Source organism: Amblyraja radiata, chromosome 5 (assembly GCF_010909765.2).
Source record: "Amblyraja radiata isolate CabotCenter1 chromosome 5, sAmbRad1.1.pri, whole genome shotgun sequence".
Classification (NCBI taxonomy): Eukaryota; Metazoa; Chordata; class Chondrichthyes; order Rajiformes; family Rajidae; genus Amblyraja; species Amblyraja radiata.
Window position 1 is genome coordinate 57,643,541 of NC_045960.1, and position 144,179 is coordinate 57,787,719.

General features: G+C 42.5%; 1 protein-coding gene across 1 annotated transcript; it reads right to left on the reverse strand.

Annotated features, from left to right (window-relative positions):
• Positions 1 to 5,841: 5,841 nt before the first annotated feature.
• On the reverse strand, positions 5,842 to 67,584 carry ptchd4 (patched domain containing 4). Its single transcript, XM_033021300.1, has 3 exons — positions 66,799 to 67,584; positions 41,972 to 42,449; positions 5,842 to 9,682 (listed from the first exon to the last, which is right to left on the reverse strand). The coding sequence occupies exons 1-3, from the start codon at positions 67,399 to 67,401 to the stop codon at positions 8,046 to 8,048; spliced, it is 2,718 nt and encodes a 905-aa protein (XP_032877191.1). The 5' UTR covers positions 67,402 to 67,584; the 3' UTR covers positions 5,842 to 8,045.
• Positions 67,585 to 144,179: the final 76,595 nt, after the last annotated feature.

The following is a 144,179-nucleotide window of genomic DNA, read 5'->3' on the forward strand; positions in this document are numbered from 1 at the left end:
TAATTGTCTGAGCTGAGACATAGAAACATAGAAAATAGGTGCAGGAGTCGGCCATTCAAGCCAGCACCGCCATTCAATACGATCATGGCTGATCATCCAAATTCAGGACCCCGTTCCTGCTTTCTCCCCATATCCTTTGATTGCAATAGCTATAAGCGCGAAATCTAACTCTCCCTTGAATACATTGAGACAGGATTGAATGGAAACCAACACATGACCGTAAAGGAAATCCCTTGCCTTTCTATCCATTTTGATTCCTTATTTATTCAATTGAAAGTGAGGAAATGTTCTCCTCGCACTGTGAGGTCTTACCCTTACAAACAGCAGACTTTCAATTGCTGAGGTTGTCCACTGAGACGACTGTGCCAATCTCACAATTTACCTTTAGTAGCAATTGGATGGAAGTGGCAAAATAAGTACCACAGGCTGGTTGGGTCAAGTCTGGAAACAGGGTTGGATTGCATTCTTATATCATCGCCCACTACTCATAATATATCAATTATGAACTGTAACAGAATTTAAGTCGATAAATTATTTCACTACACAAGATCTGATGACACAAGGTTACATTTCAACACAAGGTCTCACCAGAAAGGTAATGAATGTTACAAGCGGTTAAATAATCAAATATTCCACAAACTGTTCATAAATAGCATTGTTGAAATGTGGGCTCTGTTACATTGATGGAATTACACATTTGTATTCAAAGTTTTCTTTCAACCTTTACACCCAGAGGAGTAAATGGACTACTTCCACTTTTAAGCTACTAATCATATCAATATGGCATATGCAATATTTATCATTTTATGCTTAGAAAGCTTTATTTGATAATGAGGTATTACTACAGTGTCGTTGATTGCAATCACTTGAAGTGGCGTGGTCAGAGCCTAATGTGTATCCAATATAATCAAATTACTAAATAATTACATTGCTGGTGTTGGTATTCAGATTATAGAACCCATTAATGAAGAATAATAGATTTTCTTTTGATAGATATCGTTTTGTCATGCTAAAATTGTCAATAATATTTATATTGCAAGTTGGTATTGCTATAATAATACTTACATTGACCGATCACTCATTCATGTATGAAAAGATACAGAGTTTCATAAAAGTTTAGAAAAGTACCATTAAATAGACTGACAGAACATTACAAATATACTAACATGCATATGTGAAAGATAATACTGTTGTCAGTCTTAGCACAAGTACAGGACACAATACTAAGATTCAGTCCGTGTGTATTAAAAAAAAACGATAGCTGATGGAAGTAAACAAAGATTTCCTGATATGTGTCCTACTGTGCCCAGAGAAAGGATTTTGGTTTGGTAAACCTAATATATATAATTTTTTATTTACTCATTCTTGTTATGAATCAAATGGGTGGTAGTTCCAGGAACACCAGAGGAAAGAAATATATGGCAATTGGAAACAATGCATATAATGCAGTAGACACAAAATGCTGGAGTAACACAGCGGGACAGGCAGCATCTCTGGAGAGAAGGAATAGGTGATGTTTCAGATCGAGACCCTTCTTCAGTGATATGATTTAGTGTTCTCGGTCTACTTCCAATAATCCAGTATTGCTCAAAATTTGGTACCAATAATGTAACATATTGCTGCTTCACTGATGAAATGGGCTTTTAACATTTCTTTGCTTGCTTTAATACTAGTGGCTGTCCTGTCATCCCTTCCATTCTTCAAGAAACATTTTGAAAATTTAACTCTTTGACTGTTTTGGACATCTGGCCTGATACTTTTTCTCAGGCTTAATGTCAAATAGTTGAATGCATTCTTGTGAACTGTATTGATAGGTTTAGCTGCATTGAAAACATCACACACGGTCACATTGCTGTTATTGTTGAAAGCATATATAGATGATGCAGTTACGATTCTTGGCTTTTACAGAAGTTTTTTTCTCGGGAACCTTATTGTTTTCCCTGATTTTAGTAGAAGACTGGTACACACGTCTCAAAAAGCATTTGCAAGTTAAAAACAATTCAAAAAACACATTTTAACTTGGCTGACCAAGTCGTGGTGGGGTGAAGTGCCATTCAATGGAATCAATTGTTCTTACACTTCAGTACAGTTAAAGACATATTGCAATAGAAAATAAAAATGGATATCATGTTATAACTGCAGAGAAGATAGAAAACTGAAAGTGGAGATGGCAAATGAAAGCAATTAGTTTCAATAGCTCCAGAGCGCAATAACAGAGATCCCAATCAACCCATTTACTGATTGTTTTCCAACTTTATGCTGCTTAGACATTTAATGTGAGGAGACCCAGCCAGTGCTAATCATATTGTTTGTTGGTGAAGTGGAAAATCAGTGGAAATTATGGCAATGCTGACTTACTTAGGGGATCCTTCTTATGGACACATGTATGGGTAAATTAAATGAGAGCTCATTGTTGCATGCAAATCAGCTCCAATGATATATAATTAAGGGAGAAATAGTGAGTACATGTACTATGCCTACTGGCTAATGGTATCAAACTGTGAGAAGGAAAAGGCCACAAAACACTTAGCAAGGCCTGCAGTTCTTAGAAAAATAAATTACCCCTGAAGAGTTCTCCAGCGGTTTCCTCTTCCGAATCTGTTGAAGATCTTTGCTCCGAAGAAAAAGGTGGGTTGCCATGACTGTTCACCTGTTCACGACCCTTCCCCCACCATCCCTCAGCCACTCCCATAATCCATACCTGTCTCCCCTTTTGTTCTTTTTCCAATTAACTGACTCTATGCAGCAATTCACGAGGCCAGCTCTTTTAACAGTAATTGAACCCCCCCCCACACACACACATACACACATGGTCACAGATAGAAGGGGCAAATGCTGTGCAGACAGCACTCAAACATAGGGTTGAATCCAGGTACCTGTAGCAGTGAGGCAGCAGCACTAACCATGGTGATAATGCTGATAAGTGTGAGGTGCTACATCTTGGCAGGACAAATCAAAATAGGACGTACATGGTAAATGGTAGCGAATTGAGGAATGCAGTTGAACAGAGTGATCTAGGAATAACTGCACAGTTTCCTGAAGTTGGAATCTCATGTAGATAGGGTGATAAAGAAAGCTTTTGGTGTGCTGGCCTTTATAAATCAGAGCATTGAGTATAGAAGTTGGGATGTAATGTTAAAATTGTACAAGGCATTGGTGAGGCCAATTCTGGAGTATGGTGTACAATTTTGGTCGCCAAATTATAGGAAAGATGTCAACAAAATAGAGAGAGTACAGAGGAGATTTACTAGAATGTTGCCTGGGTTTCAGCAACTAAGTTACAGAGAAAGGTTGAACAAGTTAGGTCTATATTCTTTGGAGCGCAGAAGGTTAAGGGGGGACTTGATAGAGGTCTTTATAATGATGAGAGGGATAGACAGAGTTGACGTGGATAAGCTTTTTCCATTGAGAGTAGGGAAGATTCAAACAAGAGGACATGATTTGAGAATTAAGGGACAGAAGTTTAGGGGTAATATGAGGGGGAACTTCTTTACTCAGAGAGTGGTAGCTGTGTGGAATGAACTTCCAGTGGAAGTGGTGGAGACAGTTTCGATTTTATCATTTAAAAATAAATTGGATAGGTATATGGACAGGAAAGGAATGGAGGGTTATGGTCTGAGTGCAGGTAGACGGGACGAGGGGAGAATAAGTGTTCGGCACGGACCAGATGCGCCGAGATGGCCTGTTTCCGTGCTGTAATTGTTATATGGTTATATGGTGCCATTATGGTACTTGTAATGACTTATCTAAATGGGGATGTTATCTATCTGTTCCATGAATCAAATTAACAGCTATCTCGAAATCGAATTATAGTGGTTTATCATTATAGTAAGTATTACATTCTTTCTTAGTTTATGACAATTTGATGTTATTCTAGACACAATTATAGCGTATAATTGGTATGGCACAAAGTGTCAGAACAGCTGTGTAATATCACTGATGGTAGGAAATATTATCGATATCAGTATTATCAATACTAAAAATGAGGATAACAGAAAGGTATAAATGCTGGGGATGGTTACAGAATGCAAAGTGCATGCAGTGCACACATTTATTATTGGTCATGTGTTTTTAAATAAAATGTATATTTAAGATCTTCGAGCCAATCAAGACTATTACAGTCTAGTAGATGTAATAGTTAACTAATTATGGATCTAAACCATGATTTCAGTGATAATTAATTTTCATTTAATTCATATAATAGTTCAAATTATTTTTAGAATAGCTTTCATTTAACATGCTACCCAGCACAAAGCTACTCAATAAATATTCTCGAACATGGATTTTCGTGGTTGTAGAGTGAGGCTTATCAAAATCAGTCATTATCTTTCGGCTTTCATTATACTTTATGCAAGTCCTTGCAAAGCATTTGCAAAATGCTATTTACATTATTATTAATTTCCCAGGAGTATTTAAAATATAGTAAGTAAAGTGTGTACTCTCAGCATAATAACACAGTACATCCTCAATTTAGATTTCCAGTTAGTGCTTCCCCCATTCCAAATCAAGGAGGTTGATAGGCACAACTATCAGTGATTGTAACTGTACTGTCAGTCTGTAGAAGTAGATTTAAGAATGTCTAACAGCAGCCAGAAAATAAAGGATTCCATCATTAATCAGACAATCACTTTGGACATAATTACTATTGCACGTTGGAGGCAAAGGCACAGATAAAAACCCATGTCATTCAACGGAAATAATTGTTCTTACACTTCCTTACAGTTAAAGACATATTGCAGTAGAAAATAAAGATGGATATCATATCATAATTGCAATGAAGACAGAAAGCTGAAAGTGGAGATGACAAATGAAGGCAGTTAGCTTCAATTGCTCCAGTTTACAATAAAATAGATCCCAATCTACAATTAACCCATTAACTGATCGTTTTCCAACTTTATTCTTCTTAGACATTAGACATGAGAGGACCCAGCCAGTGCTAATCGTATTGTTTGTTGGTGGAAAAATTCTACAGGTGGTGAAAATTGTTCATCAACAGGGGTCAGTTCTGGTTAAAATTATCCTGCCCTAACTAAAGGTTCACCTGCATTTAGAGTCATTGAGTCATACAGCACAGAAACTGTTCTTGCAGCCCAACTTGCCCATACTGACCAAGATGCCCCATCTACACTAGTCCCACCTGCCCACCTTTCTTATCCATTGGAAAACAGTGAGACAATGGCTGTGTCAGGTGCTAGGAATTGCAGGTAGTGAATGTATTCTGGAGAACACTGAAAAATAGCATTATTGAGCAGGGTATTTTTGGCATTTATATCAAGGATTCAGAATGCTGTATTGGTGTCCCTGGTATAAAATGTGTAAGTATCTGCTGAAAACTGGGAAGCCTGTAAGTACATATCCAGAATGTAGCGTGAGCAGTTTGCTGGGGAGGTCAAAGACGTACAGGTTTGTAGATTAATTGGGTTCAGTAAAATGTTTCAGTAAAATTGTTAACTTGTCACTAGTGTGTAGGATAGTGTTAGTGTACGCTGGTTGGTGTGGACTCGGTGTGCTGAAAGGCCTGTTTCCGCACTGTATCTCTAAAGTACAAGTCTTAAAATATGCTCAGAGCTTGCAAGCCTTACAACTAACCCTTTTAGCTTTTGCACATCACCAAGCAGATTGCATGACACTCCCTGGCACATCCTCCTCACCAATGCAGGATGAGATGGACAATAGATAGACACAAAAGCTGGAGTAACTCTGTGGGTCTGACAGTATCTCTGGAGAAAAGGAATAGGTGATGTTTTGGGTCAAGATCTTCCTTCAGACCTGAAACATCACCTATTTCTTTTCTCTGGAGATGCTGTCTGACCCACTGAATTACTCCAGCTTTTGGTGTCTATCTTCAGTTCAAACCATCATCTGCAGTTCCTTCCTACATATAAGATGAACAAAAACCAGGTTATGGAATTTAACTAGATGACATTGCAGCTCGTCACATAACCATTGTTATCCAAGCAGCCTTACATTGTAGGGACAGTGAAAAGTTGAGAGAGATGACAGGTGGAAACTGATACCACGTATGCGGATGACAATGCAATGTTGAGCATGTGTATAGTAAGGGGAAAATATAGGATGCTCCCATGTGAAGTGTTTTGAAGTGTTGCTTTTGTTCTCTGGTTAGTTATGAACAGATGGCATGGTTATTGGGACACAGTGGAGGAGAATGGTGGAGTTGACAGTATCAAAGGCCAAAAAGAGAATGATCATGGAGAAAGTAATTTGAGACTTTGGTCAGGGGTATCCATGGGCCTCGGATTGAAGAGCTTCTCAAATAAGAGATTTCAGAAAATTTGTGATGATCCTGGGCGGAAAATTTAGTTAACTATTTCGTAGAGTAAAATTTCACTGTTGGACTATAAATTCACTTAACGACATAGCAGAATAACTTATTATGAAAAAAAGGAAATAATGGTTTTTAAATGACTTACTCTCCATTTGAAATCAACATTAGTTCTACAATCATTTTAAACAATGGAATTAGAAACTTCAAAAATAACCTTGGAAAATGCAATAGAAAACATAGCTATTATTAAATTGTAACCCGTGGCATTACATTTACGTGAAAGACATAACTGCTTTATGTGAGTCAAAAAAATGATAAACTAGAAGTACAGGTTTTGTTTCATATAAATAATAACATTAAAGTATTTCAGTAAATTGGATAATAATCTATTGTGAGAGTATGTCAGCAAAACGTCAATATTTCAGTGCCCTGAATAAGATAATTTTCTTTGTTTTAGGAATAATTTTGCTGCAGTAATAATATAATCTATTGCAAGAAAATGCTGTCATTATACTCGCAGTTTTGAAAGCAATTATTGTAATAAATGCCAGAAAAACTGAGCAGGAGAAAGCAAGTGTCATAACATCAGAGCTGGGGATTCTTTCTGAGAAACAGAGAATCTATGAATTAACATTTCAAGTATAGACCATTTGTCAATGGAGACAGAATAACAACAATTCAGTTAATGAAGCTTCTATATCTGAAACATTAATTTATCTGCTTCCTACATATCTTTTATTTGACCCGCTGTCTGTTGACTTTAATATCTGAGTTTTAACATCTTCAACCATTTATTAGCAATTCTTAAATTTTATTTTAGATTCCTTCAATATGTGGAATATACACTCATGACATTTTAGACAATTATTTTCTATTGGAGCGCATCGTATTTTGCAAGGTCCATTAAACAATAAGCAACCCATTTTAACAAATAGTTTGTGGAGGTCACTTTTGCAACAAAAAGGGTTAACTTAATGAGATTTCTAGTACCTTTGCTGGACGAAAATGAATATACAATCAGAATATATGGTGTGTAGCTTTTAAAAATCTATAATAAATAATGGCTAATTTCCTCTCACACAGACCTCATGATTATTGAGTGGACTCACAGTTCTTCATTGCCCTTTGGCTTAGTTACAAGAGGGAAGAAAATGAATTGTGTTGCCTACTATTATCAGCAATAATGATCGAAAATTGCCATTTAATTTGAACCTATGGAAGACAAAGCAAGTCTTCCAGACACCTTCATGGAAAACGTTTATGCATAAGGCTTTGCATTGTGAATGTTTTCTGATAACTAGCTTTTTTCCATTAGCAAAATTCTTCATTGAGGGTCCATTTGTGAGACATTCACGCAAAGATATATCTTTCCTGTGCAACTCTTCCCAATCTATTCAATGTTTTTGCATTCCAGATCAACGCAAGAAACTGTCAAATATTGAAGGTGGTAAGATATAGCACATGGTTATTTTTTTCTTAAACCTTCAACTTCTAATTGATAACTTTCCAATGATTTTTTTATTTTATTTTTAATTTCACGTTCAATGCACCTTTAGTGTTAGGTGGAACAGGTTTGTTCTTTTGAAATCTTATCCTGATTGTCTTTCCAGTGAAAAGCATTTCAGATTTCCCATGCTTCCTTTGTTTTGACCCAAAGGCCAGCACAAGCTCGTGGGATTGAACCTTACCAGGGAGCTAAACCACCTGCTATGCAGCTCTGTCTGATGCCGATTTTTCCAGTGAATTTTTGTCCAGGGTCTCAAACTGTGGTGATGTGATCAACCATTCCTGAGTTATCTCGTATCTCCACAGATTCGATTTCCTCTTTCATTTCTGCACGCTTCCTTTTCTTGTGTCGTTTCTTCGATGGAGGAAAAAATGTTAAAAAAACAGGTAATATTACAAAGCAATGTAGCAGTGTACAGATGACTGTGAGGAGTAAGCATTTGAACAGTGTGAAGGTCAAATTTGAAGGCACAAAAAACAGGGGCATTAACCCTAACAGAAAACAAACATTACTCTGCAAGATGGCTGCTCCATTCCATTCCAAAGAGTTTTTGATACATTCAGTCCTTGTGCGTTCTTTTTCTAATACAAATGTAAAGAGTAGAGGTGCACAGTGATCTATGGCATAGTTCAAAGAGTAGATAAGGCACAAGATTGAAATGCTGTCCATATCTACTTTCCATAGTGTCATCAGTCCAACCACGCCAAACTCCATTGAGATCACGCTGAGTATCACCCAAACATTACCCAATGCATTGATAACCAGGAAAATAGTCAGCAGCAGAATGATCAAGACACTAGCACTGGAGTTCAGGATTGGTGAAGTGATGGATGAACTATATCGATCCATGAAAACAAATGTTGGATTGAACACTATATATTTTATTCTAGAAATTAGAGAGTGTTTTCTTAATGTTTCCAGCAAATCAATCATTTCTTCATGTATATTCTCTGCAGTTCTAGCCACCATGTACACTCTGGAGGCGATGATTTCGACTTCTTCTGATGTCTTTGAAAAAATAATATCATCCATATAGTTTTTAAATTCTGGTTGCTTCAAAAATGAGTTAGCTAGAATGTTGATGAAATCGCTTTTGGTTAGTACAGTGACATTGATTTTTTTTAAATACTGTAAGTAATGCTCAATCCATGATATTCTGATGAAACCCCTGCTGATTATTTGCAGATCCTCCTGTATTGTTATATTCCAGTATTCTATTGGCTCGTAAATATAAAAACCTATGACTGGACTGTAGTTGCTGAAGTATTTTTGCTGGATTATTGTAAAAGAAACACTTTTTGAGTCACTTGCAAGCATATTAAGAAGATTTGATCCATTACTGATTTGTAAACATCCCATAAAGGAAAATGACACATAAATCAGGTATAGCAACACGACAAAAGGCTTGACATATGTATTAATGATCCATTCAGTGTAGTGCTCCCTCAGAAAGCGCTGAATGAAATGTTTCTGATACGGATCGCATTCATGGCCACTGGGCTGCTGAAATCCATCATTCAACATTGTTTTAAACCAGACAGGCCTGGACGCTAAATATTCAGGTGATGGAATTCGACAGCAGAATATGCTGTGGTAGCGGTTCTGTTCTAATTGCCCAGCAAATACCAAGCAGGAGCCATAAAAGGAGAAAACATAGAAATAGTTCACTAGAACTGTGACACACATGTTCTGACAGAAGATTTTGACAGATTCAACATTGGTGAATGGGCTTGCACCCATCCCAAAGGTGATGATGTACAGCGAGCTTGTCATCGTGTAGGACACCATCACATCAGAATAAGCAGCTGCTATTCTTTCCTTGAATGGTAAATCCTCTTTTGTTCTCCGCCACCCAGCGAGAAGCTCGAACACTCCTTTAGTTCCGTGGCCTGTTAGAAAGTAGAAGGGCAAAATTGTTAGCACATGATGAAGCTATGTGAACAAGTATTTATAATAACTTTGCTACTTGCTTAAATTTTTTACAGTTTATGCCTTATCCGGATGTACAAACGCAGCCTTTTATTGTCCAGTATGATATTTGAAAATATATATATCAAAAATAATCATGTAAATTGATTATTTTAGAATATCATATTGGAAAATATGGCAGGAAGCAGAGATGACATGGTGACTTTGGATTTAGAACATAGAATATAGAACTACAGCATGGGAATGAACCCTTTAGCCCATTATGTTCAAGCCGAACATTGTGTCCAGTTAAACTGATCTCATCTGCCTGCATGTGATTCATATCGCACTATTTCTTGCACTTCCATTTGCCTAACTAAAAGTGTCAAATACCAATATGGCATCTGTCTCCACCACTACTCCTGACAATGCGTTTAAGGCCCCCACCACCCTCTGTGTAAAAAAACTTGCCTTGCACACTTCCATTAAGCTTTCCCCCTCAAATAGCTATGCCCTGTCGTGTTGGAAATATCCACCCTGGGAAAAAAAGTTCTGACTATCTACACTATCATTGCCTCTCATAATTTTATATACTTCTATGTATATAAGTATGGCCCTCAACATCTGACATTCCAGAGAAAATAATCCGTTTATCCAACCACCTGTAGCTGAACCCCGTTTATGCAGGCAGCATTCTGGTAAACCAGCTCTGCACCCTCTCCAAAGCTTCCACATCTTTCTTCTAATGGGGCGACATGTAATGCAATGGAATACACAGATTCTTCCTCAGGGGAAAAAGGGAACACAACCGGAAATGTTGCCTATCCATGTTCCCCAGAGATGCTGCCTGACCCGCTGAGTTACTCCAGTACTTTGATTGTTTTTATTTGTAAACCAACATCTGCAGTTCCTTGGGTCTACTTTAAAATACGTTGTTTTAGATCCAGAGAAGACACAAGGTGCTAGGGTAACTTAGCGGGTCGGGCAGAATCTCTGGATCGGTGACATTTTCGGCAGAACTATTCTTCAGACTCCGGTTATTACCTTAGGTTTTTGAGAAAGATGCTCAGTCACAAGATAGCATGGAATCTTTATCTCTTGAAGTAATCAGGAACATTTCAGGAATGTGTGATTCTTCCAGTGAGCAATAGTAGCAAATTGTTTTTGTCAGAAATAATTCCATAGATTGAAGTCCACATGCCGAACAATAATTTGCCCGACACACCACCTGCTGTTTGTAGCTTTTGCCTATAGCCCTCGTCTCCAAACCCAAGTATGTTTTGTTCCATGCCAAGCTAATCTGGCTGCCACCATTGACTATTATTTCACATGCTGCTCCATAAGTTGAAGGCAGTTGATAGTATGATTACTTTTACATTATACATTCTCATATTCCACTGCCTCAGCACCACTTCACTCCCTTTCTGCATTCTCTTTCCTGGCCTCCCCCTCTTCATTATTCCACTCTTTTCCTTACTTTCCCTTTTCATGGATTCTTTCACTTTTGGGTTTTCCCCCTCCACCTGTACCACCGCTGGCTGTTCCATGTTCACACGTTATTAGATATTTGGGATAGGGAAAGAAAGAGTGGAAATAAAATGAAAAAGGTGGGGAGGGGAAGATGAGTCAATAGCAGCAAAATTAATAGCAAGATTGAGAGTAGCTGAAGGTGGATCCTTACACCAACGACCTCCTGCAGTGATGTCCTAAATCTGGGATGAATGATGTCTACCATTTTTCTGTGTATGAGGTTTAGTTTTAGTTCAGCGATACAGCCTGGAAACAGGCCCTTTGGCCCAACAGCTCCGTTCCAACCAACAATCACCCGTACACTAATTCTATGTTATCCCAGTTTCACATGCTACACACTAGGGACAATTTACAGAAGCCAATTAACCTACAAACTTTCGGAAGGTAGGAGGAAACAAGGACCCGGAGAAAACCCACGCAGTCACAGGCAGAACACACAAACTCGGTACAGACAGCACCCGTAGTCAGGATTGAATCCGGGTCTCCAGCGATATAAGGCAGTAACTCTACCTCTGTGCCACTGCGCTACCCTGGGTATGATTTCAATCACTGAGCACTGGGGATGATGCGTGTTCAGTCAGGGTGATGAGGGAATGGAAAGCGAATGGTATGTTAGCTTTCATAGCAAAGGGATTTGAGTATAGGAGCAGGGAGGTTCTACTGCAGTTGTACAGGGTCTTGGTGAGACCACACCTGGAGTATTGCGTACAGTTTTGGTCTCCAAATCTGAGGAAGGACATTATTGCCATAGAGGGAGTGCAGAGAAGGTTCACCAGACTGATTCCTGGGATGTCAGGACTGTCTTATGAAGAAAGACTGGATAGACTTGGTTTATACTCTCTAGAATTTAGGAGATTGAGAGGGGATCTTATAGAAACTTACAAAATTCTTAAGGGGTTGGACAGGCTAGATGCAGGAAGATTGCTCCCGATGTTGGGGAAGTCCAGGACAAGGGGTCACAGCTTAAGGGTAAGGGGGAAATCCTTTAAAACTGAGATGAGAAGAACTTTTTTCACACAGAGAGTGGTGAATCTCTGGAACTCTCTGCCACAGAGGGTAGCCGAGGCCAGTTCATTGGCTATATTTAAGAGGGAGTTAGATGTGGCCCTTGTGGCTAAGGGGATCAGAGGGTATGGAGAGAAGGCAGGTACGGGATACTGAGTTGGATGATCAGCCATGATCATATTGAATGGCGGTGCAGGCTCGAAGGGCCTAATGGCCTAGTCCTGCACCTAATTTCTATGTTTCTATGTTTCTATGTGATGTTGCGTTTACTGGAGTATTGGGAAACGTTGGTGGTGAGGTTATGGTCAGGAGCAGGAAGCAGTGGATATGTTGGATAGTTTTGTTAGGGAGAATGTAGTGCATCGGAGGTAAGGGAACATTGTTGGAAGGTATTTGGGTAGTGGGTGATGGATGTTGGAAGGGGTTTAGGGAAACTCAAAAGCACAGCTATCAGAAATAAACTATTGGTGGGGACTTAGAGAAATCGAGATTTTTAAATGTCGTTTTAAAAATATTAAAAATTCACAACAGCAAATTATATTCTGGCAGACAGATAAATCCTAAAAATAAGCTGATTATTTTTATTCATTTGATTAGTCATATACTGTGTGACCAAGGAAACTAAAGAGCTAAATTTGGACAATTTCAAGGAAGTTGCATGGGAATTATTTCTGAGCTTCAGTCAGGTATGCAGGGCTGCTCTCTGAGTGGTTTCTGCTCCCTGCTCCCAGAGCTGCTCTATGAGTGGGATTTCTAAATTTTTCTAAATTTGCAGCAGCACAAAACTTAGAAGTTCGGTAAGCAACAGAAGCTTGTGGTTGACTTCTGGGGGACATAAATAGGTAGATGGAATCTGAAATAATACATTTTAGTAGGATGATGATAGAAAGGAAATAAAAGATAAAATAATTCAATTCTAAAGAAATGTAGGAACTGGAGAGACCTGGGTTACACTTGTTCATGAATGGTGGAAGACCGCTGGACAGATTGAGACAGCAATTAGAAAAGCTTATGTGTTTTGGGGGTTTATTATTAGGTGATTGGTGTGAAAAGGACAAGTTGTGTTGAATTTTTTAGAAATAATTTGATCCACTGCTGAAATGTTGAGCTCAACCCTGCTAGTGGCTTCCAAGTGGATCCATGCAGATACATTGGTGTCAATGGTTCTTCACTTCTGTGTCTGTTTACTGAACTCAGGACTCAACACCAAGTCCAGGATGGTTACATAAGGTGCATCTTTGGTGCTTCACAGTTGTATATCTTCATGCACAATGTAAGTGAAGCTGACTGATTTGATTTGTAACTTATTTTGATTAATATCTAAATTGGTTCGGACATTAATAAGTTGAAAGAGTATTTCAATTGCAGATTCTTTTTTAATGTTTTAACTTTAAAAATATATACTTTATTTTCTTTATTTAAGTGCACATGGTGGTGGTACACATTTCAATGTGGACTTTCAAAACAAAATTGGATGAATGCATAAAATTAAAATGTTGAAGGGATGGGGGTATGAAATGGGAAATGAGACTGTAGATGGAAGGCTGAATAGTCTGTAATAATTACTGATATAACAAAGAATCCTAATTTAATATATCTATATGAGGGTCTACTTAATGTACTGTGAGACACATTGTTCATCCATCTTTTCCTGATGACAACCACAAATATTGTCACATGCCATTGTAATTGAAATGTACATCTAATCATGCATGCAATAAATTATCTTTATAACACTATTAATGAACAAGTCTTATATGTCATAATAAATGACTCCTCTCGCAGAGCCTGTTCTGGAACAATAAACTTGATTGTGCAGCGTATGTAGTAATGATTGTGAACAATTACTGTTTCTTTAAGACTGTCACATTTATAAGTCACATCACGTGACAGACGTGATCTGTTGAAAGTTCTGTGGGGAGCTTTTACTGGACCACACGCTTTGAGCTGCTCACGTGACTTGTGTGTAGTTTCTGAAATAGACACTGTTGGAAGATAAGAGTGCTTTGAACACATCCACTGGGTGGCGCCATACAATGGCTGCCTCACCAATAGTCTGTCTCGCCCCTTTCTCTCTTTGTTGTTTTTTAGTCAGTAGTTAAATATTGTTTTAGTGTATCTTTAGTTTTGTCGGGTGTGAGGAGGATGGGTGCAAACTTTTTTTTCCCTCTTTCCTCGACGGAGATGCAACTTTTTCCTTATCGTATCTGCACTGCAGCCTAACATTGTGGAGCTGACGACCTCTTGCTGGGAATCGACCTTGGGAGCTCCAACCGCGGATTTAACATCTCGGAGCTGGCCGTCCCATTGCCACAAGAGTGGATGGCAAATTGTGCAACTTGTTAGCACTATCAAGACTATGACTATCAAGACTATGAATACCATGTTAAGGATCTAAGTACTGTATGTTACTGGTGCCCAAATATTTAGTGCTGCTTAACACAATTTGTAGTGAACTGCAAAACATAAGCGCTGGCAGAACTCAGCAGATCAGGCAATATCTGTATAAGAAGGAACTGTAGATGCTGGTTTAAACCGAAGATAGACACAAAAAGCTGGAGTAGCAGGCAGCATCTCTGGAGAGAAGGAATGGGTGATGTTTTGGGTCAAGACCCTTCTTCAGACAATATATCTGTGGTGGGAATGGACAGATGACATTTCTGTTCAGCCAACTGCCCTTCTTGTAGTCAACAGACTCCTCTGGTCCTTTTCTATCACCCAGGATTAGTAAGTCAGGCCACATGAAATTGATTATATTCTCTAATTCTTGCTGCGGTCTTGTCTCTTGTTTAGTTGCCTCTGTCATGTTTGCCTGTGTTACACAGACTTGTAAAGTGACACCTAAACTAGTGATGAGGCAATCAATCTAATTAGCTGACAGACATTTCATTGACATCTGCTGCTGTGACAGCCTGCTGCCGCATTCCTCTGCTGAAATTAACAGTTTATTCACAGGGCCAAAATATTGGTGCATGTATTTTGTCCATGTTTTATGCCAACTACAATTCTGATGCATTTACAGAGTGAGTAATGTTTTTTTATTACTTAACATAGAAACATAGAAAGTAGGTGCAGGAGTAGGAGTAGGCCATTCGGCCCTTCGAGCCAGCCATTCAATATGATCATGGCTGATCATCCAAAATCAGTACCCCATTCCTGCTTTTTCCCTATACCCTATTCCATTAGCCCTAAGAGCTATATCTAAATCACTCTTGAAAACATCCAGTGAATTGGCCTCCACTGCCTTTTGTGGCAGAGAACTCCACAAATTCACAAGTCTCTGGGTGAAAAAGTGCTTCCTCATCTCAGTCCTAAATGGCCTAGCCCTTATTCTTAAACTGTGACCCCTGGTTCGGGACTCCCCCAACATCGGGAACATTTTTCCTGCCTATAACCTGTCCAATCCCTTAAGAATTTTATTTGTTTCTATTAGATCTCATCCTTCTAAATTCCAGTGAATATAAGCCCAGTCAATCCATTCTTTCATCATATGTCAGTCCCAACATCGGATCGTCCCGTTAACGGGGGCTCGAGGCCCACGACCGAGGAAGAACTAAGGGAAGGACTTGAACTTTATTTCGCCTTCCATCACAGTGAGGAATGTGTAGGAGTCACTGGGGTGGTTGTTCATGTTAAAATGTGTTTTTGAAGTGACCTGTTACTTTTAATTGTATGACTGACCTGGCCAATGAAATTCCTCGTATGTTGCAAAACATACTTGGCGAATAAAGTGTGATTCTGATTCTGATTCTGATTCTGATTCTGATATCTCAATGTATAGCACTCCCATTGTAATTGTTCTCTAAATACAATGAAACACCTTCTGAACAGAATTCACGTTTGTCTAGCAAAAGAAAATAATGGAAATACTCTAAATTAATTCTGTACATGTTGCGTTTGTTTGATGTATTACAAATAAACTGCTGCCTTCGCCGACAGCAACACATCAATAATGAAATTTGGCCAATGAGTTAAAAAAAAGTTAAATCTTGTGGCTGTACAAATTGCTACCAATAAATTACGCAGACATTTCATTATTTTAGTGCAATGTTAATAAATGAGAGATAAATGCTGTTTTAATTCATTAGCATCCCTTGCTAATTTGAAGGTTTTTGTGTAAAAAGACATCCTGTTTATCAGCCCTTTTTAATTGCCCTGTTCACAAAACAACTGAAGATTGCGAGGTGCATCAGCATTTCAGTCACACTCAGGTCTGGCACCAATTCAAGTACTGCAGTGCAGGAGGATATCAGCACATTTCTCATGTGTGTTCACTTTGGCCAAGAGTGGGTGACCTCCCAAATAAATTTGCCACATAGCTAAATACATCACGTTTCTACCAGCTCTCATTTCTTGCCAAGATTGATTCAATATTTTACATTTTGCTGATCAGCAAATAAGAATCAGGGTAAATGATCATAAATGTATTAAAGTATCAGCTCATGGAGACTGCCGCAGAATGTATTAATGCTAGCAGCTGCTGTTTAATTTAATTTAATCACGTAATCCTAGACGGGTTGAGTGAGATGACCATGGGGCTTGATCTTCTCTCCTGTCACAACCCTGAGTTTGACACCAGAATTAACTGCTCTATCTATCACTGAGAAATTACAACATTCAATTTGACTACATATGCACTTTTTAATGACATAGAGGCTTCTTCCACTGTGTTGATAATTTATCTGTCAAAAATGAAGGCAGTACTACAAATTGGTGGCTTACTTAAAATGAACTGGAAAGTAGACTATTATCTGAATGGTGGCTGATTAGGAAAAGGGGAGATGCAACGAGACCTGGGTGTCATGGTACACCAGTCATTGAAAGTAGGAATGCAGGTGCAGCAGGCAGTGAAGAAAGCAAATGGTATGTTAGCATTCATAGCAAAAGGATTTGAGTATAAGAGCAGGGAGGTTCTACTGCAGTTGTACAGAGTCTTGGTGAGACCACACCTGGAGTATTGCGTACAGTTTTGGTCTCCTAATCTGAGGAAAGACATTCTTGCCATAGAGGGAGTACAGAGAAGGTTCAGCAGACTGATTCCTGGGATAGCAGGACTTTCATATGAAGAAAGACTGGATAGACTCGGCTTGTACACGCTAGAATTTAGAAGATTGAGGGGGGATCTTATAGAAACTTACAAAATTCTTAAGGGTTGGACAGGCTAGATGCAGGAAAATTATTCCCGATGTTGGGGAAGTCCAGAACTAGGGGTCACAGTTTAAGGATAAGAGGGAAGTCTTTTAGGACCGAGATGAGAAAATCATTTTTTACACAGAGAGTGGTGAATCTGTGGAATTCTCTGCCACAGAAGGTACTTGAGGCCAGTTCATTGGCTATATTTAAGAGGGAGTTAGATGTGGCCCTTGTGGCTAAAGGGATCAGGGGGAATGGGGAGAAGGCAGGGATGGGATACACTTGCCCAAGCAGTTGTCCCCAATGTGCCTTAAAACCACCTCCATCGTGCCGGTGCCAAAACACTCCACTGCGGCAAGCCTCAACGACTTCCGCCCAGTTGCACTTACTCCCATCATCACCAAGTGCTTCGAGAGGCTGGTCCTGGCACACCTCAAAAGCTTCCTACCCCCCCACACTGGATCCCTATCAGTTTGCCTACCGCAAGAACAGGAGTACGGAGGATGCCATCTCAACGGCACTTCACTCCGCCCTCTCCCACCTCGACAACAGAGACACTTACGTAAGAATGCTGTTCATCGATTACAGCTCAGCCTTCAACACCATTATACCCTCTAAACTGATCACCAAACTCGGTAACCTGGGCATCGACCCCTCCCTCTGCAACTGGATACTGGACTTTCTAACCAACAGACCCCAGTCTGTTAGGTTAGACAAGCACACCTCTTCAACCCTCACCCTGAACACCGGCGTTGCACAGGGCTGTGTGCTGAGCCCCCTCCTCTACTCCCTCTTCACCTACGACTGCACACCTGTACATGATACTAACAGCATCATCAAGTATGCAGATGATACAACGGTGATTGGCCTCATCAGCAACAACGATGAGTCGGCCTATAGGGAGGAGGTCCAGCTCCTAGCAGCATGGTGCGCTGACAACAACCTGGCCCTTAACTCCAAGAAGACCAAGGAGCTCATTGTAGACTTCAGGAAGTCTATGGGCGGCACGCACACCCCCATCCACATCAACGGGACGGAGGTGGAACGTGTTTCCAGCTTCAGGTTCCTGGGAGTCAACATCTCCGATGACCTCTCTTGGACCCACGATACCTCAACTCTGGTCAAGAAGGCTCACCAGCATCTCTTCTTCCTGAGGAGACTGAAGAAGGTCCATCTGTCTCCTCAGATCCTGGTGAACTTCTACCGCTGCACCATCGAGAGTATCCTTACCAACTGTATCACAGTATGGTATGGCAACTGCTCTGTCTCCGACCGGAAAGCACTGCAGAGGGATGGTGAAAATTGCCCAACGCATCACCGGTTCCTCGCTCCCCTCCATTGAGTCTGTCCAAAGCAAGCGTTGTCTGCGGAAGGGCGCTCAGCATCGCCAAGGACGGCTCTCACCCCAACCATGGACTGTTTACCCTCCTACCATCCGGGAGGCGTTACAGGTCTCTCCGTTGCCTGACCAGCAGGTCCAGGAACAGCTTCTTCCCTGCGGCTGTCACACTACTCAACACTGTACCTCGGTGACTGCCAATCACACCCCCCCCCCCCCCCCCCCCCGGACACTCCTCCCACAGGAAAAACACTATGACTGTATGCATGTAAATAGATTTATTTATTGAAATCATATTCTATGTCGATCTCCAGGGAGATGCTAACTGCATTTCGTTGTCTCTGTACTGTACACTGACAATGACAATTAAAGTTGAATCTGAATCTGAATCTGATGGGATACTGAGTTGGATGATCAGCTCGAATGGCGGTGCATGCTCGAAGGGCCGAATGGCCTACTCCTGCACCTATTTTCTATGTTTCTATGTATTAATTGCAGAAGGGCAACGATGCCAAAGCCATTGGCATCTCTACTTGCTGTTGAGAGGATGGTGGTGAGCTATGTCCTTAAACTGCAGAGGTCCATTAAGTGAAGTGTTTTGGTGCTAGTTACGAAGAAGTTCTGAGATTACAACCCAATGGCTATGAAAATTGGAGCTGCAATATCTTGAGGGGAGTTTAGAGATGGGAGTGCTCCTATTCACTTGCTGCTTTTGTCATCGTTGGTTATGTTTAACAGGCAGAGGAAGTCATTCAACTCAATGGCTCCATTCTGACTCTCAACAGTCATCTCATCAATTCTATTGCCTCTCCTCTTATTTCCAAGTGCCCATCCAACTTACTCTCCCTCACATGTCATCAGCCCTTAGAGGTTATTTACAGTAGCCCTTTGACCTAGCAGCATGCCTTTGCGATAATGGAAGGGGGGGGGGGGGGGGGGGGGAGGAAAACCCTCGTGGTCACAAGGAGAACATGGAAACTCAGCACCTGATTCTGGAATTCAAAATGGGTTGTTGGAACTGTGAAGCAGCAGAGCCAATTGGTGCCCAAATAACGGTGATAGAAATGGCGATTTCAAGTGGTGCTCTTTGATCAACCTGGACAGGTAACTGCAGTGCATTTTGTAGATGATACAAATTTTAAACAAACTGCACCAGTCATGGAGGGAATGGATGTTTTGGAAGGGTGATTGGTTGTCAGTAAACCTTACTGTTTTGTGCTAGATTGCACAGATCCCTGTAATTTCCAGGGGAAGTAACATGAATTTGCATTGTACAAGAGTCAGAAACTCATTTTGCAGCTTAATAGCATTTTGGTTAGGCCATATTTGGAATATGTTTTGTGCAGTTTGGTCGGCCCATTTCATAAAAGATATGGAGGCTTTGCAAAGGGTGCAGTAGAGGCTCAATGCTGGCAGGAATGTTTTTTTTTCTGGAACGGCAGAGGTTAATGGAGGACCTAATAGAAGTATATAAAATGCCTAGAGTAGAGTAGATAATCAGAATATTTCACCAGGGCCAAAATGTCAAGGACTAGAGGGCATAGCTTTAAGGTGAGAGGAGTAAAGTTTAAAGAAGATGTGCGGGGCAGGTTTTTTTTACACAGAGGATGGTGGGCGCCTGGAACGCATTGCCTGGGGAGGTGGTGGAGGCAGATATGATGTAGTGGAATTAAAAAAAAAATTAGATAGGCAGATGGATGTGTGGGGAATGGAGGGTATGGGTCACAGGTAGGCAGAAGAGTCTGAAGAAGGGCCTCGACCTGAAACTTCACCCATTCCTTCTCTCCAGAGATGCTGCCTGTTCCACTGAGTTACTCCAGCATTTTATCTCTATCAGAGATTAATTTAACTTGGCATCATGTTCTGCACAGCCATTGTGGGCCAGAAGGCCTGTTCCTGTGCTACACTGTCCTGTGTTCTATGTAGTCTATGCAGAATAAGCAGAAAACTTGCAGAGTTCTAATGGTGTGGTTGATTTATTTGAAATTCTTCTTAATTTTGCACATGCCGATAATGATACAAACATAATCAAAAGCATCATATGGTGATGTTGTAGCGGCACCTGATGGTGCTCGCAGGTAGTCGAACCCAGCGGCCAGGTGCCTCGGACATGTGACTCTGGGGAAGGGTTGTGTTTTGCGTGCTTTCTGGGCGATGCCCCTTCAGTCGCTCTGGACCACCGTTGTGGCTGGATCTGTTTATTGGTTCTGTTGAGATTCTTCGTCAGTTTACTTGTTTTGTTAATAAACTCGTTTGAACAGTCGACTCTCGTCTCATCCGCCAAATTGGTGACCCCGACACGTCCATCCGAAGATTGGACGACAACAGGCAGGATAATTATCTTCCCGCTGCCGCTCGCAACGCCCAGCAAAACGCGGTCAGCCTCAAGCTGCCCGTGTTTTGACCCGATCAGCCTCAGGTATGGTTCGCACACGTTGAGGCGCAGTTTCATCTGCACCACATCGTTGCAGACGAGTCAAGATACTTCCACGTGGTGGGAGCCCTGCCGCAGGAGTCAGCCTCCCGTCCATTGCCTTATCTTTGGGACCCACCCGCAGCCGCTAAGTATGACGGCCTCAAGGCTCTCCTTTTGCACACCTTCGGGCTCAGCCGACGGGGCCGTGCTGCCTGCATCCTTCACATGGACGGTTTGGGAGATCGGCGGCCATCTGTGTGAAGGATGCTCGCGCTCATGGACGGCCACCGCCCGTGCCTGTTGTTCGAACAGGCGTTCCTGGAGCAGATGCCCGACGATATCCGTCTAATGCTCGCTGGCGCGGATTTTTACGATCCCCAGCAGCTTCGCGGCGGGCACTGTTGGAGCTACTACCACCTCCGCTTCGCACGGAGGCTTGACGCTGCCGCCATCCCTGCATGTTTCAGGGAAATGCCTCGGCCGATCGTGATCGGCCAAAACGACCGCCTCTACGTCCGCGACTGCCATTCCGGCCGCCTTTTCCTCGTGGACTTCGGCGCGATCGCCAGCATACTTCCCCCGACCAGCCGCGACGCTCGTGCTGGTAAGAAGGGCCACGTCCTCTCAGCCATTAACTGGAGAGACATTCGAACATACGGTACGCGGACCCTTCCCCTCACATTTGACTCCCGCCCGTACAAATGGAAATTTATCGTTGCGAATGTTGCCCAGTAGCTCTTGGGAGCCGATTTCCTCCACGCTTCCTCCCTCGTCATCGAATTACGGGGGAAACTTTTTAAATCTCTTACCTTGACCAAGATGCGATTTTTTTTTCCCCGTATTATATCTCCGTCCGCACTGCGGCCTAACATCGAGGAGTTGGCAGCCTTTGCTGGAGACTGACTTCAGGAGCTCCAACCGCATGAGCCTGCGGACTTAACATCGCGGAGCTCGCGATCCCTTTGCCAGGGATCAACCTCTGAACTCCCATCCGCAGGAGCCTGCAGACTTTAACATCGTGGAGCTTGCGGTCTCTGGTTAGAGACCGACTCTTGGAGTTCAATACCGCAGGAGCTTCGATCGTCCCGACGCAGGGGCTTCGTCTGCCGGCTGTGGGAGTTCCGATGGATGGTTCGACTGCCCCAATCGCGGGAGAATAAAGAGGAAGATGATTGGACTTTCTTGCCTTCCATCACAGTGAGGAACGTGGGGAATCCACTGTGGTGGATGTTTATGTTAACTTTTATGTAGTTGTGTGTCTTGTTGCTTTTATTTAGTGTGGCTGTATGGTAATTCGCATATCACTGTACCTTAATTGGTACATGTGACAATAAAAAGCCTTTGAAACCTTTGAAACCGTGGCATGTCTCTCCTTTTTTTTAAAAACAATTCTGGAGGTCTCAACACTTCTAATAGGAAATTACCAGGAACATTGTCTCTTTCGGTGTACTCTGATAAAATGGAAAAATTGGTCATTTAAACTATTGCATCAACAAAGTTATTTGATTCATGAAATAACATTGAGCTGACTAGTATCCTTAAAACAGTTGTCACACATTCCCACCATAATGCTGAAACAAAATTAAAAAAAACACAGATTCAGGAAATCTGTAATTAAAAACAATGACCAATTTATGGCAAACTCATTTATGTCATGGAATAAGATTACACCATGTTGTGGGGGAGGTGGGAGAGACAAGCAAGGGATGTTGGTTCAAAGTGTTATGCAAAGGATAAAGCCAAACGTGAGGACGATCATTTCACTCAGAGAGGAGTGTTAATTTGGAATTCACTGCATGTGAGGATCTGTCACGGTTTTCAAAGAGCATTGGATAGGCAGGCAAGAGTGTCTTTGCAGGGCTGTGTAGAAACAGCAAGAGATGTTGTTTAAATAATCTACATCCCGGGTAACATGAACTTCATGGGCCGAATGGCTTCCTACTGTCTACAGCAATTCCATTGTTCTAAAAGAGAAACCTGGTTTTCTATGCTTTTTGTTACCAATTTGTAATAACACGGAAGACAGACACAAAATGCTAGAGTAACTCAGTGAGACAGACAGCATCTCTGGGTAGAAGGAATGGGTGATGTTTCAGATCAAGACCCTTATTTATTCTTCTTAATAACACAAGGTTGCCTGAACTAAATCAGTGAGCCTTTTGCTTTAGTCATGATGTGCTGAACTTTCCTTTTAGAAAGAAAAAGTTGATGAAGGTACTAGTGCTGGAAATGGAATGGGGCAGGGAGTGAGGGAGATTAGTGGTGGCAGACTCCAGTGAGGTGGTGTGTAGGTTTATAATCTACATCCTCCCCCTTGGTCAGATACTCCGCCACTTCAACCTGGACTTCCACTGTTACGCCGATGACACCCAGATCTACCTCGGCACCAAATCCCCCCACAACCCCGCCCCCCCCCCCCCCCCCCCCCCTCTCCCATATCAACTCCTGTTTGTCAGCTATAAAAACCTGGATGCAACATAACTTCCTCAAACTCAACAGCGATAAGACAGAATTCCTCCTCATAGGCTCCAAAGCCACACTCAGCAAAATCAATAACCCCACTCTCACCATCGATGGCACCACTGTCTCCCCATCTCCCAAGGCCCGCAAGCTTGGCGTGATCTTTGATTCCACCCTCTCCCTTGAGCCTCACATCCGTCATGTCATTAAAACCTCCTTCTTTCATCTCCGCAACATCGCCAAACTCAGACCCTCTCTCACACCTCCCGCTGCTGAAAGACTCATCCATGCCTTCCTCTCCTCCCGACTGGACTATTGCAACTCACTTCTCCTTGGCATCAGCTCCACCTACATCAACCGACTCCAACTGGTCCAGAACGCAGCCGCCCGACTCATCACCCACACCAAATCCTGGCATCACATCACTCCAGTCCTCAAACAACTTCACTGGCTTCCCATCTCCCACCGGTTCACCTACAAAATCCTGATCCTCACCTACAAAGCCCTCCACCATCTGGCCCCCCCATATCTCACTGACCTCCTCTGCCCCTACCAACCCTCACGGTCCCTCAGATCCACATCAGCTCCTCTCCATCCACAAGTCCGACCTCCGCAGTTTTGGGGACAGAGCCTTCTCTATGGCAGCTCCCAGGCTCTGGAACTCCCTCCCCCAACTGATCCGCAATTCCGTGTCCCTCACCATCTTCCAGTCCCGCCTCAAGACCCATCTCTTCACCTCTGCCTATCCTTAGCCCCACGTCCCCCTCCCTTTTCATCTGTGCATTAATTGCCTCATATTGTGTTTTGAATTGTATTCTGTCTTTACTTTGTGTACTAGTCATGTCTCTACTATTTATTTCATTCCCCTTACATGTTTTTCCTCTACCTGCTAAATTTTTGTAAGGTGTCCTTGAGACTCTTGAAAGGCGCCCATAAATAAAATTTATTATTATTATTATTATAAGTCTAATGGGCTGATTCCAAGGCAGACTTATTTATGTTTTATTGTAGAAACCCTTGTCATCAAATCCTTCATAGGGGAAACAATCGCAGTACAATTATATATTCCAAAGCTTGCATGCTATTTTGAATTACTTTTTGATTTCAATTCTTTAAGATTCAAGACCAAAGAAACAATCATTTAACATGCATTTTTTTTTGTGAGCCATAGTTTTTGTGGAACAACCTGTCAGAAGGAACTACTTCTCAACAGCATAGTGCTGGTTTCCCTCAGGTATTGTACAAGATGATTAATGAAGTTATTATTCATGTGATGTACTCACAGAAAGAAATTCACTCCGGTCTTGCAACAGTACATTTTCCTGATCGAAGATTATTATCCAGCAAGTGAGTGCCTTTCGATTCCTTACAGACATGACTGGTATTCATTTTCATTAACATATAATTTCAACTGCATACACCACATGGATTCTGGATCCACAATACCAAATACCAACATTTCACACATCAACCCCCGAACAAAACATTATCTTGAACATTGGATGGAAGCTTGGGAGTTAAGGGCATTCCTAATCAAATTGAAATTTCAAATGACTACCAAATATTGACATTAATATTTATCAATATTCCTGGCAACAAAAATCCAAAGAATTACATGGGCATCTTGGTCAGCATGGTCGAGTTGGGCCAAAGGGCCTTTTCTGTACAGGTATGACTCTGTGGCTCCTGTAAGGTTGTCTTACAGTAAGGAAATGAACCAGTCCTGGTTGACCCATGGTATGATTTCCACCTGCACCAAATCAGATATACTTTGCTGAGATACAGTGGGAGCAAAGTGTACATTTTCTTTCAAGATAAGGCTATATTTCTTTCTGCTCTTCAATGCCTAAGCTTACTTGTGAAAGTGAATATATGGAGGCTGCTCACTGTAAACCAAGCTTGGGTGCAAAATGAGCGTAAAGTATATATTTTCTTTCAAAATAATTTCAAAATAATTTCAAAAAACATTTCTGCTCTTCAATGTCCAGGCATATCTGTGAAAGTGAATATTTGGAGGCTGCTCACATTTTAAACCAAGTGTGGCTACAATTGTGTCCACAGACAACCATTCCTAAGCAATGTCTTTTAACATAGCACAGAGAAGATTAATTGATGCAGTGGAGTTGGTGGTTAATTTCACTTTATGCCCGGAGTTTACTATCCAACTCTATGCATTTTTCCAACAGAACATTTAAATTGTTAAAAATGTTCATCCAATACTCCACTGAAATCTTCACTGATGTCCTGGCTGCTAATTAACCCTTAACTAATATCTGAAACACATAATCTGGTGATTATCACATTTCTGTTTGGGGCACCTTGCTGTGTACAAATTGGCCGCTGTGTTTCCTACTGTACATGGCTACGACTCTATTTCACAAGAGCCTAATTGGCTGTAAAGGATCAAAGGAGCTAAGGCAGCAAATGGCATTGTAAATATGCAAATTATTTTTGAATTGATGTTGATTGTGGGCAAGGATGCCTCGCAGCAATGAAAACTCATCAAGTGGATTTTTAGGTCAGACATGAGGAGACTTACACCAACAAATTATTATTCAGCCTGCAAGCTCATATCTTTAACAGCAGGGCCAGGATTCAGTAAAGATCTCTGCAGTGAATTGTCTGGAGATAGTGTAAACTCTTTTCAAAGCTGATTTATCTACTTCATTAGAAGTTCTGCTAATATTCCACACAGCTGTGCAGTGGGAAATCCCCAACTAAACATACTTTATTGAAATTCATAGGTAAAGTTGCCTTTCCCAATGAATCTTTGGATACCATGTATGTGATATTTGTATTAGTTCTAAGTGTAAGTTATAGTATAACATATAGTATAAATGTAAGTGTAAGTTCCAAACAAGTTGATTTCACATAATCAGTAGAGTCATGTATGTTTTGCTTTAGGTATTTTCCCACTAATGTTGCAATGTGACATTATGCCCCTTTGTGTTTATGCCTCTTCATTGGAGTTTTGCTGTGCCTTGGTACATATGACAATAATAAGCCTAAACCTAAACCAATGCTTAATATTCACTGACTTGGCCTCTACAGCCCTCTGTGGCAACGAGTGCCACCCCTACTCTGGGTAAAAGACTCTGTACATCTTTCCTATCTGTTCCTCGTGATCTTATACACCCTTATAAGATGACCCCTCATCTTCCTGGACCCCAAGGAATAAAGTCCTAGCCTGCACACCTCTCCCTATGCTCAGGCCCTCAATTCTTGGCAACATCCTCATAAATCTTCTTTGCACTCTTGCAGTTTAACAATATTGTTCCCATAGCAGGGTGACCAATGGCAAGGTGATCAAAACTGAACACAATGCTCCAAATGTGGCCTTACCTTTGTCCTGACAACCGCAACGTAACATCTTAACTTCTACACTCAATATCCTGATTGATTAAGGTCAAAGTGCCAAAAGCTTTCTTAAACGCAATATCTACCTGTGCCATGTTCGAGGATCTATGTACCTGCACTACTAGATCCCTCTGTTCAACAACACTCCCCAGAGCCCAAACATTCACTGTGAAGGTCCTGCCCTGGTCTGACTTCCCAAAATGCAACACCTCAGACTTACCTACACAAACTCAATTAACTATTCCTCGGCCCAATTGCCCAACTGATCAAGATCTGGCTGTAATTTTTGACAACCATCTTTGCTCTCTACAATATTACACACTTTAGTGCCATCTGCAATCTTACTAATCATGCCTTGTTATTGTATTAGTTTGTTATTTTATTTTCATCCAAATAGTTGATATGCCAAACAGTAATGGGCCTAACATCAACACCACTAGTTAGCAGCCTCCAGTCTGATAAAAACCCTGCCACCATCGCCCTCTGCTTCCTTCCATGAAGTCAATTTTCCAATCGGCTAGCTCTTCCTGGAACCCATGCAATCTAATCTTCTAGAGCAGCCTACCACACGGAACCTCATCACATGCCTTGCTGAAAACCATATAGACAACATCTATGGCTCTGTCCTCATCAATCTTTTTGGTTACCTCTTCAAACAACTAATTCAGATTTGTGAGACATGATCTCCCACGCACAAAACAATGCCAACTATCCCCAATCAACCCCTGTCTATCGAAATGCATATCTTATCACTCAATATTCATCATGAAGAGAGAAATAGTGTGAACGTCTAGACTGATATTTATAAATTTATTCATTTACATTTAGACATGCCAAGGATTCTTTTCAATCCTTTCATGTCAACAGAAATTCCTTCTGCGATAGTCTCCATTTTAGGGAACCCATCTACTTAAAGTAATGTGACAATCTCAAAATGAAAAATGTTGAAGATGCTGTAATTGCGAAATGAAAAATAATAGAAATGCGGGAAATATTCAACATGGTCCACACAAAATAGTGCATAAAATTTAAACACAGCAGAAAGAGAATTGGTAGCAAGACGTCTGAATGATAATGAGATGGAAGAGAATAATGGTCAGTACTTATGATGGTGGAAGTGATAGTAATGAGTCACCATGTGTATAAGGGAACAAATCTGAGAGAAATGCAGTCCTTTAGCCTAGAAATTCTGACAATTGAATTGACATGATTGTTGAAGAAATAAAGCATGGAATCTACCCCTTCATCCCACGGAGTCCCCGCCAACCATCGATTATCCATCCACACCAGTTCTATGTTATCTTACATTTGCATTCACTTCCTAGCAATTTACCAAAATTAATTAACCTGCAAACCCACACAACTTTGGGACATGGGAGGAAACCAGTGCAACTGGAGGTAACTGCATGCAGTCACAGGGAGAATGTGCAAACACCACACAGACAGCACCTATGGTCAGTATCCAACTTGGGTCTCTGGCGTTGTGAGGCAACAACTGCGCAATTGCGCTGCCCAATATTAACAATCATTCCTCTTGGAAATTGTCTATTACCTTCCTGCTCTTACTATTTCAATGGGAGCTCATGTAATAAAATTATGTTGCCACTTTGAGTAATATATGTGTTTTAGAAAATGTGAAATGAATGCATTAACTACCTGGCCAGCAATTGTGCTGACAGAAGTATATGGAAAATCCCAAATTATTGATGACCTGAACAATCATTTAAAAAAAATCTTTGCTTCTCATTAATTAAATAAATGGAAATTGAAACCTTATGAATTATAGCATGCTATAAGTGCCTGAACATGATGCTGAGGACTCCTTAAGGTGATTGTAGTCAATCAGTACAATAGTAATTGGATTACTAAAAAATGAGATTTGCCCTTGATCCCAAGTGCATGTAGTCTACTCAGCTAGTCCTCTTAGTCAAGCTCTCCAGATACAGTAATTGCCACTTTATCTTTACTTTGGGCTGCAGCTATTAGAGTGACATCAAAGCATTGTGTGCAGTTCTGGTATTGTGTATCATTCTGGTCACCCCATGACAGAAAGGGTGTGGAGACTTTGAAGAGAGTGCAAAAGAGGTTGCTTGGTTTAGAGGGAACTAGCTATAAGGAATGGTTGGACAAACTTGAATTGATTTCTCTGGAGTTCAGAGGCTAAGGGGAGATCTGATGGAAGTATATAACATTATGAGAGGCACAGCTAGGTTAGGGAGTCAGAATCTTTTTCCCCCCAAAGGCTGAAATGTCAAATACTTTTAGGTGAGAGTACAAAGTTTAAAAAAGATGTGCTGGGCATGTATTTTTTTTTACAGGGAGTGGTAGGTGCCTGGTGCACTGAGCTAGGTTGGGGGCAGAAGCAGGTATGATAATTGTATTAAGAGACTTTTAGATAGGCACGTGAATACACAGAGAATGTGCAGACAGAAGAGGTAGGTTTATTTAGCACAAACAGTGTGGGCCAAAGGGCTTGTTCCTGTGCTAGGTTCCATACTGTATATAAATGCACTGGTCCCATGGTCCTTATGAGCATATTGAACTTGTGCCCCAGAAACATAGAGCATCTTTCAAATCCTCTATTGCAGACTAGATATTAAAAAATGTTATGTTCCTTTATGAATGTTCCTAGTGGAATATTAATGAGTAATAAATGTTTGTCATTCTGAAAGAATGATTTTTATTGCTATATTATTTCTTTCAGCTTCTCAATTTATGTGCTTGCCTTGGGACTTCCAGCACCTAAGATATAAATATTCATAGGTTAAGACAGAAATCTTGGCATCCAGCTATATGGATGATTTCTCAATGACAAATTCAGTAAAATAATTGGATAACTGTAACAAGTGCTGTAGATGATGAGAATTTGAGGTGAAATGTGTGAAAAATGGAACGGAATTAGTTTCTCAAGAGGAGGAGGTGACAGAGAAGTGGAGACGAGAGCCAAGTTACTTGTGGATAATGGCCACCACATCACCTTTGTGCTCAAGTGTGGCTGCTGGAAAAACCTATAAACAGGCAGGGACTTCCACAAGTTGTCATCCTTCAGTCAATGCTTCCCTCTTTGATTGGTACAGGTGACAGGGGTTATGGGTTAGGAGAGAGAGATAGATCAGCTATGATTGAATGGCAGAGTAGACTTGGTAGGCCGAATGGCCTCATTCTTATGACCTTATGACTCATTCTGTACGATCCTTCACAAACAGATCTTGTGCCTTGATAATGAGTTAGTGAATACAGTGACAACACACAATGGAAGGAAAATAATTGATTGCAATGATCAGATTGACCCAAATGCAATCAGTTCAGATCAGATGCTGCCTCCATTACACCAGCACCAACATAAACTACACAAAAGATGTTAAGTTGCATGAATCAAGAACGTAGAATAGTATAGCACAGGACCAGGCCCAACGGCCCACAATGTACTTGTTCAACATCATTGCAAGTTAGATTAATCTCCTCTGCCTGCATGTGATCCACATCCCTCCATTCCCTGCATATCCATGGGCCCCATCAAAAAGCATTTTCAAGACCACCACAGTATCTGCCTCCATCACCAACCATAGAAGCATGTTCCACACATCCAACGCACTCTGTGTAAACAAAACCTTCCTTGCACTTCTCCTTTATACTTTGCCCCTCTCACCTTAAAGCTAAGCTCTTTAGATCTTGACATATCCATCCTGGGAAAAGGGTTCTAATTGTATATCATATCCATGCTTCTCATAATTTTATACACTTCTGTCGGATCTCCCCACAGTTTATGATGCTCTGGAGAAACAAATCTAAGTTTGTCTAACCTCTTCTGAACGCTAGACACAAAATGCTCTTTCCCATTTCCCCATTTCCAAGGATTGTAATGTCAAGATCTAAAGAGCTTAGCTTTAAGGTGAGAGGGACAAAGTTTAAAAGAGAACTTCTTCATCCGAAGAAGGGTCTCGATCGGAAACGTCACCCATTCCTTCTCTCCAGAGATGCTGCCTCGCAGATGTACAATCTCCCTGGGACATCTGGGAGAACAATCTCCCAGATGAACTGGAGGACGGAGGATCTAAGGGGGTAGTGGAACTGAAAGAAATTTTCATTAGGTGAGAAATAGTATTGGGTAGGCTAATGGGACTGAAGGATGATAAATCCCCTGGGCCTGATGGTCTGCATCCCAGGGTCCTCAGGGAGGTGGCTCTAGAAATAGTGGATGCATTGGTGATCATTTTCCAATGTTCAATAGATTCAGGATCAGTTCCTGTGGATTGGAGGATAGCTAATGTTATCCCACTTTTCAAGAAAGGAGCGAGAGAGAAAACGGGGAATTACAGACCAGTTAGCCTGACTTCGGTGGTGGGAAAGATGCTGGAGTCAATTATTAAAGAGGTAATAATGGAGCATTTGGATAGCAGTAAAATGATTAGTCCAAGTCAGCATGGATTTATGAAAGGGAAATCATGCTTGACTAATCTTCTGGAATTTTTTGAAGATGTGACAAGTAAAATGGATGATAGGGTCCCACTGGATGTAGTGTATCTAGACTTTCAGAAAGCCTTTGATAAGGTCCCGCACGGGAGACTGGTGACTAAAATTAGAGTACATGGTATTGGGGGTAGGGTGTTGACATGGAGTGAAAATTGGTTGGCAGACCAGAAGCAAAGAGTAGGAGTGAACAGGTCCTTTTCAGAATGGCAGGCAGTGGCGAGTGGAGTGCCGCAAGGCTCGGTGTTGGTGCCGCAACTGTTTACCATATATATTAATGATTTGGAAGAGGGAATTAGGAGCAACACTAGCAAGTTTGCGGATGACACAAAACTGGGTGGCAGTGTGAACTGTGAAGAGGATGTTAAGAGGTTGCAGGGTGATCTGGACAGGTTGAGTGAGTGGGCAGATGCGTGGCAGATGCAGTATAATATAGATAAATGTGAGGTTATCCACTTTGGCGGCAAAAACAAGGGGGCAGATTATTATCTCAATGGGGTTAGGTTAGGTAAGGGGGAGGTGCAGCAAGACCTGGGCGTCCTTGTACACCGGTCACTGAAAGTTGGCGTGCAGGTACAGCAGGCAGTGAAGAAAGCTAATGGAATGTTGGCCTTCATAACAAAAGGATTTCAGTATCGGAGTAAAGAGCTTCTTCTGCAGTTGTATAAGGCTCTGGTGACACCACATCTGGAGTATTGTGTACAGTTTTGGTCTCCTAATTTGAGGAAGGACATCCTTGTGATTGAGGCAGTGCAGCGTAGGTTCACGAGATTGATCCCTGGGATGGCGGGACTGTCATATGAGGAAAGATTGAAAAGAATAGACTTTTATTCACTGGAGTTTAGAAGGATGAGGGGGATCATATAGAAACATATAAAATTATAAAAGGACTGGACAAGCTAGATGCAGGAAAAATGTTCCCAATGTTGGGCGAGTCCAGAACCAGCGGCCTCAGTCTTAGAATAAAGGGGAGGTCATTTAAGACTGAAGTGAGAAAAAACGTTTTCACTCAGAGAGTTGTGAATTTATGGAATTCCCTGCCACAGAGGGCAGTGGAGGCCAAGTCACTGGATGGATTTAAGAGAGAGTTAGATAGAGCTCTAGGGGCTAGTGGAGTCAAGGGATATGGGGAGAAGGCAGGCATGGGTTATTGATAGGGGACGACCAGCCATTATCACAATGAATGACGGTGCTGGCTCGAAGGGCCGAATGGGCTCCTCCTGCACCCATTTGCTGTGTTTCTATGTTTCTATGTTTCTATGCCTGAACTGCTGAGTCACTCCGGCATTTCGTGTCTATCTTCGGTTTAAACCAGCATCTGCAGTTCCTTCCTACACTCTTCTGAATGCAAATACCCTCTAATCTGGGCAACATTCTGGTAAATGTCTTCTATGACCTCTGCAGCAACACATCATCCTTCCTGTAATGAGGCGACGAAAACTGCACACAGTAATCTGAAAGTGGCCTAACAAAAGTTCCATAATGTTGTTGCATGACTTCCTGTCTCTTATACTCAATGTCTCGTCCAATGAAGGCAAGCATTCCATACCCCTTGGTAGACACAAAATGCTGGAGTAACTCAACGGGACAGGCAGCATCTCTGGAGAGAAGGAACGGGTGACGTTTCGGGTCGAGACCCTTCTTCAGACATCTTCTTTCCTACATCTTCTTTCCTACACATACCTTCTTTGTCACTCCATCTAATTGCGTTGCCACTTTCATGGAGCTAATGACTTGGACCCCAAGGTCCCTCAGTATATCAGTGCTATTAATTCAACCTCCCAAAGTATAGCACCTCACACATGCCCAGATTAAACTGAGTAAAATCTATCTGATTGTTGTCTTAAGACATCATTTAAGATTGGATTAGGATGTGCAGAAGATGATGTGGAAGTAGGCGCTTTGCCTCATCTGCACAGAAAGGATTCTTAATGATGTACTATCACCAGTCTTTCTGGCAGCTTGACATTGGTGCCATTACCTCCTTTGATCTTTACTTGACAAACTTTATAGAACCAATTAACAACAGGGAAGCAGCATCTTTATTCTCAACCCATTGAGTATAAAACATTAATTACATTTGCTCCATTCCTTGCATTCTATCCTGAATGATTTGGTTTATGCATGTTATGAATATCAACCTGGTGTCAAAGGCTGGCTTTCTTAAACGACTTATGACGGGAAGTCAATGGAAATGCCGGAGGGTTTAATTTTAAATTTTGTGACCATCATAATATTTTGGAAAATATGCAATACCTAGAAAATATGTTTGGCCTGTCTCTTTAATAATCCTGTCTCAAAATGTTTGAATAGTTGATTTAAAGAACTATGAAAATGTTAAACAGGGGAAAGTAATAATGTCGGTTAATCATTCAGTGCGTGTATTTAAGCAAATATTGATAGCTTCATTGTCAACAAATAGCTCCAGACCACTGTCACCAATATTAGATAAGATTTTTACAAAGGAAATTGATGACTGGCAAAACTAATTTCATGACTTTATAAAGTTTCAACTACCAAAGCTGCTGCACAAATTCAACCTGTGATATTGACTGAAGTTTGGCCAATACCTGAGCTCTGTTGATTACTAGAGGATGCATCTTCCATTAAAATGGAATTTTTTGTGCCACTGCTTTGACGTAGCTTTGTTGGCTGTAAATCGTTGATTTTGTGGCAGAGCATAAATGATGGAAAAATATTGCAAGTCATTGAGTAGGCTGAACCAACCCTTGGTCTCAAATGGTTGCCCTGTTATTTCTAGCTAATTTGAAACTGACAATTGCTCTTGAAATTGAATTGCACTTGAATTAAACTGCAAATTGAAACATTTTTATGATTTTAATATCAGTACAGCTATTGCTTTTGCTTTCATTATACTGTGAAATTGATAGCAACTTCGGGATTTCCACACAAATAAATTGAAAATCCATGTTTTTGAGAATAATTCGTAGCTCCTACTTAAGTTTCATTGTTTGCCATCTACCTAAATTTAAGCTACTTACAAATTAGATAAAATATGCCAAATATCTTATGATTTGTTTCATGAGGTCTCGGTGAGTTTTTAATACCACAATTTAGCAGAATCTGGGCAGTGGGCAGGTGCTATAGACCAGCACGGGAAGGTAGACGCTTCCGCCCCCACGAGTCTCGGGCAGATGGGGCTCATCAGCCTGGGAAGGCAGTCCATCTAGGAGAGGGAAAACTCTGATTTAAAACCTCCTTGTGGCCATATCCAGTTATGGAAAAGGCTCCAGGAGTAAACCTCAAGAAAAGCCGGAGTTGGAGCCCCTAAGGCAATTCGTCGTTGTCTACAACCTCGCTCTGGCAGCTCCTGCGACGGCGCTGGTGCCAAACTGTAACGGTCCTGCTGTTCCTTTGGATCGATCAGCGACGTGGAGAGGGGGGACGTGCTGCATGGGCTACAGCCTGTCCTCCATATGACATCGCCCAGGCTTGCATTCGACCAGGATGCATCACCCAAGGTCAGTCATGACTGAGGGGGGCCTACTACTAAGCAGAATTACTGCTTGGAAAATTCTCTAACAGAATAACAGAAGGAAAAGTAATGGTCTAAATGTACTATGGGTAGCTTGTGCCTTCAGTATGCCTCCAGACTGGTCCCACTGTGTCACTTATAATGTGAAATAAAAGAAAGAATTAACCTGAACCTACCATTTCAAATGAATGGGGCAGCACATTATAAACTAGATATTAAAGCTGAAGGTCCAGATGAAAGGTGCAACCAAGGTGTCGCATAGGATCATCCCAATCTGCCCTAAATGTGAGGGGCCCGAACCAGAAGCATCTAACCTCCCACACATCCACCACTACTGCACTACAGTACAGACAAGGACGTTATGAAAAAGTTCACCAATTGAAAGACAATAGCCTGCAGTGCTCTTATTAACGGCCAACCAAAGATTAAATAATGTCAGCCCATTTTATGCAAGTAGATTGCAATATTGTTGCATTAGTATTTAAAATATATTTTTTGATATTTTGACTTGTACCTTAATTATGCATGCATGGTTTGCTCTTTATTTAATGGACTTTATATACTTGGAGCTTGAATGCAGCCTTATTGCAAAGCAACAAAAAAAATCATTGTATATGCATCAGTACCATATTAGCAACACCCTTCCTCCCTAAAATTACAAATTTGGGTGATAAATGAGTGTGCAACTATTTATTTATGTTTTCCAGCTTGCAAAAGGCATTGGATGATGAACCATGTGGGTCCAGATGGGAGCGTTTTCACTGTAATGCAGCCTCCATTACTTTAGCTCACTGTACTCTAGGAAGTCCTTATAAGCAAAATCCTCACGGCAGCCAGGCACCAGCAGCAAATGGGCTATTGAAAGGGTGAGGGAGGTGTGGACTGTCTACCGTAAGCATCTTATGACACTGAAATTCAGTCTCTACGACACCTTCCAAATTCACCACAAGCATAAGGAAACCAACATCAGTGTCTTCACCCAGGCCAATATCTCCACCATTGAATCCCTATGGCACTCAGTTGGTCCTGTGGAACAGGCCACATCATTCACATGCTGGAAATCAGACTTCCAAGGAAAAGTTCCATTCTGGTCTCTGACGTAATAGAAGATTGCCAGGCGGCAGATGGAGGAAAAAAGTCAAGAATGTGTTCAGTCTTCTTGTAAAAATGTAATATCCCTCCTAGTGACCTCTTACCATTGACCGTTCAAAGCAGAGAAGGAACATTTGAAAGGTAATGAGAACTGAGCTCACGTGCCAGGAGCACACAGAAACTCAGCATAAAGGAAGTATGCAGAGCACCACCTCAGAAACTATACACTGACCCATTGCCCACCCCATTGTGGAACAATATGGGTTCCCACAATGGCCTCATCAGTCACGTCAGAGTCTACTACATCAGTTATCCTCGATTTTCAGGGACTACCTCCGAAGCCGATATATTCAAATCTACATGGTCTAGGACAATTATTAAGAATAGTTGAAAACTTAAAATAAGCTTCCAAATAGTGAAATTATGCTATAGAAGTTAATTTACATACATTGACTTTCAATGATTAGTAGATTATTGTGACTTGACAGTGTGTGAAACAGTCAATCGTATGTTTCAATTCCTATAAATCTTGAATTAAAGCGTTAATATGGAATGTAGCAAAAGCATACTTTCTCATTATATACCAATTATTTATTGATTCAATGTGATTGAAAATATATTAGAAACATAGAAACATAGAAAATAGGTGCAGGAGGAGGCCATTCGGCCCTTCGAGCCAGCACCACCATTCAATAGACAATAGAAAATAGGTGCAGGAGGAGGCCATTCGGCCCTTCGAGCCAGCACCACCATTCAATATGATCATGGCTGATCATCCCCAATCAGTACCCCGTGCCTGCCCTCCCCATATCCCTTGATTCCACTAACACCTGGAGCTCTATCTAATTCTCTTAAATCCATCCAGTGATTTGGCCTCCACTGCCCTCTGTGGCAGGGAATTCCACAAATTCACAACTCTCTGGGTGAAAAAGTTTTCTCTCACTTCTGTCTTAAATGGCCTCCCCTTTATTCTAAGACTGTGGTCCCTGGTTCTGGACTCGCCCAACATTGGGATCATTTTTCCTGTATCTAGCTTGTCCAGTCCTTTTATAATTTTATATGTTTCTATAAGATTCCCCCTCATCCTTCTAAACTCCATTGAATTCAAGCATAGTCTTTTCAATCTTTCCTCATATGACATTCCCGCCATCCCAGGGATCAATCTCGTGAACCTACGCTGCACTGCCTCAATCACAAGGATGTCCTTCCTCAAATTAGGAGACAACTGTAAGCAATACTCCAGATGTGGTCTTACCAGAGCCCTATACAACTGCAGAAGAACCTCTCTACTTCTATACTGAAATCCACTTGTTATGAAGGCTAACATTCCATTTGCTTTCTTCACTGCCTGCTGTACTTGCATGCCAACTTTCAGTGACTGGTGTACAAGGGCACCCAGGTCTCGCTGTACATCCCCCTTACCTAACCTAACCCCATTGAGATAATAATCTGCCCCCTTGTTTTTGCCGCCAAAGTGGATAACCTCACATTTATCTATATTATACTGCATCTGCCACGCATCTGCCCACTCACTCAACCTGTCCAGGTCACTCTGCAACCTCCTAACATCCTCTTCACAGTTCACTCTGCCACCCAGCTTTGTGTCATCCACAAACTAGTGTTGCTCCTAATTCCCTCTACCAAATCATTAATATACAAGATAAACAGTTGCGGCCCCAACACCGAGCCTTGCGGCACTCCACTCGCTACTGCCTGCCATTCTGAAAAGAATCCGTTCACTCCTACTCTTTGCTTCCTGTCTGCCAACCAATTTTCTATCCACGTCAAGACCCTAACCCCAATACCATGTGCTCTAATTTTAGTCACCGGTCTCCCTTGCGGGACCTTATCAAAGGCTTTCTGAAAGTGTAGATGCACTACATCCACTGGCTTCTCTTCATCCATTTTACTTGTCACATTCTCAAAAAATTCCAGAAGATTAGTCAAGCATGATTTTCCTTTCATAAATCCATGCTGACGGATTAATCCTTATACTGCTATCCAAATGCCCCGTTATTACCTCTTTAATAATTGACTCCAGCATCTTTCCCACCACCGAAGTCAGGCTAACTGGTCTGTAATTCCTCGTTTTCTCTCTCGCTCCTTTCTTGAAAAGTGGGATAACATTAGCTATCCTCCAGTCCACAGGAACTGATCCTAAATCTACTGAACATTGGAAAATGATCACCAATGCGTCCACTATTTCTAGATCTACCTCCCTGATGAATGCATAATTGCTGATCCCAATAGGACATATACATAATCCTTTGCTCTCTCTGGTGAGGGAGCAGGAGTGTTCTATTATGTCCTGAAGACATCTTAAAACTCACATTAATGTTTGTGAGAGCTACTATGCATTTGGGACATCTTGAGGAGGTATAAGCCATTATACTATATGTCTTCATTTCCTTGTCTTCACAGATTGCATATAATCTGTTACATTCAACTATCACTTTCGAGGATTTTTTTTTGAAGTCATTAGGTAATCATTTAGTTTTACTTTCTTGAAATTGATTTAATAAATCTTTGGATTTTTTACATTAAAATGTCTCAAAGTAGTTTCGCACCTCATGCAATATTAATATCAACTGAATTCATTCTAAGAGAATAATTATTAGGCTTGTTAAAACGGTACTATCATACCACAAATATAAATGATTTCTGGTAATTGATTCTTTGTAAAATTCCTGGGCTGAAAGCGCAAGAGGTCACTCCTTGGAACTTTGGGATAATTCCGGATCAATAGTCAGGATAAAGAGTGACCTTTGATGAGGATTTAAATGAATAATTGTAACTATCGCATAGTTACATTTCATGTGCTTTAAATTGATTTAAGGATTGGCAATGTTGTTGAGGAGATGATGAACAGTTACATTTGTACAGAGTGGGATATGGTCATCGATTTGTACAGCACATCAACAGACCCTTCAGCTCACCATGTCCATGCTACATTTTTTGCCCATCTATGCTAATCCCATTTGCCCATAGTACCTACCACTGCTTAAATGCTTAGCTAAATGTCTCTTAAAAGTAGTGATTGTATCTGATTCCACCACTGCCCCTGAGAGTGAGTTCCAGATCTCAACCACTCTTCATGTAAAACAAAGTCAGTCTCTAATCCATTTGAAAACTTCTTTCTCTCACCTTACATCCATGCCCTCTTGTTTTTGATGCCCATGCCTGCAACCCTTGTGATATGAGCACATCCAGCAGTACACTTTGCCAATAATCACTTGGACGAGGAACTCTCTGCAGCAAACAATAAACTGCTGGAGGAACTCTGTGCAGTATTTTTATTCAAATGTATTTGCCATGCAAATGGATGAATGGAGTGAAACAGTGACTTATCAACCATTCATGAATTGTTGTTAATATTTTGTATAATTTCTTAAACTAAATCCCTTTGCCGAATTAAGGTTTGAATGAACACAATGAAGTTAACATTTTCAACAATGTAACATGCTCAGCCTTGTTTAGTATGTGGGGCTTTATGTGGGGCCACAAGACATTTGAGATTCTTTAAGACAGGGATAGAACACATTTCAAATAATTTGAGTGGGCAATTGAAGCAATGATGCAAAAATCTATGTTGTAGCTTTCTTCCTGTGCTTCTGAAACATGTAAAACACTTTGCACACCAGGGAGATATAACTGGGTCACCTAACATGTGAATCTAATTTTAGTAAAGGATTATATCAATTTTTGTTCTTCCCATACATTTTTCAATTGTAAAAACAATATGAATTAGTATTGTAGGTAAAAGATTAGACAACCTAAAGGCAAGGCTGGGGTCTGTGAAAGCAGTGTGGTCATAATGTACGAAAGCACTGGACTGAAACATTTCTTTCAATTTTTTCAGCTGGACCTGAATAGATAATGTAAGTATCATTTTATTTCCATTGAGCCTTGCCGGAGTGGGGAATTTGCCAGCTTAACAAGACATCCGTGAAACCCAAAAAGATTATGTTTCTTACAAGGAGCATTATTATTTATATTAAGTGAACAAAATGACTCCTTTTATCCTGACACAAGTTCAATCTCATGGCTATTCTAAATAGAAACAACAACTAGTCAGACAATTAAGGGCCTGTCCCACTTACGCCTCTCAAAGTCCACTGATCATGACACACCCGTGCTGATTCAATTACACTGGCTCCCTGTGTCACAAAGGATTAACTTTAAAATTGTATTATTAACATTTAAAGCACTTCATAACCGTTCCCCAGTTTATCTCACAGACCTCCTTCAGACTTACACCCCCTCGCGCTCCCTGCGGTCTTCATCAGCAGGTCTACTGGCATTACCACCCATCAACCTCAGCACAATGGGTGCCAGGGCCTTCTCCCACGCTGCACCTAAACCTTGGAATTCGCTACCCCCTCACATCCGCATATTGGACTCCATGACAGAATTCAATACCGCTCTTAAAACCCATCTTTTTAAACTAGCTTACTCATTTTAACTGCACCAACTGCATCTTATGTTATATCAATCATAACTCGTTGTGCTATGCTTTGTTGCATATTGTATGTTTTATTGTTGATTTTTTTAATTACTGGTGCTTTGTTCCTTGTTGTATGTTTATTACTGATATTATGTGATGTAAGGTGTCCTTGAGGGTCTTGAAAGGCACCATTAAATAAAATGTATTATTATTATTATTATTACGTGATTTTTTCGGCGACTGCCGGCACCCGTCATAGTCATCATAGGGAGCCGAAAATGTTCAACATGTTGAAAATCCAGCGGCGACATGTCGCCGGGTGACGCCTGTATGGTCGTCAGTAGTTGCCCAGAAAGTCGTACCTTTTTCTGGTCTCCACTGGATTTTCAACATGTTGAACATTTTTGGCCACCTGCTGCGACTATGACGGGTGCCGGCAAATCGCCGAAAAAGTTGTGTAAGTGGGACAGGCCCTTTAGAATTGTTAGTTTACACAAATAGCGATAAGATTTGGTTGCCTTTTACATAAATAAGTAAAATTAGTAAGTGTCGGGGTGGGAGATTGCAACCTTCACGTGGTCCGCCCTGTTTCGACAAATGCAATCAACCCGGTGTGCACAGTCAAATAAGATCAAATAGAACAAGTTGTCCTCCAACTTTAGGCTGTGCACACCATACGCAAGAAGAAGTAAGTGTCGATAATTTTGACAATCCGCTTACTCTAACTAATAGGTAGAAGATCAAATTACTGCAAGGAGCAAAAGCTGTTAAGTATCTATGCCAGTCCTAGGAAATTTCTGTGTACCTTAACAGAGACAATGTTTCACCAATGAAATCTGCTAGAAATCAGAAGTGCAACATTTTCTGCAGATGTGTAAAATTCTATTTATGAATTATTTTTCTGCACCTTTCCTACAGACAGATGGAAATCATCTTGGGTAGGATCACAAAGCAAAAAAATGCACATGCACTGAAATCATACAAAGGCTGCAATTCACTATCATCCAATAACACAAAGTAATCTGTAACTTGTAATCCATAAAAAGGACCTTGTTCATTTCTATCCTTATATATTATCCTTTGTAATCATAGGAAGAAGCAAAGTATAAAAAGACACTTTGTCTCCATGCTTTAACAGGTTTTATAAGCTGCCTTTCTATTCTATATGGTAAACTTTTCAGTTATATTTATAAATTTACATAATTTACATCCATTTTAGAATCAAAGAAAGACATAGTTATAGTGTACATGGATTTAAAATTAAACCATCATTGCCTATTGGATTTTTTCCCTTGTGTGTTATTTATTCTGCCAAGTATCTGAAAAAATAACTTTTCTGTCCAACCTACATATTCAAATATCCACAGATATAGCCAACATTTTAAATATTAGAATACATTTAAAACAACTCCATAAAGTTTACTTCATATCATTTATAAAGGAGGAATAAGCTTCACATAGGTATTCTGTTAAGATACACAATAAAACTACGGTTTATGAAAGAGAGAGGTTTTGGAGCAATAATTACCCATGGCAAAGAAAGGGATTCCCAGGAGTGTGGAGTTGTATTTTCCATCAGTGCTGATGAATATCCCTGCTGCAGTCACAGTGGAAAGGCAGATTGTGACAACTCCTAGCAGTCCTAGGAAGGGTTTGCTGCGAAGGCAATCCCTCATTGAGCTGGTGAGAGTGGCGGCAATCAGAACCAACACAAGGCTCACCACCACCTCCAGTCTGGCCACAGCATTGGTCTTATAGAAGTCTTTCCATAGACCCGAAGACGTCAGAGGGTACAACTTCAGATCACTGTGCTCCTGTTGAAATTTAAGCATGAGATGACAGAATTCAGTTTCCCATTTCTCTGCAATATCTTGTAAAGCAGAACCATAGCTTTGTAGGTAGTAGGTGATCTGCACTGCACTGGCAGATTTAACCTGGTGTTCTCGACTGTTGGGGATGAAGATCACGCCTCCAAGCTGATGCCCAATAAACGTCACCCTGCCGTCCTTTAATGACAAAAGCATTAAATTAATGTAAACTTGTAATTCTCAAGAAATGTACATAATTTCAATTAAATACATTACTGTGAAATTATTAACAGTTTTCAATGATTACAAAACACTGGCATTTTACTGAAGTGAAGTCGAGATGAAAAATAAATAATTCAAAAAATACTGGTCCTTGGAAGAAAGATTAATTCTGGTTATATGCTGTAATAGCATAAGTGTGTCACTAGAAATGATGTACCATTTCTATCATGCATTCACTACATGCTAGGCTGGTGAGAAATTTAGGGAGTAACCAATTTCCCAGGAGATTCTTTCTGACCTCACATATAAATTCTGATGAGAGGAAGAAATAAGTAATTTCTCTCCTAACTACCATCGTAATGCAGCTGTTAGGATGCCAAGCCACCCCAGAAATCCCATCTGTTCTGCCTTGTATGTACATAAAACAAGCATACCTGCATTATTACTGAGATCATATCCCAACTGGAATCAATATAACAATATAACAAGGATTAAATGCCATTGGGGAATTAGTAGATGACAAAGGTGACACCAAGCAAAGTAATATAGTCCGTCAAACTCTCCTTAAAGAATGATAAGATGCCTTATTGGCATTTCATATGATCCTATTGGTTAGATTATCTGGTGATTGATAAATTCTAAACAGCTACAGTATTTTCTTTATGCACTAGTTTTGGCCTGATAATTTGGGACAGGTTCAAAAGTAAATTGACAAATCGTATAAGAAGATAGACACAAAAAGCTGGAGTAACTCAGCAGGACAGGCAGCATCTCTGGAGAGAAGGAATCAGTGAAGTTTCCGGTCGAGACTCTTCTTCAGACTGGTGTTAATATTATTCCTGCCCCCAAAGCATTTTCAATAGAAGAAGTTGATCTCCCAAATCATTAATTTGCTTATAACAATTTATTTATAACATTCCTTACATTAATTTTACTCCTACAAGCAACCATTTTCTTGAGGTTATTCTTCTTGCCACAGTTTTAATATTTATGTGCAGAAAAACCAATCTATTTCAACTGTGTTCATGCCATTATTAATGGAAAAACAGGTGCACAAAAGTCATCCATACAAATCAATCTTAGTCTGTGAATATTTCACTCAATACATTTCTGGGAAAACTGCATTTTACTGAAAGCACTTCAGTGGTAACAATGTCAGCTGAAATGTCAGCTGAAATGTAGTCAACTTATTTCGGTATCATAGTTTTGAACTACTAATATAACAAATGACTAAAACTCTCATCTTGTCTGCGTGCATGTGTGTGTGTGCGCGTGCATGCGTGTGAGTGCATCATGGCCTGAACTACGTCAAAACGCTACATGATACAGGTGCACAACCTTTTATCCGAAATTCCAAATAACGAAAAGCTCCGAATAGTGGACATTTTTTCGGTCCTTGAAGAAAGGTCCTTGAAGACGTTCACCGAGGGCGGCCCGCAGAGGTGACAGCGGAACCTCCGGTCGGTCCTCAAAGAAAGGGGAACTAAATCCCCATTCATAAAAGAGAAGGTGAGGGTATATTGCGCGGGAGGGTTAATAATTGACAATCTGCTGCTGCCTGCCCGCTGAGTTAAAAAGTTCCCACGGTAGACTCACGATACACAGTGTATCGTGAGTCTTGCGTGGGAACTTTTTAACTCAGCGGGCAGGCAGCAGCAGATTGTCGCTCCCTTCAGTTTCACCCCACCTACACCCCTCTGCTTCCCGGCCATGTGTGTGACCCCTTCCCTCCCCTCTTCAGCTCCCCGCCCATTGCACCGGCATGGGGGCTTTGCACTGTCTTCACGTTGGCGATGCCAGCAGGTCAGTGCCAGTCACCGGAGACGTCAGGACCAAAGGGACACCGACCCCCAGGCCCACTGCAAGCACCGAGATCCCAGAGACCCACAGCCAGCAGCAGCCCAGCCCCGTTCCAACTCCAGAGGAAAACTGCAAACTGGCCGGAGACGTCAGGACCACCAGAAGCCGCTCCCCGATGGGCCGCTACGGCGACAAGTGGCAGTTCGCCCACAGCCCGAGCTGTGCCCCCTCATCGGGACACCGACCCCCAGGCCCACTGCAAGCACGGAGATCCCAGATGAGCAACTCCAGCCCAGCCCCACTCCAACTCCAGAGGAACATGCTCCCCGTAGGGGCAGAAGCTGATGGTGTGCAAGGTACGTCTTGTTCTTGGGGTGGCGCAGCTCGGGCTGTGGGCGAACTGCCACTTGTCGCCGTAGCGGCCCATCAGGGAGCGGATTCCTCTGGAGTTGGAGGGGGAGGGGGGTATTGTGCTGTTTGATCGCTCTCTGCTATCCCAGGGACAGGGAGACACAGCGGCTTTTGAGAATGGTGGGCAATCACTTCCAAAGTTCTGCCCACACAGTCAGTACACCTCTCCTACACTTGTCTTCCGCACTAAGATCATCTCGCAGAAAATGATCCCAGCCTAACCCTCCCTATTCTCTCCTATTCTGCAAGAAAAAACTACATTGAAGACTTAAACTCGCGATTGAGTAACTGCCGGGATCGAGGCGCAAACTCGCGACCTTGCGGATATGAGCCGAGCATTCTACCATTGAGCCAGCCGTTAAAATCTACGCTAAAAATCTGCCATTCCGAAAGCCGAAAAATTCTGAATTACGAAAAGTGTCTGGTCCCAAGGCTTTCGGATAAAAGGTTGTGCACCTGTAGTGCTACAATTTTTAGACCACCTTACTCACAATTGTTTTGTGGTGTGTTTTTTTAAAATCAAGTTTCATTCAGATTTATGTTATATTTTACAAGATACTCACAATTTTAACTTTACAAAATCCCACTTTGAGAAATATTTCTTCCATCTGAACTGGCAGTTACAGCTATGATGTCACAATGGGATTATAGCCCTGCCCGCTACAATGTTGCAATCCCAGGACACTGAGTTCTGCCAGCCCTAGCAAGTGCAATTGCATTTTTTTAAAGTTTAAAATGAGAGAGGATGAATAAGGGGAAATGAGCTGCCCCTGCACAGTTGGGGGCTATGGGTTAGTGGTGGAATATTGTGTTGGGGTGAACGGGTTGCGTTGGGTGAAAGGGTGAGTGGTGGAATATTGCATTGGGGGACCAGGCCTCCCATGGGGGCTATGGGTGAGTGGTGGAATATTGCGTTGGGGGAACGGGTTGCGTTAGAGGACCAGGCCTCCCATGTGACAGGGACCCAATGGGTCCCACGTAACAAATAAAATTGTGGAGGAGCAGTAACATGCAGCTGAGAAGGCACATTTTCAACTATTGCAATTCTCTTTAATAATTATATAAACACACACACACACACACACACACACACACACACACACACACACACACACACACGTGTGTGTGTGTGTTTAATTGGGTTAATACACTGAGGGTACGTACACAATTAAAATTGCTACTTTCCCAATAAAACTTTCTTGCACTCTCATTCCAAACCATTTCAATGAGGATGTTGCTGAGTTTACTTATTGACAAGCTTAAACTGATCAAAAAACCTAAATGCGCCTCTGTCTGTTATTACCCATGAGGTAGAGCCCCACATTGCCATTCTGGCATTAACAATTAGAAATGCTGTAAATTGGCAATCTTGTTTTTGAAATTATCTCAAATAGAACATACAGAGGTGCATCTCAAACAATAGTGTTGAATAGCAATTATACATGTTGATAGTCAGAATGTTGATTGTCAATGTTTGAATCACTATGGTATTCTGCTCACGCTTTAAAGAAAAATCAGCCTTCTTACTAAGATGAGATCTTGTTACAGCCAATCAAACAGAAACATTTTAATTGGAAAAAAGGCTTGAGAGAAAGCTATTAGAACTCAATCAAATAGATGTTGTAGTGCCAAAATATTTTTGCCCAAGATTTGGCATGGCAATTTTTTTCTCATCTTACATCTTACTAAAAATCAGTTTTGTCCAAAGATATAATATCTGAATTTGAATCGATGCAATAGTCAACAATTTTAATCAACATATGTGTCTTCAATTACTGAGGTGTGATATGTATTTGATGGGCTGTATAAAATAAAGAGATTTTCAAAGAGTTTTAAATATAACATAATGGAGTTAAACAACACAGAAACAGGCTTTTCAGCCCAACTCATCCAGGCCAACCAAGATGTCTATTTAAACTAATCCCATTTGTCTGTATTTTTCCTCATATTCCACTAAACCTTTTCTATCCATGAACCAATCCAATTCTCTTTTCAATGTTGTAATTTACCCACCTCTATAGTTTCCTCTGACTGCTCCTTCCATATACTCCATATACTCATGTGAAAAAGTGCCCTTTTAAATCTTTCCCCTCTCATGTTAAATCTATGCCCTCTAGTTTTAGACTCACTTACTCTGGGGAAAAGAGTGTGCCTATTCATCTTATTAATCCCCTCGTGATTTTATAAACCTCTATAAGGTCAAACCTTGGCCTCCTATGTTAGAAAAAAAGACCCAGCTATCCCACCTTTCCTTATAACTGAAACCTTCCAGACACAATAAATCTTTTTTGTACCCCTTCCAGTTCAATGTAATCCTTCTTCTTGCCGAGTTACCAGAATTGTACACAGTGCTCCATATGTGGTTTTACCAATGTATTTTACAGCAGTGGCATGATGTCCAACTCCTGTACTCGATCTGAGTCTGAAGAAGGGTCTCGACCTGAAACGTCACCTATTTCTTTTCTCCAGAGATATTACCTGACCAGCTGAGTTTCTCTGGCATTTTGTGTCTATCTTCCTGTACTCAATACACTGACAGATGAAGACAAACATGCAAAAAACTTCTTCACCACCCTGTCCAGCATCATAGCACTGTGTACCAACACCTTTATATCTCTGTATTACAGTACCTCTCAAGGCTCGACAGTGCAAGTCCTAGCCTTGTATGTCTTATCAATATGCAACAGCTCGCATCTATCTGAATTCAATGCCATCTGCTATTTCTTGGCCCATTGGCCCAGTTGATCAAGATCCTGTTGTAAACTTAGTCATCTTTCTTTACTGGCTTTCACGTCCAATTAATTCACATAAACAATGAACAACAGTGGACCAAGCACTAATCTCTATGGCACATCACTCTGAAAAAATAACCCTCTACCACCACCCTCTGTTTCCTGTCTTCAAGCCAATTTGTTGTTAATTGGCTAGCTTAACATGCATCCCATATGATCCAACCTTTCTCAACAGCCTATCATACAGTAAATTGTCAAAGAACTTGCTAATATCCATGAAGACAAGGTCTATGGCAGTTATTAAGCTAAATGAATTCTCCTATTAATCTCAAGATTAACATTTTGGCAAATTGATACAGAGTAGATAAATTGGCCTTCCTGTTAAATGTGGAGTTGTGACATATTTTGAAATAAGATGGGTTCTACTCCATGAAAGCAGTATCTGTACAAGCATTGCACAAGCATACCCAAGTTTTGGCCATTGCCAACATCCATATCCTTGGTCCTTAGGTAAATGTTCATATCTGAGGTTAAAACCTTTAACAAGCTCTGTAACTGTATACTTACAGAGTCATTGAGTCACACAGTGTGGAAACTGGCCATTCAGCCCAACTTGCTCACACCCGACCAAAGTGTCCCATCTACAGTAGTCCTACTTGCCTGCATTTGGACCATATCCTTCTAAACCTTATGGAGAAGATCTTAATTGTTACAGTGCCATATTGTAGAGCCAATATTACACTGGGCAACATCCATAAATCACAACAGCAGAAGCAAACTTCATATAGGAATCTGTCAGACAAATGCATTGAAACCAAACAATATGAGGCCACTACCAATCCCTGAACACCGTGTGCTCACTAGCTTTGGATAGCAATGGGGTGCTCCTGGTATTGTAGTTATCTCAGAGCTTAAGCCGTGCAGGTCTGAATCTGACGTCCACTAATGTTTGTATGGTGCTTGCTCCCTATGACTGGGTGGGCTTCCCCAGGTGCTCCACACCTGAAGGCATGATGATTACTAGGCTAATCGGCTACTGTAAATCGCCCCTTATGTGGCAAGGTGATGGGAGAGTCCAAATGTGTTAAGGCATGTGCAAGTGAGTAGGTAAGGGGGAACTGAGTATGAGTGGGGCTGATGAGATTCTTCTAAGAGCCAGCATAAACTCAATAGACTGAATGGCCTCCTTCTATTTCATGTGAAATGAAAATATGTAATGAACGTAATTTTTTCAATAAATATTGTAAATTTTGTCTTGGAGTAAAAAAATAATCTTTTTGTAAGAATAATGACAGCATTACCTTATCTTTAGGGTGGCATAGTGGACAGCGCAAGAGACCTGGGTTCAATCCTGACTATATGTGTTGTCTGTGTGGTGTTTGCACATTCTCCCTGTGACTGCATGGGTTTTCTGTGGCCGCTCCGGTTTTCTCCCACATTCCAAAGACGTGCTGGTTAGTAGGTTATTTGGTCTCTAAATTGTCCCTAGTACAATAGAACTAATGTACGGGTGACCAGTCGTCGGTGTGGACTCAATGGGCGAAGGGCCTGCTTCTGTGCTGTAATGCTAAAACTAAAACTAAGCAACACCAGGAGGAGGCCATTTATAAGTGATAGGAGCAGAATTAGACCATTCGGCCCATCAAGTCTCCGCCATTCAATCATGGCAGATCTATCTTTCCCTCTTAACCACATTCTCCTGACTTCTCCCCATAACTCCTGACACCCGTACTAATTACGAATATTATCTCTGCCTTGAAAATATGCATTAGGTGCAATCCCAATTCCCCCACTCTTCCTGTCCTTAAACCCAGGCAGGTGATTTGCTCTCAGCCATGTTCATTAAATCCCTTGAACTACACAAGGCATGATTTACAGTTGCTAATTAATTTATCGACACTTTTTTAGGACATGGGAGGAAACAGGAACACTGGGGGAAAACCTTTTGCTCACATGCAATTTGCTCAGTGTCAGTACCTAGAGTCGGAAGTGGATCAGGCAGTACTGCTAATTGCAGCTCCATCGCTATCATGAAAGAATTCTTGCACTTATTTTTTGACATTCCTCTCTCTATTATTTCACAAAGTTGCTGCTGCATTCAAGCTTGTTAATAATTTGTTAATAAGCCACAGTATGGTCTGTATGTCACATTAAAGACAACATTCAGCCACTTAAGACCCAAAGTTCCACAACCCAGAAAGACCTCTAAATCAAAAATAAGACGTCCCATTGCCGTTTCTGACAGCCTTTGTTTAGTGTGTCAGTCCACAGATTTAAATGTCACCCCTGAGATTTCAGCATATAATATAGGCCAACACTTGAATGCAGCACACTCAGGGCTGCACTATCTTTCAGATAAATGTTAATCAAGGGCCTGTCTGACCTCTACTTCAAAGGAAAAAGTCTCATGGCAATACAGGAAGAAGAGTGACAGCATATTCCTAGATAAAATTAATTTCAAGACCCATTGATTCACAGGATGGTATAACACAGGAAGAGGCTATTCATTGCGCTGTTCCTCTGCCAGCTCTTTGGTATAACCATCCAACAATATTCAGTGTTTTTTCTCTATAGCTCTGCAGTTTATTCTACTTTCCTTTCAGCACTTTATGTAATTTGCAGTTAAATGTCATTATTAAATCTGCTTCCAGCACACTTTCAAGCATTGCATTCAGATCACAACTTGCTGTATATAAAATTGTTTCCTTGTGTCATCTGTGTTCTTGAACTATCACATTTGATTTAGTTTCGTTTAGTTTGGAGATATAGCGTGGAAGCAGGCCCTTCAGCCCACCAAGTTGTGCTGACAAGCGGCCCCCGCACATAAACACCATCCTACACACACTAGGGACAATTTTATATTTACCAAGCCAATTAACCTACAAACCTATACTACTTTGGAGTGTGAGAGGAAACCGAAGATATCGGAGAATCACGATCACGAGTAGAACGTGATCACGAGTAGAACGTACAAACTCCGCATAGACACCACCCTTAGTCAGGATCGAACCCGGGTCTCTGGTGTTGTAAGGCAGCAACTCTACCACTGCACCACTGTATGTTTTTTTTTTCACTTATCGATCATTTTTCCAGAGTTAAAGATTAATTTAAAGATACAGCATGGATACAGCACGAATCCACGCTGACCATCAATCACCTATTCACATTAGTTCTCTGCTATTCCACTCTCTTATCCTATCCCTATGCACTAGGGGAAATTAACCTACAAAGGCCTGCATGTCTTTGGGATGTGGAAGGAAAACGAAGCACCCAGAGGAAAACCATGCGTTCACAGGGAGACATCACCCAAGGTTAGGATTGAACCCTGTTTTCTGGTGCTGTGAGGCAACAGCTCTACAAGCTGTGCCACTGTGTCACCATCATCTCTGTTTTTCCTCAAATTGGAGTGGTCTCTGGAACTAACAGCAGGGGCCTTGCCATTCTTTAAAAACGTTGGGCATCATTTTGGTTACTTTGTACCAAACTCCACTGATGCTCTGTACCTCCCTCATTTCACTGAACTTCTTTTCTGATATCTTATGTTTTCTTTGTCACGCACCCCACCAATCTGCCAATCAAACGCCACTAATCTGCATCCACCTATCACTTGCTGAGCGTTGTTATGCTCCTGCCTTTCTTTTCCAGCTTTCTCTTCCCTACCAAAATCTGAAGTAGGCTCCCAACCCAAAATGTCACCTGTACATTCCCACCTCATATGCTGATCCATCGGACCTGCTGAGTTTCTCCATCACTTATGCAAGATTCCTGCATCTGCAGTTCCATGCGTCTCCAATACAATCGGTATCACTTTCTATGTAGCTATATCACAATTTATTAGTGCTGCTCATGGAATAGATTTTCCCACTACTAAATGGCCTGTATTTATTCAGTATATATTTTCCCTATGTTTTAAACAATGGTACAACATTAGTAATCTTCAAACCTTCTGCCAAAATGTTGGTAGCCAAGATGAATTGAAAAATTGTAAAATAGGTCCCTGCAATTTGCTCGTTCCTTCCTCTAACAGCCGGCAAAATATTTTTTCCAACCCTGGTGAATTATTTATTTTCAAAAATGCAAAACCCTTTAACACTTCTTTGTTTTTAACCTTGTTTATCCCAACCGATTATGCACTATTTGCCGTCACTACAAAATTATCCTCACTCCCCACTGTAATTATTAAATAATCATTAAGACCCTCACCTACATCCTCTTCCTCCACATAAAGTTTATATTTTTGGTTTTGCAGCAGGTTCTCTTCTTTTCTCAGTTATCCTCTCTTTTTATATTTTTATGAAACATCTTTTGATTTTCCTCGACTTTAGTTTCATTTACCGAGGTACAGTTATGATCAACGATGAATGTCCTCTCACTGATACTCCTTCAATCTGCATCTATATACCTATAAAAGTCTCATCTTGTATGTATGTATACATGTGTGTGTGTGTGTGCGTGTGAATGTATGTGTTTTTCTACCATCGTCAAAACGCTACGCGCTAGCACTTAATTTTTTACATATTCTGACTCCCATTTTCCCCTTCCATGCAGTCATCAGGTTCACTTAAGATTTCATCCTATATTTTACAAGTTATTGACGATTCAGGTTTAAAAAAAGGCAAAAAAAGGTTCTCACAAACAGCCTTTTTCCAGGACTTTCCACTGATGATGTCACAATGCCACTAACAATGCATCAATCACAATGGGCTCTCAAGCTGCCGAGTGCCATAACCCAACCACCTCCCCCCTTTACCCCCCCCCCGGGTTATTCACACCCCGACCCCTCCCCCCCCCCCCCCCCCCCGGTTTATTCGCACATCCTGCCCCCTCATGATTATTCATGATTAAAGTTTCAAAAAAAGCCAAAACACCAGCTTCCAGTGACGTCACAATCCCCCCCCCCCCCCAATGGTACAGTGAAACAGAATATTCCACCACCTTCCAGTGACGTCAGGGGGAGAGCCTATTTCAAAAACAGATTCATCAGCTCCCTAACGGGTCTGCATTTAGTCTACTTGTTCACTAAAACTAAATCCAGAATTACCTCACCTCTTCTTAGGCATGCCACATACGGGTTTAAAAAGTTCTCCTAAATACAATAGGACATCTATGGTTTCTGTAACACTGTTACACTGATTATATCCCATTTAATTTTAGGGTCATTGAAATGTCCTGCTATTACTGCCCTATTGCTTTGTCAAAAAATTGCTTGCAGACTTGCTAAAGGGACCTAACCTGAGACGTTGTCTATCTATGTCCTCCAGAAATGATACCTGACCCACCAAGTTACTCCAGTACTTTGTGTGATCCCAACATCTGAAGTTCCTTGGCTTTTCAATTGTTCTGCTCTTATATCTCTCTTGTATTGTTCAGAGGGCAACAACAACTGGTCTAGTAGTATGATTGTTTATTTTTTGTTCTTTAATTCAATCCATGTAGCCTCATGTGTTGTGCTTCCTCATCCATTCTCACAGCTCTGACTATTTATTGAGCAAATATTATCAACCCATATAACCATATATCAATTACAGCACGGAAACAGGCCATCTCGGCCCTTCTAGTCCGTGCTGAACACGTATTCTCCCCTAGTCCCATCCACCCCTTCCTTCTTATCCCCCCCTCTCTCTCTCTCACATGTAATCTCCATCATGTGGGACATTGAGTTTCCAGTACTGAGGCTCTTTCAGCCATCTCAGTTATACAGTTGTAAATCTCTGGATCGTAAACTACAGAAAGCTGTAAATGCTCATTTACTGAATATACTGATGGATTTTTAGGCAACACAAAATGGGAATTATGCAGGAAGGTGGATGAGATACAGTACCTGCCAAGATCATATTGAATGGTGGAGCAGGTTCAAGATGAAATATGACTTCTGCCTGCGTTTGGTTCATGTATTGTTCTTTAATGTAAAATAATGTCACAAATTCAACAGTGCTCTAAATGTGTAGCATCACAGATTATTATTCTGCAATTAATTCAATGCACTGACACAAGTTTGAAACATAATTTCCCTCAACGTAAGGTGATCATAACCCATGCCATCCCAGCTCAAAGATAAGGACAGTGGAGCAAAACCTGTTAAAGAGATCAGACGCCCCACCATTGACTCTGTCGACACTTCACGTAGCCTCGGCAATGCAACCAATTTAATCAAAGTCTTGTCCCACCCCAACCATTCCATCTTTTGCCATCGGTCAAAATATACAGAAGCTTGAAAGTTTGCATCAGCTGCCTCAAAAACAGCTTCTTCCCCTCTGTGATCAGGCTCCTGAACTGTCCTTTCATAAGACAGGGTGTTGTCCATTTCACCTCTGTAGTTATTGTGCTGTAATAATATTGTGTACAGTTTTGGTCCCCTAATTGGAGGAAGGACATTTTTGCTATTGAGTGCAGGAGAGAGGGGGAGGGGGAGGGAGAGGGAGAGGGAGAGGGAGAGGGAGAGGGAGAGGGAGAGGGCGAGGGCGAGGGAGAGGGAGAGGGAGAGGGAGAGGGAGAGGGAGAGGGAGAGGGAGAGGGAGAGGGAGAGGGAGAGGGAGAGGGAGAGGGAGAGGGAGAGGGAGAGAGAGAGAGAGAAAATCTGCATTTTATATGTTTTAATCCATGTCCGCTTCACCCCACTGTATAATCCCAGTGATATGCATTCAACTCTTATCAGCAGCTACAAAGAGAACTGCTGGTGAGATTCTTTCCGTGTCAGTTCTCACAGGTCAGCCCATTGCAAAGTGGAACTGTTGTTGATACATCTCATTCCACAGCTAGACTCGCCACAGAGAGAGAGAGAGAGAGAGAGAGAGATATATATATATATATATATTATATATATATATGATAATGGTGCTTATCTGGTAGTCATTTGCACAAATAAAATGGCAGTAACTCATAACCAACCATAATTAATTGCAGGGAACTGAATGGTAATTACTTTCAGTTAAGGAAAGGAATGTTTATAAATGCAGAAATTTGTAATTTTTCATTGGTTCAGAGATAACTGATCTGATTGAATTAATCACAACTGCACTTAACAGTTAAATCGGCTTCTTATTTTTATTTTCATATTCACCAAAAATAATTGTTTCTGGCTATGGAAAATATAGCTTGCTTCGTAGTAGCAAAAATAGTAAGCAACCTATTTCTCTGGTTATCTTTGAAATTAATTCTGCAGACAAAACGTGTTTGATGGATATATGTAGGACTCAGAGCCTTACCAGTGTTTTAATATATCAGTTACATTGTGCTTCTGACATGTAAGGCTGCTTGTTTGCCTCAGCATGAAGGACCTGCCACACACAAACTCAACATGCGATAGCCTTGGCTACAAGGTGAAATAAATTATTAAATCATGATGAAGCTTGAAATATCTATTTGAATGCATTTGGTGCTTCCTGGCCTTTACAGTGATGCCTGGAGATGGTATTGCATGGAGATTTCATAACATAAACTAAACCAGAAAGCCTCAGAGGTTTGACAAAATCTGCATTTTATACGTTCTAATCCATGTCCGCTTCATCCCACTGTATAATCCCAGTGATATGCATTCAACTCTTATCAGCAGCGACAAAGAGAACTGCTGGTGAGATTCTTTCCGTGTCAGTTCTCACAGGTCAGCCCATTGCAAAGTGGAAATGTTGTTGATACAGTCTCCGGATTTTTTTGATGGTGCTAGAAATGGTGGCCTGGTGCTCGTCAGTGGGTTTATGGTCCAAGGGTAAGTAGGAGGAGGTGAAGGGTTTCGGCCCGAAACGTCGCCTATTTCCTTCGCTCCATAGATGCTGCTGCACCCGCTGAGTTTCCCCAGCAATTTTGTGTACCTGTTGTTGATACATCTCATTCCACAGCTAGACTCGCCACAGAGTCCAGGGCATTTCTGACATGAGCGACTGGACACACTGTGTGTTTGGCACTTTGGCTTTGTACCAACTTGTATGGTCTGATTCACTTGAATCGGGACATTAACCTTTGTGGAATTGCTATATGACATAAAATGACTTCATTAGTTTATTTTAACAAGCATTACTGTTTCTAATGCACTTCAGAAAATATGTTTCAGTTAGATTTATTAATGCTAAATGTTGTTTAATTTTTCAATTATTTGAATTGTTCATTTATTTTACATGCCCCTGATTTTATTGACATCACAAGCTGTCCAGTCCATTATTCGTATAAAGTGTGAAACATTTTTGAACGTCATAATCAGCTTGTTCATGGATGAGTGCCGCAGATGTCAACAATTTTATGAAAGCATGGGGACAGGCCAGGTAAAAGCTACCTGACCCTTAATCCTGCTCCACCATTCAGTAAGAGGTGGCTGATTCAATCTTGGCCTCAATATCACTCTCTCACACTCTTCACCACGTCCTCTGTAATTTATACTTTTGTCAATTTCACAATATTCAATGACTGTTCAAGGAGGTAAGGGGAGACCTGATAGAAGTACATAAAATTAAGAGAGGCTTGGGAAGGGAAGGCAGTCTGAACCTTTGCCCCCAGGTTGTTAACACGTTTAGTTTAGTTTATTATTGTCACGTGTACTGAGGTAAGGTGCAAACCTTTTGTTTGTGTGCCATCCAGTCAAAGAAAAGACTATACATGAACCCAATCCAATTATCCACAGTGCACAGACAAACGATAAACGGTACACAGGTGAGAGAGGCAAGTTTTAAAGAAGATGTAAGGTGTACGTTTTTTATGAAGAGGACATTGAGTGCCTGGAACGCGCTGCTGGGGCTGGTGGTGGAGGCAGATACGATAGTGGCATTTAAGAGGCTATTGGATAGGCACATGGATATGCAGGGAATAGATATGGATTATGAGCAGGCAGTTAAGAGTTGGTGTTGCCATCATGTGACATTGTGGACCGAAGGGCCTGCACCTGTGCTTTTCTATGCTCTATGACTCTGCATACCCACCAGTTTGAGATTGTGGATTCCAGAGATCCTTGACACTCTGAGAGATTAAATTCCTCTCCATCTGAAATGTGCAACTTATTCCAAAACATTCCCCCCTGGTTCTAGATACCACTATTAGAGGAACTATTGTCTCAGCAACGACCCTGGGACTAATAGGTTTCATTAAAATTATCTCTCATTCTTTTATTTTCAAATAATTTTAGACTCAGCCTCCCTTCATATGTCAATCTCTCCATCATAGGAATAAAATATCATGAATGGTCTCTGCACTATGTCCTACGCAAACACATCCTCCGCAAAATATGGAGACCAAAATTGGAGGCAGTACTCCAAGTTCTGTCTCACTAGCACCCGGTAAAGTTTAACTAAAAACATCCCATCTTTTATAGCTACCCTTGCAATAAAGGCAAACATTTCATTAGCCTTCTTTATTATTCGCTGAAGCTGTTTGTTGACCTAATGAATTTCATGCATTAAGATCCCTGTGTTATACTGATTTATGGGTGAATGGTAATCTTGAGTGAACTGACTTAAACAGAATATTTTGTTTCCGCCAGCAACACAGGAGAAGAGGTTATATCCTATGAATCTCAGCAGGATTGAGATATAGATTACAGAACGAAAATACAGTTTCAAACTGCTGCATCATTAATAGAAACAATTCTCATTCTTTGCAACATCTCCAAAGTTGTTTCACAATTAGAAGGAATAGGTGAACTAGAAGTTAGGGAAATTGTTCAATAATTTTAGGGAAGATAGAAGAGTAAAAACAATTATAATCCGTGGGCTCCTTGAGGCTGAAGTTGTCGCTAACTTGTGTCTAAAAGAAGATGGAATAAAACAAGTAAAGATTTTGGGTAGAACTATAAGACTGCAGCAGGGGAGGCACGAAATTAATTCACACATCTTTGAAAAATACATTATTGTGTTGTAGAAAATCAACAACAGGATAGAATTTTGAGCACATTTCGGAGGGTTTCCAACCAAGGGGAGATTATCTCACTTGCTTGATGAAATTATTGACACTATTTTCAATTTAATTATTCAATTATTCAATGACACTTTATTGTCACATGTAGCTAGGTACAGTGAAATGTTTTGTTTTGCATACAACCTGGTAAATCATCCCACAGACCTCACCTAGACAGTACACGAGGCACCAGGTATCCGGCATTGACAAACAATGCCATATTGTGCAGAATCATAAAGATTTAAGGCATTGAGAGGAAGCCATTCAGCCCATCAAATCTGCACTGACCAAAATTGACTTATTTAGATTAAACTCACTTCTCATCTCTAAGGCTATTGCTTGGGTTATTATTGTTCAAGTGGTCACCAAGGTACATTTAAAATGTGACGAGAGGTTTTGCCTTGGCTCTCCTTTCAGACAGAAGGGTAACCGCCACTGCTTTGTGGGGGGGAAAATATTTTATCAACACACTGTAAACATTCTATCTTAAATAGCTGACTCTTGGTTATTGCCGTCTCCGCTAAAGGGAACAGTTTCTTTCAAGTTACCCTGTCTAAGCCTTTGATACACACAAAAAGCTGGAGTAACTCAGCGGGACAGGCAGCATCTCTGGAGAAAAGGAATGGGTGACGTTTCAGGTCGAGACCCTTCTTCAGACTGGGTAGGGATAGCGGAAATGAGAGATATAGATGGTGTTGTGGAGAGATAAAGAGCAATGAATGAAAGATATGCAAAAAAGTAATGATAATGAAGGAAACAAACAATTGTAAGCTGTTTGGAGGGTGAAAATGAGAAGCAAGTGCGACTTGGATGGAGGAGGGATAGAGAGGGAGGGAATGCCGGGGCTACCTGAAGTGAAATAAATCAATATTCACACCACTGGGCTGTAAGCTGCCCAAGAGAAATATGAGATGCTGTTCCTCCAATTTGCGTTTAGTCTCACTCTGACAATGGAGGAGACCAAGGATAGAAAGGTCCGTGTAGGAATGGGAAGGAGAATTAAAGTGTCCAGTAACCGGGAGATCAGGTTGCTTCATGTGGGCTGAACAATGGTGTTCCGTGAAACGATCGCCCAGTCTGCGTTTGGTCTCGCTGATGTATAAGGGTCCACATCTTGAACAACGGATACAGTAAATGAGGTTGCGGGAGGTGCAAGCGAACCTCTGCCTAACCTGTAAGGGCTGTCAGGGTCCCTGGACAGAGTCGAGGGAGAAGGTATAGCCACAGGTGTTGCATCTCCTCCAGTTGCAGGGGAAGTTACCTGGGGAGGGGGTGGTTTGGGTGGGAAAGGATGAGATAACCAGGAAGTTGCGGAGGGATCAGTCTCTGCGGAAGGCGGAAAGGGGTGAAGATGGGAAAATGTGGCTAGTGATGGGATCCTGTTGGAGGTGCCAGAAATTTCACAGGATTATGTGTTGTATGCAGCGGCTGATGGGGTGGAAGGTAAGGATTAGGGGGACTTTGTCTCTGTTGTGACTAGGGGGATGGGGAGTAAGGGCGGAGCTGCGGGGTACTGAGGAGACACGAGTGAGGGCCTCATCTATGATGGGAGACCCCCGTTCCCTAAAGAATGAGAAAATGTTCTAGTATTGAACACCTCATCTTGGGCGCAGATGCTGCGTAGACGGAGGAATTGGGAGCAGGGGATAGAGTCTTTGCAGGAAGCAGGGTGGAAAGAAGTGTAGTTGGGATAGTTGTGGGAGTCAGTGGGTTTGTAATAGACGTCAGTCAATAGTCTATTTCTTGAGATGGAGACTGTGAGATCAAGAAAGGGGAGATGGTCCAAGTAAATTTGAGTGCAGGATGAAAATTGATGGTGAAGTTGATGAAGTCCATGAGTTCTACATGGGTGCAGGAGATAGCACTGATGTAATGCAACGGAGGTAGAGTTCGAGGATAGGGTCAGTGTACGCCTGGAACAGGGATTGTTCAACGTATCGTACAAAGAGGCAGGCATAGCTGGAGCTCTTGCAGGAGTTGGACGGAGGAAGTGGGAGGAGTCGAAGGAGAAGTTGTTGAGGGTGAGGACCAGCTCTGCTAGGTAAAGTGTTAGTAGAGGGAAATTGGATAGTTCCGCGGTCGACAAAGAAAACGGAGGGCTTTAAGGCCTTCCTGGTGGGGAATGAAGGTGGAGAGTAAAGATGAGGGAGTGGGGGCTCGAAAAGCGGAAGTCATTAAAGAGACGAAGGGCATGTGACATATCTTGGACAAAGTACGGGAGAGATGGGACCAGGGGGGATAGCCCTTGTCCAAAGCCCTAGTGAGACCAAACCTGGAGTATTGTGTGCAGTTTTGGTCCCCTAATTTGAGGAAGGACATTCTTACTATTGAGGGAGTGCAGCGTAGGTTTACAAGGTTTACAAGGTTTACATAATTCCCGTGATGGCGGGACTGTCATGTGCTGAGAGAATGGAGCAGCTGGGCTTGTACACTTTGGAGTTTATAAGAACGAGAGGGGATCTCATTGAAACATATAAGATTGTTAAGGGCTTGGACACGCTAGAGGCAGGAAACATGTTCCCGATGTTGGGGGAGTCCAGAACCAGGGGCCACAGTTTACAAATAAGGAGTAAGCCATTTAGAACGGAGACGAGGAAACACTTTTTCTCACAGAGAGTGGTGAGTCTGTGGAATTCTCTGCCTCAGAGGACAGTGGAGGCAGGTTCTCTGGATGCTTTCATGAGATAGCTAGATAGGGCTCTTAAAAATAGCGGAGTCGGGGGATATGGGGAGAAGGCAGGAACGGGGTACTGATTGGGGATGATCAGCCATGATCACATTGAATGGCAGTGCTGGCTCAAAGGGCCAAGGCCTACTCCTGCACCTATTGTCTATTGTCTATTGAGTCAAGGTACGTATAAATAATTTTCGTGGGACAGGAGCAGGCAGAAATAGTAGGATTAAACGAGAACTTACCAGTTTGAAGTTTGATCTGTATTTTATGAGGAGTTACGATGAGGGATTACGTGAAGAACCCCGCCACGACGCATGCGTGTCATTCTTCAAAGCAGCGGTGTGAAATCACAGATAACTGTAATGACTAAACATAGTAAGATTAGAGAAGAGATACCAGTTAAGTATATGATCAAGGGTGGGAGCGGAGGGCACGTAATCCCTCATCGTAACTCCTCATAAAATACAGATCAAACTTCAAACTGGTAAATTCTCGTTTAATCTTACTATTTTACTTCGGAGTCACGTGAGTGACTACGTGAAGATTTTAAAGCTCTGTGATTTCATGCCGTGGAAACGAGTCCATGCATCACATCTGCCTTGATGACTGTAGGAGGAATTGTGTTAACATAATTTGGACATGAATTTGACATTGAAATCATAAAATTTATTAACACAAATTTATAACCCCTTTTTATGGGTTTAAATTAATTTACAGAACTTAAAATTGTTTCTGCAAACGTTCCAGGTTTCATTACTGGTTTATTGTAAAATAATTGGAATGTTTTTTCCCCCCCAGACCATCCTGCTGCCTTGAGGATTTGGTCCATTGGGACATCCAACGGTATCGCTGCCGATGTAGCTGCAGCCCTGGTGGAATGAGATTTAAAATATTAGTATCCACCCCAGCCTGTGTTAGCACCTGTTTCAACCATCTTGAGATGGTCTGGACCATCACTCTTTTGTGTGGTTGCTAGTGGCAGACAAAAAAGTGCCTTCTCATTGCCTCTTAGGATTTTCGTTTTCTCCATGTATAACGACAGATGTCTTACTATACACAGACGGTCATCTGTTGGGTATGACCTAAATTGTATATTGAGGCCTGCTGATCCCTGTCTGTTCTGCTTACTAACTCATAGATATGAAACGTAATATTTTCTGTTGAGGAAGTCATGTTGTCCAGTCTTAGTTTATGCAGTGACTGTACCCTTTGTGCCGTGACCAATGCCATTAGCATGACTGTTTTTAATGTCAGTCTGTGTAGGGACAGAGCTGTTATTGGAGACCAATTCCTGAGCATCTTCAGGATAATAATTACATCCCATATTTGGGAGTACCTGGTTCTTGGGGGATTAGTATTAAAAATTCCCCTCATAAGTTTTGTTACCAGTGGGTGAGTCCCAACAGAGTAACGCTCTGTCCCCTGCCATAGGTAAGTCGATAGGGCACTTCTGGCGCAGTTGATGGCACTGTAACTGAGCCCCTCATCATAGTGGAGGCCTGCCAGATATTCCAGAACAGACGGGATGTTCATGTCTCTGTAGGTGATGTTGTTTTTATGGCAGTGCATCGCCCACTTCCTGATATAGACCAGATACTGTTTTTTGGTTGACTGTCTTTGGGCCGCCGAGATCATGTTCACTGTTCAGTCCGTCAGTCCCAGTTGTAGTAGAGGTGTTTTTATAACTCTACAAATTAATAAGTATAAATGTTTATGGCATGGGTGGCTATCCCTTGTTACGGGATGTAGCAATAAATCTGGTCTATGTGGGATGGTGATACATGGTTCTAATACCATGTTTAATACCACTGGGGACCATGGTTGAGTAGGCCAATCGGGTACTACCAATACCAGACGCAGAGTCTTGTTGTATTTTCCTTAATACCCGACTGATGAGGCAGAAAGGAGGGAATGCGTAAATAAACAATTCCCCCCCCCCCCCCCCCCCCCCCATTTGAATAGTCTCCCGCCCGGCCGTGGTGTTCTGGCCGGCGCGGGACCAAAAGTCGGCACAGCTGATCCCTTACGGTGCTTGTGCCTTCAGCTGCTGCCGGCTCCCGCAACTTCGCGGTCCTCCCCAGCCAGCTTCACTCGCAGCACTTGTGGACACTATTTTGTCCAGCTTCCCCCCTGTGAAAAAACAGCGCGGGGAACAAAACTACCGCAGAGTAAATTTCTTACCTGCAGGTCGCGGTTTCAAACTTACCGCTGCGGGGGAACGTTCTCCCCCGCCTGTCGACTTGCAAGCGTGAAAGCGATATGACACGCATGCGTCGTGGCAGGGTTCTTCACGTAGTCACTTACATGACTCCGAAGTAAAACAATGGGTCTACCAGGGCAGTTGTGTTTGTGGATTTTGGGGAGAAGGCCTTTGATAATTTAATATGTTTCAATTATACTTCCCCTTCCACAAAAAGCACCCTCTTATGGCTCATCATAACTCTTGTTTTCTAGCCTAGCGGCATTCTTGTAAATCTGCATCCACACAAGTTATCGAGTGCTTTATTCTGTTCGAGCTGACCTTGCTTAGTTTAGATAGACACAAAAAGCTGGAGTAATTCAGCGGGACAGGCAGCATCTCTGGAGAGAAGGATTGGATGACGTTTTGGGTCGAGACCCTTCTTCAGACTTGCTTAGTTTAGTTTAGATTAGAGTTACGGTACGGAAACAGGCCCTTCGGCCCACCGAGTCTGCACCGATCAGTGATCCCTGCATATTAACACTATCCTACACTATTTTTACATTTATACCAAGCCAATTAACTTACAAACCTGTACATCTTTGGAGTGTGGGAGGAAACCAAAGTTCTCGGAGAAAACCCACGCAGATCACGGGGAGAATGTGCAAACTCCATCCAGACAAGCACCCATAGCCAGGATTGAACCTGGGACTGGCGCTGTAATGCCCCTGTCCCACTTAGGAAATCTGAACGGAAACCTCTGGAGACTTTGTGCCCCACCCAAGGTTTCCATGCGGTTCCCGGAGGTTGCAGATGGTTGCCGGAGGTTGCAGGTAGTGGAAGCAGGTAGGGAGACTGACAAAAACCTCCGGGAACCACACGGAAACCTTGGGTGGGGTGCAGAGTCTCCAGAGGTTTCCGTTCAGATTTCCTAAGTGGGACAGGGGCATTAGGCAGCCAATCCATCGCTGTGCCACTGTGCCGCCCATTTTGTATTCCTCGCCATTAACAACAAGAATCTGGTACACTTCCTTAATCACTGTTCTGGTATTTTCAAGGATTTAAAGACATACAATCCAAGATGCTTGTATCTGCCTTTTCTTCTTAGTGCCCCATGACTTACTCTCTCACATTCTTTGCCTCCCAAAAACATTACTCCTACTTCACTGAACTGAATTCTTAACCTGTCCATTGATATTTTCCTGTAGTTTACAATTTCCTTCCTCACTATCAACCACATTATCAGTTTTTATTTTGTCCAAACACTCCTTAATCATGGGTTCCACATTTATCAAAGTAATTGAAATATAGACCACTAAAAGGATGTTGCTGAAACCTGTTGGATCCTGCTATATACAGAGGTGCGTCAATAATCTTCCAGTTGGCCACCCTCCTTTGTTGCCTGCCAATGAGGCAATTTTGTATCCAACATCATTTTGCCTTTGCCTTCCTAATTTCCTCCCAAATGTTATGAGTTCACCTTTAATACTCCTCTGGCGATGCCGAGCTCACATACGCGATGTTTAACACTCTCTGAAATGTTCAGCTCTCAGAATCTATCATAAGCTTCATATAAAGCAGCAGTCACTGCTCGGGCAAGGGCATTTCCAAATGTTTATCCAATGGAAACAGTTACAGAGATAAAAAACAAACAAACCTAGAGCAGAAAGGCCTATACCCGTGAAAGCTCTCCACTGATTTACAGATAATGTTGACAAATGCAAAAATAACTGGAAAATCAGTGTTAGGAATGCATCCTTTAGGGATTCTTGAGCCGGCAGCATGGGATGTAACAATAAACCACTGCAGAAGGTGCAATCTAGTATGTAAGTGTGAGACCAAGAGAGGGAGTCCACTTAACCAGGGGACAGAGTGAAGAGTTTGAATTGTGAAAACTGGAAAACGTTGAGGATGATGCAATCTGACCTGTAATATTCAGATTATTCCTGATTTTCTTCTTTTTTTTTAAAATTGAGGTTTACGATTAAGCTGTGGTTAGGTTTTTTTTGGATTGGAACTGGGATTGAGGGAAATGATAGTGTGGAGTCATTTGTAAATGTAACATTCTTTAAATACAATATCTCATTAATTCTCCCTTTAAGCTCTTGGCTTCTTACAAGCCAGGACAACAGTAAGCATCACAATAAGATTTCACTGAAAAGTTTTGATAGAAAATACAATGTTAATTATGCTCCTATGTGGGTATATTTTCTTTGGCTTTTCAAGTCACTCTTTAAAATCTTTGATATCAAAAAAGGCTCTGAGAAACAAACTCCCTGCTTTGCTTTGGACAAGTTGTAGGGTATAGGTGACAAGCTGTGCTGTTCTATTACATGTTGTAAATTCTGTCTGCTTCATCTTTTCAAGGGTGGTGCAGCGCAATAGATCTAATTCATCTGTCCACTGGAGAGGCATTATTTTACTGATGCCTTTATTTATTGCCTTTATCACTGGAGTAACTCAGCGGTCAGCCAGCATCTCTGGAGAAAAGAAATAGGTGACGTTTTGGGTCGAGACCCTTCTTCAGACTGAAGTAGTAATTAAAATCCTTTGTGCTGATGCAAGGTACGTTTTTCAGCAATTACACTTCAGGTAGCAGCTTACTAAATATGTTAAACAATCCTCCAGATGTGTATGTGATCCAAAATACGTCCACTTGCAATTCAAGTACCGAAAAACTATTCACAATTGTATCTTCATCTGCACAGAAATTTGCACACTAACACATTTGTTCATCACCAATGATGTACAAGTTTGATTTCATGCACAAAATAACTCTTGATTGCTCCTTCAAGCATTGTAAGATGGCACTCAACTGTCCTTTCACTTAATTGGATAGTCTTTCTCCACCATATCTGCATGCACCACAACTGTATGTGAAACGTTAACTCATCATGGTTTCATTTGGTTAGACCCCGGCTTCCAGTGCACCTCTGCTTAACTGGACTACTGCACTCACCCCTCACATTGCATTCTACAGTTTTTCCCGCTTCCTTCTCCTGACCACCAACATACATGGGAACTGTATTTATGTCCTGAGTGGAAAAGCACACAGAAATCCTCCCCACCAGATGAGTAGGTGAATGTACAGTGGCAAACAATATTAAAGTTGTTATGTCAGTCATACTTCCGCTGCTGCATTCAGCATAAATATTAATAAAAAACAAAGTTTGAAATATTACTCCCCTTTGCAATTATCAATCAGCCCCGAACAAGTCTGAAGAAGGGTCTCCACCCGAAACATCACCCATTCCTACTCTCCAGAGATGCTGCCTGTCCCGCTGAGTTACTTCAGCATATTTTGTCTATCTTCGATTTAAACCAGCATCTACAGTTCCTTCCTACACAGTTTATTCTCACAATCTCATACATGGCTCCCATGTTAGGATTATTCACCATATGCATGAATGTACTGAATGTAAAGCATAACTGCATAAACAGCTGTGTCAATTTCCTAATTTAAGGTTTCTGTTCCCTCACTAAACGAACATTTAACACATTTTCATGGCCTTCATTCTTTCATATTTCAGAAACGTATATGGCAACACTCTGAATCATGTACTCCTCTATCTAATCTATGGCCTGAGTGCAACGCAACGTTTCTGACTAGCCATTTCATGCCACTATCTTTGCAGGTCAGTGAACGACAGGGAGAGCTAGCATTTCTGTTGCAATATCCACACTGAAGAAGGATGGTGTCAGTGATTATCACAAGCTAATACCTCAAACGGCTCAGTTCTAATCTCCAGCACTTTACCGTACCTGCCTTTATAATCGACCGGATAACCCTTTCAATAGTACGCAAAGTGCGGGAGTAACCCAGCGGGCCAGGTAGCAACTCTAGAGGACATGAGACATGCCCGCTGAAACCATGTCCTTCAGAGATGCTGTCAGACCCGCTGAGTTACTCCAGCACTTTGTGTTCTACGCAAGATTCCAGCATCTACGCTTTCTTGTGTCTACACAACCCTCTCAATGTACTAGCAGTGCTCCACATTCCTTGTTCTAGAAACACCGACGCGTTTAAGTGCCACTTGTAAAGCTCAGGACTACGTTAATTCAAGGAAGAGTAATTCATTTGCTTTTCAAAATGGAAAAAAAACTATCTTCTGAATTTTAGAAACAACGTATCCCAAATCATTGAACTTCAAATTGCGAATAAAACGTCAAAATGACGACTCTTGGTGGTGCAGTATTTCTAAAGATCTGCTGGCTCTTTTATTCTGGCTGGTGAGGCTGCGCGCTTCGTGTTTCTGTGCCACATCCCTTAAACTGCAATAAATGGGGGAAATCCTAGATTTTTGCTGCAACTCTAAACGCGAGCAGCTCCACGCTTCCAATCTCTGCCTCTAACACTTGATATACCCCCTGTCCCAAATACTTCCCGTGACACTTGCACTCTTGAAACTACGGCAAACTTCTCCTTCTCTCCCACAATTTGCACGTTTGGTCAGTGTTACTTTTTTCTCTTTTTTTGTTTGCTACAGCCAAACGCAATCGTTAAGCGATTAACCCCAAGGCTTTTCCTTGCTCTGTCTACAAATAAAGTAACTGGCAAAGCCTCGCGATGTGGCGTGTTTCTCGACAATCTTAGCGGACGCTACATCAAAAATAAATAGATGGCTGTTCAGCCGAATGGAGTAGAGGGTTCACCTTTAATTCGGCGTTGGGGTAGCGCAGGGATTTCCTCGGTCCCGTGTTGTTAGCCAGCGCAGCTTGATTCAGATCGTCCAGCAGTTCGATGATATCGTCAAGCACGCACCTCTTGTCTCTGTTCCGCAACATACAAATATGAGAGAAGGAATAGCTGAAACCCGAGCCGTTGACTCGCATCTCCAACACGGCTTTGTGCATCTGCAAGATCTGATCCGCTCTCTCCAGGATGTCAGCGCCCGACAGGGAGGTGAGTACCACCCTCCCGTAGTTGCCCGGGGTATGCAAAGCCGAGTACAGGTTGTTCTTCGACTGGTTGATGGAGAAAAGACTGTTCACCAGGGTCCTCTCGATCTTGGCCAGGCTGTGCCTGGGCGCCGCCAGCAACTCCAGGTCAGTTTCACGCTGAAATTTATTGAGGAATGTGGCCCCGAACAGAATGGACAGGATGGAGGGCACTGTCAGGAAAAAGACGGGATGTCTGCTCACGAATAATCCCAACCAGTAGAAACATCCCTTCAGCCCTGAGTACACGACTTGCCGCAGCATCCTCCTCCAGCTCTTGCAGATCCCCCAGCCCTGGATTCTTTCTGTTAGGCTCATCTGACACCTGGCTTGCCCCTTTTTTTTTGTTACTTGTCAATCCACACCAATCCTTTTTTGGGTAATACTCTAGGAAGACTGCAGCAATTCGCAGCAGCCGGCCAACTATTGATCAGTCAGGGCTTTTTTTTTTGTTTTAAGGCCAGCCCTCGCTTCGCCATTGAGCAGCAATAGTTTTATTTCCACCGCATCGCCCTCCATACATGTGTGCATTGGGGAGCGAGCGAGCGGTATAGGACTGTGGGGAATGCTGTATGGGCGTATTCTAATTTGTGGAGCTACTCGAGCCCAGTGTGTGTGATTGTGAATGGAGGAGGACGTCGGAAGGCTATTTTTAGAGCCTGCCACAGACAACTCTGAATCTCGAATGAATGGAGCATCCGGCTCTGAGCTGGAACCGTTCAAATCACGGGCAAGGGTTTAGTGCAATTTAGTAAACTGGGAACATTCGTTTTCCGCGATAACAATGTTCGACTCGCCTATTTAATGTCCCCCCCTACTTCCAATTATTGCTTCCTGTCTGGATTTGTATACACGGATGATTTAAAAAAAAAAAACCCGGGGCAGTTAAGCACCTATTGGCTCCCTATAGGTGCTTAATTCGCCATCGCACGGTCCCTGCAACTGTTAACCGGAGACGAGGGTCCGAAATAAAAACCCTTTATGTTCAGCTTCCTAACAGTCTCCTGCATTTTCACTGTTAATTCTCCGGGCAGTGGTATTTACATACTAACTTAAGTATTTCTCCAAGGATTCCGAACTCCGAATGTTCCGAACTAAGCACATGTGTCTAAAATGATGCATTGGCTCGGTAGGATTTTACCATTCATTCTGTATGTTCTCTGTATTCCTGCCCTCACGTGAAATGTAGACTGTGGAGCTAAAAGTCAATTATCTCTATTGAAATGATAGTATGCTTTGAATTCATAATTGTTTTAAAGATTAATTTAATTTGTTTAATTGTGCAATTTAATTATTTGCTAATGAAGAAAATACCTGAGCCTTCTGAATTTGTAGTCGGCAGGGCAGTACTCTGCATATCGCCAACTTGGATGTGTTAATGCCCCCTTAAAACTGTCGAGTGAAGGTGATTTGATTATATTGTTGTCTAGTTTATTCCATTCCCTTAAGGTTCTTACAAAGATTGAGTTCTTATAAATATCTGTCCTGGCGAATGGGGTTTCTATTTGCATATCATTACTCTTTCTTGGTCTCCTTTCTATTGAGTATGTTATGTATCTATCTGCAGTTATGCCCACGATCCCCTTTTGAATCTTGTACAACATGGCTAGTCTGTCCCTTGCCCTTCGTGTTTCCAGCGTTTCCCACTCCAGGTCGGATAGCATTTGGGTGACACTGCTACCTCTATTGTAGTTCCCTATGCAAAAGTGTGCTGCTTTCCTCTGTACCCTTTCTAGTTTGTTGATATGACCAGTTTTGTATGGGTCCCAGGCGCATGAAGCGTATTCCAGTAAGGATCTAACCAATGTTATATATGCTGTGGTTTTCACTTCCTTTGGGCAGAACCAGAGGTTTCATCTAAGGAATCCTAGTGTCCGGTTGGCTTTCGTGACCGTGTTGTCCACGTGTTCCCCCCACAAAAGCTTGTTATCAAGATGAACTCCAAGGTATGGTTGTGAACTTGTACGATGAAGTATTTGTCCACAGAAGACGTAGTCTCGAGTAGGTGGTTTCTTCTTGTTTGAAATTACCATAATTGAGCATTTGGTTGGGTTGAAGCTCATCTTCCATGTGTTTTGCCATAATTCCAAAGACTTATGGTCTTCTTGTAAGGAATTCATATCCTCAGTGACAGGTGTATATACAAGACAATCATCTGTGAAGAGTCTTGTTTTACAATTTATGTGTTCAGGTAGATCATTAATGTACATCAGGAACAACAGTGGCCCAAGGACCGTGCCTTGCGGTACTCCTGACGGTACTTGTTCTTCTAAAGAAATGTTTCCTTCACAGGCCACCCTCTGCGTCCGATTTGTGAGAAAGTCCCTAATCCAGTTATGTAGACTATTTCTGATGCCATAGTAATCCAGTTTTCCTAGGAGCCTTTCATGAGGAACTTTATCGAACGCTTTTGAAAAATCCAGGATTGCCATAAGTATAGATTTCCCCTTATCTAATGCCCTTGTGATGTCATCAATAGTGACAATAAGTTGTGTTTCCGTTGAACGTTTTGCTCTGAAGCCATGTTGTGTGAGTCCACCCGTATCCCATTCTTTTCTAAATGGTCCATGATGTGAGAATGTATGATATGTTCCAAGATCTTACATGTAACACTGGTCAGTGAAACTGGTCTGTAATTCTCAGGCACAGCCTTATTGCCTTTCTTAAATATTGCACAGATGTTTGCTTCCTCCCACTGTCGTGGTAGTGACCCACAATCTATTGAGGACTGGAATAAATCTGTGAGTATGGGTGCTATTTTCGATGCGAACATGGTGGCAACTGATCTGGATAACATGATAAATCAATGTTATTCATCTAAAATTAATGTTGTTAATATCCAGAACTGGGATAAGGAAGTGTAGGGGGTTAGAACACCCAGGATTCATATTGCAGTCCTTTGCAGTCACTCTGCCAGAAAGCAGTGTTTCTGGTTGTTAAGTCAGTGTAGGATCAGTCTTTTCAGTGAATAAATGCCCACAACCATTTATGGACACTAGCATTTGGTAATGTGTGTTCAAGTTCAAGTGAGTTTATTATCATGCGTCCCTGTATAGGACAATGAAATTCTTGCTTTGCTTCAGCACACAGAACATAGTAGGCATTTACTACAAAACAGATAAGTGTGTCCATATACCATAATATAAATATATACACACATGAATAAATAAACTGATAAAGTGCAAATAACAGAAAATGGGTTATTAATAATCAGAGTTTTGTCCGAGCCAGGTTTAATAGCCTGATGGCTGGGGGGAAGTAGCTATTCCCGAACCTGGTTGTTATGTATTCCAAATTAAGACAACTGGGAATGCAGTAGACGGCACAGGAGGACTTGTTGTTTTCTGGAGGAATTACAGTGGGAAGTTTATATGCAAGGCTTAAATGTTGAAACCACCTCAGGCGCTGATCTGGGAGGATGTTCACACACATGCTGCTCTTGACTGCACTAGTTGAGCAGGTTTCAGCCTTCCAGCCATTGTTAGGACACCAAAATGATCCCAGGATCTAGAGTGGAGAGAATACAAATGGGCACACAGGGGTCATCCTCTAAGCTTGGAGAATCCCACAGATCAGACCTTGCTATTATTGTACTGGGCACCCTTAACTGTGCTGGAGCTCATTATGGTGGGACCGTTTCAGCAGCACCCAGCTGCCTATGCCCTCCTGTCTTTTTGTTCAATGATGTTAGACTCTTTAAGGTTACAACAAGATTGTGATGAACTGGGGAAGTGGGCCAAGGAATGGCAGATGGAAGTTAGTTCAGATGAATTGTTGCAATTTGATAGGTCAAATCAGGGCAGGACCTGCACCGTAAATAGTAGGGCCCTAGAAAGTGGCAACACTAAACAGGGTGGTGAAGAAAGCAGCTGGCATGGTTGCCTTCATCAGTCAGGGCATTGAGTACAAGAGTCCTGATATTATGTTGCAACTGTACAAATTATTGGTGAAACCACACCTACAGTATTGTGCACAGTTTGGTTGCCCAGCTATAGGAAATATGTCATTAACTAGAAAGGGTGCAGAATAGATTCACACGGATATTACTGGGTCTGGAAGATTTGAGATATAAGAAGAAGCTGGATAGGTCTAGACATTTGTCCTCAAAGCATATGAGGGTGAGGGGTGACCTTATAAAGATACATAATACAAGAGGGGTGAATGGTCACAGTTTTTTTTCCCTCAGCATAGCTAATCTAACACTAGAAGGGATAGGAAAGATATTGTCAAGCTACAAAGTGTTCAGAAAAGATTTACGAGGATGTTGCCAAGACTTGATGATCTGAGCTATTCCATGGAGCGCAGGAGGATGAGTGGGCATCTTATAGAGATGTATAAGATCATGAGAGGAATATATTGGGTAGATGCACCGAGTCTCTTGTCTAGTGTAGGGGAATCGAGGACTAGAGGACATAAATTCAAGGTGAAGGGGAAAAGATTTAATAGGAATCCGCGGGGTAACGTTTTCATACAAAGGGTGTATGGAACAAGCTGCCAGAGGAGGTAGTTGAGTCTGGAACTATTTCATTAAGAAACAGCTAGACAGGTACATGGATAGGAGAAAAAAGTCTGAAGAAGGGTCTCGACCCGAAACATCACTCATTCCTTCTCTCCAGAGACGCTGCCTGTCCCGCTGAGTTACTCCAGCATTTTGTGTCTGCCAGGTACATGGATAGGACCGTTTTGGAGGGATATGGAACAAGCGCAGGCAAGTGGGACTAGTGTAGCTGAGACAGTGTGGGCCAGTTAGGCCGAAGGGCTTGTTTCCACACTGTATCACTCTATGACTATGACTCTAATTAAGATGAAAAGGGGAAGGATTTAAAATGGACGTGAGGGGTAACTTTTTAACACAGAGAATGGTGGATATATGGAATGAGCTGTCAGAGGAAGCTGTAAAGGCATGTAAAATGACAGTGTTTAAAAGATATTTGGACAGGTGCAGGTACAATGTTTTTCTTGGGGAACTGTATCCAGGTGTGGAGATAATTGTTCTCAAAGCGTTCGAGCTCAGAGATTTGAGAAGATTAAAATGAGTGTGGAATGGTCAAGAAAACAGGGCAAACAAATTACTTATTCAGGGGACAAGTGACGGCTCTTTTGTATGGTAACATTCTTTAATGGCACGTGACTGAAACACCTCCTTACCTTGGACTCCATGAACGTCTCCAGATCACATTAAAGGACAAAACTGAGAAATAAGAATTAAGCCACTAGGTTACAAAAGTAGATTGGATGCAAGTACAAACGCTGATCCTCACATCCACTAAAATAGAGGGGCAGCTGAAGATGCTAAATTTTGTATAATTATCTGTTACTGTTTCCCAATTTCTAACCTTCCCAACTGATGAAAGAACTGAAATTTGTCCAGTATATTCTTTCAAATAGTTTCCTGCATTCAGAAATTCTGTGCAGGCTTTTGGAACACAGTAACATAAATATAGTCCCAAGTCTACGCCAATTTTTTTGAAAGTCTGCTTATTAACACCAGAGACGTGTAAGCTCATGTAGTTATCGCTGCCAGTTGTAGGTTATGAGAAACTGCATTTATCATGCAAACATAGAATGAAATACTCATGAGATATTTGGATGCCAATTGCAGATGTCTAGATGGATAAATTCCTGAAAATCTATACAGTCTGGGCAAATATTGTATGTGCCTACACCTTGTTGTTATGAGAAAAGGGAATCCAAGCACAGGCAAAATCCATCAGGAATTTCCTTGTGTTTGATAGGAATACGATACATTGCAAGAGTTATAGACCCTTCCATGTGGCTTAAAAAATCAATCTAAGGGTGCCACCAAATTGCACATGGTTTAGAATATACAGTACTCAATTGTGACAATGTTGTCAAGCTGGAAATGGTACAGCAAAGATTTATGAGGATGTTGCCAGGTCTAGAGGGTCAGAGCTATAGGGAGAGATTGAGTAGGCTGGGACTCTATTCCCTGGAGCGCAGGACGATGAGGGGTGATCTTATAGAGTTGTATAAAATCATGAGAGGAATAGATCGGGTAGATGCACAGAGTCTCTTGCCCAGAATATGTGAATCGAGAATCAGAGGACATCAAAATGCCTAAGATTTGCTCAGTGCATTTACTACTGGATAACACTGCTCTAATTGTATTGGGCTCCAAATGATGTAAATGAGAGAGTGGGTGAGAGTAGATAGAAAGTAGACATAGAGATTGCCCAGAGGAGTGAATCGAGGACCAGAGGACATGGGTTTAAGGTGAAGGGGAAAAGATTTAATAGGAATCTGAGGATTAACTTTTTCATACAAAGTGTGGTGGGTGTATGGAACAAGCTGCCAGAGGAACTATTTAGGCAAGGACTATCCCTACGTTTAAGAAACAGTTAGACAGGTATATGAATAGGACAGGTTTGGAGGGATATGGACCAAACGCAGACAGGTGTGACTAGTGTAGCTGGGACATGTTGGCTGGTGTGGGCAAGTTGGGCTATGACTCTATGACTCTAATGTCTTTGTATTTTAGTGATTTTCTTAAACTACCAATATTTCCCAAAATAATAACATGGATAAAATTGAAAGAATTTTAAATACAAAATGCTGTCAAACTGACTTGATGGTAATGATCTCACTTGCGCTGACGTGCTTAAGTTCTGCCCCCCTTGCAGTCATAATCTTAACACATAATCAAAACTACCACTTCAATGGCACACTGTTGAGAATGCAGCCTTTTGTGTTGGCATGAGGCAGTTTCCTTGTGGCCTTTTCAAATGCTTTGGAATTTTGGAATCTGGCAAATGAACAACATTTTGTCACATTATATTGAATTTAAAATGCATGATGAAATGATGATGAACATTAAAGTTGTTTTGATAGTCAGGAAAAAAATATGATTTCTTTTGTCTGTAAACTAGCTTCCCAATGCTTCCTATAGTGATTTTTAGCAGTGTAACATCCAGAATATAAATATGTCCATTTACCATATTCCACATTAAAACACATCTTCAATGGGCAAGTTATTTTAACTTGATAGGCATGTTAAATTGTAACATGTAGATGATTAGATTTTTTTCAAAATATTCGCATTCTCCTAACGTATTTTATTTGTGCAGTTGATCAATGAAGATGCATGAAAAAGCATGTAATTACCACTGATATTCTGAGCAAAGATTTTTTCGATGCACTGAGAAAAGAAAACCAGTTTAAGTCTAGAGATTCTCTGAATATGATGTTCTGCACAATCTTTATCATCTGTGGACTGACAAAACCTGAGTATAATGAAAAATAATCTGCCTGATCTGCAAAGAATTGATTATTGTTCCCTCCGTCTCTCAGGATTCTGTTCTAATTTGGAATTAGAGAACTAACTTTGTTTTACTTGAAAGAAGTGAAAGTAGGGCATTGTTATCCAACAACCTGTACAATTCATGCAAATCCAACAGGGCTGAATATTTCAGTATTAATTAGCACTAAATAATGTTCTAAGTAATTGATTTAAAGGAATATCTGTCTGAGCGTTACACGGGACTGTGATCACCCGAAGTGATCAGCTTTTCTGTGGGAGAATCAAGTGACTCTTTATTACCTTGGAAATGTTCATGTAGCAAGGTTCTTCAGCAGTAGAAACCCTCCAACTCTAGAAATTATTTTTCTATGCTGTGTGATCAACTGGAAGGCTTTGCAACATTGTCCAAAACATGCAATAACAGTAAATAGCATTTAAGAGGCTTTTAGATAGGCACATGGATATGCAGTGAATGGAGGGATAAGGATATGGATCATGTGCAGGCAGAGTAGATGAGTTTAATTTGGCAGAGGAGATTAGATTAATTTGGCATTATATTTGGAATGTACATTATGGGCCAAAGGCCAGTCTTTTTAAGTTTAGTTTAGGGATACAGAGCAGAAACAGGCCCTTCGGCCCACCGAATCCAGCAATCCCTGCACATTAACACTACCCTACACACACGAGGGACAATTTACAATCATACCAAGCCAATTAACCTACAAACCTGTACATCTTAGGAGTGTAGGAGGAAACTAAAGATCCCAGAGAAAGCCCATGCAGGTCACGGGGAGAACGTACAAACTCCGTACAGACAAGCACCCGTAATTGGGATTGAACCCAGGTCTCTGGCGCTGTCAGGCAGCAACTGTGCCACCATGCCTCCTCTTGTGGGCCTCAATGCTGCCTGTTCCTGTGCATTACGTATTATTCTATGTAACATTGAAGTTGTGCTATTGATGTGTGTCAGAGGGGATACAATCCCTATATTTGTAAGGACATTATTGACAAACAGAGTTTGCCGAGGAACTATTGTGGTGTGTTCAAAATCAATTTTCAGTTATTTTATACTTCTATCTACAGAAGTTTTTTTTTGGTGTATATTTCATTTAGCAAATGGAATGCTTCCAGTTGTTCAAATTGGAGGACAAAGCTCACCCGTCAGAAAATTCTACCCGCATGCCCCAGATAAGCAGGAATTTGTTTAAAAAAGAACCTTGGTTTTATGCTAGAAGACATTTAATCCCAAGAGAATTTATATAACTGCACTGAAACAAACATTCCAAAGTAACACAGTAGAGGACACATTTTGTCAAGTTCAAGTTTTATGTGATTATTAGAAGCCCATTTACATTTTTACACAGGAGCCATTTTAGAACATATTTACATTTTATTTCCAGTCTTAGTTTGTGTATGCCTGGAGTTTGTACGTTCCATTGCTTTTGTGATTATTTACAAGGAACAAATTGGTCTTCAAAATCATAAAAAAACATTATCACAGAAAGCTGCAGCCCAGTTATGTTAACTCATTAACAGTAATGTCACTTTATTCCTGAAAGTTATTTAAATTATTAGTTTTGTTATGAAGATTGTAATTGAATATAGCGATCCATCTCTAGGCCTAGTCATGGACTTTGATGTTGCATTGTGTTTGCTGGATGTGAATGGGTGTAAGGAAGCCAGCTTTAGTCAGTCATCATTCAGAAACATCAAAAAGTACAGATACAACATACGATTAAAGCAGAAATCTATAAAAAAATCACTATAAAATAATATAAAAACCATATAAAATAACTATAAAAACCAATCTATAAAAACGAACTATAATCAGGATCAGGATTCAGAAGGAAAGCATTTTCTCCTCTGTGGTGTTCAAATACTGGAACATGCCTACAAAGAGCTGCCCATTGTATGGACCCAGTTCATTGATGGTTAATTCAGAGATTAGGGTCCTAAACCTAAAGAAAAGAGACTTTGAAGATATGCAATGGGAATTGGCTAGGATAGACTGGCAAATTATGCTCAAAGGGTTGATGGTGGAGATGCAATGGTAAAGATTTAAAGACCGTCTGGATGAACTCCAAAAATTGTTCGCCCCTCCCTGGCGAAAAATTAAAACGGGGAAGACGGCTCAACCGTGGCTAATGAGGAAAATCAAGGATAGTGTTAAATCCAAGGAAAAGGCATATAAATTGGCCAGAGGAAGCAGCAAGCTGGAGGACTGGGAAAAATTTAGAACTCAACAAAGGGGTTAATTAAGAGGGGGAAAAAGAGCATGAAATAAAGCTTGCCATGAATATAAAAACTGACTCTAAAAGCTTCTTTAGATATGTAATCATAATCATAATCATAATGATAATAGTACTTTATTAGCCTATAGTACTTTAGTAAAAAAGGAAAAGATTAATGAAGACAAATGTAGGTCCCTTACAATCAGAGACAGGTGAATTTATAATGGGAAACAAGGAAATGGCGGAACAGTTAAACAAGTACTTTGGTTCTGTCTTCACTAAGGAAGACAAACAATCTCCCAGAAATACTAAGGGACTGAGGATCTAGTAGGAGGGATTAAGTGAATCCAAACCGTTGGGACTGAAGGCAGATCAATCCCCAGGGCCTGATAGTCTGCAACCCAGAGCACTCAAGGAGGTGGCCCAAGAAATCGTTGTGATCATTTTCCAATGTTCTCTCGACTCTGGATCAGTTCCTGTGGACTGGAGGGTAGCCAATGTAACCCCACTTTTTAAGAAAGGAGGGAGAGAGAAAACGGGGAATTATAGACCAGTTAGCCTTACATCGGTAGTGGGGAAGCTGCTTGAGTCGATTATAATAATAATAATGGATGGGATTTATATAGCGCCTTTCTAATACTCAAGGCGCTTTACATCGCATTATTCATTCACTCCTCAGTCACACTCGGTGGTGGTAAGCTACTTCTGTAGCCACAGCTGCCCTGGGGCAGACTGACGGAAGCGTGGCTGCCAATCTACGCCTACGGCCCCTCCGACCACCACCAATCACTCACACACATTCACACACAGGGTGGGTGAAGTGTCTTGCCCAAGGACACAACGACAGTATGCACTCCAAGCGGGATTCGAACCGGCTACCTTCCGGTTACCAGCCGAACACTTAGCCCATTGTGCCATCTGTCGATTGTTAAAGATGTTATAGCAGCGCATTTGGAAAACAGTGATCGGTCAAAGTCAGGATGGATTTATGAAGGGAAAATTATGCTTGACTAATCTTCTGGCATTTTTTGAGGATGTAACAAGTTGAATGGATAAGGGTGAGCCAGTGGATGTAGTCCATCTGGACTTTCAAAAAGCCTTTGACAAGGTCCCACACAAGAGATTAGTGTGCAAAATTAGAGCACATGGTATTGGGGGTAGGGTATTGACATGGATCGAGAACTGGTTGGCAGAGAGGAAGCAAAAAGAAGGAATTAACGGGTCCTTTTCAGAAAGGCAGGCAGTGACTAATGGGGTGTCGCAAGGCTTGGTGTAGGGACACTAGTTATTTACAATATATATTAACGATTTAGATGATGGAATTAAATGCGACATCTCCGAGTTTGCGGATGACACAAAGTTGGGTGGCAGTGTGAGTTGCGATGAGGATATTTTGAGGCTGCAGGGTGACTTAGACAGGTTGGGTGAGTGGGCAGATGCATGGCAGATGCAGTATAATGTGGATAAAAATGAGGTTAGCCACTTTGGTGGCCAGAACAGGAAGGCAGGTTATTATCTGAATGGTGTCAGATTAGGAAAAGGGGAGGCGCAACGAGACCTGGGTGTGCTTGTACATCAGTCACTGAAAGTTAGCATGCAGGTACAGCCAGCAGTGAAGGAAGCTAATGGCATGTTGGCCTTCATTGCGAGAGGATTTGAGTTTAGGAGTAAGGAGTTCCTACGGCAGTTGTACAGGGCCCTGGTGAGACCGCACTTGGAGTATTGTGTGCAATTTTGGTCTCCTAATTTTAGGAAGGATATTATTGCTAATGAGGGAGTGCAGCGTAGGATCACCAGGTTAATTCCCGGGATGGCGGCACTGACATATGATGATGTAAGAATGAGTCGACTTGGCTTTTATTGCAGGTTTCGTGCAGCACAAAATCCTGGCACGCTGCGCGAAACTGCACGCAACTCCACACTCCTCCATGCGCCCATCCCACGCTACCCACACGCTACCAGGTCGTGTAAATGGCGCGCAAATGACGGCCAAGTGAGACAAGCCCTTTAGGCAGGTTGCCACATGCATCTGCTCCTCAATTCAATAACATTACAGCTGAGTTTTATCAGTTCTACTTTTCTACATGTTCCCCACATCTCTTGCTTTGGTCGGTGTCAAGAAATTTAACATTCTCAGTCCAGAATCTAATTATAATTGATTATAATTATGATTGCGACTATAATTCAGCATCCATAATCCTCTAGGGTAGATCATTCCAAACGTTGAGAGAATAAATTTAAAAACAGACTAATTCCATATCCTGAGATCATGACCCTTTATTTTGAAGAGGAGAAACATCACCCTAGGATTCAGCTTTTATCCTGGAAAGCCCGTTACAAATTCTATATTTTTGAATGAAATCACCTCTCATTTTGCTAAACTCCAGAGAATATATTAATTTAGATTAGGTTTGATTATTGTGCAATAAAATTCTTGTTCACATAAAGCTCAAAGAGTAAACAGTAGTAACAGTAACACCCATAAATACAATGATCAACACAAGGAATGATGAAAGATGTAGTGGAAAATCAAATAGTGCAAAAGAATATTAAAGTACAACAGATTAACTGAATGAAGTACAGTTAAAAGTAATAGTAAGTGGCAGCCCTTTTCATACAGTCTTCCAGGCATTAATGTCCTTCTTGCAGGAGTTAACCTAAAGAACTTTATTAATCTCCTGTCGGGCAAGCATATCTATCATTATACTTGAAAATCAAGACTCCACACTTAGTGTGATCTCATCAAAGCTTTTTTCAATCTTGTTTGCTTTCTCAGGCCACTCCATCACAGGCACAGTCCCTCCCCAATCTACATGAGGTGCTGCCTCAAGATCGCAGCATCTATCATCAAGGATCCTCACCATCCAGACCATGTCTTCTTCTTTCTGTTACCATTGGGCAGGAGGTAACCTAAAGAAACATGAAGTTCTATGCCACCTGGTTCAAGAACAGCTACTTCCCTACAGCCTCGAGGATCTTGAACTGACCTGCAGAACCCTAATCCTACCTAGGCAACTGAACACTATGGACACTTGCACTACCATGGACCTGTTGTTTAATTGTATTTTGCAATGGTGTTTTGTTTTTTCGGTTGTCTTTCTTTTCACTATCTTGTAGAATCTAAATGTGATTTATTTATCATTTATATATAATTATTGTTTTTGTGTGTTGATTAAGTCTATGTGCCTGCAATGCTGCTACAAGCAAGATTTTCATTGTATTTATAGCTCACCATATGTGCACATGTCATGATATAAATAATGATATTAATATATATTCAGTAATATCAATTTCTATATTTACACTGTAAAATAAATCCCCTTGGTTGGTTGTAGATAAAATTATTTTATCTAAAAATATTAAATGACAAAAATCAAGAACATAAACAGGTCATTTGGTCCACAATATCCAGGGCATACATAATGTCAAGTTAAACCAATCTCTGCCAGCACGTGATTCACATCTCTCCATTGCCTGTAATGCAATATAAGTATTCAAAAGCTTCTTAAATGCCAATTTCATATCTGCCTCCACACCATCCCTCACAGCACGTTCCAGGCGCTCAGCACCCAGCCCCAAGTAAAATGTTTCCCCGCACATTTATTTTGAACTTTGTCTCTCTCACCTTAATGTTATGCTCTCTAGTATTAGATTTTTCCATCATAGGAATTTGATCCTGACTGTCTACTCAATCTACGGCTCTCATAATTTTATATACATCTATTAGGTCTCCCCTCAGTTTCTATCACTCCAGAAAAAAACGATCCAAATTTGTCCGACTTCTCCTGATAGTGAATATCTTCTAATCCTGGCAGCATTCTGCTAAACATCTTCTGCAACCTCCCCAGAGCCTCCACATCCTTCCTGCGATGGGATGACCAGAACTACTCACAATCAATCCATTCTGATTTGCTTGCTCCATCACTCTCCATGATTTTATTGATTAATTGTGTAGTTGGTGGTTTTTATGCTGACGCAAGTAAAAAGAAAATTCACATCGGAAAAACGTGTCCAAACTACATTACTACTGTTTTGAAATTCATTGCTAATTTCAGCCATTTTCAGAACATTCATTCATCTTCTGCTCCCAAGAGGGTCCAATAGCCTAGGTAATAGTTTACTGGCATTTAGTGCAGTAAGCAGGAGTTACTTTCCTGCTATCACCCTACCTGGATCTCTCGCAAAATCATAACATTGGGAAGATTTACCATTAAAAATTAATTATGGTGATTTTCAGCGGATTGCTGTGTTAAAACTTTACATGTGAAGTTGGTGTTGGAGGTGGCAACTCCTACAACTTTGCTGCTGAAAATTGTTGGAAACAGGTCTCAGCCTTAAAGCACCTTGTCCACACCAACCACAGTCCAATATAAAAGGCCTCTGCGAACATAAGGTAAATCCCATGGAAGGGAAGGTTAAAAATGTGACTTCAGCCGCATGTCATATTAATTCCTTCATAATCAGGTAGTTCATGCTGAATCCCGCCAAAAGGGGCCTGAGCCACTGGCCACATCATTCTGCAGAGACTGCAACACAGACTGTAGCTCTGCTGTGGCAGGTGTAGAAAGTAATGTGAGCCTTAGCAATAATGTGTGAAATATGCAGAGCATTAATAGCCTAGGCTGGCAGAGGTAGATAGCTAGACATTAATGGCCCAGTGGGAAACCTTTAATTCACATCTCCTTGCCAACTTGCTGAGGGCTTGTTCCTTGCTTTATTCAGAGTTTAAAAAAATTTATAGCTTGCATGCGATCGGTCCAATTTCTGACAGAAAAGAGCATCAAGCATATGGATGATATTATTATATGCACAAATGATACTGGAAAAATATTAGCTCTTAAGATAGATTGTGCCCAGAATTGCCTGAATCAAGTTCGCGATGGGCATGATTCAACTGGAAATGGGTGTTCTCGCATTATAACTGTAATGGATCAACTACTAGGTGAGTGAATTATTCAACGAGTAACCCGTTCCAGAAGAATATTGATCTGGTTTTCGTTGGATTAGTGTCATGGAGTCCTATGCAAGTCCTAAGCAAGTCCCATTTGCTCATGTTGGCCTATGTCCTTCTAAACCTTTTCTATCCATGTACCTGTCCAAGCATATTTTAAATGCTATAGTAGTATCTGCCTCAACTACCTCCTCTGGCAAATTGTTCCATAAATTCCCTTCCCACCAAGTGAAAAATTTGTCCCTCAGTTTCCAATAAAATCTTGTCCTTGTCACTTTAAAGCTATGTCCTCTGGTCCTTGTTTCTCATACCCTGGGGAAAAGACTTTATGCATTCACCCTGTTTATTCTCTTCATGATTTTATGCAACTCTGTAAGATCACCCCTCAGCCTCCTGTGCTCCAAGGAATGGTCCTATCCTGCCCAACTTTTCCCTACAGCTGAGTCCTGGCAGCATCCTCATAAATCCTCTCTGCAAAGGTGGCAATTACAATCAGCATCTTTGGTTCGGGGAGATTTCTTATTCTTGATCGGTATCCAAGCATTCCCAGAAAGCTCCCGCATCCATTACTCTCAGTTGGCTGAAATATTTGGCAATAGTTCGCTATTCACTGGAGGAACCCCACCAAAGGGAAAGAGATAGAAAAGGGGGAATTGTGTTGAACAATTGGGAAAAGTAAAATAAATCAACAGGAAATCTGAATTATCTGTTGGATTATCAAACAAACCTACTTCCTATCATTGATTCCAACTATTTTACTTGAAAGCTTATTTATTTTTCATGTGTTATGTAACACCATCTGCAACTATTGATGCAATGCTTTCTCAAACCTCTGCCAATATTTTGCCTTTTTGGCATTTAATATCATTATCATCTTCTATGGTGCCAACCCTGAGCTTCCTGACAGCACCTGCCATCTGTTCTGACATTATTACTTTCACGTTTTGTTATGTAATCAGTGCAGTTGCATTTAATGTTTGCAAGATTTTTATTTATGCACGACACACAGTAGCGATAAATCCATTTGACTTGACATTTAACTATTTTACTTAACCCACATCTCGAATTGCAGTTTTAACACAATTTTTTCCTGACCTTGGATGAAACGGTATTTTAAAGGAAGTGAATGATTCAGCAATTGTTATGCTTTACATAAATATTGCAAAATATGACAAATTTCAATATAATAAAATATATTTATAATTTAGTTTCTATTTCAATGGTTCAGTGGTTCAATTGTACTAATTTGTCACATGTACCTGATACAGTGGAAGAAGTAGAAGCAAAAAACTGCAGATGCTGGCTTATGCGAAAGATAGACACAAAGTGCTGCAGTAATTCAGCAGGTCAGGAGAAAAAGAATGGTTGACGTTTCAGGTCTGCAACTTTCTTCAGAGTCTGAAGAAGGGTCCCAACCCAAAACGTCACCCATCGTTTTTCTCGAGAGATGCTGCCTGAACCCGCTGAGTTACTCTAGCACTTTGTGTCTGTCCAGGCACAGTGGGATTCTTTTTTTTTTGCATAAAATTCAGTAAAGTCTTATCATACATAAGCGCAATCATGCCAAAATACTAGAGTGTAAAATTAGTGGATTACACCGAGGCATTACACCAGAGTCAGCATGTTTCAGGTGCCATATTATATCCATCAAGTTCAAAATACTTAAAAATATAGAGTTTAATTTTTTAGTTTAGTGTAGTTTAGAGATATGCACAGACTCTGGCCCTTCGACCCACTGAGTCTGCACCAACCAACGGTCGCCACACATTTACATTATCCTACACACGCTAGGGACAATTTACAATTTTACCAAAGCCAATTAACTTACAACCTGTAGGTCAGAGGACAAGGAACCATTCCCTACTGTACCTTTATGGAGACAAAAGGAACTGAAGATGCTGGAATCTTGAGCAAAACCCAAAGTACTGGAATAACTTTACGGGTCAGGCAGCATCTGCAGAGGGAATGGACAGACACTTTTTCTGGTTGGGATGCTTCTTTAGAGTGTAATAATGCAGTATTATCCCCCTGCCTCATCCAACTATGTTATTGCGCTACTCCATTCACCCCCATGTTGTATATTTGCGTTTATTCTTAAATTCAATACCTTTTTATGATATTTGATACATGTGCCCACGTGCCAGCCTAGACTGTTAGTGTTGACTCTTTTCAATAAAGAGTAGTTTAGTTTAGTTTATTGTCACGTGTGCCGAGGTACAATGAAAATCTTTTTGTTGTGTGCTAACCAGTCAGCAGAAAGACGATGCATGATTACAATCGATCCATTTACAGTGTATAGACACATGATACATGTAATTAAGTAATGTAGCATTATCCAGTCTGAAGAAGGGTCCTGACCTGAAATGTCATCTATTCATTCCCTCCACAAATAGTTTGATCTGCTGAGTTCCTCCAGCACTTCGTGTTTTGCGATGCCATCTATGCATGCCTCATTTGTTCTTTGTTTCCAGCTGTGCTATCAATACTCTGTCAAGTAATTCTTGTTTTACGAGTTTAACTTGCAATATTTACTCCCACTCTTTCCCTGACCACTCCATCTTCCCATCTTTCTTCCCTGCTCTCATTCTCCTTTGGGTTCTCAATGTTGATCTTGACTGAGAAACCCTCACCCCGCAACCATGGCCCATGGTCTGATAGGTTCTCTAAATACTCTACCCCTCAAGCAACTATGTTGCTGTCCACCCCTACCACCCATCGCCCCTCCAGGTTATCTGTGTGTGTATCCTAAAATTTAGTCTTTTTTACATTTGCTACTCATTTTGCCAGTCGAAACAGTTAGTGTTGACTGCCTTTGGTTAAAATAAAATAAAGAAGTACTGTATCATTATCCTCATTACATGCTTTAGCAAACAACAATACAAAGGAAACAATGGGCTTTTTATCTTGTGTGTCATACCGCTGGAATTCCCCACGGCCCACAACTCCAGATCCGACCCTCTCTATTTTCCAATCCTCTTACCTCTGCTGTTCTCTCAATTCTTGCCACCCCCACCCCATGTTCCATGAAAGGAAACCCATTGCTATTGGTAAGAAGTGCAACATGGCAAAGGATTTTTTTGGTAAAGATTATAAATAAATATTCTTTTAAAGTCGCTTCACAGATCATGAATTGACTATTTCTCATAACACAAGACTAGATCTGAAATAACTTTCTTCTTCTTTACTTCCTCAATACATCGATCTAGAAAACTAAGATACACACACACACACACTCTATGAATTCATGCTCTACATTATTGCTGCCCATTTGGCTTGTCCAATTTATATGCGCATTAAAGACCCCCCCATGATTATTGTATCGCACATGTTTGATGCGCCTCTAATTTGTGATTGATGTTTATAATCTTTAAAGATTCCTTGTCTGTGTACATTTTTCATTGGCATATTTGATATCTTGTGGTCATGTTTGTGTGATAATGGCATCGACCTCTTCCTAGTTTAGGTTCTTACAACAATATTTCATTGGTTTTGCCTGTGTAAACAGCATTGCCATTCATTTGAGCCACAAGCATGCAGCCTGGAGGGTAATAAGGAGTTATCAGTCTGAAGAAGGGTCTCGACCCGAAACGTCACCCATTCCTTCTCTCCAGAGATGCTGCCTGCTCCACTGAGTTACTCCAGCATTTTGTGTCTTTCTTTGGTTATAATTAGAAGTTGGACAAACTTGGATTGTTTTCTCTGGAGTGCTAAATAGGTTAGACTATGAATCCCAGTCCTATGTTCTGCTTTCTTTCACCTCTAGCAAGATGAGAGAAATGAGTACAAATGGTGTTCCAGTGAATACTATGTGATATTCATGCTCACTTCACATGCATGCAAACCTTCTCGGCATATTGGCTTAAGTTACAAAAAGCTCTCTGTCAGAAACATGGTGCAATTTTTAGACAAGCTTTGAACGTTCTCCTATATCTCTCACAACTCTGTGGGTGGTGAATCAGGTAATATAAATTAATTTTTTGAAAGTAATTTCATAAAGCTGCTTTGTTTTTCATTTCTAAATGTATTTTCAGGGAAATTGAGCTCTGTGGTTAGAATTTGCAATAGAACAAATTTCATTGTCATGATGCTTGTATGTGTAAATTCGAAATGTCAAAGGGATTTGAAAGGAAACAGAAATGACATAACAATTGAAACCAGAGATCAATGTTTGACCAAAATTGCCTTGACAGCCTGTAGAAACATAGAAACATAGAAAATAGGTGTAGGAGGAGGCCATTTGGCCCTTCAAGCCAGCACTGCCATTCAATGTGATCGTGGATGATCATCCACAATCAGTAACCTGTGCCTGCCTTCTCCACTAGCCCATTGAGCTCTATCTAACTCTCTTTTAAATTCATCCAATGAATTGGCCTCTACTGTCTTCTGTGGCAGAGAATTCCACAGATTCACAACTCTCTGGGTGAAAAAGTTTCTCATCTCAGTTTTAAATGGCCTCCCCTTTATTCTTAGACTGTGGCCCTTGGTTCTGGGCTCCCCCAATATTGGGAACATTTTTCCTGCATCTAGCTTGTCCAGTCCTTTTATAATTTTATATGTTTTATATGATCCCCTCTCATCCATCTAAATTCCAGTGAATACAAGCCCAGTCTTTCCAATCTTTCCTCATATGACAGTCCCGCCATCCCGGGGATTAACGTCATGAACCTACGCTGCACTGCCTCAGTGGCAAGGATGTCCTTCCTCAAATTAGGAGACCAAAACTGCACACAATACTCCAGATGTGGTTTTACCAGGGCCCTGTGCAACTGCAGAAAGACCTATACTCAAATCCTCTCATTATGAAGGCCAACATGCCATTAGCTTTCTTCACTGCCTGCTGTATGTGCATGTTTACTTTCAGCAACTGGTGTACAAGGACACCCAGGTCTCGTTACACTTTTTCCTAATCTGACACCATGGAGATAATAATCTGCCGCCAAGGTGGATAACCTCACATGTATCTATATTATACTGCATCTGCCATGCATCTGCCCACTCACTCAACCAGTCCAATTTACCCTGCAACCTCCTAGCATCCTCTTCACAGTTCACAGTGACACACAGCTTTGTGTCATCTGCAAATTTGCTAGTGTTACTTTTAATCCCATCATCTAAATCATTAATGTAGAGAGCTTAATCTCACACATGTAAATACCTTAGTCTCACACAGGTTGAAGCACAAGCATCTTTATTGTTCAGGTCATTATCACCTAAGCAGTACATCACACGTTCTCACTACTGCTGCTACTGGCAGGCAGTGGGCGAGTTCTTATATTATAAACGTTATAATTGGGCAGAGTTATAATTACTAGGCATTTTAATTGGCTAACATGCAATAGCCACTCTACATCTCTTCTTGTATAAATAAAAAAGCAATTAAGGCATTTTCAACTGATAAACAAACTACAATTAATATATATTGTAAATAGTTGCGGCCCCAGCACCGAGCCTTGCGGCACTCCACTCGCCACTGCCTGCCATTCTGATAGGGACTCGTTTATTCCTACTCTTTGTTTCCTGTCTGCCAACCAATTCTCTATCCATGTCAATACCCTACCCCCAATCCCATGTGCTCTAATTTTGCCCACTAATCTCCTGTGTGGGATCTTATTAAAGGCTTTCTGAAAGTCCAGATAAACTACATCCACTGGCTCTCCTTCATCCATTTTACTTGTCACATCCTCAAAAAATCCGGAAGATTAGTCAAGCAGGATTTCCCCTTCATAAATCCATACTGATTTGGACCAATACTTTTACTGCTATCCAAATGTGCTGTTATTACTTCTTCAGTTTAGTTTAGTTTAGAGATACAGCGCGGAAACAGGACCTTCGGCCCACCATGTCCGCACGGACCAGCGATACCCGCCTATTAACACTATCCTACACACACTTGGGACAATTTTTACATTTACCAAGTCTATTAACCTACATACCTGTATGTCTTTGGAGTGGAGGAAGCCGAAGATCTCGGAGAAAACCCATGCAGGTCACGGGGAGAACGTACAAACACCGTACAGGCAGCAACTCTACCACTGTGCCACCGTGCTGCCCACTAATTGAATCCAGCATCTTCCCCACCACCGATGTCAGGCTAACTCATCTAGAATTCCCTGTTTTCCCTCTCGCTCCGTTCTTGAAAAGTCAGATAACATTAGCTACCCTCCAATCCACAGGAACTGATCTTGAATGTATAGAACATTGGAAAATGATCACCAATGCATCCATGATTTCTCGAGCCACCTCCTTGAGTACCGTGGGATGCAGACCATCAGGCCCTGGGGATTTACCAGCTTTCAGTCCCATCAGTCTGCCCGATACTATTTCTCGCCTAATACAAATTTCTTTCAGTTCCTCTGTCTCCCTAGATCCTCTGTCCTTTGGTACATCTGGGAGATTGTTTGTGTCTTCCTTAGTGAAGACAGAACCAAAGTACCTGTTCAATTCTTCTGCCATTTTCTTGTTCCCCATAATAATTTTACATGTTTCTGCCTTCAAGGGACCCACAATTGTCATTACTAATCTTTTTCTCTTAACATACCTGAAGAAGCTTTTACTATCCTTCTTTATATTCTTGACCAGCTTACCCTCGTACTTCATCTTTTCGCCCCATACTGCCCTTTTTATTTAATTCTGTTGTCCTTTGAAATTTTCCAATCCTCTAGCTTCCCGCTACTCTTTGCTATGTTATACACTTTTTCTTTTCGTTTTATTCCATCCCTAACGTCCCATGTCAGCCACGGTTGCCTCTTACTCCGCTGAGAATCTTTGTTCTTCTTTGGAATGAAATGATCCTGCATCTTCTGGATTATGCCCAGAAAATCCTGTCATTGCAGTTCCACCGTCATTCCTGCTAGTATACTTTTCCAGTCGACCTTGGCCAGCTCCTCTCTCATGCCCTCATATTCCTCTTTGTTCAGCTGCACCACTGACACTTCTGATTTTACCTTCTCCCACTGAAATTGCAGATTAAAACATCATTTTTTGGTCAACTACCTCCTAGCGGTTCCTTTACCTTCAGTTCCCTTATTAAATCTGGTTCATTAGACAACACTAAATCCAGAATTGCCTTGTACAAGTTGCTCTAAGAATCTATCTCGGAGGCATTCTACAAACTCTCTTTCTTGGGGTCCAGTACCAACCTGATTTTCCCAGTCTACCTGCATATTGAAATCTCCCATAGCCACAGTGGCATTACCTTTGTTACATGCAAATTTTAACTCCTGCTGCAACTTGCACCCTATATCCAGGCTACTGTTTGGGGGCCTGTAGATAACTCCCATTAGTGTCTTCTTACCTTTACAATTCCTCAATTCTATCTACAGCAACTCTACATCGTCAGTCCCTATGTCACCCCTCGCAAGGGACTGAATTTCATCCATCACTGACAGAGCTAGCCCACCTCCTCTGCCCACCTGCCTGTCCTTTCTACAGGACGTATAACCCTGAATATTGAGTTCTGTCCTGATCCTCTTGCAGCCATGTCTCTGTAATCCCCACAATGTCATATCTACCAATCTCCAACTGTGGCTCAAGCTCATCCACTTTACTTCTTATATAGTAACGTTGTGTTTGGCTGGTAGGAATAAGTTCAAGTATTGACTACCTAACTGAGATACAATATGCTATTATCGTTTATTCCTCATGACTTTAGGGTGCATTTATTCTCATCTCTTGAGTTTATTTCTTTTAGAATTTATTGATTTGGCAGGTACACAAATATAAATTTACCAGTATTTGTAACTCCTATAATATTTGCCGTGTGCATGCGTTTATAACCTAACTTAATTTTCAGATGAAGGGGTATGGAAATAGAGATGTTTCTCTGTCTCTGCAAGCTCCCATTAATGCACATCCCTATAAATAACATCAAGTAAAACTGACCCTTACTTTTAATCCATATATTTGCAATGTATTTGCCATGATATTTGATCCAAGATTTTCCTTTTCCAGACATGCTTTAGGATTGGCATCCTCTGAAAAAAAAAGTCTTAATTTTTATCTTCTATGTGCAGTGTTACATTGGTTGTTGTAGATAGTTGCATGTAATGTGGTCGGCTCTTCTTGCAAGCCAGTTTATTTGAGGGGTGAGAGTGAGGCTGCACACAGAGATCTCCAATCTACATGTGTGAAATTCAAAAGAACATAGAAAATAGTAGGGGAGGTCATCTGGTCTTTTGAGCCTGTTCCACTTTTCATCATGATCAGGGCTCATCTTCTAACCGACTGCCATTTTATAGCATTATTGCCACTTCTGAATTCCTTAAGATTCAGGAATTCATCAACTTCTGTTTTAAATGAATGCAATGATTGAACCTCCATAGTCCCATGCAGTAGAGAATTCCAAAGGTTCACCACCCTGCGAGGAACATTTTTTTCTTTATTTGCCTCTCCCTTTTTCCCAAACGGTACCCCCTGGCCCTGGACACCTCAGCCAGGGAAATCATCCTCACTGCATCACACCTGTCAACCCTTTTAAGAATTGTTTAACTCCTTAGGCACGGTAGTGCAGCACTGGAGTTGGTGCCTTACAGCGCCAGAGACCCAGGTTTGAGGTTGACAACCAGTGATTGTCTGAGGTTCTGCCCATGACCTGCGTGGGTTTTCACCAGGCACTCAGGTTTCCTCCCACACTCCAAAGCCATACAGGTTTGTAGGCTAATTGGCTTGGTATAATTATGAATTGTCCCTAGTGTGTCTAGGTTAGTGTTAATGCATGGGAATTGCTGATCGGCATGGACTCGGTGAGCCAAAAGGCCTGTTTCCACGCTGTATCTCTAAACTAAGCTAAACTAAACTAAACTTAAGAATTGTTAAGAATACTGTCTCATTCTTCCAAAACTCCAGAGAAAACAGCAAGTTTAATCAGCTTCTCCTCCTATGGCAAGCCAAGTGTTGTACACAGGTCACCATAGGTGGTTGTCAATGTTACTTCCAAATCCCTAGCATGCTGATTGGGACATTTCCTCATTAGAAAGTATGTGGGAAATTATCAACAGTAGTTTGCAGGTGGATCCTGTCATGTCAGGAAACCTAAACCTTTAAGGTCTTCATAAACTTCCTGTCCAAATGTTCTGTTATAAACTCTTATGCCCCTGTCCCACTTAGGAAACCTGAACGGAAACCTTTGGAGACTTTGCGCCCCACCCAAGGTTTCCGTGCGGTTCCTGGAGGTTTTTGTCAGTCTCCCTAATGGTCGAAAGTGGTTTCCGCTTCTTCTATGTTCCGGCGATTATTTCAAAAAATTCAAAACAGGCCGCGACTAAAAATAGGTTGCCGTTTTTAAAATCGGTAATTTTTTAGTCGAAGCCGATTGTGATGCTAGTTGAAGGTGGTTGCCGGAGGTTGCAGGTGGTTGCCGGAGGTTGCAGGTGGTTGCCGGAGGTTGCAGGTAGTGGAAGGTCTTATCTTCCACTACCTGCAACCTCCAGCAACCACCTTCAACTAGCATCGCAAACGGCTTCGACTTAAAAAAATTACGATTTTTAAAACGGCAACCTATTTTTAGTCGCAGCCGGTTTTGAATTTTTTGAAATAATCGCCGGAACATAAAAGAAGCAGAAACCACTTTCGACCATTAGGGAGACTGACAAAAACCTCCAGGAACCTCCGGGAACCGCACGGAAACCTTGGGCGGGGTGCAAAGTCTCCAAAGGTTTCCGTTCAGGTTTCCTAAGTGGGACAGGGGCATTACACTTACGTATTAAAACAGACACTATGTTAACCTATCATACTATTATTGGATTATCTCTAACTATATTAGCCTATCATACCATTATTGGATTATTTTACCAGATTGCGTTAATATGGCCAATTATTGGAAGTTGTAGTAACAATGTGACAAAATTACAGTAAAAGCTTTTGTTACACACATTAACGTATAGGAGTTTTTACAGAGAACCGAGTGGAGACCGACTTAAGGATCCAGATTATCTTGCAGTGATGAGAATGCAGTCCAGTGTAACTAAAAAGAAAGTGCGAACCAAATATATAGTTTCAAAATGGATGTTGAATTTATCTGAGCGGTTTGATCCAATTATCTCCTATCTTCAAAATGCATCTGAAGATTTCACAGGATGAATGAAGGAAAGTAATTGATCTGTATCTCTTATTCAACTCTCACAGCCAAAGAAAAATACCGTATAATTAGTTTTTGATATTGATATAGCTCTTAATAATTAAATCTTACAGTACAGCACAGGAACAGGCCCTTCGGCCATAATGCTTTTACTGACTGCATGCCAATTTAAACTAATCCCATCTATCTATATATGATCTATTTTCCTTCATTCCCCATGTGGCCACGTGTATATCTAAACACCTCTTAAATGATACTATCACATCTGCTTCCACCACCTCTCCTGGAAGTGCATTCTGAAATTGTGATGCATTGGTACAGGGAAACATTTAAAGCAGTTTACAGATGATTGGAAAAGGATCATAATCTTGCCTAATGGATCTAGCCTAAGTCTTACTGTACATTCAATTCTTCTAAGTTAACTTTTCAATTTCAGCTTTAACAAAATATTCACAATAATAAATTTAAATGACTTGAACTCAGTATTGAAAGTCACAATCTCTCTTCACCCACAAACTTTTATCGATTTTGTTGCAAACCCCAGAGAATCGGTTAAAACTTCACTTCGATATATGAGGAATTTTAAAATGCCTAGAAATTGATGTAATGAATGATTAAATAAGCCATAAAAATCCATAAGAATGTTTCCTTTCTTGGCAAATGTCTGAAGTGCATCCAATGATCAGAATTTAGACTGACTTTCCAATTCTGTAACAACCTTGAACACAAATCAGAAGAACTGAACTGAGACTTGGGAGAATGTTACTGGCTTATTACCCAAAACTAAACGCCAGTGATTTTATGGAAACTATTTATTTTCCCAAAGCCAAATTATGTGAACATTCTCCCTGCCCTAATGTCATATTTCAGCATGCTTTGTTGTTGCTGTAGATATAGCTAAAACATGATCAAACTGCTTAAAAACTAAGTACGAAATGGTAAACTGCCATGTTAGGATTCTTGTTCAGTACAAAACCATGCTATCTTTTTTATTAATAATAAATCCTGTATAGATAGTTTGCAGAAAGAGTGCATAATAATAAATGTGGCGTTAAAATTGGGGACAAACGCACTGATCTCTTCGCCCAGAGAAGAGTTGTCCGGCAAGGCTGCAATCTGAGCCCGACACTGTTTAATATACAGTATATATCAACGATTTGGCAGTAAAGTTGGACCAGAGCACAGCGCCTGTCTTCTGGACGGAGAGGTAAAATCCCTGTTTTATGCGGATGACTTGGTTCTGCTGTCCCCAACAGAACAGGGACTGCAGCTACAGTTGGACCTACTTGATGAGTACTGCCAAAATTGGGCCCTGGCAGTAAATCTAAAGAAAACCAACATCATGATTTTTCAGAAAAGACTCAGATGTCAGGAAGATAAATACAAATTTACTCTCAATGGTACTGTTATCGAACACACTTTGAGCTATACTTACCTTGGTCTAACTGTCCGGGAGCTTCAATATGGCAGTGAATGCACTAAAAGAGAAAGCTCGAAGAGCTCTATATGCAATAAAAAGAAGATTCTACAACATCCAAATTCCAATTAAAATCTGGTTTAAAATATTTGACAGTGTAATCCAGCCTATTGCGTTTTATGGTAGTGAAGTATGGGGTCCGCTCAGTCACCATAGTTATAGTAAATGGGAAAAACATATAACGGAGGCCCTGCATGCGGAATTTTGTCGGAACATCCTCCGTATCCAAAGGAAAACACCAACAAACGCATGTAGGGCGGAATTAGGCAGATACCCACTGATAATAAATATCCAGAAAAGAGCACTAAATTTTTGGAATCACCTTAAATCTAGCCCCCCAGATACCCTCCTGTTTAAAGCCCTTCAAACACAAGAGGGGGACCCAGAAAAGAGTTCCCTGTGTCAGTTGGTACTGAGACTAACTACCCCTATTCAGTTAAACCCTATCCAGTTAAACCCTGAACGGCCTTAGATCAATACTGACCCCCAATCACCAGTTAGAGTGAACCAAATTATCAAACAATGTAAAGAAATGTATTTGGAACATTGGGATAAAGAAACCAAAAGCCAAAGCAGATTAGAATGTTACCGTGCCCTAAAAAGAGATTATAAATTGGCAGACTATCTCTCAACTGTTAGAGACATAAAGCAGAGACAGACCCTCACCAAATACAGGTTAAGTGACCACTATTTGGCAGTTGAAAAAGGAAGACAGAAGAGATTCTGGCAACCAAGAGAAAACAGAATATGCGGCCACTGTTTGACAGATGAGGTTGAAACAGAGGTGCACTTCCTCCTACAATGCAAAAAATTTGACAAAACAAGGAAAGCATACTTTGACAAACTCAGTGTGGCAACACCTGATTTTAAAGAACTAGATGATACATCAAAACTAAGAATCATCCTTGGCGAAGGAAATACGGCACATCTTGGTGCACAATACGTAACAGCATGCCATAACCTGAGAGACGGTGAATGACCAACATGCACATATGTACGCACACACTAATTGACATTAACTAACACTAAGAAATTAATATTGAATTGCTAAACTTGCTATTGTGTTGTACTGCTTACAGCTGCAAGAACGTGTAGCAATCAATAAAGGGCTATAGGCCTATTGCGAGTTTATGTACAGGGACATATCTATCCATGCACTGTATACTTGTATTTATACTTATGCATTTTAAACATGTATGTCATGTTTTATACTTTGGCAATATAACGATGTATTTTTATCATGCCAATAAAGTTTTTAAATTGAAATTGAATTGAAATTGAATTGAGTAATTTGAGCATTAACCTGTTGACTGGATATGGCAAATAATATTAATCTAGATAAGGATAATCATCTCACATACATGGGGCGGCAGGGTAGTGCAATGCCTACTGTTGCCGTCTCACACCTCCAGTGACCTAAGTTTGATCCTGGCCTCAGGCACTGTCTGTGCCAAGTTTTCGCATTTTGTTCATGACCACATGGTTTTCTCTATATCCTCCCATATCCCAAATGTATGCTGATAAGTTAATTAGCCTCTGTAGATTGCCCATGAGTGTACATTAAAAGTAAAAATAATTAAAAGGAAATGGGGCATGTGTGAGAAAGACAACGTTGCAAACGGTACATAGTGATAAGAAGAAGGGAAATAGGCTTAACAGGATTGTTCTCTTGAAAGATAGTACAGACCCATTGTGCTGAATAGCCTCCTTCTGTGCCATATGAGGAAGAATGGAATAGAACGATGCAGGAGTCAGGTAGGAAGAGCTAATTGTAGTTGGTGGGTGATTATGTTCGTACATTCCAACCAAACCATATGAATTGTTTATTATTCTGTGAACTCAATGGCCTGTAAAAGTGCTAGTAATTTTTAGAAATGAGTTCTCATAACAATGGGTATGTTTTCTTTCTTGTTTAAGAAGGAAATGCAGATGCTGGAAAATCGAAGGTAGACAAAAATGCTGGAGAAACTCAGCGGGTGCAGCAGCATCTATGCAGCAAAGGAAATAGGCAACGTTTCGGGCCGAAACCCTTATAACCATATAACCATATAACAATTACAGCACGGAAACAGGCCATCTCGACCCTTCTAGTCCGTGCCGAACACATAATCTCCCCTAGTCCCATATACCTGCGCTCAGACCATAACCCTCCATTCCTTTCCCATTCATATAACTATCTAATTTATTTTTAAATGATAAAAACGAACCTGCCTCCACCACCTTCACTGGAAGCTCATTCCACACAGCTACCACTCTCTGAGTAAAGAAGTTCCCCCTCATGTTACCCCTAAACTTCAGTCCCTTAATTCTCAAGTCATGTCCGAACCTCTTGTTTGAATCTTCCCTACTCTCAGTGGGAAAAGCTTATCCACGTCAACTCTGTCTATCCCTCTCATCATTTTAAAAACCTCTATCAAGTCCCCCCTTAACCTTCTGCCTCCAAAGAATAAAGCCCTAACTTGTTCAACCTTTCTCTGTAACTTAGTTGCTGAAACCCAGGCAACATTCTAGTAAATCTCCTCTGTACTCTCTCTATTTTGTTGACATCCTTCCTATAATTAGGCGACCAAAATTGTACACCATACTCCAGAATTGGCCTCACCAATGCCTTGTACAATTTTAACATTACATCCCAACTTCTATACTCAATGCTCTGATTTATAAAGGCCAGCACACCAAAAGCTTTCTTTACCACCCTATCTACATGAGATTCCACTTTCAGGGAACTGTGCACAGCTATTCCCAGATCCCTCTGTTCACCTACATTCTTCAATTCCCTACCATTTACCATGTACGTCCTATTTTGATTTGTCCTGCCAAGATGTAGCACCTCACACTTATCAGCATTAAACTCCATCTGCCATCTTTCAGCCCACTCTTCCAACTGGCATAAATCTCTCTGTAGACTTTGAAACTCTACTTCATTACCCGCAACCCCACCTATCTTAGTATCATCTGCATACTTACTAATCCAATTTACCACACCATCGTCCAGATCATTGATGTACATGACAAACAACAGTGGACCCAACACAGATCCCTGTGGCACCCCACTCGTCACTGGCCTCCAACCTGAAAAACAACCATCCACCATTACTCTCTGGCATCTCCCATTCAGCCACTGTTGAATCCATCTTGCTACTCCACCATTAATACCCAACCATTGAACCTTCTTAACCAACCTTCCGTGAGGAACCTTGTCAAAGGCCTTACTGAAGTCCATATACACAACATCCACTGCTTTACCCTCATCAATTTCCCGAGTAACATCTTCAAAAAATTCAAGAAGATTAGTTAAACATGACCTTCCAGGCACAAATCCATGTTGACTGTTCCTAATCAGACCCTGTTTATCCAGATGCTTATATATATTATCTCTAAGTATTCTTTCCATTAATTTGCCCACCACTGACGTCAAACTAACAGGTCTATAATTGCTAGGTTTACTCTTAGACTCCTTTTTAAACAATGGAACAACATGCGCAGTACGCCAATCCTCCGGCACTATTCCCGTTTCTAATGACATTTGAAATATTTCTGCCATAGCCCCTGCTATTTCTACACTAACTTCCCTCAATGTCCTAGGGAATATCCTGTCCGGACCTGGAGACTTATCCACTTTTATATTTCTCAAAAGTGTCAGTACTTCCTCTTCTTTGATCCTCATAGTTTCCATAGCTACTCTACTTGTTTCCCTTACCTCACATAATTCAATATCCTTCTCCTTGGTGAATACCGAAGAAAAGACACTGTTCAATATCTCCCCCATCTCTTTTGGCTCTGCAGATAGTTGGCCACTCTGACTCTCTAATGGACCAATTTTATCCCTCGTTATCCTTTGGCTATTAATTTAGCGGTAGAAACCCTTCGGATTTACTTTTACCTTACTTGCCAAAGCAACCTCATATCTTCTTTTAGCTTTTCTAATTTCTTTCTTAAGATTCTTTTTACATTCTTTATACTCCTCAAGCACCTCATTTTCTCCATGCTGCCTATAACTATTGTAGATCTCCCTCTTTTTCCGAACCGTGTCCAATTTCCCTTGAAAACCATGGCTCTTTACAATTTTTACGATTTCCTTTCAACCGAACAGGGACATAAAGATTCTGTACTCTTAAAATGTCACCTTTAAATGTACTCCATTTCTCTTCCACAACGATCCCATAAAACAAACTGTCCCAATTTACTCCTTTTAAATCCTTTCGCATCTCCTCAAAGTTAGCCTTTCTCCAATCAAAAATCTCAACCCTAGGTCCAGTTTTGTCCCTCTCCATAATTATATTGAAACTAATGGTATTGTGATCACTGGACCCGAACTGTTCCCCAACGCATACCTCTGCCACCTGACCCATCTCATTTCCTAACAGGAGGTCCAGCACCGCTCCTTCTCTAGTAGGTACTTCTATGTATTGCTGCAAAAAACTATCCTGCACACATTTTACAAACTCCAACCCATCCAGCCCATTTACAGAATGTGTTTCCCAGTCTATGTGTGGAAAATTGAAATCTCCCACAATCACTACCTTGTGCTTACTACTAATATCTGCAATCTCCTTACATATTTGCTCTTCCAATTCTCGCTCCCCATTTGGCGGTCTATAATACACCCCTATAAGTGTTGCTACCCCTTTCCCATTTCTCAGTTCCACCCAAATAGCCTCCCTAGACGAGCCCTCTAATCTATCCTGCCAAAGCACTGCTGTAATATCTTCCCTGATAAGCAATGCAACACCTCCACCTCTTGCCCCTCCAATTCTATCACACCTGAAGCAACGAAATCCTGGAATATTTAGTTTCCAATCACAGCCCTCCTGCAACCATGTTTCACTGATCGCCACAACATCATACTTCCAGGTGTCAATCCAGGCTCTAAGTTCATCCACTTTTCTTACAATGCTCCTAGCATTAAAATATACACATTTAAGAAACCCACCCTCTCTTATTCTCTGATTATTTTCTTTTTCTTCTCTCTCCCCTACATTTTGGGTCAGAGTGCTACCATTCTCTGCCCCCTGCTTCACACACTGACTGCTAGCTTTCCCAATTTGAGTCCCTCCCCCCAACCATACTAGTTTAAAGTCTCCCCAGTAGCCTTTGCAAATCTCCCCGCCAGGATATTGGTCCCCCTTGAGTTCAAGTGCAACCCGTCCTTTCTGTACAGGTCGCACCTTCCCCAAAAGAGGTCCCAATGATCCAGAAACTTGAATCCATACCCACTGCACCAGTCCCTCATCCACGCATTTATCCTCCACCTCGCTCCATTCCTACTCTCACCGTCGCGTGGCACAGGCAGGGTATTGTATTTGCTGTATTGTTGTTCAGTTATCTTCAATACATACTGGAAGTATAAAGTTTTGGGGCTATAGCATCCATACAGTGTCAGCCAGAGCTGTGTGCCAGTGGCTGCTCCTCCAATTCAGGTCATGCATGGCGATATAATGGTGTAACCTGCTTTCTTGGATGTGTCTAGGAAGGAACTACAGATGCTGCTTTAAACCAAAGATAGACACAAAAACCTGAAGTAACTCAGGGGGACAGGTAGCATCCCTGGAGAGGGTGATGTTTCAGGTCTGGAGAAGGGTCTCGACCCGAAACGTCACCCATTCCTTCTCTCCAGAGATGCTGCCTGTCCTGCTGAGTTATTCCAGCTTTTTGTGTCTATCTTCTTGGATGTAATACCCTGGCTGTTGTCAATATTCTCGAGTTGGCAATTCTCTAGATGCAGGAAATCTAGCAGAAGAAATACATCTTTGATTGCTTGTGCCAAATGTGCAAAACAGTAGCCGTATAATATACTCCACATAAAAATGGAACTTGGAGAGCAGCTGCTATATTGCACATTTAGCAAGTGAAGATTAAATTTTGGCCTCTGTACTCGGAGAAACTGGTGTGAGGGATGACAGTGTTCTATACAGTTCTCTCGATTACTTGTTCTGAGAATTAAATGTAAGCATCTGCCGTGCTGCTCATTTTTCAATCTGTGAAGTGTTACTGCATTGCCCACTATTTCCTGACCAGATTAAAATGAGGGCAAGGAGTGATCAAACGCTTATAGTACAGCTCAGCAGAGGGCAGCACAACCAACAACTTAACTTTGTTTAACACATTTCAAATGATAAAAAGTCCCAAAGAATGATAATTGAGCAACATTTTGCTTGGGGGATATAACAAAGTTTTTAAGTGATTAAAAGCATAGGCTAAGATGTAACATTTATGTATCTGAATAAAGGAAAACAAAAACAAAATTTGGCCTCATCCAGTGAAGGAATTCCAGAATTCAAGTCCAAGATGGATGAAGACATGGCTGCTAATGGTGGAACAAAGGAAATCATGGATATTCAAGGGGCCAGAATTACGTGAATATAAAGATCCCCACAGACTCCAGGAGAGAGATTGGGAGTGAAGATCAGGAGGAGGAGACAAGGATGAGAGTTATAAGGTAAGCAGAGTAATTTCAATTTAAGTTAGAGTCATAGAGTCATAGAGTGATACAGTGTGGAAACAGGCCCTTTGGCCTAACTTGCCCACACCGGCCAACATGTCCCAGCTATACTAGTCCCACCTGCCTGCGTTTGGTCTATATCCCTCCAAACCTGTCCGATCCATGTACCTGTCTAACTGTTTGTTAAACGTTGGGATAGTCCCAGCCTCAACTACCTCATCTGGCAGCTTTTTCCATACACCCACCACCCTTTGTGTGAAAAAGTTACTCCTCAGATTCCTATTAAATCTTTTCCCCTTCACCTTAAACCTATTTCTCGGTCCTTGATTCACCTACTCTTGGCAGTCTCTACCTCTACCTCTCTATCTATGCTCACCCACTCTCTCATTTACAGCATTTGGAGCCAAATACAATTAGTGCAGTGTTATCCAATAGCAAAAGCACTGAGCAAATTATAGGCAGTTTTGACTTGACTGAGAAGTGTGACAGGACAATGAAATTAATGAGACGATTGATTTCCAGGTTGAGAATTCATTATGATCTTGGTACCTTAGTGTACGTATAATGCCTTCCAAACAGTTTCAATTTCCAATTTGTACTACCTGTTTTTTCTCCCTCTTGGCTATGCAGATTGAATATTCATGACTTGTCAGGTTTACCTTCACTCCTTCGGGTTGATGAACATTTGGAGGAAGAGGAGCAACATCAGCTTAATTAACCACAAAACAGGGCCATTCGGAAGGCAATGCAGATAATTGTGCAACGAGGGTTGGCAGGTCAGAGAATAGGACAGAATATAAAAACAGCAATGAATGACTAAAACATGAATAAGAAAGGAAGAGTACAAGATAAAGATAGCTAGAAATGTCAAACGGAAATTACATTTTTAAATGGATACTTTAAAAAAATCATGAAGTGAGCATTGATGCTGTGGGTCCTGAGTCCAAGGAATTAATAATCGAAAACAAGAAAGGAGGTGATGAATTAACTAGGTATTTTACATGAGTTATCACTGTGGAGGACATAAGAAAAAGGTGTAGATCAAGAATGGGAAGGGAGGAAAGAACTCAAGAAAATTACAATCAACAGAAATATATTGAAGTGGTAAGTTGCAGCCTGTCAAGACCTAAGATCATGAGAAACTAAGATCCCCCAAATGGAGCTGGTAAGAGAGTTGATTTGTTAGTTTTTAATTTTCTAAAATGTGGAGGAGGTTTTCATTATAGTGGACAATCACAAATATGCCTGTTTAATTCAAAAGAGGTGGGAGAGAGAAGACAACAAAAATAAAGGACAAACAGCATAACACCTGTAACAGAGAAATAGATGTTCTTATAAAAGATGATATTGCAGAATACTTAGATAAAATATCTAGGAAATGAGGCAAAGTCACAATGGTTTTGTGAAAGGAAATTCATTTCTGACCAAATCATTAGAGTTCTTTGAAGACGTGTCAGGTGTTGTGGATGAAGGGGGACTGGGGAATGAATGATACTTACATTTCCAGAAAGCAATTCCTGATGTGCAGCATCAACGGTTATTGCATAAAATAAAAGCTTCTGGTGCAGAGGTGACATGTTCATGTGCTATAAAATTGATGGGCTAATAAGAATATCAGTAGACATAAAAGGGTCTTTTTATGGTAGGCAAGATATAAAGGGAGGCATGCCACAAGAATGGGTGGATTAAAATTTGTACTGGGTTAAATCTTTATATTTTAAATCAATTATTTGGATGAGGATATTAAAGGTTTGGTTGCTAAATTAGGTGGGAAAATCATATGACAAGAGGATATAAGGATGCTGTAAAAGAATATAGGTAGATTAAGTGAGTGGGCAAAGATGTAGCAAAGAAGCAAAATGAGAGAAAATGTGAAATTGTTGAATTTCACAGGAAAAAAATAAAAGCAACATTACTGAAATGGTGAGAGATTGCAGAACTCTGAGATACTGGGGGATCTGGGTGTCCTTGTACATGATGCACAGAAGGCAGGTATCCAGTTATTGCCAATAAGTAGAAAAGCTGACAATAATGTTGGTTACTGCCAGAGGAGCTGAATATAGTGATCAGGGTTACACTTATAATGGCCGGCGGTGAAATTGCATTTGAAGTACATTGGGTAGTACTGGTCTTCTTTAAGATAGGATATTAATGCACTGAAAATAGAGTTTTATTGAACTGGTACCAGGAAAGAAGCATATTATCTAAATGGTGATAGATTGCTGAGTCGGAAGTACAGGGGAGTGAGGAGGGTGGTTATCTAGATCCTGACATCATCTGTTGTCGGCCATGTGTTGGCCTGCCTCTTTTCACTTCCAATTTTATTTCTCTCTTCCTCTCTGCAATCAGTCTGAAGAAGGGTCTCGACCCGAAACGTCACCCATTGCTTCTCTCCAGAGATGCTGCCGGTCTTGCTGAGTTACTCCAGCATTTTGTGTCTTTCTCCAATCGTCTTGGCCCCGCTCTGGGAGTAGGAGTGGGGGCGGATCCGGATCCACAACGGCCGTGAGCCCCAGGCCGAGCTTGGCGATCGTTTGCCTGCTTCTGCTGCTGTTGGGGGTGAGACGTGGCTTGGGCCTGTCCAACTTTGGCCGTCAGTTGCGCGACAGGCCGGTGGCGCTCGAAGATTTTGTGCAGGACGAAGTCCACACTCCTCCAAGCCAATACACACTCCTCCACACCACTGCATGCGCCCGTCCCGCGCTACCCACTCGCTACCCACAAGCTAGCAGGTCGCGTAAATGACGGCCAAGTGGGACAGGCCCTTTACTGACCCTGAAATGTTGCCCCGACATGCTGCCCAAAAGCCAGATTTAGCTGATCCAGATACAGAGCCTGGATTCTAGTATCCCAGACTTCAGTGATGTGGCCTGGGCAGGAACAGGACCTCCGACAGAGGTCAGAAACCACAGAGGTTGAGCACTGCCCTTGAAACACCACAGAATGTTTCATCTGCCCATGGTTTTGCTGGCTCCACATGTTTTGTGTGGATTTTCGCAGTGTTTAATTGTTTCTGACATTTGGAGATATTTAAAATCTCCTAAAATGGTAAATAATTCAAATGTTTCAAATTTAAATATTAAAGAGGAATTCAAAGCACAAATAATTAAAAAAATTAAGTTGATTAGAATTGTTTTTGAAAAGTGAAATTAACTCCCACGTCTCTTGAAATCTGCAGCCCTATATTCCCTTGTGATTTCTCCAGCAGAAGGATACAATCCTTCAGGCATTCTAGACCATAACAGCTCTCTGGGGATAAAAAAAACCCAACGGTTGATTTCTTAAATTATTTCTGCTAGGTATAAGATAGTAATCCATCTGTTGAAGATATAGAATTGCTATGCTCTTACCCCCTGTGTTTGTCGCAGTCACAGGTTTCTCATTCACAGCTAAGACTATGCCTGCACACTTCTGTAGAGAGTGAGGTTTCCTAACATATGGATAAAGAAACGAAATCATACAGTGCAATGTGTTTTTGAGTCATGATTCAATATCAATTAAATCAATTCCTCAACACATCTGATATGCTAATGCAAATTGTCACACGGACATTACTCATCAGTCTGAAGTAGGGTCTCGACCCAAAACGTCGCCTGTCCATGCCCTCCAGAGATGCTGCTTGACCGGCTGAGTCACTGCAGCACTTTATACTTTGCTCATGATTCCAGCATCTGCATTTCATTGAGTTTCCACTCATTGATTATTGGTTATTGTTTTATTATTGTCACATATTCCGAGATACGGTTAAAAGCTTTTGTAGCAGGATGCAGTAGCAAGTTTTCATGAAGTAGCTTAGTGTAGAGTGGAACTGCAGATGCTGGTTTAAACCAAAGATAGACACAAAAAGCTGGAGTAACTCAGTGGGTCTGAAGAAGGGTCTCGACCCAAACGTCGCCCAATTCTTTTCTCCAGAGATGCTGTCTGACCCACTGAATTACTCCAGCTTTTTGTGTCTATCTTAGGTTTAGTTTAGTTTTAGTTTAGTGATACTGCATGGAAGCAGGCCCTTCGGCTCACCGAGTCTACACCGACCATCAATCATCCCTACACTAGTTATCCCACTTTCGCATCCTACATGTTAGGGACAATTTACAGAAGCCAATTAACGTACAAATCTGCACATCTTTGGAATGTGGGACGAAACTGGAGCACCTGGAGAAAACCCATGTGGTCACAGAGGGAACGTAAAAACTCTGCACTGATGGCACCCCCGTAGTCAGGATCGAACCTGGGTCTCTGGAGATGTGAGACAGCGGCTCTACTTCTATACCGCTTTGCTAACCAGGTCTTCAGGCTGCCATTTTACCTAGCTCCATATTTACTGCAGATAATCTCCATATTTCTTATTTCTTTCTTATTTTCCTTTTTAATACCAACTTCTGAAATGGAACTTCATAATCTGCACCTCTTGTTGATCTGGCATAAATCTTTGTAATCAGTAATAATAGCTCAATTTAAGCACTTAAGTACAGATCTTAGAATGTAGCATTTTGTCTTCCAGTAAAATACTCATAAAAGAGATTTTTTCCCCATCTTCTCCATTCAATCCCTTCACCAACCACTTCTAGTTAAATGAAGAACAGAGTAAATAATAAGAGAGAAGTCAATGACCTCCTGTAGATACAGATGTCTTCTCAGATGCCAATGTTATGGAAATCTAGATGTCGAGGGAATGGAACTGACTCTGCAACAAACAGTAAGTTCCATTTTTTGAAATATAATTTATATTTGCAAATGATTTTTTGTCTAGCTTTTATATGAATGTTGTTGAAACCTGGCAGCATGCCACTTGCATTGAACTGCTCTCACACCCCACACTGCGGCAGCTACGCCTTGCATTCAATGTATAGCAGCTGTCATGGATCATAGGCCAGGTTCCACTATCGGGCACTACCCTGGATCTGATGGAGCTATAAACTAGGATTACAGCATTCAGGAGTTTGCAGGGAATTCTCAGAGAAACAGAAACGGAAACAACATCTCCGTTCTGTGCTAGCTGTGGAACTCTTGCTGCTGAAGCAAAGAAGAATCTCAACTTATTCATCCAGGATACCAGGCAGTCGGCGCTACCCTGAAACAGCAGGTGAATATTTTCCCCTCTCACCCAGCATGAGGACAGGTCAGAACTAGCTCCATAGACAAGACAATAGACCCTTGACATTACACAACATTAACCTCAACTATGATCTTAGTCATAGAGCTATAGTCATAGTCAAACAGGTTAGAAACTCCCTTCAGCCTAACTTGCCAATGCCGACCAACATGCCCCATCTACACTAGGCCCCAGAACCCTGCCGTTCATTGTGTAAATGCTCTGTCTTCTATATAGCAACAAGGAACTGCAGATGCTGGTTTTTAAAAAAAGACACAAAGTACTGGAGTAACTCAGCAGGCCAGGCAGTATCCCTGGAGAACATGGATAGGTGACATTTCCAGATGGAACCCTTATTCAGACTGTAGAAGGGTCCCTACCCTTTAGTCTGAAGAAGGGTCCTGACCCAAAAGATCACCAATCCATGTTCTCCAGGGATGCTGCTAACCCACTGAATTACTCCAGCACTTTGTGCTTTTTTATGTTCCTCTATGGACTGTCTTTGTTTGTACTAGGATTATGATTTTTTGTACTAACATTGCAGTTTATTTTTTTGTTTATTATACATTATCTGTGTGAATTACATTTACAGGCCAATTATGTTGCTGCAAGAATTTTTTTTGTTGCTCTGTTGTCAGTAGATATGACAACTAAACACTCTTGACTCTAGACAAGCAACCCTTGCTCATTGCTAAAGAATAATATAGACTTGCCCTTGTGGATCCATTGGAGTCAAGTTACTGGTGAGTACTGAGGTGCAGCTCTGATCATGAATAGCAAGGTCCTAATTTGGGGCAAGGTCTGGCAATAACATGCTCTGGTATATTGGGGAGAATCAGGGATGGCAAGATGAACAGAACAGAAACGAGGAGATGTGATACTGTTGTAAAAAACAATGCTGGTTCAGATAAAGATAAATTTCACATTGGCAGATAGTTCAGGTACCATCTGACAAACTACCCCTCAGAATCAAAACCAATTACAAAGCCTTTCAGGAAAAACTCAATTTGAAAGAAATGTGATGCAAATTTGGTGCAAATGAAAAAGGTTGGGGGGGAATTGGGTCCTGACCATGTTGTTCATTTTACCCAGCACCCACTTCCAAAACCTTGTGGTCAATTAAACCACAGGAGACATGCACCACAGCTCCTATCAGGCACCCACCATTCAAAAGCAAAGCAGTTGGTAGAGCTGTTGCCTCACAGGGCCAGAGACCCGGGTTCAGTCCTGACATCAGGTGTTGGCACTGTGGAGTTTACAGGTTCTCCTTGTCACTGCATCATTTCCCTCTAATTGCTCTGGTTTTCTTCCCACATCCAAAAGACTTGCAAGTTTGTAAGTTAATCGAACCCTGCAAAATTGCCTCTAAAGTATAGGGAATGGATGAGAAAGTGGGGGATAACATAGAATTTGTGTGAATGGGTGATCGATGCTCGGCATAGACTTTGTGGGCCATAGGGCCTGTTTCTATGCTGTATCTCAAAATTAAACTAAACTAAACTGAACTTATACGGTGGAAGGGCAGATGTTCACTGTACTATGACGTTGCCGGTAATACTCCAACAGTATTTTCAGTATTTCTATTTGTAATGTTGCATCTGACCTCCAAAAAAACAGGTCAAATTGCGACACTCCTAAATCATGGTCAGCTAAATATTGAGGCACAAGGACCTGCAAATGTTGATTTACCAAAAACGACACATAGTGGTGGAGTAACTCAGTGGGTCAGGCAGCATCTCTGAAGGACATGGATAGGTGATGATTCAGGTCAGGATGCTTCTTTAGACTGATTCAGCCAACATCAGTCACAAGCTAAAATAGCATCTATCCACATCCTCCAGAGATGCTGCCTAACGCCCTGAGTTACTCCACTACTTTGTGTCTTTGTCTGTTAAATCTTAATGCTTGAGCTGCAGTGTGCAGACGACCCTTGCATTTATGCCTGCTTGGAACCCGAGCTCCAAGATATTGTCAACCCACTCAGTAAAGCACATGAAAACACTTAATATCCACAAGACCAAAGCTCTTTACCAACCTATCTCATTGCATACAATGATAAAGGTTCATAGCCACACCTTGGGAAATGTGGAGCATTTCCTTCATCATGGAAGCTCCTCTTAATGATGAAAATCGCCATTACTTCGAATGTGTTAACACAGTTTTTATTCAATTGAGGAAAAGGATGTTTGAAAATGTCAGAAGGTAGACAGAAATGCTGGAGAAACTCAGCGGGTGAAGCAGCATCTATGGAGCGAATGAATATTTGAAAATGTCAGTCTCAGATCTGGCATAAAACTTATGGTTATCAGGCAGTAGTGTGCACTTCTACAATAGACTACTTAAATCTGGGCAATAGAAAAATACCACTAGTGTGATCACTGAAACCAATGACAGTGACTTCTCCCAGCCCAATATCTGCAGCCTTGAGAGCCCAGTTAATCTCAGTCAGCATTGTTAGATTGAGTATGTTGCCATTGACATACTCATCCAGACTTCTGAAATACCACTATGTAGCGCATTGTGCGAGAGGTTAACAGTCAAACAAAGTAAAAGGGTACAACAGGAGAATGGTGTCGGGAGGGAGAGATAGATCTTCCATGATTGAATGGTGGAGTTGACTTGATGGGCCAAATGGCCTAATTTTACTTCGGAGTCACGTGAGTGACTACGTGAAGAACCCGCTCAGTGCGCAGGCGCGGCATTACGCCAGCAGTGCAACAGCGGCTGCAACGGGAGTTAGGCTGTCCCGTTACAGAATGAATCGGACCGTCAGGTGAGTACCCTGAGGTCGGGTTTTCTTTTACAGGTGAGCCTTTTCTGCTTGTGTTTTTTACAGGCAGAGAAAAAGGCTGTGGAACAAAACTGTCCCCCGTTTTCCCGTTGGATAGGGGGGCAGCAACAGGCGGTAGGAGCGTTACCCGGTGTTCCGTAATTCCCCGACACCGTGCCGAGGCCAGCCCGCTAGTACCTGAAGCAGCGGGCTGGACGCATAGCCACTCGAGAGGCATCCGGCAGGTGTTTCCCGATGTCGGACGGGACGTCTCTCCACCCGCACGGGGGGAGAGAGAGCCGCCTGAGCCGCTGGAGCGGCTCACGGAGCAGGTGCCTGCGAGACGCGCTGCTTGAGGGGCGCTCTCGCTACTACAAGGCACAAAAGCTCCAGAAGAACCTGTCACCCGCTCGACTCCAGCGGAGGAGCGTTCCATTGCAGGGGGGGCAGCAACAGGCGGTAGGAACAATTACCGGTCGCACCGCTATCCCCATCACCGCGCCAAGCCCAGTCCCGCTAGTGCCTGAACTGCGGGCTGGATGTCTAGCCATCCGAACAGGCATCCGGCCGGTGGCGTCCGATTCGTCGGACGGGGACATGTCTCCACCTAAATGGAGGAGAGACAGCCGCCTGAGCTGCATCCAACAGCAATTGGAGCAGCTCCAGCGAGATGCGCAGAAAGAGCGCTCTCGCGGAGGGAGGTCAGGCACCCCCTTCACAGTGCTTCATGCACTGCCCTCTGCTCCCTCATTACTGGAGGCTAGCATTGGTGACCAGGGCTGGGCTGGTCTGGAACAGGGGCAGGCGGACGAATTCGGGAGTATGCCAGGGGTGCAGGAACATGAAGAGCTGTTGGGTGTGATGGACCGCTTGTAGCAACCCCACGGGCTGGAGAACCGCTGGAACCAAGAATGGCGGCCAGCATCAACCATTACTGGAAAAGGTGCTCGCTGAGGTGCTGAAACAACACAGCACCAGAAAACGGTGAGGCCCTCAAAGTAAAAAGTGTCAACAGCCAAATCTGGGGGCATGTGGGTCACACATCCAGAACCAAGAACTCAAGCTACAGCGGATCCTAAGGCTCCTGACGTCAGCCATCACAGCCGTTGCTCGTTCTGTGGAGACCACGGAGATGGATACCTGCCAGCAGGATGTGCTGGCATTAATGTGTACCACACAATTTGAGATCAACAATCTCCGGAGGGAAACATAAGACCTGCCCTCAATCCCAAATTTGCTGGCTTGTGTAAAGCCCCAGCTGCGGAGACGGACGCGCTGCTATTTGGGAAAGATTTCAATAAAAAACTGAAGGAGATGCAGGAAGCATCAAAAACCTTCGGCCTAATGAGGGCAGGCCCCGGGACGAGCAAACCAAGACCTCCGATACCCAAGTGGCAGCACCCCACGGCATCCACCAGTCGACGTCCGCAATATGGGACTGGTGTACGCTTGGGGTCCGCACATTATCCCCAAAGATCTTTCAGATCAGGGCCCGCAGCGGACCCTCTGGAAAAATGCGCCTCCCCCCAACATCGCCAGCACATCAGAACAAAATCTTCAGGAAAATGAAGAAACAGAATCGCCAATAACCATGGAGGTAGGTGGGTCTGGTCCCTACCAGCATATAGAGAATAAGGGTGCTTTATTAACAGGGGGGAGATTACACTTGTTTAAAGAAGCATGGGGTATGGTCACGAGTGACAAGTATATACTCAACAACATTACAGGATATAAAATACAATTATGTCAGAAAAAACGCCGCCAGTTCAACAATGGCCCCAAAGGGTATTTCTCCCTCCGTCAAAGAGAAACGTGAGGGACAAGCTGAACTGGTGAGACTTATCACAAAGGGTGTCATCGAAAAGACCAAACATGAACCTTTGGAAATTGTATCGAATATATTCACTAAAACCAAAAAAGATGGTGTCTGTCGCATCATCATTGACTTAACATCACTAAACAAATTTGTTAAGTATATACATTTCAAAATGGAGACATATGTTACTGCCAAACAACTGAATTCCAAAGGACACTTCATGGCAAGCATTTATCTTAAAGATGCTTACTATCTAGTACCCATATACAAGGATCATCGCAGATACCTAAAATTTATCTGGATGGTACAAAGCATTGCCCTATGGGCGAACTTCAGCCCAAGATTATTCACCAAAATATTGAACCCAGCCATGGCAATACTAAGAAAACAAAAACATATTGTCATGGCATATCTGGAGGATATTCTCATAGTAGGGAAAACGATGGAATTGGCTGTGGCAGCAGTATCAGCTACAAAACAGCTCCTCGAAACTCTGGGGTTCGTCCTACATCCAGATAAATCTAAGTTGAAGCCATCCACTATCATGGACTACCTGGGCTTCACAATTAACTCAGTCCATATGACTGTTACCTTGCCAAAGGCAAAAATGGTTGAATTAGCACAATCATGCAACAAATTAATGGTCAACGAGCGACCAACTATTCGACAAGTAGCAAGAGTAATTGGGGAAATGGTAGCAGCATTTCCGGCTACACAATTCGGACCTTTGCACTATCAAAAAATTTACAGAGAGCAAAGGTACGGGCAATAAAACGACATACAGGTCACTATGATCGTGTCATGAACTTACCCACTGAAGCAATATCAGAGCTACAGTGGTGGGCAGAAAACGTTTGGCATAGTTTCAGCCCTATCTTTATCACTAACCCTACTTTAGTTATTCAAACAGATGCCAGTGCTCAAGGCTGGGGAGCGACTAACTCCATATCCAGCACAAGTGGTAGATGGACTAAACTAGAGTCATCATTACTACTTACACTGGGCATTAACTATCTAGAGATGTTGGGCGCCTTTTATGGTTTAAAAGCATATGTATCTAATATGCAGCACTTGCATGTTCGGTTACAAATTGATAAATACTACGGTGATGGCTTATATTAACCATATGGGTGGCATAAAATCATTATCATGCGACAAATTGGTCAACATGATTTGGCAATGGTATGTCGAAAGACATATTTGGCTATCAGCTACTTACCTACCAGGTAAGCTAAACACCCATGCCATGAGAAAATTAAACGCCTGGGTTGCAAGTTTGAACAGACCTTACCTGGAACTGGGATTGTCCAAACAAACCATCACCACCATGTCGGCATCCCTTCGAACATCCACCAAGAGGCAGTACTTAACCAGCATCAAAAAAGGGAGAAGTACTGCCAGGAAACATGGACAACATACGCAACAGCTACAGCCACCAACATACTGGAGTTCCTGGCCATCTACACCACGATGTAGGGATCAGCTACAGTGCCATCAACACAGCGCAGAGTGCTCTTTCTGCTTATCTCAAACCAGCGGCAGGACAACAGGCGATGGGATCCCATCCACTGGTGGTAAAACTGATGAAGGGCATTTACAATATCAAGCCCTAAGCCCAGGTATACCCATATTTGGGATATCAGTGTGGTCCTGACATATCTCAGGGAATGGCCACCAACCAGATCCCCCGGCCTCGAGCAAGCTACACTAAAGACGCTCATGTTGATGGCACTTGTATCCGCTCAGAGGGTCCAGTCACTACACCTATTGCGACTGGACAACATGATCACAGCTCCAGACCAGATCTGTCGTTATCCAGCGACTGGTCAAACAGAGCAGACCAGGAACACCTAATCCAGTCGTGGCTTACCCACCAGAACCACGGTTATGTGCCATGACCCACCTACTATCCTACATAGACACAACCAGAATATTCGAGGGAGATGAAAAGCCTTGTGGGTCAGTCACAAAAACCTTATGGTGGGGTACGAGCCAAACCATTGCGAGATGGCTCAAGCAGGTGCTAGAAACTGCTGGGATAAACACTAACATGTACAAATTTTATTCCACCAGGGCAGCATCCATGTCGACGGCTAAAGAATGGACATGCCTATAGACCACATCCTGGCTACAGCAGGATGGTGGGAAGGGAAAAGACCGTTCAGAAATTTTATAATAAGCCATTGGCAAAACCTGGTTTATTTGCAGTAAAGATTTACGAACTGCAAATATTTAATTTAAGCCCAGGGGAGCAACTTAATTCTTTGTTGTTATTGTTTAAAAAATACCATTGTGTTTTTCTACAAATAGACTCATTGGTTCATTACGATAACACTTCCTCCCTCAAGAACTTCGGCAGTGAGTGAAATGAAACTGTTACACGGTTTGAAATCACAGAGCTTTGAAATCTTCACGTAGTCACTCACGTGACTCCGAAGTAAAATAGTAAGATTAAACGAGAACTTACCAGTTTGAAGTTTGATCTGTATTTTATGAGGAGTTACGATGAGGGATTACGTGCCCTCCGCTCCCACCCTCATTATATGGATCAAACTAATAAATTGATGTCTCCTTATCTTTACTATGTTTACTTCAAAATAACTATGTCTATCTGTGATTCCACGCCGCTGCTTGGAAGTATGCCGCTCCTGCGCACTGAGCGGGTTCTTCACGTAATCCCTCATTGTAACTCCTCATAAAATACAGATCAAACTTCAAACTGGTAAGTTCTCGTTTAATCTTACTATTCTATTCCTATCACTTGAATCACAATGAAAATGTTGCATTTCTTCAAGGAATCTCAAAATAGTGAAGCATTTGGGATGGTATTGAGAAGCTCAAAGCCATGAGTCATCAAAAGCCATGCACAGAACTCCTGCAGTGGCAGTGCAAGAAGTGCCACCTCACAAATCATCTGCCCTGTCAGCCACCACCTGTACCATCTGTGAAAGAGTCTGTGGCTCCCACATTGACTTCATTAGATTGCCTCAGAATCCACAAAACCTGAGTGAATGCAACCTTTGCTCAATCCCTGGGAGCAGCTTACGCAGAACTATTAAATATCAATGATACTATTGATGTGAAATTCTGTGCAGGGGGCCTTGGATTCCAGATATTGCCTGCAAGCTGCGTCAGACATTGTTTGGGCAAGAAAATTGCTCCCGGTGGCTCAGCTAAACTGATGCAGATCCCTTTTGCAGTGACATTTTAGTGTGCATTTTTAAACATGGAAGAACCTCTAGGCTACCTTCTTATTAGGCATGGATACAATTGGTGCCCCAGCCAGAGTCTAAGACCATCACCAAGGTAGGCCAAATACTTGTTCGATATAATAAGTAATTATCAACTCTTGGTGTGTACACTATGGCTTAGCTACACAACTGCAGTTACAACATTTCAAAGTAAATGTTGTACATGTTGAACATTGTACATGTTATACATAAACATTCCAAGATGAGGTAGGATTAAAGTGTTGGAAAAATACAAGTTTTTATTCAAAGCTGTGATGCATGTTCTTCAATGTCAAGTGAATTCCTTGAACTTCCCTTTTTGCAGTGTGACACAATCCAGATCTTTTGTGTGTTCTACATCTTTTGTTAGATACTCAAACCAGTTATTTTGAGTGGAACTTAGCCTTGGGGGTTTGTTGTTTCTGTAGATGTGAGTTTAAATAAAAATGAAGGTGACTGACTTTTCCGAAGAGAATGACTCTTTGATTTGCCATTTCCCTACATTCTTACTCATTGATCCTCCACTACGGAAAGCAGGTCTCCCCACTACACACCTACGAACTTTTTATAGGGGGACAATCGAGAGCACATTAACCTACGGCATCACTTCCTGGTTCGGGAGCTGCAAGGCGTACGAACGGCACCAACTAGACAGGATTGTGAAGACCGCCAGCAGGATTATTGGTGCTCCACTCCCTTTCCTGCTGGACATATACAGGAAGAGATGTATCAGCAGAGCCATCTCCATCATCAAAGACCCCTACCACCCATCGCATCACATATTCTCCATCCTGCCATCTGGGAAGAGGTACAGGAGCATTAGCTGCAAAACTAGCAGGATGCTCCTCAGCTTCTTCCCGCAGGCTATAAGACTGATAAACGGACTTTGCCCCCTGCCAAAGTATCGCGCACAAACCACCAACCTGGACACACTGCAGCAGAGCCACTGTCGTGCCGCTGCCGATCGGAACGCCTGTTGATGTTTAGTAGAGAGTAGAGTGTTTAATTTGTTCATGATATATGTATTTTTATTTCTATTTATTTTTTACTGCACATTGAATGGACACTGGTTGAGCAATGTTTTTTTGTTTCCTCTGGGTATGTGAGTACTCAGGAAAATGACAATAAAGATATATACTATATACTATACTTCAGAGAGAAAAACATGATGATAAAATGATAGAATGACCTGCTTGATTAAGATTCACTTGGTAGATACCTTGATAATGCACAGTAACTGGATGATGTCACAAACGACAATGGTGAAGGCTAAACGGATTATAGTGTCCATTTAGATTCTAGGATTAAATTACAAATATCTTCTCAGTAATTTATATAACATTAAAATAAATTAGGTATTTCATTTGAAAGAGATTATATAGCAGTACAGAGAAGAAAATAAAAATAAAAAAATAAAAAAAAGGGAGGAAATAATGAAACATACAGAAAGGGAGACACAAAGAACTGCAAAAGCTGAAATTGAGCAAAACACAAAATGCTGAAGCAACTCAGTAGGTCAGGTCGTATCTGCAGAGGGAATGGATAGGCAGCGTTTTGGATTGGGACCGGGCAAAGAGTAATAAAATAAAACAAAGCAAAGCCCTGTACACTCATAACGATACGGCCAAATTCAGCTCTAACCCCAGTCATGCCAGATTTCCGCTTCCGGTCGAGTGAACGCTGGCGCAGCTGGCTGCCGCTGCTCACCGGACTTTTTGTTTTGTTTTGTTTTGTTTTGTCTGTTAGCTAATTTTACACAGCCTACTAACTGTGTGCACTATTACTGTTCGACCAAATGTTTTTCTTCAACTTGTTGGACTGATTATCCTCGGCCGTTGCCCTTGTGGCATTTGTTGATTCTTTTCGGCATCACGTTTGGCTTACCCTGCTGCTGCTCCTTCTTCTTCTTATCGAGTCCACACACAAGATTAGAAGTTCTTCAGCAAGAGCTGAACACACTTCTCGGCATCTGCACAATGGTGTCTGTCTTGCGCTTCTTGTGCGTCTTGTGCGTGGTGGTGGAAAGATTGGTTGAAACAGGGCCGCGACGTGAACGCTCTTTCCTTGACCCCTGCTGCTGCTGATAGCACCTGTGTCAGCTGTGGTTGCCGGCGTCTCACAGCCTGCTGTCGGATTTAGACGAGCCCACAGCACCACCGGAGCTGCAAGATGTGGACGTGCAAAATGCTGCTTTGGATTGTCCTGCTTTTCATCGCAGTGACAGCCACCCCACGGCTATCCTATTCGACAGCAGAACTCCACCAGCGTCGATTCCGCTCCGGGCTTCCTTCCTGCCTCCTCAGCCATCGAGACATTCTCCGTCGACCAAGATACATTCACCGTGGATCCCGCAGGAACTTCTCCAACAATAACTCCAACTCCATCAGCTCCTTTTGGTCCACAGGTCCTCGGAAACCACACAACACGGGTCGAGCTGCTGACCACAGTGTGTTAGCTCCTCTGCTAGCTGACCCTGCCGTTCCCTCAAATGGATCCAAATTTGCACTCTTCAACGTCAGATCTCTCTCCAACAAAGCCCCTCTCATCTCGGACTTCATTTCGGATTCAAAACTTGACTTTCTGTGTCTTACTGAGACTTGGCAACAGCCTGATGATTACCTCCACCTCAACCAAGCCATACCTCCTGAGTTTGTTTACATCTGCAAACCCCGCGCTTCCGGGAGAGGAGGGGGTCTTGCACTGCTCTATCGCGAGAATCTCAAGATCTCGTCAGTCTCAGTCACAGAGCCATCCTCGTTCGAAATCCTGACTGCTCAACTACATGGGTGTACACCCACCCTCATAGTGTCTATCTATCGTCCTCCAAAGCCTTCTACAGTTTTTATTAGCGAACTCACTGCTATTTTATCTGACCTAGAGGGTAGTCGAGGCCAGTTCATTGGCTATATTTAAGAGGGAGTTAGATGTGGCCCTTGTGGCTAAGGGGATCAGAGGGTATGGAGAGAAGGCAGGTACGGGATACTGAGTTGGATGATCAGCCATGATCATATTGAATGGCGGTGCAGGCTCGAAGGGCCGAATGGCCTACTCCTGCACCTAATTTCTATGTTTCTATGTTTCTATGTTTCTATGTGCCATGTCCCCCAATGTCATTTTAATGGGTGATTTCAATATTCATTTAGATAAACATACTGACATCTTTACTAAAGATTTTATTTCTGTTCTGGATAGTTTTGGCCTCACTCAGTACATCGATTTCCCAACCCATAATAAAGGCCATATTTTAGATTTAGACTGTTGCTCTGGAGTGACACCATACAATCTTAAATCTACAGAGCTTCCCATTTCAGACCATAAAACTGTCCTTTTTGATATTAATCTGCCACTCCCTAAACGCAATCTGAAGCGCACCATATCCTTCCGTAATCTGAAAAACATTCATCAAGTGGAACTCAACAGACTAATCAGTAACTCTCTTCATCCTACTTCCCCCCCACTCTGCATTGCTAACCTGGTTGATCACTACAATGACTGTTTATCCCACTCATTAAATTCTTGGCTCCTCTGAAAACCCGTACAGTCTCTTTTAGCAGGTCATCTCCGTGGTACACTCCTGAACTCCGCCATATGAAAATGGTGGGCCGACGTCTGGAGAGACTTACAAAGAAAACTGGACTAACTATTCACCACCAAATGCATACAGATCATCTTCTCTCACATAAAAATGCCCTGACTGCTGCTAAATCCTCCTACTACTCCAACATCATAAACAACAGTGAAAATAACACTCGGACTTTATTCTCCACTGTCAACAAACTACTTACGCCTCCTGAAACCTCGAATCACCTCACCTCCACTGCTCAGTGTAATACGTTCTTGGACTTCTTCAGTACCAAAATCACCAGCATTCATCACCAATTGAACTCTTTCTCAGCTTCTGCTCACAACAGCCCACCCTGGACTTCCACACTGGACTCCCCACTCTCCACCTTATCTACTTTCCAGCTTCCAACAGTCGAAGAAATAACTAAACTCATCACCAAGTCCAAGAACTCCTCCTGCTTGCTTGATCCCATCCCTACTGTCCTGGTTAAATCCTGTCTGCCCTCTATCTCACCCATCATAACGTCCATAATTAACTCCTCCCTATCAACTGCTACTGTCCCTACATCTCTCAAAACAGCTTCTGTCACCCCGATTCTAAAAAAAACAGGTTCTGATCCAAACAATCCAAATAACTACCGCCCCATCTACAACCTCCCATTCATCACTAAACTTCTGGAAAGGACAGTAGCGACACAACTTCAAGTCCAACTTCAAGTCCACCTTCAAAACAATAACCTCTATGAACCATTTCAGTCCGGTTTTCGCCACAATCACAGCACTGAAACAGCCTTGGTAAAAATTACAAATGATCTCCTTCTCGCAGCTGACACCGGCCACTTATCCATCCTGATCCTCCTCGACCTCACAGCAGCCTTTGACACCATCTCCCACCCAATTCTTCTGGAACGTCTATCTGCCACCGGCATCAACAACAATGCACTACTTTGGTTCAGGTCCTATCGACAGAAAACAGTTCATCCAGGGAAATAAAGTCACATCCACAACTGCCACAGTCACCCATGGTGTTCCTCAGGGATCGGTGCTGGGGCCACTGCTTTTTATCATCTATGTTCAACCTCTTGGCAATATTCTCCGTCATTTTGGAATCAATTTTCACTGCTACGCCGATGATACACAACTTTACCTCTCCACAAAACCAAACACCTCCCTTCCCCCAACTGCCCTCACCACCTGTCTTCAAGCTATCAGCAACTGGATGTCACTCAACCTTCTAAAACTCAATGGAAATAAAACAGAAATCATGCTAATTGGCTCAAAGTCCACACTCTCTAAAACCCACCCGTTCACCATTTCAGTTGATGGCTCACCCATACCCACCTCCTCCCATGTCAAAAGTCTCGGCATCATTCTGGACAGTACACTTTCCTTTGGCCCCCACATCAGCAATATCACACGCTCTGCATACTTTCATCTCCGCAACATCTCCAGACTCCGCCCCTCCCTCTCCAAAGACAATACAAAAGTCCTCATCCACGCTCTGGTCACATCCCGCATCGATTACTGCAACGCCCTCCTCACTTGCACCTCCAATAAACTTCTTCATCGCCTCCAATGCATTCAGAACTCTGCAGCCCGGATCATCACCCGCACCAGATCATCGGACCACATCACACCCATCCTCACTCAGCTCCACTGGCTCCCTGTGCACCACTGGATTACCTACAAGATTTTAGTGCTGACCTTCAAAGCCCTACACCACCTTGCTCCCCAATACCTCTCTGACCTGCTGCTACCATACACTCCTTCCCGGTCACTTCGTTCCTCCTCAGCTGCAATTTTAACTGTCCCCACATTTAGACTCAGCACCATGGGTGCCAGAGCCTTCAGCTGCTCTGCCCCACGTCTCTGGAACACTCTCCCACCTCCCATCCGTCACCTGGACACTATCGATCAATTCAAATCACAACTCAAAACACACCTGTTTAGATTAGCATACCCGACATAACTTCCACCATGTTCACCCTGATTTTAATGACTTAAAATGTTTTGTGTATCTTTTTTTGTTTTTTGTTTTTAATCAACTTGATTTTAATATTGATAAATGTATTGTGATTTTATGTCCTGTAAGGTGTCCTTGGGTGTCCAGAAAGGCGCCAGCAAATAAAATGCATTATTATTATTATTATGTACAAGTTTGCAGATAACACTACCATGGTGGGTCGAATCATTAACAATGACGAGAAAGAGTACAGGATGGAGATAGAGAACTTACTAACATGGTGTCAGGACAATAACCTCTCCCCGAATGTCAGTAAGATGGAGGAACTAATTGTTGTCTTCAGGAAGTATGGTGGAGTACATGCCCCAATCAGTCTCAAAGATGCGGAAGTGGAAATGGTTGAGAGCTTCAAGTTCCATGGCCTAAATATAACCAGTGATCTATCATGGACCAACCATATTGATGCAACAACCAAGAAGGCACACCAGTGCCTCTACTTCCAGAAGAGATTGAGGAAATTTGGAGAAAGCATATTGTCGGGTTGCATCACAGCTTGGTTTGGGAAAGGCTCTGCCCAAGAACATAAGATATTGTAGGGAGTTGTGAATGTAGCCCAGTCCATCACACAGACCAGACTTCTCACCATTGACTCCATCTACTTCACGCTGCTAAAACCAGGAATATAAGCAAAGACTTGGCCCACCCCAGTCATTCCTTCTTCTCCCTGCTCATGTCCGGCAGATGTACAGAAGCTTGGAAGGGTGCACCACCAGACTCATGAACAGCTTTTTCCTCTCTATTATAAAGCTTCTGAATGGTACCTCCATAAGCTAGGGTACTGTCCTATTCACTTCAACATCATTGTGGATATAGAAACATAGAAACATAGAAAATAGGTGCAGGAGTAGGCCATTCGGCCCTTCGAGCCTGCACCGCCATTCAATATGATCATGGCTGATCATCCAACTCAGTATCCTGTACCTGCCTTCTCTCCATACCCCCTGATCCCTTTAGCCACAAGGGCCACATCTAACTCCCTCTTAAATATAGCCAATGAACTGGCCTCAACTACCTTCTGTGGCAGAGAATTCCAGAGATTCACCACTCTCTGTGTGAAAAATGTTTTCCTCACCTCGGTCCTAAAAGATTTCCCCCTTATCCTTAAACTGTGACTCCTTGTTCTGGACTTTTTCGATGGAACTGATGCACAATAATGCGCTACAATGCTGAAAACTATATTCTGCATTCTGTATTTTCTCCTCTGCTCTATCTATTGTACTTGAGTTTAGCGATTGTATTTATATGTGGTATATCTGATCTATTTGGATAGTATGCAAAACCAAGCTTTTCACAGTATCTAGGTACACGTGACAATAGTAAACCTAAACCTAAACCTAAATAACATTTTAAGTTATAGTTAGGCAGCATCTGTGGAAGGAGAAGCTGATTTAATCTTTAAGGTCAAATACGCACTGTCAGAACTGGGAAAGAGAGAATTCAAGTTAATGTTAAGTCTTGGATTTAAGAATTGTTCAAATGAATGGCACAAATTTTGAAGATGTTACGGTAATCCTCACGTCTAGCAGGCATTGTATGGGTGAATCTCTTGTCATGTTCGCTTGATGCTGCACAGCAGTTGGCATGAGTTATCACAGCCTTTTTCAATCAGAGAGCATCTGCCCTTAAGGGCCTTATTTGTCGGATTAGTCACACACCATTGGAGGGTCTTAAATACTATGTGTACAGGGAATCAACTATATATATTTTTAATTTGTAAAACATTTGGATCAGGGAGAAATTTAATATACAATGGTAGACATTGGGGTGGCTCCATTACAAGTACGGCAGATTTGTAGACTATCATCACTGCTGCCGCTCGCCTTTTGACTGGAACTCGAAAGAGGGAGCACATTACGCCAATTTTGGCCTCCCTACACTGGCTCCCAGTGCACTTTCGAGTTCATTTCAAAATTATTTTATTTGTTTTTAAATCGTTGAATGGGCTCGCCCCGCCTTACCTCTCTGAGCTGCTCCACCTATATGCTCCTGCCCGGTGCCTCAGGTCAGCTGATCAGCTGCTCCTTGAGGTACCAAGGTCTAAGCGGAAGCTCAGAGGGGATAGAGCCTTTTCTGTTGCTGCTCCGGCACTCTGGAACACCTTTCCGCTGCACATCAGACAGGCCCCCTCACTGTCCATCTTCAAATCCTCCCTAAAAACATATTTTTATTCTTTGGCTTTCGACACTGGCTGAGGCATTGCTCCTGTTTTTAGTGCTTTTAATGTCTTTTAATTTTTAGTGTGTTTTTTATAGTCCTTCGTCTTACGGTTTTTAATGGTTTTTAATTGTTTGTAATAGCTTTTTGTTCATGATTTCTCATGTACAGCACTTTGTGGCAACTGTAGTTGTTAAAAGTGCTTTATAAATAAAGTTATTATTATTATTATTACTGTAAAAAGTTGCTACCACATTCTGTGGAATCACGGAGGAAATACTGTCAACCACAACCAGATCATTTATTGAAGGTCTGTCCCATTGATGGAACGTGTTGCGAGGACAGGCTTCAGCACAAATGGCTCACACTATATTCACAGCCACTGTACACATTAGAAAATTGCCAATCTGATACCCAGGCACACTAATGAGAGTATCTTGGTAGCTCTGAATGTTAGGGAAGATCCGAATTGAAGAATTGAAGAATTTGTGGAGTAGCATAGAACTGATTTTATAATAGAGTTGCTGAAATCCATTTATCGTAGTGCGTGCTTTGCTCAACATCAAGAAGCTTCACTTCCTAACATTTGTTCCCACACTTATGCATCCTATGGAGGAGCGGGGAATCATTATCATCAGCGTATATCACGAACAATTTGGCAAAAGTGCAATCTATAAATTACTCTGTTTCGCAGAATAATGATGAAGTACACTGATTGATTCTCTCTCACCGTAACTGAATATTCTACAATCAAAATCATAGAAAACTTGCAGATGCTGGAAATCTGAAATAAGAACAGAAAATACTAGAAACACCCTGTGGGTCAGACTTTAACTGATTGAATTAAATAGAAAGTGGCAGCATGGAAGTCCACAACGTTATCAATCACTTATTCACACTAATTTTATGTTATCCCACTTTTGCACCCTACACACCAAGGGCAACTTACAGAGGCCAATTAACCTGCAAATCTTCGTCATAAGAGAAAAGATTCATGACCACCCAGGGGAAGTTCATGGAATTGCAGGGAGAATGTGCAAACTCCACACAAGCAGCACCAAAGGTCAGGGTTGAAACTGGATCTCTGATGCTGTGAGGCAGCAGCTCTACCAGCTGGGCCACTGTGCTGATCTGGTTTCACTTTCCAAAGATGCTGTTTAATTCAGCTGGGTGTTTTGAGCGTTTTCTGCTTTAGTTTTACAGCCTTCCATTGATCCCAAGATAATGAGCTCATTACTATCTTCTAGTCTGCCATACACATTGATCTAAAGCAGACAGAGTTTGCTTGCCCCTTCGGGTTGCCCTGGCATTCACTGTTCAGATATCAGCATTTTCATATTCTGACACAACTAAAGTTGGTTAGAGACTGCCTTACTGAGCCAATGAAGTGCCTGTGGGGAGGGAACTCTGAAGATTATGTTGTGGGTAGAAATAAACATACTATAATGGCAATATCATAACTTTTCAATGTCCAACTTTTAATTGCCATTACTACTCAGGGATGTAGAAGAGATATAGCTTACATACTCGCATATAGTAAGAACAAATCTTCCAGTCGTTGTATCTTGATTAATTAGTCTTTTATTGAAGTAGTACAAACAAGAAATAATTCATACAACTTTTCGTTCTTACTACTAAATGTTTCATCCGTGTCGTGTCGAATTGTCGTGTGTCTTGTGTGGTAAAAATTGTTGTCTCAACCATCCCTCGAGGCTAAACTGATGCCCAATCTCTTTGGCTACGCTAGCCTCCTCAGACATAGACACACCAGGGCTGCCAACTCTCACACTTTGAGCGTGACACTCACGCATTTCAGCCAATTCTCACGCCCTCACGCTGAAGACGGAATTCTCACGCTGACAGGCTGTCTTCAGTCCCTGCACAGCAAAGATCCTATAGCTCCGCTATAGGATCTTTGCCGCACAGTTTGTCTCTTTGCACCACATGACAGCGATCTGCACGGATTGGGGAAGCGCGTCGGTCCTGGGCAGCGGGTGTCAGCGCTTTTGTGCGCCGTCTGCGAGCTCTGCGCTTCCGGCTGCCGCATCAACCTCACTCCCTCCCTCCCTCCCTCCTGCCCAAAGATCTTATAGCTCCGCTATAGGATCTTTGCTCCTGCCCTTCAACTCACACGGCAGCGCCAGCGCCGCCAATCCACGCTACACCCTGCCCGCCAGACTTCCCATTGGGTGGCCCGGGAAAGAGAGGGAGGGGAGAAAGAGATAGAGAGAAAGAAAAAAAGGGAGGGATGGAGGCAAAGAAAGACAGGGGGAGGGAATGTAGAAAGGGGATGAAGGAAGGGAAGGAGAAAGCAAAGATCCTATAGCAGAGGATCTTTTGGAGAAAGAGGAAGCGTGAGGAAAAAGAGGGAGGGTGAGGAAAGCGAGGGAGGGGAGGAAAGAGAGGGAGGGGGAGGAGGGGGTGAAGGAAAGGTGTGTGTCGTTTCCCTGTGTGTGTGTGTGTGTGCCTCCCTGTGTGTGTGTGCGTGTGTGTGTGTGTGCCTCCCTGTGTGTTTGTGTGCCTCCCTGAGTGTGTATGAGTGTGTGTGCCTCCCTGTGTGTGTCTCCCTGTGTGTGTGTGTGTGTGTCTTTGTGTCTCCATGTGTGTGTGTGTCTCCCTGTGTGTGTGTCCCTGTGTGTGTGTGTGTGTCTTTGTGTCTCCCTGTGTGTGTGTGTGTCTCCCTGTATGTGTGTGTGTGTCTCCATGTGTGTGTGTGTGTGTGTCTCCCTGTGTGTGTGTCCCTGTGTGTGTGTGTGTGTGTCTTTGTGTCTCCCTGTGTGTGTGTGTGGCTCCCTGTGTGCGTGTGTCTGTCTCCCTGTGCGTGTGTGTGTGTGTGTGTGTGTGTCCCTGTGTGTGTGTGTGTGTGTGTGTGTGTGTGTGTGTGTGTCTGTGTCTCCCTGTGTGTGTGTGTGTGTGTGTGTATCCTTGTGTGTGTGTGTGTGTGTGTCCCTGTGTGTGTGTGTGTCTGTGTCTCCCTGTGTGTGTGTGTGTCTCCCTGTGTGTGTGTGTGTCTGTCTCCCTGTGTGTGTGTGTCTGTCTCCCTGTGTGTGTCTGTCTCCCTGTGTGTGTGTGTGTGTCTTCCTTTGTGTATGTGTCTCCCTGTGCGTCTGTTGTCACATCCTAGCCTTAGACAGGGCTGCCAACTCTCACGCTTTGAGCGTGAGAGTCACACATTTCAGCCCATTCTCACACTGATTCTCACGCTGTCTTCAGTCCCTGCACAGTTTGTCTCTTTGCGCCATATCACAACGATCTTTGCGGTCTGGGGAAGCGCGTTAGTTGGCGGCTGTGAGTGACGTCGCATCTCTTCTCTTCTCTTCTTTCTTGGTTGGATGTGCAACCGCCGACAACATGAAGCAGTCGGAGATAAAACTAACCAGGTGAATCGGTTGTAAAACATGGGGAGGACCACAATGAGGCCAAACATCTAGGACGGGGTTTGGCAACCTACGGCACACGGGCTGAATCCGGCCCGTAACCCGAAAAACCACGTTTTTTTTCAATTCGTTTTCGCAGGGTCGGGGCAGGCGAGCCGACCTGAGAACTGCAGCCAGTCCCTGGGACGCGAGCTGATCTGGGAATGGCAGCCAGTCCCTGGGCATGCAGAATGCCAACGTGATCATTATGGACAAATTGGGCCAGCCACGTACATGTTGAATAACTCTGACTCTATGAAGATCTGAATGGGCTTAGAATGACCATTTAAGCAAAATTGCCCCCACTTTCCCCATTTTGATTCTTGAGATTAATATCCCTTTGCTCTGTTAACAGCGTTAAAGTACTTATGAGGTCGAGTCAGGAAAGGGAACATGTCATTTCTTTTTAGTTTGCTTTAATTTGTTAGTTGATTGTTTGTTGAGTGCCATCATTACTGAAATGGTCTTAAAGTAACTTAACTGTTATAAAGCAGTAATAAGTGATTTTTGTCCAAACAATTGGAACTTGCATAAAATGTTTGCATTATTAGCAGGACTGCCAACTCTCACGCATTGAGCGTGAGACTCACGCATTTCACAAAATTCTCATGCTCTCACACTGATCACAAAATTTCTCATGCTCAAATATCTGCGGGTGCTGAAAGTTCAGAATCAGAATCAGAATCAGAATGCTTTATTGTCATTGCATGTGTCACATACAACGAGATTACTGTGTCTCTCCATTTAAAAGAACTTCAAACATTCACATACTCATACTTATTACACTCCCTACCTCCCCAAACCCACCCATGGATTCGCAAAATAAAAAAGTTCAAAATAAAGCGAAAATTGTTTTAGAGGTGAGTAAAAACCATGAGGGGAATATCAGGTGAATGTATAGTATTTTTCCCAGGATATGTGATTCAAGCACTAGAGGTTTAAAGCAGGGCTGTCAAACAACCGGCCTGCGGGATGAATTTGGGGGGAAAAAAAGTAGTTTAGTTTCTCCCATGCAGATGGTGTGATAGGTGAGACATGGCGGCGGTGGTCCCAGCACCAATCCCCCTCCTCCTTCCCCCCTGTGGCACGGCACACACCTCTAATCTGAGGAAAGACATTCTTGCCATAGAGGGAGTACAGAGAAGGTTCACCAGACTGATTCCTGGGATGTCAGGACTTTCATATGAAGAAAGACTGGATAGACTCGGTTTGTACTCGCTAGAATTTAGAAGATTGAGGGGGGATCTTATAGAAACTTACAAAATTCTTAAGGGGTTGGACAGGCTAGATGCAGGAAGATTGTTCCCGATGTTGGGGAAGTCCAGAACAAGGGGTCACAGTTTAAGGATAAGGGGGAAATCTTTTAGGACCGAGATGAGGAAAACTTTTTTCACACAGAGAGTGGTGGATCTCTGGAATTCTCTCCCGCAGAAGGTAGTTGAGGCCAGTTCATTGGCTATATTTAAGAGGGAGTTAGATGTGGCCCTTGTGGCTAAAGGGATCAGGGGGTATGGAGAGAAGGCAGGTACAGGATACTGAGTTGGATGATCAGCCATGATCATATTGAATGGCGGTGCAGTCTGGAAGGGCCGAATGGCCAACTCCTACACCTATTTCCTATGTTTCTATGTCTATGTTTCCCACCCTCACCTCCGGCGGCTCTATGTCCGTCGACCGCTCTGTCCACACCCCATGGAGTTTTAACCCCGGCCCGGAGCCAGGAGCGGACCGGGTGAGTGGGGGCGTTGGTGCCGCCTCCGGAGCCTACTATGGGAGGGGGAACACCCCCTCCCACACCCTCCCCCCATCGGTCGCTACGCTCCCTCGCAATTTCTCACTCTCAACTCTCACCCAATGTTGGCAGCCCTGGACACACCCTTCTACATATCAAATCCCACACACAAGCATACCAAAAGAAAAAACTAGAAATATCTAGACATGGCTATAATATATCAACAGTAACTAACTTAAGCGTATATGGCTCCTACACATACTAACAATGACTGAAAAGGTAAAATATATTGATCACCCATATTTCTGGGTGGAGCAGGTTATGAAAGAGTGGTATCTTCACCAATTGTTGCTTCACAAGACTTCACAAAAAATTCCCGATCAAAAAGTCACCTAACCATGTTCATCTGATTTGCTGAGTGACTCCAGCACTTTGTGTCTTTTAAAAAACCCCAAATCTGCAGCTCTTTGTTTCGACTTTGTCACCAATTGGTGCCATGCATATTGTACATGGCATGCACCGCGACCATTGCATTAATGCTGGGTTGAAGTGATCAGTCAGGTAGATAATGGAATGTGGGGAACTGCATCGCTTTACCTGTGTTGAACAAGGTCAATTTTCTCAGTATCTCTAGTGAGGCATTTATGGAGGTGACAAAACAGTCCTTTGCAGCTTTCTTTCTCACAATTCTGACCTGCTGTGTGAAGACTGGAATTGCTTTGACAAAGTAAGAAATTGAGAGCCATGTTATTTTCAGCAAATGGTTCTTCTCCGAAAGTGATTATGTCTCCAGTCCATGTCATCTTCAGTTCAATCGTTTATGGTGTATAAACAATTATCATACAGTCATTGCAGACATTCATGCCATTTAATCCAAATCTGAGTGATATTATTTTCCAGTAATAATAATAATAATAATAACTTTCATCATTCCATTTATTAAATCAAAGACAGGGTACTGCAACATGATAGAATGATTAGAGCATCACTTCAAGGGTGAGATTTGGTTTGGTTTGAAATGGTTTGAATAATTCATTGTTATAATTTTCCAAGTTTGTGCTGCATATAATTTCCATTATTTAATTTAATATTTGTAGTACAAAGTACACGGTGCCTTTGGATCGCTGATCCCAGTGCAACCAGGTGATGTTTGTGCTGGTGTTAAGGCAACTACTGCCCTCATTTCTATACTCACATATTAACCATTAAAAATATATCTGTCATATAATTTCAAAAATAAATCATACCTAATATAAGAATGTAACAAATAGCAGCAGTGGTTAGCCATTCGGCCCTGCATGGCAGCTCCACCATTCACCATTCAGTAAGATCATACTTCAGCTTCAATCTCAGTGCCACTTTCCTATATGAACCCCATTCCCTTGATTCCTTTTACATCCAAAGATATATGAAGCACTGTCTTGAATATAGTCAGTGATTGAGCCCAGTGGAGAACCAAAGAGATTCACTGCTCTCTGAGAAAATACATTTATTCTCAGCTCTGTTCTGAATGGCTGACTCCATCATTACTCCCTGATTTTAGATACCCCAGTGACAGGAACCATTATCCCTGCTTTCAATCTGTCAAATTCCAAGACTTCTTATCTCTCTTTATAGGGCAACCCCACTCCCTTTCCAGGATTCTGGTGAATCTTTAATGCATTCCATTTACTACAAGAACATCCTTTCTTCAGCATGGAGATTGAACCTGTACACAATGTACAAGGTAGGGGTCGGATCAAGGCTCAATATAATTGTTGGAATATGTCCTTAAGGGCCTGTCCCACTTGGGCGACAGCCCGAAAAGAGGTTGTCGGGTCGTGGTCAGGTCGTGATGTGTTGTGACGCGTGGTGACGCATGTAGTGAAGCGCGGTGTCTCCCTGCTGCCCCAGGATTTTGGATTGTTCAAAATCCGCGTGTGACATCTGCGTGTCCTATCATGTTGTGCACCCTTTCACACGATGACGTACGGGTGGCGCTTGGTGACGCGTGGTGACGTACATGATGACGTACATTGACGCCGCTTGATGGGCTGTGACGTCACGGGCGCTGTTCTATGCTGCCGTATGCTGTCGCATGCCGTCCTATGGCGACGCATGGTGACGCGTGTCCTGTATAGAAATTGGTGACGCATGGCGATGCGGAGTGTCATACCTGGACTTGGCTGTGTCGTTCTACTTGACGGTTTTTAGGCGACATCAGTCACTGACGCCCGTTGTCGCTCATAAAATCGCAAAGTGCGACAGGCCCTTTACTCTTAATAAAGGTGCCAGAAAGGCCGAGACATACTTTGTCTTTCTAATTGCTTGCTGTACCTGAATGTTCTTTCAGTGATTTTTGTTCAAGAACTCCCTGTCCTCTGGACATTAGCACTTTCCAAGCATTTGCCTTTCAAAAAATAATCTGCTTTTCTATTTTTTCTAACAAATTGCATTACCTTACAATTTTGCACATTGTATTCCATTTACCATGTTCTCTTGCACTCTCTCTTCACTTCCCTCACAACTTGCATGCCTTATTGGTAAACAAGTACACAAATATACTTGGTTCCCTCATCTGAACTATTAACTTATTTTATAGTTAGTTGGATCCTTCAACTACCTGCTGGCTTCAGTCTCCAGATCAGAAAATTACCCTTTTTTAAATCTGTGAATCCTCACCAGTGTAGTAACCCTATTCCCATGTGCTCCAATTTTGTTTGGAATCCTCAGGTAAAGTATGCTATCAAAGACTTTCTGAAAGCCGTAATATACTACACCCACTAGTTTCTCCTTTCCTACCCTGCTAGTTACAAATAATTAAAATATGATTTCCTTTTCACAATCCATAATAACTTTGCCTAAGACACAAAGAACTTTGCCTAGTACTATTATTTTCCAAATACTGTGATAAGGGCCTGTCCCACTAACGCGACTTTTCAGCAACTGTCTTCGACCTTCAAGCTCGAGGGCACTCGCCTGAAAAACGTCGAGCTGGATCGACCGTCAACGATGAAACCGCGAGCTGGATTGACCGTCAGCACACACACACACACACACACACACACACACACACACACACACACCCAACACACACACACACACACACACACACACACCACACACCAACACACACACACACACACCCCCCAGAAACACACCCACACACACCCACACACGCACACACACACACACACACACACACACGCACACACGCACGCACACACACACACACACACACACACCCACACATCACACACACACACACACACACACACACACACACACACACACACACACGCGCACGCACGCACGCACGCACACACACACACACACACACACACACACACACACACACACACACACACACACACACACGCACGCACGCACGCACGCACGCACACACAAACACATCACACACACACACAGACATCACAAAGGCGGGGGCCAGGGAAAGCGCTGTCTGAAATTCACACCCGAGATGAACAGGAAGGTAAAAGGCGGCTGGCACAGTGTACGCTGTGTCCTTTAGAGCGTGGGGGGGGGGGGGAGTTACACTCCTCAGTTTTGTTACACTCCTCAGGGAGGGGGGGGGGGGACAAGGTTCTGTTTCAAGTAAGAGTCATCAAACACATAGTTACTGAGAGTTCAATAGATGCTTAGCAATAGTTGCAGCTTTCTGATCAGGCAGTTCAATTAGATCGAGAAACATAAAATGGGGATCACCTTCTTTATCACTCTCACGTTTCAAATAAACTCTTAGGGCAGTCTTGATGCTCAGGCTTGTTGTTTTATCAATGAGAACAGACATTTTGCCATTTATCTGCTTGATATGCTGGCAAATTTTATTTTTCATATTAATGGCCATGTGGTTAATGATCTCTGTAGCACTAGTGCGGGAATGCAGTCCAATTCCAATGTCAACACCATTTATGTTTTGGTCCAGGAAGCCAAAGTGATCAGAGTATGGTCTGTCATTCTAAATAATATGCAGAACGAAAAAATGAACAAGTTGCCTTTAGATGTGAAGCATTCATGGTGTCACGTAATTTTCCAAGAGCATCTTCACTCGCTTTATTTTCAACCTAGAGCAGCAGTGTGAGCTTTTAATAGTTTGTGATCAACAATTTCTTTTCTGAGAGACTTCAAGCGGGTACTTCGATCGGCTCCATAATAGGATATTTGGTACATTTGACATTCATTTGACAACCTCAAACCCTCAGAAGTGAAAAGTGTCAGATTGCTTACGTTTGTACATACCTTACTCCCAAGTTTATCATTCTTGAAGTCTAACCAGGGATAGGTTTCTTTCTTTTTCTTCCACATTTCTTCAGTCCAAACACCTGAACAGGGATACAAGCCTCATTTCGAAACATCATTACTTTCGGAACTACATTTGGACCCGGTTAGAAGTTTTGAACTAGAAGCCGGCGAAACACAGCTTTTGTCACTTTTACTATTATCAGTCTCTTGTATGAAAACACGATGAAAACACGGCAACAGGAGTTGGACCAGAGAACGAGGTCTGGTCGCAGGTTGGTAACTGCGATTTCAACTGGGAACGAAAGTCTCTGGCCTAGGTCAACACGCATTTCCCAGTCCCTGGCTGCGTTCAGTGGGCATGAGTTGAGAGGCGAGGGGTTAGTCCTCCGTTTCTCTCCTTTCCGGATGATGGATGGTATTTGCGGGAATGTTATCTATGCCACTCAGGAAAGAAGACGACTATTCTCTAAAATCACTTCTGTCTTGTCTTGAGGACATTAAGTCCTGGATGGCCTTAAACTTTCTGGGACTTAATGAAGAGAAGACAGAGGTGATTTTGTTTCGCCCCAATGGCTGCCGTGAACCTCCCTTTGTTGACTTGGGTCCACTGGCATTGTCTGTAAAGCCAACCGTTTTGAACCTGGGTTTTAGGATGGACGGTGATTTTAAACTAGATAAACAAATAGGCGCGGTGGTTAAGTCCAGCTTCTTTCACCTAAGGAAGCTGGCAAAGGTGAAGCCCATTCTCGAGCGGCAGCATTTTGAAACAGTAACCCATGCCTTTATTACATCTAGGCTGGATTACTGTAACGCACTCTACTCTGGAGTCGCACGAGCTTCATTGGCTCGTCTCCAGCTTGTTCAAAATGCTGCCGCTCGCCTTTTGACCGGAACTCGAAAGAGGGAGCACATTACGCCAATTTTGGCCTCCCTTCACTGGCTCCCAGTGCACTTTCGAGTTCATTTCAAAATTATTTTATTTGTTTTTAAATCGTTGAATGGGCTCACCCCGCCTTACCTCTCTGAGCTGCTCCACCTATATGCTCCTGCCCGGTGCCTCAGGTCAGCTGATCAGCTGCTCCTTGAGGTACCAAGGTCTAAGTGGAAGCTCAGAGGGGATAGAGCCTTTTCTGTTGCTGCTCCGGCACTCTGGAACACCTTGCCGCTGCACATCAGACAGGCCCCCTCACTGTCCATCTTCAAATCCTCCCTAAAAACACATTTTTATTCTTTGGCTTTCGACACTGGCTGAGGCATTGTTCCTGTTTTTAGTGCTTTTAATGTCTTTTAATTTTTAGTGTGTTTTTTATAGTCCTTCGTTTTACGGTTTTTAATGGTTTTTATTTGTTTGTAATAGCTTTTTGTTCATGAGTTCTCATGTACAGCACTTTGTGGCAACTGCAGTTGTTTAAAGTGCTTTATAAATAAAGTTATTATTATTATTATTATTATTATTATCTGGGCATTGATAGGCATGGCATTGGTGGTAACTCTCTTGCACTCGAGTTCAGCGGCCAAACACCTCAACACCTGGTTGTGTCGCCAGGTGTATCTGCCTTGTGTTAGGCTGGTCTTACAACCGACCAGGATGTGCTTGAGGTTTGCTGGAACTGCACACAGGGGGCAGGTTGGACCCTCTCTCAGCCAAAGATTTAGGTTTGTGGGAGAGGGAAGGACGTCATAGGTGGCTCTGATAATGAAGCTCAACTTATTTGACTCTATGGTCCACAGCTCTCTCCATGTGATCTTCCTCCTCTCAACGCCATCGCACGTCATCCAGCGGCCTTGTTTGGCTTGGGATATGGCTTTGGCACACCTGGCTGCTTCTTCCTGGTGGCGCACCTCCTCCACCACCAGGTGCCGACGTTCAGCTGGAGTAGCCGTTTGCTAGGTAGGTTTCATTGCTCCCAGGCCAAAGCCCCCTCGGCCTTGTTGGACATGGCCCACTATGTCCCGGTGTTGGAGGGCGGATTTTGCGTCCAGTACCACTGCTGCTGAAGTCCATTTCTTCCCTGTTGCTAGGGTTGGTGCGACACCTCTTATTATTGGGTCCCGGGATTCTGTTAGTGTCATGTCCAGCCTCACTTTGGAACATTTGTATTCCTCCACCAGGCTTGAGACTGTCAGTGAGAGGGCTCCATTCCCATAGAGCTCTATGCTGCTGAGGCATCTCGGTAGCCCAAGCCACTTCCTCACGTGAGTTCACCAGTCTCTCCAGCTGGTTGACATGGGATAAAGTGACCTCGTAGATGGTAATTGGCCACATGAGTCGGGGCAGTAGACAAAATTGAAGGCACCAAAGCTTCAGCTTCCCTGGGAGAGCAGTGGTGTTAATTTGCTTGAGGCCACTGATTGTATCCTGCCTGAGTTGTTCCACCTGCTCTGCATCCTTGAGGTATGCGGTGTACCATCGCCTGAGGCTTTTGACAGGCTTCTCCAGGACAGTTGGTATTGTCTCGTTATTGATGCGGAACCTTTAATCAAGTATGAGAAAAGAACGTCTAATGAACTATTGCTAAAACCACGAATATCGCAGAATATTAGTATCAAAAGCGGTAGGTTGTCAACTCTGCCTCGTACCGTTACTCTCGCAGAAATGTTTGGACAGGAAGTGTATGTGTCGATACTCACAATATTCTCACACGTGGGGTATTACATGGTTAGTAAACCAATACAAATCCTGTTTCGTTTTCAGTTATATAAGAAGTTAAAGAAGGTTGAATCTTTACATGATTCATTATCATATCTACCCCAACCTTTGCTTCCTTAAAATCCCCTTGATTTAAAATGCAGCCGCTGTTAAATTCCCCGCTAGTTAAAATTCCCCGCTGTTTATTTTGGCTTTTGTTTTTACAGAGGTGCCAGAATGGCGCTCCGGTGAGCTCCGGCAGCACTGCACGCCCGATACTAGTTTGTCTATTCATCACCTCGTTCCCCGCACATATTAACACTACCCAACCCACACTAAGGACAATTTTACATTTACATCAAGCCAATTAACCTACAAACCTGTATGTCTTTGGAGTGTGGGAGGAAAGCGAAAATCTCGGAGAAAACCCACACAGGTCACAGGGAGAACATACAAACTCCGTACAAAAAGCACCCGTAGGCAGGATCGAACACGGGTCTCTGGCTGTAAGGCAGTAGCTCTACCGCTGCACCATCATGCAGCCCTGAGTGAGGGTCGCCATATCGTGAGTGGGCCTTTTTTTGAAGACGTAAGCAAAAAGGTTGATGAAGGCAGAGCTGTAGATGTTGTGTACATGGACATTTTAGTAAGGCGTTTAACGTTACCGAATGGTAGGCTGCTCTGGAAGGTTAGATCTTGTGAGATCCAAGGAGAGATAGCTGAATGGATAGCAAATTGGCTCCCATGGAAAGAAACAGAGTGGTGGAAGGTTGCTACTCAGAATGGAGGCCTGTGACTAGTGGTGTGCCACAGGGTTTGGTGCTCGGCCCGTTACTGTTTGTCATATATATCAATGATTTGAATGAGAACAGACAGGGCAAGATTGGCAAGTTTGCTGATGATACAAAAGTTAGTGGTTTTGCAGATAGTGTAGATGTTTGTGAACGATTACAGCAGGATCTGGACCGATTGACCAGGTGGGCGGAGGAATGGTTGATGGAATTTAATACAGAGAAGTGTGAGGTGGTGCATTTTGCGACATCGAACAAAGTCAGGACTTACACTGTAAATGGTAGGCCTCTGGGTAGTGTTGTAGAGCAGAGGGATCTAGGAGTACAAGTGCATGGTTCCTTGAAGGTCGAATCGCAGGTAGATAAGGTGGTCAAAAAGGCTTCTGGCACTTTGGCCTTCATCAGTCAGTGTATTGAGTATAGAAGTTGGGAGGTCATGTTGCAGTTGTATAACACGTTGGCGAGACCACATTTAGAATATTGTGTTCAGTTCTGGGCACCGTGTTATAGGAAAGATATTGTCAAGCTTAAAAGGGTTTTGAAAAGATTTACGAGGATGCTACCAGGACTAGAGGGTGTGAGCTATAGGGAGAGGATAAGTAGGCTGGGTCTCTATTCCTTGGAGCGTAGGAGGTATAGAAGTATACAAAATCATGAGAGGAATAGATCGGGTAGACGCACAGAGTCTTTTACCCAGAGTAGGGTAATCGAGGACCAGAGAACATAGGTTCAAGATGAAGGGGAAAAGATTTAATAGGAATCCGAGGGGTACCTTTTTCACACAGTGGGTGGTGGGTGTATGGAACAAGCTGCCAGAGGAGGTAGTTGAGGCTGGGACTATCGCATTGTTTAAGAAACAGTTGGACAGGTACATGGATAGGACAGGTTTGGTGGGTTATGGACCAAGCGCAAGCAAGTGGGACTAGGGTAGCTGGGACATTGTTGGTCGGTGTGGGCGAGTTGGGCCGAAGGGCCTGTTTCCACACTGTATCACACTATGACTCTATGACTTCAGGCAAAATGTCACCGATCAGACAATTTGCTGCCCATTAACAACAGAAAGGGTGGAATTGATGAAAATATAGGGAGAAAAAAGTGGATTAGAGTGGGGTGTGTAAGAATGGGTGCGTAATGGTTGGCAGGGACGATGAGCCTGTTTCCATGCTGCACGTCTCCATGGCTCTCGAAGAAGAACAACAGCTTGAATGTTAGAGCCTGAATGGAGTAAAACGTACGATACGAAACAGTATGATAGAACTTTATTTATCCCAGGAGGGAAATTGGGATAAATAAAGTTCTATCGTTAAAACCTGCCATAAATATGAGTTTCTATGACAGAAGCAGCAGGTTCTTTCATCTGACTATCCTCTATTCGTCAGTTTGTTGTTTTCTCTAGGTGGTATTCTGGCTTTACTGGAAATTATACTAGTTCTTCAGTAGTCTGTCCGGGGCCCCTTCTCAAGTTATTTAATATTTACTGCCTGCACATGGATCTCACAAGAAGAATTTAATTCTAGGAATAGATTATCATTTTAAGATGGGTCTACCAGTGAGGGAAGATAATTGAACATAGAACAGTACAGCACAGGAACAGGCCCTTTGACCCTTTGTGCCGTACATGATGCCTAATTGAACTGATCTCATCTAAAAGTAGGTGATCCATGACAATGTGTTCCAGGCTCCCACCACCCTCTGTGTAAAAAACTTGCCCTGCACAGCACATCTCCATTATATTTTCACCACTCTCACCTTATAGCTATGCCCTCTAGTTTTGGACATTTCCACTCATGGTAAAAGGTTCTGACTGTCGTGCAGCTAAGAGTTTTTGGCTCAACACCTCAATCCCTTTGAGCGCTGAGAAACCCCAGAAGCAACCCTCTAATGAGACTATAGTTATTCCAAAGAAATATTGCGGGGGTTTACCCAGAGAAGGCTGTGGAGGCCGTCAATGGATATTTTTAAGCTGGAGATTGATAGCTTCTTGATTAGTACGGATGTCAAGGATTATGGGGAGAAGGCAGGAGAATGGGTTTGAGAGGGGAAGATAGACCAGCCATGACTGAATGGTGGAGTAGACTTGATGGTCCGATGGTCTAATTCTGCATCTACAACCTATGAATTTATTATGAATATAAACTTACTGCCAAAATATTTTTAACAAGGAGAGATAAAATAGACAGAATGGCACAGTTCTATGCAGCATGCAAGAACAGATAGTTGTGGTGTACCTGCAACAGCTTGGCTTTCAACATTACCCATCCTAACTGATGACCAAGCTCTGGGATCTGGATGTCGATACCTCCCTTTGCAACTGAATCCTTGACTTCCTCAATTATTGCAGATTGAGAGCAAAATCTCCTCCTCACTGGCCATCGACATAGATGCCCCACAAGGCCCTGGGCATAACACCCTGCTTTACTCTCTTTACACCCATGACTGTGTAGCTAAGCACAGCTCCAACACCATCTATAAATTTGCTGATGACACCACTGTCATTTGGCCGAATCTTGGGTGGTAAATGAGTCAGCATGCAAGAGAGAAATAGAACACCTGGTTGAGTGGTGTCACAACAACAACCTCTCATTTAATAACTCTAAGACCAAGGAATTAATTGTTGACCAGAAAGAGGAACTCAGGAGGTCATGTGCCAGGTTTTATTAGTGGCTTGTCAGGGGAGAGAGTTAACAGCTTCAAATTACCAGGAGTTTACATCTCAAATGACCGTCCTGTGCCCAGCATATATATGTACTCGCGAAGAAGGTAAACTAGCACCTCCAATTTCTCAGAAGTTTAAATTTGATTTGAAGATTTGGCATGTCACTGAATGCCTCCGTGTTTTGCACTAATGTGTTGTTCTGCACAATCCTTTTCTTTCTTTTTTATGTGTTTGTCTGAAACTGTGTGCTTATGATGCTGCTGCTTGCAAGATATTTGCAGCAACTGTACTTTGCATATGACAATGAATTTGACTTGACTTGACTGGACATATACCTTTGCAGAAAAGGTCAAGAGAATGGTGAATGATTGGTATCCTGGCAATGAGGTTGTGCTCAAATAAAAGAAGTCATGTTGAAACTTTGAAAAGCACTAGCTTGGCCAGAACTAGATAACCGTGGACAGTACTGGGCAGCATGCTTTAGGAAGAAAGCCCTCGAGGGGATGTAAGAACAGGCCCTTTGGTCCACTGAGTCCGCACCAACCAACAATGACCCCTACACTAGTCCAGTTTCGCATCCTACACACTAGGAGGCAATTTACAGAAGCCAATTAACCAATAAACCTGCATGTCTGGGAATGTGGGAGAAAACCAGAGCACTTGTATAACAGGGAGGACATGCGAACTCTGTACAGACAGCACCCATTGTTAGGATCTCTCGCGCCGTAGGCAACAACTCTACCATTACACCACTGTGTTAGAATGGTTCCAGGGATGAAGTGCTTCTGTGGTCGCACTTCTTTGAGTAAGGAAGATGGAAAGAAGATTTGATAGATCATTTTAAACTTAGGTAAGATAAGCAGAGAGCAACTTTTCCCTTTAGCATAGGTAAGGAGGTCCAAAACACACAGATATAAAGGGATTAATGAATAAAGGATAACATTCCAAATGATACAATACAAATTTATTGTCATTTGAGCCCCAGTGAGACTCAAACGAAATTTTGTTTCCACAGCCATACAAACAAAGACAATGTCCTACAGACATACACACAATTAAGTTCACACAAACATCCATCACAGTGAACCCACTGTGATGGAAGGCAAAAGTCTTTTCTCTCCCCTGCTCTCCATGTCTCTCCCGATATCCAAGCCCCAGGTGGGTGATGATAAGTCCCACGGCCATTTTAGGCCGCGCGGGGCGATTTACGGCCCCGCTCCCGGTCTGAAAGTACAAGGTCGGAGCCCCAGCGTGCGCTGGTGAGTCCCACGGCCATGAAGCCGTGCCGGGTGATGTACTTCCCCGCTCCAGGTCGTTCCAACCCCGCGACACGGGCTGGAGAAGTCGCGTTGCGGGAGCTCCGGGAAGCGGTCTCTCTCTCCCCCCGGACCCGCGAGCTCCGGATGTCCCAGTCCACCGGACCTGCGGCTGCGTTGCTGGAGCCTCCGAGCCCCAGGAGTCGAGTCGCAGCAGCGAGTCACCACCGCTCCCCACGTTCCGAGGCCGGCCAGCCCCACGATGGTGAGTAGTCCGCAGCTCCACAGCTCCGCAGTCTCCCGAGCCCCCGGGTCGTTCAGGCTGGAGGCCGCTCCACGGTGCTAGGCCCCAACGACAACGGAGACCCGACAGGGAAAAGGTCGGGTCTCCCGGACAGGGAAGAGATTTTAAACGGTTTCCCCCTCCCCCCCCCCCCCGCCCCCCACATATACACATTTAAAACCAAGCTTAAAAAAACACAAACACTACATTTAACTAGACAAAAATTAAAAAAAGACAGACAGGCTGTAGGAGCCGCTGCAACGAGTCGCGCCGCCACCAGGAGGTGGACACATTTTCACGACATAGCTATTATCTGGATGACACTGACCGAAATAATGGTGGATGCAAATTCTTTGGGGCTATCATAATAACTGATTTGGAAAATAATTCCCAAATAATGGAATTGGAAACATAATTTAATGTTAAAAATTGCAGGGCTACGGGGAAGAGTGATGGAACAGAACTGACTGAATTACTTTGTAAAGAGCTGGCAGACTTGATGAGGCAAATGGACCCTTCTTGTGCTGTAATAATTCCATGATTCTTTAATTATGGAGCACTCAATGTGAAAGGTAGTGAAGTTTCAACATATCTGCTTCAATAGTTTTATTTTTCAATTCTACATCTAAGAAACGTTAATACTCAACAAGGTAATAAAATGTGGTGGTATTACTGACAAGGTTGAGATATATTGGTCATTCCGAACAAATTGATAAATGTACAGGCGGTACCGTACAATTTAGCAGGTATATCATAAAGCAAGTTCCATCTTTGGATCACAAAAAATAAAAGGTATTCTGAATTCCCTTATACAGTAGGTATGATTTAGTAAAAATGGAACAACTCCAAATTGCAAACTGGCTGACATGACTGATTTCAATAATTTAAACCCTAAGTCCTCATTAATTTTACATAAGGGACAAACAACTTCATTATTTAAGGGAACTGCAGTGAATAGGGTTGAGTACTGGTGACATGCTTGTTTACCGGTTTCAGAGATAAATGAGGCGCAAGTAAAGCAGCATTTTTTCTTACTTACCTAATGCTTGCTAAGAGACATTAACTGGAAATGGAGCCAAAATGAGTATTTTGTAATTCCAGCCTTTCTTTGCAAATCATTGATAACCAAAAGTAAATTGCTTAAGCCAGTGCCTTTTTAATTGAGTGAGTAGTAAATCACATCTATCTATCTATCTATCTATCTATCTATCTATCTATCTATCTATCTATCTATCTATCTATCTATCTATCTATCTATCTATCTATCTATCTATCTATCTATCTATCTATCTATCTATCTATCTATCATAGAAACATAGAAACATAGAAATTAGGTGCAGGAGTAGGCCATTCGGCCCTTCGAGCCTGCACCGCCATTCAATATGATCATGGCTGATCATCCAACTCAGTATCCCGTACCTGCCTTCTCTCCATACCCTCTGATCCCCTTAGCCACAAGGGCCACATCTAACTCCCTCTTAAATATAGCCAATGAACTGGCCTCGACTACCCTCTGTGGCAGGGAATTCCAGAGATTCACCACTCTCTGTGTGAAAAAAGTTCTTCTCATCTCGGTTTTAAAGGATTTCCCCCTTATCCTTAAGCTGTGACCCCTTGTCCTGGACTTCCCCAACATCGGGAGCAATCTTCCTGCATCTAGCCTGTCCAACCCCTTAAGAATTTTGTAAGTTTCTATAAGATCCCCTCTCAATCTCCTAAATTCTAGAGAGTATAAACCAAGTCTGTCCAGCCTTTCTTCATAAGACAGTCCTGACATCCCAGAAATCAGTCTGGTGAACCTTCTCTGCACTCCCTCTATGGCAATAATGTCCTTCCTCAGATTTGGAGACCAAAACTGTACGCAATACTCCAGGTGTGGTCTCACCAAGACCCTGTACAACTGCAGTAGAACCTCCCTGCTCCTATACTCAAATCCTTTTGCTATGAAAGCTAACATACCATTCGCTTTCTTCACTGCCTGCTGCACCTGCATGCCCACTTTCAATGACTGGTGTACCATGACACCCAGGTCTCGCTGCATCTCCCCTTTTCCTAGTCAGCCACCATTTAGATAATAGTCTGCTTTCCTGTTTTTGCCACCAAAATGGATAACCTCACATTTATCCACATTATACTGCATCTGCCAAACATTTGCCCACTCACCCAGCCTATCCAAGTCACCTTGCAGTCTCCTAGCATCCTCCTCACAGCTAACACTGCCCCCCAGCTTAGTGTCATCCGCAAACTTGGAGATATTGCCTTCAATTCCCTCATCCAGATCATTAATATATATTGTAAATAGCTGGGGTCCCAGCACTGAGCCTTGCAGTACCCCACTAGTCACTGCCTGCCATTGTGAAAAGGACCCGTTTACTCCTACTCTTTGCTTCCTGTTTGCCAGCCAGTTCTCTATCCACATCAATACTGAACCCCCAATGCCGTGTGCTTTAAGTTTGTAAACTAATCTCTTATGTGGGACCTTGTCGAAAGCCTTCTGGAAGTCCAGATACACCACATCCACTGGTTCTCCCCTATCCACGCTACTAGTTACATCCTCGAAAAATTCTATAAGATTCGTCAGACATGATTTACCTTTTGTAAATCCATGCTGACTTTGTCCAATGATTTCACCACTTTCCAAATGTGCTGCTATCCCATCTTTAATAACTGACTCTAGCAGTTTCCCCACTGCCGATGTTAGACTATCTATCTATCTATCTATCTATCTATCTATCTATCTATCTATCTATCTATCTATCTATCTATCTATCTATCTATCTATCTATCTATCTATCTATCTATCTATCTATCTATCTATCTATCTATCTATCTATCTATCTATCTATCTATCTATCTATCTATCTATCTGTGTGTGTGGGTGGGTGGGTATTGGTGCATGCAAATCCTTCCCCCCCCCCCCCCCCCCCCCCCCCAATATTTCAAAAATAAACTGGCTTCTCACCCATAGAATCAGCACCAGCCCCAGCCCATGGTGAACGTTCCATCGTGTGATGTCACAATGCCCAATGCTCACAGATGTCCAATCGGAATGGATTCATTTACATATGCCTTTGCAGGAGCCCCAGCCAATGGTGAACGTTCCATTGTGTGATGTCACAATGCCCAATGTTCACATATGTCCAATCGGAATGGATTCATTTACATATGTCTTTGCTGGAGCCCCAGCCCCTGGTGAACGTTCCATCATGTGATGTCACAATGCCCAATGCTCAAATACATTGTTGCCATAGAGGGAGTACAGAGAAGGTTCACCAGACTGATTCCTGGAATGTCAGGATTTTCAAATGAAGAAAGACTGGATAGACTCGCCTTGTACTCGCTAGATTTTAGAAGATTGAGGGGGTATCTTATAGAAACGTATAACATTCTAAAGAGGTTGGACAGGCTAGATGCAGGAAGATTCTTCTGGATGTTGGGGAAGACCAGAACAAGGGGTCACAATTTAAGGATAAGGGGGAAATCCTTTAGGACAGAGATGAGAAGAACATTTTTCACACAGAGAGGTTGAATCTCTGGAATTCTCTGCCACAGAAGGTAGTTGAGGCCTGTTCATTGGCTATATTTAAGAGGGAGTTAGATGTGGCCCTTGTGGCTAAAGGGATCAGGGTGTGTGGAGAGAAGGCAGGTACAGGATACTGAGTTGGATGATCAGCCATGATCATATTGACTGGAGGTGCAGGCTCGAAGGGCCGAATGGCCTACTCCTGCAGCTGATTTCTATGTTTCTAAGTTTCCCTCTTCACACCCCTCTCCCTCTCCCACCCATCCCTCTCTCCCCCACCCCCCTTCCCTCTCTACCCCACCCCCTTCCCTCTCTCCCCCCGCCCCCTTCCCCTACCCCTCTGTCCCTCTTCCATCAGTCCCTCTACCCCTCCCTCCCCACTCTTCCACTTCACTCCCCTTACTCCACCTCTCTCCCTCCCTCACCCCTCTCTCTTCCCCTCCCTGTCCCACCCCTTCCCCTCTGTCCCTCTTCCACCACTCCCGCTACCCCTCCCTCCCTCCCCACTCTTCCACTTCTCTCCCCCTTCTCTCCTCCCCCTCTCCCTCTCCTCACCCCTCTCCCATCCCTCACTCCCCCACCCCTTCCCTCTCTACCCCACCCCCTTCCCTCTCTCCCCCGCCCCCTTCCCCTCTGTTCCTCTTCCACCAATCCCCCTACCCCTCCCTCTCCCACTTCTCTCCCCTTACCCCACACCTCTCCCTCCTCCACCCCTGTCTCCCCTCCCTTCCCCTCTCTCCCCCCACCCCTCTCCCCCTCCCATCCCACTCTCCCCCTCCCTCCACACTCTTCCCCCTCTCCCTCCTCATTCCCTTACCGTGCACAGTCTCTGTCTTTAAGAAGGAACTACAGATGCTGGAAAATCGAAGGTAGACATAAAAAAAGCAGGATAAACTCAGCGGGTTCGGCAGCATCTATGGAGCGAATTGAATGGTCAACGTTTTTGGCCGAAACCCGGAAGAAGGGTTTCGGCCAAAAACTTTGCCCTTTTCCTTCGGTCCATAGATGCTGCTGCACCCGCTGAGTTTATCCAGCTTTTTTGTTGTTGTACCAGCCTCTCTCTCTCTCTGCCCTTCTCTCTTCTCTCGACTCATGCACGCCCGCTCCAACCCCTCCCCCCCCTTCACCTCTCTCCCCCATCCTCTCCTCCCCCTCTTCTTCTCCCCCACCCCCCCTCCCCCTCTCCCTCTCCACCCTCCTCCTCCCCTTCCTCACACATTTTTTGTGGGGGCGGGTCCACAGTGTGTGTGACTGTTTGTGGAGGCGGCCACGCGCTCTCCATTCAAGAAGACGCTCATCTGTTTGTGAAGGCACGTGCTTAGTATGTGACCAAAGATCTTATAGCGGAGCTCTCCGCTACAAGATCTTTGTGTGTGACGACACACGCTCCACCCCCCCCCCCCCCTTTGTGCAGGAGGCGCGCGCAGCATCTGAACGCTCAGCGATTATTCGAATTCTTCACTAACCGTCATTCTGACTTTGCTTGTGAAGAGAAAAGTCCTGAATTACATTTGTCTGATGCAGGAAGATTGTTCCCGATGTTGGGGAAGTCCAGGATAAGCGGGTCACAGTTTAAGGATAAAGGGGAAATCCTTTAGTACTGAGATGAGGAAAACATTTTTCACACAGATAGTGGTGAGTCTCTGGAACTCTCTGCCACAGAAGGTAGTTGAGGCCAGTTGATTGGCTATATTTAAGAGGGAGTTAGATGTGGCCCTTGTGGCTAAAGGGATGAGGGGGTATGGAGAGAAGGTAGGTACAGGATACTGAATTGGATGATCAGCCATGATCATATTGAATGGTGGTGCAGGCTCGAAGGGCCAAATGACCTACTCCTGCACTTAATTTCTATGCTTCTATGTTTCCCTCTCATCACCACATTCCCACTCTTCCACTTCTATCCCCTTACCCCACGCCTCTCCCACCCCCACCCCTCTCTCTTCCCCTCCCTTCCCCACTCTCCCCCACCCCTTCCCCTACCCCTCTGTCCCTCTTCCACCAGTCCCCCGTCTCTCTTCCACCACTCCCGCTACCCCTCTACCCCTCCCTCCCTCACCCACATCTGTACAGTGATGTACAGCCCATGTACAGTGATTTACATTGGGCATTGTACATCACAATGCCCAATATTCACATATGTCCAATCGGAACTTAAGAGGGAGTTAGATGTGGCCCTTGTGACTAAAGGGATCAGGGGGTATGGAGAGAAGGCAGGTACAGGATACTGAGTTGGATAATCAGCCATGATCATATTGAATGGTGGTGCAGGCTCAAAAGGCCGAATGGCCTACTCCTGCACCTGATTTCTATGTTTCTAAGTTTCCCTCTTGTCACCCCTCTCCCTCTCCCACCCATCCCTCTCTCCCCCACCCCCCTTCACTCTCTACCCTATCCCCTTCCCTCTCTCCCCCCGCCCCCTTCCCCCTACCCCTCTGTCCCTCTTCCACCACTCCCCCTACCCCTCCCTCCCCACTCTTCCACTTCTCTCCCTCACCCCAGCCCTTTCCCTCCCCCACCCCTCTCTCTCCCCCTCCCTTCCCCCTCCCTCCCCTCTCCCCCCACACCCCTTCCCCCTACCCCTCTGACCCTCCCCACTCTTCCACCTCTCCCCCCTCCCACTATCCCTCCCCACTCTTTCCCCCCTCTCCCCCCACCTCTCTCCCCCTCTCTCCACACTCTTCCCCCTCACTCCACACTCTTACCCCTCCCTCCTCCTCTCCATCCCCATCCCTCCCCACCACTTCTCTCTCCTCTCCCCATCCCTCTCTCCTCCCTCTCTTCCACTTCACTTCTCTCCCCCCTTCCCCCTCCACTCTCCATCCCCACTCTTTCCCCTCTCTCCACCCACCCCTCTCCCCTTCCCTCCCTCCTCCCCTCCCTCCCCATCCCTCCCCCCCCCTCACCCACATCTCTCTCCCCATCCCACTCCCTCACCCCCTACCCTGCTCTCCATTCCCTCCCAAATCTGTCCCGTTTCCTCCTCTCCCCTCCCTCCCCTTCGAGCCCCAGCCCATGGTGAACGTTCCATTGTGTGATGTCACAATGCACAATGCCCAATGCTCAAAGACATTCTTGCCATAGAGGGAGTACAGAGAAGGTTCACCAGACTGATTCCTGAGATGTCAGGACTTTCATATGAAGAAAGACTGGATAGACTCGGCTTGTACTCGCTAGATTTTAGAAGATTGCGGGGGGATCTTATAGAAACCGATGTTGGGGAAGTCCAGAACAAGGGGTCACAGTTTAAGGATAAGGGGGAAATCTTCTAGGACCGAGATGAGAAAAACATTTTACAGACCGAGAGTGGTGAATCTCTGGAATTCACTGCCACAGAAGGTAGTTGAGGCCTGTTCATTGGCTATATTTAAGAGGGAGTTAGATGTGGCCCTTGTGGCTAAAGGGATCAGGGGGTGTGGAGAGAAGGCAGGTACAGGATACTGAGTTGGATGATCAGCCATGATCATATTGACTGGAGGTGCAGGCTC

What these genes read in the sequence shown, in the direction of transcription:
- ptchd4 (XM_033021300.1), bottom strand. Translation starts at nt 67,401, where the DNA reads ATGAGCCTAACAGAAAGAATCCAGGGCTGGGGGATCTGCAAGAGCTGG. An exon ending in ACCCCAACGCCGAATTAAAG is followed by an intron (nt 42,450 to 66,798) that starts GTGAACCCTCTA and finishes TTGTCATTAAAG; the next exon opens with GACGGCAGGGTGACGTTTAT. An exon ending in AATCCCTTTCTTTGCCATGG is followed by an intron (nt 9,683 to 41,971) that starts GTAATTATTGCT and finishes ACTTTCTAACAG; the next exon opens with GCCACGGAACTAAAGGAGTG.